Source organism: Patagioenas fasciata, chromosome Z, assembly GCF_037038585.1.
Source record: "Patagioenas fasciata isolate bPatFas1 chromosome Z, bPatFas1.hap1, whole genome shotgun sequence".
Classification (NCBI taxonomy): Eukaryota; Metazoa; Chordata; class Aves; order Columbiformes; family Columbidae; genus Patagioenas; species Patagioenas fasciata.
In genome coordinates this window covers 43920210-44064388 of record NC_092560.1, presented here as the reverse complement: position 1 = coordinate 44064388, position 144179 = coordinate 43920210, and the positions used below count along the sequence as shown (strand labels likewise).

Genomic DNA, 144179 nt, shown 5'->3' with positions numbered 1-144179 from the left:
TTAAGAATGACAAGGGGTATGCAGTTGCCCATCTATTCTCAAGTACTGACTGATTTGCTGTACAATTTTTGAAATAAAATGTGGCCCTTTATCAGAGGATGTATCAGCTGGAACTCCAAACCTTGGTTTTATTTCTTGTACTAATGTTTCAGTTACCTCCTGAGCTTTTGCTGTTCTGGTAGGGAGTGCTTCTGGCCAACCTGAAAAGGTATCAGTTAGTACCAACCAATATCAGCACCCCCCTTTTCTTTGGAGTTCCGAAAAATCCATTAGCCATTATTGCCCAGGTCCTTTTCCTTTCCCAGTTTGACCCATTTCTGGCTTAAGTATATTCTTAGGATTAGTCTGGAGGCAAAGATCGCAATACTGTGTCACCTGTCTTACAGTAGTATACAAATTTGTAGTTACTATTTTTGATCAAATGTTTATATAATGCTTCTGCTACTAAAGGCCAAACTAAATAGGGGGTAACAATAAGTTTTCCCTTGTGGGGTGTGAGCCCACCCTTCCTCATTATATGATTCCTCTAAATCTATAATAAGTTTCCAGTCTTCCTTAGTATATTCTGGCTTACCTTCTAAAATAACCTGCTCGTCAGGGACTAGGGCACTTTCTGCTTTTACCTTTTGCTTAGGCACCTGTTTTGCCTCTCTGTCCACCAGCTCATTTCCTTTTTTCCAACTCTGAGCTCACTTTCTGGTGCACCTTGATGTGCATGATTGTCACCTTCTTAGGAAGTTGAGCTGCCAGTATTTCTTCTGCATGTTTGATATGTTTGCCTTGAGAGTTCAAGAGTCCTTCTTCTTTCCAAATTGTTCCGTGTGCATGCACGACCCTGAAAGCACACGTAGAGTCCATATACGCATTCACAGTTTTACCTTCAGTTAGTTCCAAGGCACAAGTAAGGGTGATTATTTCTGCCATTTGAGCTGAAGTACTTTTAGACAGAGGTCCAGATTCCATCACTTCATGGCTAGTAGTTATAGCATAACCAGCATACCTTTCACTGTTCAGGATATTGCTGCTTTCGTCCATAAAGCAGTTCTCAGTGTTCTCCATAGGATTGTCCTTTAGATCTGGTCGGCTGGAGTAGGTTACTTCAATGGTTTCCAGGCAATTATGATGAACTGGTTTTCCAATGTTATCACTGAGGAAAGAAGCTGGATTGACAATGTTAGTGACGATGATTTAGCTTGATATTTGAGAAATCTTTGTGGGGAAAGCCAATGTCCCCCTTTTTCTTTTAGAACTGTAGATACCATGTGGGATACTAGCGCAGTCATTTTCTGACCCATGGTAAATTTCCGGGCCTCCTGTATGTTCAGTACCACTGTTGCAACTGCCCGCAGGCATCCAGGCCACCCTTTTGCAGTTGCATCTAATTGTTTGGAGAAATAGGCCACTGGTCATCGGTACGGGCCAAGATCTTGTGCCAGTATACCCAAGACTATCCCCTGCTTCTCATGAGAGAATAGAAAAAAACGGTTTACTCACATCTGGGAGTCCTAAAGCAGGTGCTGTCATGAAAGCCTCACCAAGTTCTTCAAACACTTGTGTAGTTCCTTTATTCCATTGTAGGTGTTCGTGATCTGTGGAGTTCAGGTTATGCATGTCTTCTGTGTCCTGGTAGTGATCATCCACATATTGTTGCATCTGTCCTTCATCAGATGGGGCTTCCCAAGATTCAAGATCTTTAGCGAGCTGATTTCCAAACATTGTCAGGCTGTTTTTAAACCCTTGTGTCAACACCGTCCATGTGACCTGGGCTTTATATAAATATTGTCTGGCTGGCTTCATGGAGAGAGAGGCAAAAAGGCATCTTTTAAATCTGAAACAATAAACCAAATCAAATTAGGGTTAATACAGTCAGAAAGGTGTTTGCTACCACTGGGTAGAGGTTCTTTGTTATTCTGTTTATAACCTGAGTTGTATTAATTCCTCTATTACTGGCCCAATTCCTTCCCTGTCCTCCCTTTTCTAAGGGCATTGTTTTATCCTTAGCGGTTTTTCTCCTTCTTTAATTTTTACCTCAATGGGTACAGCATTTTTGCCCTTCCAGCTACATCAGTAGTCTATATCCCGGGATACACTTGGTTCACCACTTCTTCATTAATCTTGCCTTCTGTGGGAACAGTTGCTAAAAGCAAGTCCATTATTTTCATATATTGCTGATCATTTACCTCCAGAATAATTTCTCCTTTTTTGAATCTGATTACTGCATCCATTTGTTCCAACAAATTTCTCCCAAAAAGCTTTCAAGGAATTGGACATACATAGAAATTTATCAATACCTACTTGTTTACCCAATTTGTATTTCAAAGGTTCACAAAAATATACCCTTTCACTTTGGCCAGTGACTCCATTTATCTACTGTGTAATTGTTATTTATTGTCAATCCACCAAAAATTTCACTTGTTTCTGTTCATTCCAGGTTCCCATAAGTCTTTTTCAAAACTTGCTACTGTCCGTTTCTCTCTCTGCCTACTTCCTCTGTACCTTCATTTTCCCAATATACATTGATCTCTCTCTAAAGGCTTCCAAAGCCTTCCAACCTCTTCAGTTCCGTACTTTCTTATCCTTTCAACAATCTTCCTTTTTCCTGTTACTAAATACTCTCCAAGTTTCATCTAAACAATATTTACAAATTTCTACTTTCTGTTGCCCTCAGTTTCTATAACTTCTCTAGGGGAGCTCGCACCATTTTGGGTGCCAGGCTACCCTGAGAGACATATGGCTTGTCCTCACCCCCCCTCTTCCCCTCTCCACTACTTCTAGCAGTGTTGTGTTTTGTTTTGTTTTGTTTTGTTTTGTTTTGTTTTGTTTTGTTCTGTTTTGTTTCTCTCTATTTTTTTTCTTTCTCTCCTTGCTGCAATTTAGACACAGGCAAGGCCACATGGATGGGGGAGGTTAAGTTTATCTTACAGCTTAGCACAGGCTTGTGATTTATGTTACAACACAGGCCTGGGATATTTTGCTTTCTTGTTTTTCAATTTAATTCCAGTCATAATACACTTCATATGCAATTCCAGTTAGCTCAGTGATAGTTACGTTCCTCAATTCCATTTACCTTTTGCAGATGTCAAAAAACCAGCATATTAAACATAAGTCCATTATTTCTATTTTCCTAGATCCAATTCAGTTCATATTCTAGCCACTTACAAACCACTTTTAAATACAATCTCCGAAGTTCACATCCATCCTAACATTTAGTTTGTTCTTTTTCCATATCTCTGACTAGCACATAAATTCAATACGGATCAGAGTTTAACAACTTAAATTATTTTTGTTGTCTTGAGTAATACATCTGCCTGCAGGGCTGACATGAGCAAGCAAACAGCACAACTGGTTCTGCCTAGGGCAAGATTCTCCAAGGGGTGGCAAATATAGGGACATCTGGCTGTGAGCATATGCAGATGAAATGGTGGCCAGCCCTGCCTTCCAGCTGCCAACCCTGCTTCTGCACTAGAGGTGATTTTCCCCTTACTAGGGATGGCTGACTGACATGCTCATTTGTTTCCTGTCTCCAGTTACTAACTTTACTGACCTTAACTAGGAAGCTCTTCAGAAAGTGGGCAATGTGTACTATTCCCATGGGTTGTGAGTAGGTATCAAGATTTAGTACAATTGAAACCCTTTGTTAGGAGAATAACAATTTTTTGAAACTTTTGTATGGTCATGTGTAATGCGTTGGGCAGATATAAAAAAAATGTAAAATGGTACCAGCTCAAAAATCAGACTACTATACCTCAATTGTATTTGATACTTCCAAAAGTAACTTTTATTCTCTTTTCATCCTTCACTTCTGTTTCATTTTCTTGTTGGATTAGGGGGTAGATGGGATGGTCCATATACAGTATTCTCTTGTGGCAGTCAACTGTTTTCTATTTTCTCCTCATTCTTCATAGAATTAAGCATTTTCAGACTTATAAGAAAACATGGAGTCACTTTCTTGTCTGTAAAATGTTAAGCTGTTGTTATTTCTACCTCTTGTCTGAGCTCAGGAAAAAAAAAAAGCTCTGGCCAACCATTTTTCCTCTTAGAAGGGGCAATTATTCATTGCAATGTTTGCAATGGAATTCTGACTCCTGTTCACCTGCCTTTCCCCACGAACCCTGCAAAACTTCAAGGATGGTCTGACTCTGTGGCCCATATATTTTTAGGTCCTAATAACTGAAGTGTCATCTATGACAAAAAATGGCATGCTAGAGAGCAACACTGATTTGACTGGTAGGGCTCAAGGTGAAGGCAACATATTTGTCCATTTAACTGCTAGGCATAAGAATCCAGAATCCCTCCATTTCCCTCTTTCTGAAGTTCAGGTGTTCCCAAATTATGTTGTATGTCCTAATAGAAGTATGCAAACCATTTCACACTAGTATTCTGCCCCAACAAACTGCAGCCTTCTCCCTCATGCTGGCTTAGTAATACCTCAGAAAAGCTTTGAAATCTTTGATCAGACCAATGTGGTCTCGTCAGACAGACTGAATGAAAGATCAGTCAGTCTTCCTCCTCCTCATCTAACTGAGAGGTGGAGGCACAGAAGAATGACAGAGGAGATCTGTGGAAACATAGAGATCTCAATTTGGTGTACCTCAATTGCGGATTGACTGTTTCTTTCCTTGTGAGGAATTGTCCTTTCCCTGTTGAGTACATGGCAGCAGGGCTCTACTTGACTCAGCAACCAGAGAACCTTAAACACAAGCTCCCAAGCATGACACCTGTGTTGAATGCAGCTTTATTACTACATTAATGCAATTTTATATGGATCATTCAGTGTCTTCAAATGATTCCATCAACTTATACTTGTTGAAAAATGAACCAAAAAATCTGACAAGAACTTTTTCATCTTTGTATTCACTTACGTAGAGCACACAGACATATTGACAGGTAACTGTAAAATATTATTAGATTATTTACATAATAAAAAAGCTCAAAGTTCCCTAAAATATCTCCATGCAAGAATTCAAACATCTGTTTTCATCTTGTGCTTATTTTCAAAGGAAAGTATGCAAAATAATAATGTTTAAAGCAGAATAAAAACCAGTAACGTGCCAAAAGAAAACTCACCTCCAATGTTAAATCCCCTACTTGGTCTGAACATAAATTGCTATTATTTTGAAGGTTTCCATATAGGCTGATATTCATACTCTTGTTTGCACTTTATGTCAAAGCAAAAAGGGGTACTCACTCCCTCCACAGACTTTGGAGGACACAAAGATCTAGAAAGCTGAAGGAGGATTGCAAACTTGAAGGTTTTTTTTGACCTTTGGCAACCTAATTGAGGTTATGAAAGATGAAATAGATCAAGTGGCTCTCTTGAATGCCACAAATAGTTAAAAAAAAAAAAAAGGTTATTCAGGACCTCATTGGCCTAGAAATGAACCACAGAGATAATTAAACTTGGGATGTTTGTAATGTGAACGTGGAAAATTAAATTCTTATATTTAATCTATTTTTTCCCTACATAAATTGCTAAAAATAAAAAAACTCTCTGTAAAAAAACAGTACAGATTGATTCCTGCTTGTGCTGGTGGTGAAGATTTCCTGCCTTCCCTGCCAAGTCTCTGGAGCCCACAAGGGTTCAGGGAAAGTCAAACTCTGCAGGACCTTACATTGCAAATATATTCATGGGACAACTGGACCTTGTCCTTACTGACCTCTCACTTGTCCCTGTGTTTTCAAATAATATATTTTTTTAAGAAAAAGGATAAATACTACACAGTAGCAGATGATGGGGAGATGAAGGAACCAGGTAAAGACTTATGACTAGGTTCTGTGGTAAAAGAGAGTAGCACGGTAGCACAGTCTTAGTATCTACAAGACACTTTGCCTTGACTTGAGATGTCTAAAACTGCTTTTGGACAATTACTCCACAAAAGTATTGGCTTCAATGCATCAATATCTCATCCCTAAGAAACAGCTACTTTGGAGACTTCTACTGACCATTAAACATTTCTCTTTGTCTCCAGGCAAAATCTCTTCCTCCTTCCCAGGTAAAAGAGTAAGTATGAACTATTCCAAGTAAACACCATAAAAGCAGGACACTTTAGTTCCCCTGTGAGACACAATCATGAAGATCAAACAGAAAAAAATGAAAACAAAAACAAAAAAAACTTGCCAAAAATTAATGCTTTGTCTTCACTGGGGGAAGGTGAGTTATTTTTCACGGGGACATGTTAGTTACCTGTATGTTAAATTATCAAAAGTGTTTCTTAGCTGTAGGTACAGCTCTTGATAAATCCAGGTCACTAACAAACTGGTTTAAGACATCCTGTATCCCCTTCATATATAAACATCTGAATCTTTTCCAGTTCTGAGAGCCTCTGCCTCAAGTTGCGTGTTTCACCTTCATGATAAATAGGTGCTGGTATAAGTAGTAGTTTCTGCTTTGAGAATGACTCTGAGAATAACCTCTTTGATGCAGACACATGGGATAGCTCAGACTCTATCCTCTGTGTCACTTAGCACAGAAAGATCTCACATGTAATCCCTGTACCCCTTCGGACGCAGTCACAATGAGAAGTGACAGACAATCCCATTTAGAGCTGCTCCATTTCAGGACATGGTTCCCCATGCCTACAGGTGAAGCCTATTCTTGCCACACTCCGGTCCAGCCATCTAATGCAGCTTATCATAACATAGGTCTTTTCATAATGAACTATGAGTATTTCTTCAGAGTGAAGTGGCTCTTTGTTGTGCCTGCTGCAGTAAGAATATGCTAGTCTCACAAACAAGTATCATTATGAGTTTAACATAAGAATTCCTGAGGTCTTGATGGTAGTACATGTGTCCTCTTGAGCTTTCTTTTCTCTCTCTCCTGATTCCTAAATCAACAGCATGCTTCATCTCAAAGGCTGCAGCAGCATCTTGAAATATTTGCCTTCTAGTACATCAACAGAAGCTTTTCTGTTGGTGACACTGATTTGACAAGGTTTAGCATGTCATTAGGATGTTTCCCTATTTTTCTCCTGCCACAGTAAAGCTGATTCTAAGTTTATTAATTTTGTGGTGGTCTTTGCCGACTATACATCCAATTCCATGTGGATGAGTTACCTGGTTGAGTATACCTACCAGAGCAGAATGCTTTCTGATAGTATATAGGACATAGTCTAGATACTTCCAAGACAATTTATAAATCTCTTGTGATACCATTGTGCAAAACTCTATAGAAAAAACTTGCAGAGAAATGGAAAGCTAAGGTGAGAAAGTCCAAGAAGATGCAGAATAAAGACTAAAAAGGAGTCTATCAAATAATCTATTGAGAATCCATAGCCAGGCTGGAGAATGCAGCATGTGTTTTGCCATGGAAAGAAGGATGTGCCACTTAAGCTTCACAAGAAAATAGGTGATATAGACCTCTAGTTATTGTAAAGAATATTAATTGAAACGTATGGCTAAAACTCTTGTATTAGTGAGACTAGTATAGTAAGTGACACAAATGGTTTGTGCTGATTGAGCCAATGCAACAAAAGGAAAACAGCTGTTTTGATTTTAAAATTGTGTTTTGAAAGTGTCATGGTTTAACGTGAGATAGCAATACAACCATGATAGCCGCTCGCTCACCCCCTCCCCACCCCCCACCCTCCAATAGGGGAGAGAACCAAAATGGAAGAGAGAAACTTGGAATGAGATAAACAAAATACTAATACACTACTAATAAATATATATATAGTAGAAATAAATATATATTTTTTATGTTATGTTATGTTATGTTATGTTATGTTATGTTATGTTATGTTATGTTATGTTATGTTATGCTATGTTATGTTATGTCATGTCATGTCATGTCATGTCATGTCATGTCATGTCACATCATTATATTATATTACATCACATTACATTACATTACATTACATTACATTATATTATTAATATAATATTATATATATGTATATAACAGAAACAAAAGATACCCAAGGCAATTCCTCATGAAGTCTGCCCACAACTGAGAAGCCAGTCCCAGCAAGCCACACCTGGTCCCACAGCCAATCCCAGAGAGAGAAAAGAAGAAAAAGGCAGAAAAGCTCAGAGGCCTCTGCAGGATGTCAAAACACCAAGTTAAAAGTCCCAACCAAACCTCCCCTGGCTTGATAGCAAGTGCAACAAGAAAAAGCAGAAAAACAAAACCTGACGTTCCCAGCTCTCCTTAAATGATTAGCATGATGCTAAGGGGATGGAATATTCTAATCCATCAATCTGGATGTCAGTCAAACTCTGCCCCATCTCTGCCTCGCTGCCTCACACCTGTAGGCAGAGTGCTCAGAATGTCCTTGGCTCTCAGACAAGAGCAAATAAAAACTTTAGCTCTGTGCTGGGGTGTTATCTGCTTGATCTCAAAATAAGTCCAAATAATAACTGTGCTAGCTATGAAAAAAAAAAAAAAAAAAAATTCTATCTGCATGAAGAAAATTAACCCGTTTTCAATCAAACCAGCACAAAAAGACATATTAAGAAACCTGAAACAAATTTGTCTTTAGAAATGGAGACCCACCTAGCAGACTAACAATGTTGTGGAAAGGTATAACTGGAATTAAATAATAGGGGATTTCAGAAAGAGAGACACAAAAATAGTAGGGGGCACTGTACACATTAATCCCTCTACAGTGAAGTGCAAATGAAAGTGAAGTGCAAGGGAAATTCCAGTTAGACCTGATCACAGTAGATGTGAAGCTAGAATTAGGTGCTTGAAAAAGCAAACCAGGATGCAAGAATCAAACCTAGCAATTGTGTATGCAGGAAGAGATGGAAAAGTTGATTGGGAGCTGTCAGAGATGATCCCTGTAAACTAACAGGTTTGAATTGTTCACTGAAGTTACTTTAATCCCAGAAGTGAGGGCCCTTGTCACTCTACCCAATATAGTTTCATATTATTGCTAAACCATTCCTGTCTTGGAGATCTACATAGAAGCAACTGGTGATTATACTAAGTTCTCTTAAGATGAAGTCTTGATGAAGGCCCTTTTGAAACAGGACAGTTTCCCGGAGGACACACTAGAAGCTAGATTCCTAGAATTGAAAAATACGTCCTCCACTCCAAGGTAGAACCCCCTGGATTTACAGACATGTTTGTTGCCAGCCTGGTAGGTGCTTGTTTGGCCTCCTAGGATAGAGACTACATGCCCACCCTGCATCTTCAGAGTTGGATGCTGGAAAAATATTTTCAGCTGTCTTTGATGTGTCTCCCTCAAACCATTCATATTATATGCATGCTCCACAAGTCTTTCCACTCAGGTCATATTTTCTACACCTATTATCCTCATCTGCTTTCTCTCATTTCTTTATCTGAGTATGATACTTAACCAGTAGTACAAACAATATGGAAAAACTATCACTGACTTACAAGTCATACCCTGTCTACACATGGTGAAATTAGGGTTCTTTTTGTGCATCAGCATAATATGATATCTTCACCTCCAAGATAAGATTCTCCTCTGTAGCTGTAGTCCTGTGAGTGTCCCTTTTATGGGCCCCACAAGACCCTGCTTGTTGACCGTACTGCATCAGTTCCACTTTCAGGACTATGGGCTCTTCTCAGTGTCTTAGGTACTTGACTGGTACTCCCTTCACTGCAGGTAGTCAAGACACTCTTTTACTTTACAGACAGCTCCAGAGGCTCATCAAGGTTCCTGAGAGTAGACTCAGCTTGAAAGACAGGCAGATCAAGATTCCCGTATTAGTCACTTGTGTGGAACTGTTCTCCCTTACTCACTCCCTCTCGTCTAATTAATTGAGGAAACATGGTTGACCAAAAAGAAGATATGTATTCAGTCACTTGTTAGATTCTCAAATGACATTATAGCTGCTGTTCTGCCTGCTCCTTCATTTCTAACTGTTTATTCCAGCCCAAGAATGTTATCTGAGGAGTTCTCTTGTCTACATGACTAGTGAAACGTATTATACATTGCATGACTGTTTGCACTCCACTTGCTCTCTCAAGGGAGACCTGATCAGGATTCCTGGTATACCGTTCTGTGAAACAAGTGTTTTAAACGGAAGAACTAGGTATTCGAATATGCCTCTTATCTCTTAACTTATACCTTTCTTAGATAACGCAACTCTTTTGTGTACCGACACCTGAAATTTCAGCCAGGACCCATAGAAATGTTAGTTATCAGTGAACAAGAAGTGACTGGTAACTGCACCTGACTGTATATAGTGTACATGGCACTGTGTGAGTAGAGGAATATTTGTTAATCACAGTATGAAAATGGTGGAAAAAAATCCAAATCTTAAACATATATGAAGGTGATATACTTGAGCTGAAATATATATGAACCTCTTTCTCTTCTTGGATAATCTTAACACATCTGTTGAAAGAGGCAAATACTGGAAATCAGAAAAGATCTATCATAGGCTGGTTTTGGTCAGGAGTGGATGGCCACTATCCAAGCCAGAGTGGCTACTTTCTCCCAGTTTGGAGGAACTGGAGCCAGAACTGATCATATACAGAAAACTGCTTGGAGTAGCAGGTGGACTCTGAGTTACACACTCTCCTATAACCAATATTGTGACTTGCAAAACATATGGAGGGTTGAATGTATGTATGTGATAACACAGCAGCAGAAAAATGTGATCAGGGTGGAGAGATACAGCTGCATCCACTGGGTTAACTTGTTTTCTAGGCCTGTCAAGTTTACACACCAGTCTCACAGCAACCTGTTGAAAAAAAAGTCAGGAATGTGAAGAGCTGTGAGCTAAGCACACCTTGTGCAAAGTATGCCTTGGCTCAGCACAATAAATAGGTAGCATTCTGCCATGTTTCATTGTGGTATCAATGCAACTGGCACCTCAGTTTCTTATCAAAGCTGCAACTCAGATTAAAAGCAAAAAATACCCAAGGGAAGGACATTATGTACTGTATTCTAGTGGCCTGGAGCCACTAGCCTTAAAAAACCCTTAGCCTTGCAATTTAGTAGCAGCACATCCTGTAATTCAAAAATAATTTTTTGAACCCTTTTTCCAAATGTCCGTCACTTCCTCCTGTAGCCTGTTCCTTTTCTTAGCATTTACTTTCGATTTTCATCTCTGCTTTTGATTTTGTACACGTTGTCTGTAAGTGAATCTGGAATGGAATTGCGGGAATTTAAGTAGTGATGTGTTTCCTGTATGTGTAGGCAAGCAAAAATCTCACAAGTTTTCTGTATAAATGCAGGCTGGTATGTTACCAGCCAAACAGCAACTGATGGTCATAAAGAAATGCACCAGTCATGAAGGTCACTTCCTCCTCAGCTCTATTGCAGTAACTACACCTGACAGTCGAAGAGACAGCACATTGACACAAGTTGTTGTGTAGTAGTTACAACACAGTAGGTTGCTGACAACTTTTCACTTGCTGGAGCACGCTCCAGTTCTGAGAATGGAACATTCCAGATGCAGAACTCCTGGGAACTGAGCATGGGTTTTTTTTTTGCTGTTTTGCTGACCCCTGCTCTCGGTGTAAAACTCATCATTTAACAGTGAGAATATATGTGAGGCTTCTTCTGTTTAAAAACCAAACTCTTGAAGGGACCTAAGCTGTGTTTATATAAGTAGTAAGTGGTAACAAACTGATACTTATTTCCTGAGTCACCACATACCTCTCTATTTCCACTTTTCTATCTAATGCTTATCTTTAAAGCACCAAGAGGTCTTCTGGTGAGGAAGACTACATAACCAGACATTTCTAACTGTTAGTTAAGGGTTGCTGATGTGTTGTGCCAGTAGCCTTAGTCTTTCACTTGATAGTGGGAATATTTTTAAGTCTAGAGTTACATTAAGTAGCTGGTATTTGCTAAAATAGTGTGTTTCGTCTTTTCCAAATGATTGCTGAATCTTTTTGTCTTGTGTAGTTGAGTTGATTTGGCTAGAGGGCTTAATGAACCTGTGTGAGGGCGAAAACTCATGGACTCCACACAATTCAATATGAATTCAAGCGAAGCCCTTTATTACAGAAACAAGCCTCCTTATATATGCAGTTATTTCCTGATCACGCGTCCACGCTGCAAGCGTGCATTAGCTCATTGGATATTGTCCATATTCACAAGCTGTCCATGTGCCCAAGTCTCACTGCTGTTTTTCAGGGTGCTGTTTTTCAGCCTTCGGGCTGGCCTTGAAATTCCTTTGACTAGTTCAGAAATAAATCTCCATCTAATCGAAACTCATCCACACAACATCCTCAAGAAAATCCCTCAAATCTCCCACAATTCCCCCTTTTTATTTTTGAATCAGCCAAGCCTTGTTTACAACATGCTGAATCATCTTTGAAATACACTGCAGCATACAACATATGATTAAAAACAATGATTACAGTTACATATAATGTAGCTAAGCCTTACATAATAAGATCAAACAACTACCCACCATTTGTCAAACCCTAATTCTACTATGACAATCTTATTAACGTGCTGGGTTAGTTTGTCTAAAGTACTATGAATAGATCCAGAATGATTAAACATGTTAACACAACATCTTTCTCTTAAATTCATCACAACCATGTCTTTACAATAACAACAAAAATCTATAGCGACACGATTTTGAAGTATAACATGCCTAATACCATCAACATCTACTATTAATTGAGTTAGTATCTCAGAAGTCAGATTAGCCTGTTTAAAAGACCAATAGCTTAACTTTGATGTCTCCTAAAGCTTTACCAGCTGCTAGACTAGGGAGAAGAAGTGCAGTAGATACTATGGTAGGAATGTCTCATAACTTTACCTCATTTTTGCATTGACTATCTAAGTGTAATATCACCCTTTTGGCTCTCCTGCTGTTTGCTCAAATTGCCATTCTCCACAGAAGGTGCACTACCTGCTTGCTAATGGGCTTCTAGACCACCAGGTCTGTGAGCATCCATAACACTGAATTAGGATCCATGGTTTACATTTGAAACAGTCCTCACAACTTATCTCTCTCCTGTCCTGTTTGCATCCGTTGAATCTTTGTTGAATCCACTTCAATCCTCGGCCTGTAATGACACAAGCATAACGTTTTCCCCAGGTTATCAATTGATGTGGCCTTTTCCATTTACCATTAACTAGTGATTTGACCATAACTAATGTAGGTTCTTTCTGATTTAGCATGGTTTTGGGTCATACTTGCAAAGTGTTTCAATACAGGGCAAATTTAGGCTGTATCGCTTAGATATAAGTGATTCATCACATACAATGCTTCTGACAATTGGTTTTGTGGTGTTTTCCCTACTTCTCACCCCTTTTTGTTTAAAAACAAACAAACAAACAAACAAACAAACAAACAAACAAACAAACAAACAAACAAACAAAACCAAAACCAAAACCAAAACAGTTCAGGATCAGATATTTGCGTTGGACCTTGACTACGTACTCAGAATCACAAACCAAATTTAGAGGTTTCTCCTTAAAAAGCTCTAAGTAATGTAAAGCTGCGCCAAGTTCTACTAATTGGGTTGAACCTTCAATATTTTTTACAGAATAATACCAATTGTTATCTTCATGCCAGACCACTACAGCTTTATGAGACTTCCCAGAACCATCAACAAAAACTGTGCAAGTATGTAGGATCAGACCAACTACAAGCATCATCTGTGACCTGGTGTTGAAGACTTGCAGGTTCTGCATCCATTTACTTTTAGGCATGCCAAAAGCTGTGCTGTTAAGAAAATCAAGGATGTAGATTGCAAATAAAAAATCAAAATTAAATTTCACAAATGGTACAAGTATGACAAAAGGATCATGGCCTATTAAGACTTAAATTAATTCCCTGCATTTCTTGATCAGAGTAACAATTGGTATATCAGTCTGTTAGCATTCTCATCATACTGTCCCACAATAGCCACAGGTTGTTTCTATATTGTAGCTATAAATAGACAAATCTGCATGTCCAATCGAATGCAGTCAGCCTGTAAGGTTTTCATAAATTCATTCCTCAAAGTTACCAACTCCATTTTAGCTGTCATATTTATTGGATATTGTTTTCCCTTACCGGATCGAAGTCCTGTTTCAGATCTATCAGTGTAGTATTTGCTATATCGAAACATTGGCTGTTAATACTAGTGGAAATACAGCATTCGAAATTTCCTTGGAGATTTCTCACTTGCAGCAAGCAGATCTGCGCCATCCAAGCAGCTTCTTCTAGGACATGCAACTAAACAGAATTCTCAGACAACGTTATTTGAGCTTACAATTTACTTAACAAATCCTGACCCAAGAGAGGTATAGGACTTTCTGGCAACTACAAGAATTCATGTATTAAAACTTCATTCCAAATTTGGCATTCTATTGGTCTCAAAAAACAGCCTTTCTTTCATTCTCTCCCATGACCTCAACAACTAGCATGGTGAATTTACTAAGAAGTCTCTTACAACCAGTTACCACAGAATAATTCTATTAAAAAAAAATTTGGTTTAATTTCCCAGCTTCATTAGAACTATGGATCCACTGGCAAAGTCTTTAAATTTCAACCCTCAGACTCCTTGATGCAGTATTACAGTTCTCTAGCAGTAACATTGCTGGGGGGGGAATAAAACCTCCCTCTTGCCCCCATCTGAGATGACAGGATCTTCAGCCTAGCATGAAAACAAATCAGTTCCAACTCCACATCAAACCAACCTGGCTGCACTCCACACCCAAATTAGTACCAGTCTGACCCAGAGAAGCACTAAGCACTCTGACCTCCCCAAAGTTGACCAGTGTGAAAAGACTGACTTCAGCAAGGAGGTAAAATAACGAGCTCTTTCCCCAGGTGTGCCAAAACCTAGGAAACAAGATAGAAGCAAAAAGAAAGATCACTAACAACCCCTGATTCAAAGCCGAGAAGCAACAGAGTGCCACAACAAGGATGGATGACAATACTCCAGAGAGAAAAAGAAAAAAAGAGCGGGGGGAGTAAAGCCCCCCTTTCTCTGCTTAGCAGTGGGAAAAGAGGTTTTTCATTTTTTTTTTTTTTCTCTTCTTTCTCTTCTTGCTGCAGTTCAGATATAGCCAAGGCCACACAGCTGGTGTAATCGCTGGTACTAAGCGGGAGGCTCTGGCAAACTCCTTGATTGCAATCACCTGAGTGTATCTGGCAGCTTCGCACAGGCCCGAAATCCATGTTCAGGCACAGGCCTGGGATATTTTGCTTTTTTGTTCTCCCATTTCACTCCAGCCATAACACACTTCATACACAATTCCAACCAGCTCAAGAGTTGCCACACTCCTCAGCCCCATTTACCTTCTACAATTTACAGATGTCAAAAACCAGTATATTAAGCATAATCCATTATTCCATTTTCCTAGATCCAAATCAGTTCACATTCCAGCAACCCCCAAATACAACCTCATACAATACCAGGTTCACATCCATCATAGCATTTAGGTGTTTGTTTGTTTTAATTTTTTTCTTTTCTTTTTTTTTTTTTTTTGCAAAGCAGAGTTTAATAATTTAAATTCTTTTCTGGTCTCAAAATTGCTAGATAACAATATAAGCAATTATTCTAATGCATAAGGATGCATTCTAAGGGGGAACAAGGTGGAATTTCAGCAGTGGAACCTGTTCCCATTTTGTAATTATCTCCCCAAACAAAATTCTTTTGGTACCAAATACAAATATGCAAATTAAAATACTGAGCTCAGATATGAAAATCAAATACCAAGTTCAAATATGCAGATAGATCAGAGTTACACTTATTCAAGCCAATATCTCAATTTTAGCATTGCACCTTTGGGCCGCTCACTGCTCAGCCAGGCAGCAGACCCGCTGGGTCTCCCTGACAAAACAGGTCAGTGCGCGCTGGACCCCAATCAGCACCCGCCCCGCCACCACCGCAGCAAGCTGGACTGGGCAAGGATTTTAATACTGTCTCATCTGGGGTGCTACAACTGTTATCCCAAAACCAGGATTCTTTATTTGGTGTGCATACAAAAGAGCTAAAGCCAGCACACTGAGACACAGCCTGTTACACAGTTGCGCGAGTCTGGATATTGGAATAAATCTAGCATGCTAGAAAGAAAAGTAACAGCTATTACACACAAAATCTTAACATCACGTCCACGCAGTAAGGAACTAAATTACTCATGATCTTCTGTATTATCACAAAATGCACTTTTTGAGTCAACGGATTTTCATGATTAACAGTCTGTGGACTTACTGTACCATATAACAGGCAAAGACTTATCAAACTATAATATACTTAAACAGATACCTACAAAGAAAACAGGTTAATAAGGAAAACATCGTGCAGACTTCAGCAAGTTTACTATGACCTGTGTGTTATCAGTTAACTCTCTCTCAGCTTGTTGAAGTTCAAACTGTTCCACCTGTAAAACTGTCTGAAATGATTTAATGATCTCTTGTAGAGATTTATTTTGTCCTGCTCCTCTTGCCTTAGAAACAACATTAATTGCAACAAAGTGTTATATTTCAAGATTCTATTCTCCGCCACTTTTCCCAATCGTTTAACTTATACAGCAGCCACCATTAATTACAATATTTCACAGGATCTTCCTTCCTCATATTTCCAAGTGCTTTCCTATGTTTTAAAACACCTCGCAATACCGATTTCTTAGGAACACGACTGAAAACAGTCATTCCTGACCCCATCTCGTAAGTTAAAAGCCATGAGAAGAGGGAGGGAGGGAAAGCACAGGGCTGCTTGCAGCACGAGTGGGAAAAGCGAGGAGAAAGTTTTACTGTGTACCTATACCACAAAGAAACAATTCTAACAATAATCAGTAAAACAATTAACTCACATTCCTGACAAGCTGTTTGATTTTCAGAGAGGCAATACACAGAAGCACATAATATGTACTGTAAAACTCCCAAATAACATGTTCATAGCAAACATTAGCATTCTCTACTGCTAATTTCAACACCAGTGCTTCCTTAACTTCTAAGTTTTCAACCTGCTTATTGATAGCCTCTTGAAGATGGTCAATAAATTGCATGTAATTCTCACTGGGACCCTGATAGTAGTTATAAAAGATTTGGCTGCTTTGTTGGTTTCAGACATCTCTACTATAGCTTGATATGCAAGGTCTGTTGACTGCCTCAGGATTTCAGAAACTAATAGCGCCTGTAATTGTGGTGTGTCAATTAGTGTCTGTTCCAAGAGCTGGGATACCTGCCCCTTTCAACGAGTCACCATCGTTCCATCCTAAATGATCTATAGCTGTTACATTGCATAGGTCTAATTTTGCTTGAGTCTTTCATAGTTTTTATCTGATCTCAGGGCAACATGTACACATACTCTTTTTCCTGTTAACTTTATAAAATGCTGCAGATCCCCATCCTCATCTGAGTCATCAGATAACGTGGACTTGAACGGTGCTGGAGAATCATTAGTAACACGGGGGTTTGGAACAGTGCACATTCTCACCAATACTTTCTAGCATCACAATTATTTGTATAACCTGAGTCTCCAGGCACACCCCCTTTCCCATCATGATCAGCATGACTGCATTGCCGACTGCTGGATTCACTCGCTAATAGCTGATCTAATCTTTCACACAGTTCCGTTGTCCAGTTCTTATCCAGTGACTCCTTCTGCTCTCTTGTGGAAGTTGGAGGGTTAAAAGATGGTAAAGGCAGATACAAATTGGTAAAAGGACTGATAGTACACTTGTTTATGACCTTAGCATTCTCAGCTATCACAGGTTCTTTGGGCAAACTGTCTGACTCCAATCCTCTGGACTTGCTGCTCTCACCAGGGTTGGGCAATGGTACAGGAGGCCACCCGCTTGGCATTTTTCCTCTCCCCGCCCCGGACTGCTGAGCTATCGGGGGTGCCGAAAGCACAGCAGGGGATGGAATAGGGAGGGTATCAAAGACACGAACCGGGTAAACTTCACAGCGATTTTCAGGATACTTATCAGGCTGCAACGCTGCAAAAATTCCAGCAGCAGCAGATCGTTCAGCCTTAAGATCTTTCAAGGTAGTGATTATAAGCTTCCATGTAGTTACTAAAGATTTAGCTTCTTTATCTCCATTGCTGACTTTATCCCATAATTTCTGCCCTGTGTCATCCCAAAGTTCAAGTTTTGAGTCACTAATGCTCGTAACAGTCTTCTCAGGTTTTAATTGCTTCACTGTAGTAATTATCAGTTTCCAGGTGGTTACAAGGCTGAGAATATGTTTTTCACGGTGACTAATTGCCTTCCACAACACAGTTCCCACTTCTTCCCAAGTCTCTATTTGAAAAACTCCTAACAGGTCAGCAGAAAACCCATTGTCTCTACACCAAATTAATAGTCTTTTGAGGTTACTCTCCTCATACTTCACCCCTCTCTTAGAGAGAATATGCGAGAGGAGCCACTGTATTTCTTCTTCTTCTTTAAAAATATTCTGCCCCATCTCCTCTCGCCCCCAGCTGCTCACCTCTTTGGGTGTCCGTTGCAACGATATCAGATCCTTTATCCCTCCTCTGTCGCTTCTGTAGCAATCAATCAGGAGTCACGCAGCCTGCAGACTGCATCCTGGTCATGGTCCAGCCGAGCCGTTCCAGCTGGGGCTCAGTCCCCGCAGCAGTCGTCCCCCTTCCGTAAATTCTCCTTATGGATCATGTCGGGGTCACCACTAGCAAGGGTAAAAACTCATGGATTCCACACAATTCAATATGAATTCAAGCGAAGCCCTTTATTACAGAAACAAGCCTCCTTATATATGCAGTTATTTCCTGATCACGCGTCCACGCTGCAAGCGTGCATTAGCTCATTGGATATTGTCCATATTCACAAGCTGTCCATGTGCCCAAGTCTCACTGCTGTTTTTCAGGGTGCTGTTTTTCAGCCTTCGGGCTGGCCTTGAAATTCCTTTGACTAGTTCAGAAATAAATCTCCATCTAATCGAAACTCATCCACACAACAGCCTCAAGAAAATACCTCAAATTTCCCACAAACCTGATTTATTTGAGTTTGACAATAGGGAGAAAACCACAGAATTCTATTGCCATGGGGAATGGAGGAATTTGAAAGCCAAGTTAACAATGAGTATTGAAGAGCTCAGGTGAGTGGGAATGACTGAGGGTACAGCTAAATACCTATCTTTCGGGCTTAAATCTCTCTGGGGTTTATAGTATCCTTCAATCATAAAAAAAATGGATATTGGCTCTCTGAAACCCAAAGATTAATGATTTTTGAAATAAATTGTCTTACTGCTTTACAGATGAAGGAGGTTGTGTAATAGGTACAGAGTCTAGGATTACGCTTAAACTAAAGTAAATCTATAACAAAATGTTGATTAATGCTTCAGAATGTGTCAAAGTTTGTGGGGCAGTGAGCCTCCAAGTTGCCTCTGATTTACAGCTCCCCAACCTAAGATTTGTATGATGGACTAGCCTGATTGTTACAGTGTTTCTGGGCAAGTGTGGGTCCCATGTCAGATTTGTGCCAACAAACTGCATCTCTGGGTTTGTACATATTAGAGCAAAACATCCAGATGGTGAAAGCAGGTCTTCTTGCTGAAGCAAGGCAAGGTTTCTGTCTGTCTTGGAAAGAAATGACTGGACTTTTGAAGAGAAAGAAAGATCTGTTGCGGCAGATAACTGGGAAAGTTGAAACAGAAACACAGAAGTCTGCAAGCCCAAATGCAGTGAAGGAGTCAAGCAAAAACTGACTGAAGGTTATATCAGATATGTCACAAGCATTTTGCAAAGACAAAGATTATAAACTTCTTTATTTACTAAAATCATAGCAGGAAGAGCAAGGTTAGAAACTGGTAAATACTTTCTAACCATCAGACTGAGAAAGCAAGGCTAGGTTGTCAAACCTATTTGAAAGCCTCAGAGTTCAGACACTGTATGACTTCATGAGTCATCTGTTAGAAGCTTACGGAGTACAGATAACATTAACTGCATCCTTTGGCATATCAAATGACTATTCACAGTCCTACCTCATCCTTTCAGCAAATGGTTGGGAAAAAGGGGAGGAGGTGAGCTTCTAAGGCTAGCATTTCTGACAAAGCACATGAAAGATATTTAATGGTTCTACCAGAAAGGCTACTTCGTTCTTCATACAGAGCCAGCTAGAGCTGCATGAGATGGTATGCTCTGGCTACATGAAACGTATTTTTCATCTGCTTCAGGTGTTTCACTGCTGAAGCAACAGATGTTCTTCAGTCAGTTTCTCCAGTTGATTGGATTGTCAACTAGGTGGCTGTTTCTCATAATTCCTCCTGTAAAGGAAGTTGTAACATACTGGTGGACTTCATGTCTCAAGCATTAAGTGGATAGACATTTGACTCAGTGGAAACCACAGCAGTCCCTACTTCCTCATACATTGTAACAAGGACAAGAATGCACCTGCTCTCCCCACCACTGGGATCCTCACCAGCTGCTCAACACATGCACATGGAGATTATCATACAGTCCTGGCATGGACAGTAGCAAGTGCCACGTGGTCATTGCATGAGCAGTGAGTGTGTGTCTGCTGGTGGCTGCTCGATGCCTGCACAGTGAAATAGTGTATCATGGGCAGTACAGATACAACAACAGCTGGAGATCCTCAGGGATGCGGAGACTATAAAAACCCATGACAGGGGTTTTGCAAGTGGGACTTTCCCCTCCCCACCAATCTCCAGGAGAAGAAAACAACAATCCTGCAAGATTCCAGTCAGCATGTGTTTATGAAATGCAGGTCCTGCTTGACCAGCCTGATCTCCTTCTGCAACAAGGTGACCCACCTAGTAGATGAGGGAAAGGCTGTGAATGTTGTGTACTTAGATGTCAGTAAAGCCTTTGACACCGTATCCCACAGCATTCTACTGGAGAAGCTGGTAACGCATGGCCTGGATGGGTGTACTCTGCAATGGATAAAGAACTGGCCGGAGGGCCTGGCTCAAAGAGTTGTGGTGAACAGAGTCAAATCCAGTTGGCAGCCGGTCATGAGTGGTGTTCCACAGGACTCAGTATTGGGGCCAGTTCTGTTTAATATCTCTCTCTACTCTGGATGAGGGGATTGAGTGCACCCTTGGTAAGTTTGCAGATGACACCCAGTTAGGAGTGTTGACCTGCTCAAGGCTTTACAGAGGGATCTGGACCAGCTGGATCGACAGACTGAGGACAGTTGTATGAGGTTTAACAAGACCAAGTGCCAGGCCCTGCACTTGGGTTGCAACAACCCCATGCAGCGCTACAGCCTTGGGGAAGAGTGGCTGGAAAGCTGCCTGGCAGAAAAGGATCTGGGGGTGTTGACTGACAACCTGTTGAATATGAGCCAGCAGTGTGTCCAGGTGGCCAAAAAAGCCAACAGCATCCTGGCTTGTATCAGAAATAGTGTGGCCAGCAGGACTAGAGGAGTGACCATCCTCTTGTACTTGGCACTAGTGAGGCCCCACCGCTCATACTGTGTTCACTTTTGGGCCCCTCACTATAGGAGAGACATCGAGGTGCTGGAGAGAGTTAAGAGGAGGGCCACAAGGCTGGTGAGGGGCCTGGAGCACATGTCTTATGAGGGGTGGCTGAAGGAACTGGGGCTGTTTAGCCTGGAGAAAAAGAAGCTTAGGGGAGACCTCATTGCTTTCTACAACTATCTGAAAGGAGGTTATAGCATGGAAGGTGTTGTTCTGTTCTCCCGAGTATCAAGTGATAGGACAAGAGGAAATGGCCTCAAGTTGTGCCAGGGAATGTTCAGAGTGGATATTAAGAAATTTTTCTTCACGGAAATAGTTGTGAAGCACTGGAACAGGTTGCCCAGGGAAGTGGTGGAGTCACCATCGCCGGAGGTATTTAAGACATGTAGGTGAGGCTCTTAGGGACATGGTTCAGTGCTAGATTTAGGTTACAGTAGGACTTGGTGATCTTGAGGATCTCTTCCAACTAAAGTGATTCTATGATTCTAAGACGTCTCTGGATCCATGATGGTGACTTTCTCCCTCCCTCTCTCTCTCTCTCTCTTTCTCTCTCCTCTTAAACTGAGTTAAACATTATAATAAAGTTTTGGTACTTTCCTGACATTTGGCCTCAGTTGCACCTCAATTCCAACCTTAGTGACCACCTTAATTGTGGTCTTCCAGATTGTGAAAGAGATCTTGTTTCTAAGTGAGAGGTTTAGTAGACTACACCTCTTAAGCCAGAATTTACTTGTGGTAAAAGTGACATTCAGAAGATGTTCGGTCCCCAGTGGTTCAAGTTATCATTCAGTCATTAAGATGTTCATGTAGAACCTACTATGTAATAATGGTAATGTTTGATCTTGAGGAAGGAAGCAAGACAGCCTGCTCCACCTGAGCCTCCTTTGAGCAGGGAAGCTGTCCTGGGTGATCTCCAAAGGGTCCTTCCAAGCTCATCCATTCTGCAATACTATCATAAAATGTTGTGCACCATCTCTTTATTGTTAAGCGACCTCTTGGATTATTAGCAGGAGAATGGAGGCTTATGTGGCTGGAATCACCACAAGGTCAGTGGGGGGACCAGAAACTAACAGGTAAGTATCTGTACTCAGAGTGGCAGTAATTGGTGAGGGCCTGCTGGGAGCTAACAGCAGCTAAGGCAAAAGGTGAAGCATGGAATAAGCAGCCAACAGTTCAATGGTGAAGTTTAGTCATCTAGATCAGCCTGTTTACACATCATCTAAAAGGTAATGTTGTTCTTGAGCAGTTTGAGAAAGCTACAGTCTTCCCAGGAAAATTCAGCCTTTTTAGATACTCTTTCTTCTTTCTTCTGTTAATCTAAATTTTCCTGGGTAATTTTGATTTCTCTTCCTGACAATCCCAGAATTACAGAAGCTTTTAGATGGGAGGGGACATCCAGAGGTTTCTAGTACAACCTCTTCCTTAAAGCAGGGTTTTGTCTAGCCTGGTCTTCAAAATCTTCAAAGACAGTTTCTCTGGGAAACTGCTTTCAAGTTTAACTATCCTCATAGTGATTTTTTTTTTTTCCCCTCTTTCCTTTCTGTCCCATAGGAATCTCCCATTACTGACTTTATGTCTATTGTCTTTCATGCTCCTGCTGTTTGCCTCACTAAAGAGGTTCTACTTTTTGCAAATGACCCCCTTATTAAAGTTGAAGGCTGCTATTAGGTCCCCCTGAAGCCATGCCTTCTCCAGGCTGAACTATTACAGTTCCGTCAGCTTCCCCTTGAGTAACACGTTCTCGAGATCCTCTACCGTCCTGGTGGCCTCTGCTGGACTTGATCAAGTTTATCAGTATCTTTCTTATTTCGTTGCACCCAAAATTGGATGCACTATGCTAGACTGGTTCTAAAAAGTATCACCTAAAGAGGAACAATCCCTCAGTGTACTGGCCTGTTAATGCATCCCAATAAGCTGTTAATTCTCATGAGAGCCAGGGCACACTGGTGGCTCATGTTTAGCCTACTCTCCTCAAGAATTCATAAAATACTTTCACCAGACCTGCTTTCCAGCTAGTCGGTCACACCCCATCTTGTACCACTGAAGGAAGTTCAGTCTGTTCCAGATGCAGAACTTTATATTTGCTGAATTTTAATCCTGCAGTCTGTTTAGGTCCCTCCTAATGATAGCTCTGTCCTCAGGCATATAGACTGGAATCCCAGATTGGTGTTGTCCACAGACTTATTTCTGTATGTCCAACTCATTGACAAAGATATTAAACAGGTCCCAGGGAAAACTGCTGTCACCAGCCTTCACACAGAATATGATCCATTAACCAGTACTCTTTCAGACCAACAATCTAGCTAATATTTCACCCACCCGGTGCTTCACTTTTCCAGGCCATAATGTCCTAATGTGGGGCAAAAACATCATGGTAGACTGTATCAAAAGCCTTGCTAAAGTCCAAGTGTACAACATTCACCACATTCCTCGCATCCACAAAGCCAGTCATTTTACCGTAGATGACAATCAGGTTGGTCCACCCTGATTTACCTTTGGTAAGACATGTTCTTCTGTTTCATGTGTTCACAAATGGCATGGGTGGAGTTGTTCCATGTTTCTCTCAGGGAACAACATGAGGCTGTAGTTCCTTGAATTATCTTTCTCGCTGTTTTCAAAGGCAGATGAAATATTTACTGTTCTCCAGTACTGGGGGATTCTTCTGGTCACCGTGATCTTGCAGAGCTAATAGAGAGGTAGAAGGCTTGCAATGGGATCAACAGGGTCTTTCAGCACCCTCAGATGCAGCCACTCTAGTCCACAGACCTACAGGACTGATACAGCTTTATTGCTCTGGAACGGAACTGAGCAACTACTGGAAATATTTGTTCTCAGCTTTGCTGTTTGTAAACACTGTTATGACCAGTCTCAAACTAGAATCATTAAGTCATACATCTGCCTACTTCGTGCTTTACTACTGTTTATGAAAATATCCTGTTTTCCTAGGTTTCCAACCATTTCCCTGTTTATACCATTACCGTTAATGTGCTTATGCTAACCGATACCTTTTCACTGTTAGAAATCCTAAAGGACACAACAAACTTCTTTTACCTGAAATGTGTCGGGTACTTTTTTCTGTCAAGAGGTCACAGACAGATTGTCTTCTATGACTTGTTTTAGTCATGGAATACATACCTCCGGAAGCCAGATCTCCAGTTCACCTATGGGCATGTAATGCTTTTGTTTGTATGAAAACTCTGAGGACTAATGCATGTAAAGCTGACAGAAGGAATCTTTTAAATGCTATTTCTAGTTCCCCTTGAGTCATTCTCTGACATTCTGTGGTTTGATCACAGTTCGCTGACCACGATGCTAACAAAAAGTTAGACTTCTAAGGGTTTTGAAGCAGTGGTACAGACTGCTCAGGGAAGTGGTGGAGTCACCACCCCTGGAGGTGTTTAAAAGACGTGCAAATGAGACTCTTAGGGATGATAAGAGAAACAAAAATCTTCTAAAAACCCCTACGCATAATGTAGCAAGACTAGGCCTAATGTAGGAAGACTAGACAAAATGTAACAGAAACCTAAGAGAGAAACAGTAGCTCTATAGAAACCAACAGGAGGCAAAGCGCCATGTCCATGTTTTAGAAGTTGGGGAAGTGGAATGTTCCACCAAATGAAGAAGGAGCTACATGGTTTTTGCTGAGTAGCAGCAAAAAATGACAATATGCATGCTCAAGAAATTAGGTCAAGAAGCTGACACTGGGCTGGGGGAGGAGTGGGGAGGGACAACACCAAGCTGCGGAGAACCCTGGGTACCTCTAGAGACCCCGATGAAGACTCTGGAATACCAAAGACGGACTTCCAGCAAAGAGTGGGGTTATGGAAATAATTTAGGTTTAACACATTAACTAAGCAGCAGAGACAAATGAGTATTCAATAGGAATATGTAATAAATACCAAGAAATGCAAATCATACACATGCTCAATTAGAGGAACAATCCTGTGAGTGTCCAGCACTCTCCAATAAAAGTGCCAGCTTTTTAACACTTTCAAAACAGTGTTAAGGAGTCTTTTTGCTGACTTTTCAGTATCAGGGACATTGTTTACTGCTAGATTTAGGCTACAGTTCACTTGATGATCTGAAAGGTCTCTTCCAACCAAAATTTTCTTTCATTCTACGATTATAATATCAAGTGCTGCAGTTCAGACAAGGCACTTATATGTACTTATTTATGATCTTAGATACTCTAATTACTCAGTCCAGTCTACTCAATTGTGATCTTAGATACTCTGGCCACTGGTTAAGCTAATATTTTAGAAATATCAGTTAAAGGCTAACACGCTCTTTAATGGCACTGCCAAAGGCATTAGAACTGATGTTTGGGTAATGAGGTTGAAAAGAGAGCAAACCATTGGCTTGGCCCTCCAAGGGTCACAACAGTCTTGTCACAAGGAGTGTATAAAAGCAGATTGTTTGAGTAGGCATGGCCATATCATCTTACTTCAGGTATCATCTTCTAAAGAATATCTATAGTGAGAGAAAACCAAAACCTATAGATGTTGGCCTTAATGGTTTTCTTGATCTGCAGTGTTTGGCTCTGGACATACTAGGAACAACAACAACAACAAACAGCCACCCACTTTATAATTTCATGCACATTCTAACAGCTTGTTGCTTTTGCTTCTGGCTACTTGAACCCTATTCCAAAAGTCAGGCAGGCAGCCCCATTACTTTCTAGAATATATCACTACAGTTTATCCCTATAGCCAAGGCCCATGCAAAGTCATTTGTGGTTAAACTGAAAACAAAATTTAAATTTCTGACAGACAAGATGGATCCATTTAACTGCACAACCCTTGAAGTCAAACCAAGCAAATCTACAGTGCTGGCATATTTGCTATTAACACAGCCTTACTTCCTGAATAACACAGCTCTTTAGAGCTAAGCACATATCCTGAAGTCTAGGTACACAATAAAGGCTCAGTAGTTTGTTGGACAAGGAAGACATATAGCTCTGTGCTGTGTCAGAGACAGTCCATTTCCAGTTCCACTCTTAGTAAAGGTGGAAGACTATCTTGTGGCTCATTCCTTGTTGGCAAGGAGGAAAGAAAGAGGTATTTTAAAGCATTGTATCAAAAATATACACATAATTGAGAACATAAAACTTGCTGTGATGTCTTAGAGTTTGGACAGGTTAATTTTCAAGTATTTGTCTTTACAACCTTGGCATTCAGCCACTTGGTGTGAAGTTAAAATTGGCATGGCCTTCCCAAGCTTTATGCATGCTCCTTGACCTAAAACCTCCCACGTTTCAACATTCAGGAAGCAAAAATTTTAATTTAATCAGATGGGGTGTTTAAGTTTGTCATCGATTTGTGTGTCTTGCCACCAGCGCTCCCAACTCCTGTTCAAGTTTCCGCGTCCATCTATTAAAAAGACACCTGTGTACTGTTGAGGAAAACCCTGAGACACAAGACAGCTGGGACCACTGGAGAGCCATACCCCACCGAAAAGTACCTCAACTTCATTAAACCTCATCTTGCTCACAAGTTCAGCCGATTTTGCAAGGTTGGGCACCTCGCGGACCCGGATATCTCCCTGTGGCCCTTCGGTCCGGGCTCCCAGGACGGCCGGAGACTGCCAGCACAGCGAACGCCGCGGCCGGATCCCACCCGTCCACGGCACGTGTGCGCGGCGAGGGCCGGGGAGCGCGCATGGGCCAGCCCGGCTCCTCGGGGAGGGGGAGCCTGAATCGTGCCCGGGTGAGAGCCCCATGCGCATGCGCCCTGAGAACGGCGCCCCTGCTCGGCTCTGCTCGGGCCGCGGTCGGCTATTTCCGCCTCTTTGTTTTAAACTCCGGGACGACCCTTTTAATTTTCTCTCCTCTGCCTTTTCTCCTTTTTTTTTTTTTTTGGTGTGTCTTTGTTTGGTTTTGGCTTTGTTTTGTTTTAATTTTTTGGTTGAGGAACGGAAAGAGGGGCTGGTGTTTCCCTCTGTCTCGCGTTACCTCACTCGCGTCCTCTGCATTTTCTCTGTGGTGGTGGCCGGGGAGGGACGGGCCGTGGAGCGGAGGATCGGTAGCAAGGAGAAAAATACCGCGCCAGCCCCGAGAGAATATCGCGTCCCTCCCCCGCCAACGGACACGGCGTCACCCCTCCCCGGTCAGGTCAGTTCGGGTCCGCGGCGTGGCGTGGGGATCCGCCGGTGTCGGGACCGAAGTCTCGGCCTTCCCTTGCCCCACTATCGCGGCCACGGGCTGTGTGAGGCCAGACGAGTGTCCTGGGGGCGGGGCAGGTCTGCCACCCCCCTTCGAGCTATGTGCGGTGGGGGGCTGTGGAGGGCCTCCCGTGTGCTTGGGTGCGGGGCCGTTTTTGCTCCAAGGTGGTGGGGGCCTGCGGAGGAGCGGGCTTTTTGCTCCCCCAGGTGTCCGGGATCTGGGGAAGGAGGGCTGTGCTTGAACTTTCTGTGCTGCTACAAGCACGCTGTATGCTTGGGGGCTGGGGATGTTTTATGTGGGGCTTCCCCTCTCCAGACATCCCTCCCGAAGCAGGGGATCTTCTGTGAGTCAGGGGAGCGGCTGTGCTTGTCCTTCTCAGCTACCCCTCCTCGCCCTAGGGGAAGGTGGTTCTTCTGGGGGAAAGGAAACTCTTGACATCCCTCACTCGACCCCTTCCTACCCTGTGGTGTGGAGGAGCCTAGGGCAGCTCAGCTGCGGGCAAGGCGGTCCTGCCTGTGGGGGCTGGCGTAGGTGGAGCTGTTCACAGTTGTCCCTGGATTCTTCCCCCGCTTCAGGTGTGAGTTTGCAGGACTCCAAAACCCCACGGTTTTGGGAGTAGGAGTCGCTTTGAGGGGTGGGTGGTGGTGGAGATACGCTTTCCAGCAAGTTATAGAGAGGACATGGCCCTCGTGTGTATGACCTCGGCTGCACGGGTATGTGCTGTGTATATAAGTGGGATATGGGATTTTAAGTCTTGTGAGAAATAGGAAAAGAAGTGATACTTGCAGGTGTGGAACGCTTGTGGTTTGAGTTGTTTTAAGGTCTAAGGATATATGTACACACACACATATACATGTATACATATATATGTTTGATATTACAAAATTCTGATTGTTTACTCATTCACTAGGTTTTAGTGAGTTGTGGTGCTGTCAGATTTGGTCTCTTTTAGTCTGAAAGTGTCAGGTATTACTTCAGAGTGTCCTATGTGGAAAATTTAGCATGTCGTGGCATTAGTAAGGCTCACAGGAAGTTTGATTATTATCGTTTATTAAGTACTTGGATGTTCTTTTGTTACTTCATGTTTGTTTTTGTTGTTGGTTGGTTTGTTTGTAATTTTATGAAAGTATCACTCTATGTACGCTTTGTGTCAAATCTGTTTAGGTGTTTCCTACCTTCTGTATGAAATGCATGCCTCTGAAAAACCGGTTCAAGAAATTCTGGTTTATTATCTGTATATGCCCTGATATGTTCTTCTGGAAATATTTTGTTTGGTATTTTTAAAAATAATCCTACATAATTATCTTCCAGAGTTTCACAAAATAATTAAATATATGAATGAAAAGGTTTGAACTGAAAAAGTTGAGATGAACCTTATATTTAAGAAGCATCCTACCTATATATCTGTCATTGTAATTTGGTTTTCTTTGTACCACACTGATAACTGGGCATATGCTAAATATGTTGTTATGGGTCTTTTTAATACTAGATAGTGTGCTTTTTAAAAATTATTATGTATTATTGTTAGGTAGGACACTGATTAATTTTGTATTAATTCTTTTAGTGGCAGATCAGATAAGAATCTGAACTGTGATACTTAACCATGTATTTCATAAAGATGCTCTGCAATTTGTAAAATTCTTTAGCTGGTGATAAAGTGAATAGAAATAGAAACCTTGTAGCCTTTCAGTAGCTTTACTATTTCAGTTTAAGTTGTACTAATAGATACTTTATAATGTTGTTCAGAGAACCTGTGCAGAACTGAAGGTACTTGGTGAGATCATGTAGGCTGCATCCAAAAAGTGTCACGTGGTTTTCTAGAGAGATTCATAAGGGTACCACAACAGAAAGCTTGGAAATAAATTGTAAAACATTTTGTAAGTCACTTTTTGAAGAAATTCTGTTTGAATTCTTTTTGTGAGCTGATCTAGCCAGCTTGAGTGTGTTACTTTGCTGTCACTATAGAAAATCTAGACTGAACACTTGTAAATGTTATATTAAAGCTGGCTTAAAGTTTGTGATTATGCTAGCCTAATACTAATGCCTAGAATGGCAGAAATTGATTACCATTATATGGAAGACTTCAGCTGCTAAGAAACTGTGAAGTGTAGCTTCTAGTTGCTCCAGCTGCCAAACCTACTCTTGCTTCACCTGACTACCTACATGATTTAGAGGAGGTAGTCTCTAAGCTTTATATTTGAGATATTGGTAAGCCTTCTTACCAAGGACCTTTGGATTTTTGTTTTAATAACTTCCATTTCTTTTTTCCCATGTGACTGTTTAATCTAGGTGGCCTTTGAAGCCTTTGTCAGGTAATCATCTCCCAGAACTGAAATAATTCTAGATTAGATTTCTGAACTTTCTGGGAAACTCTGTAAGAAGTAGAACCATTTTCATTGAAGGTCCAAGCTAGGTATGGCCTACGAAGTAGATGTGGATATGATGCTTTGAAATCATGCATGTTGATATTGTTTCACTTTTCAACTACTGTATTGTGAGATGATACCAGTTTGCAGAAAGTATAATGAGAATTTGTATGTTATAAGCCAAACATTTTCTCTCTGTTTTGGATCTACTGTCTTAATTCGTACACATGTGGAAGTAGAACTGTTAAATGGAAGCTTGTTTGGATAATGGTGTTTGGAGATGCAATGAATTTAGAACTGCTGGTATTCCTGAGAGTTTAGTAGTTTAAACTCTGTTGTCTTTTTGTCATTGCTAGTAAGGGTGTTTAACAATGGTTGAAACTACTCCAATTTATTAGGTTAGATATGACACAATGTTTAAAGGAAATATGGAGAAAACCTTCTTAGGACAGTTTGATTGGAGTAGGTAAAAGCCAGGCAGAAGCGGTTCATGCCTCTTAGCTTATACCAGACTTGTTTTGGAGCTATGTCTTGAAGTAAAATTATAGTTGTTTATTCCTTGCACCTCCCTTTTTAAAATGCAAGCTTGGTGTACTAGACTGTAAGTTTAGCTAATTTGTGGAATCCATAAATGCAATAAAAGGGAAGAGAGAAATGGGTTGTTCCGCATTAAAAGCACTCTTTGCTGTTGTGATATGTAACTGAAGACACACCGTAAATAGTGGTTTGTTTTATAATTGCTCTGAAGAGCCAAGAAAAAACTTGGGGGTTATATCTGAATTAGATATTCTCAGGTTAATTTTACTGAATAAGTCCATTTAAATCAACAGACTATGAAAATGAGTGATGAGAACTAGTCAGTATGTGAGAATTAGTGAAACTGAAAGCCTTACTTGCTATTGAAAGTTTGATTGAATTTTGCTACTGCAGAGACCTGAAGTCTTGCAATGGTATTGCAGAGCCAGCATTGTAGGAAGAAATAAAACTGCATTGCGCTGATTAATGATACTCTTTCCCCTTTTTCTTTTCTTCCATATTTTTTTTCCTTAATCAGAAACACTGCTTTCTATTAGTATAAACTTCATACTATACATAAGAACTTTAGGGTCTTTTTATTCATTTGTCAAACATAGCACATGTTCAAAAGTAGGGAGTAGTACAGATAATTCAAAAGTAGGGGGACTGACGAAGTGTGGTGAGCTCAAGTTATTAATACTTGTTCTTTGTGCCAAAAAGATGACTGCTCTCACAGTTATGACTGTCTCTTTATCGAATCACAGTTTTGGCAGAGTCGGTGGGGGAAATTGTTGAGGGGTTGGGGGGAAGAACTGGAGATAACTGAAGTGTGTATTGGCTTTACTATAATGCAGGGTAAGATTGTAAGGAGGAAATGTGCAAGTGTGAAGAAAACCAAGCTTGTTTGTAGTTTTGCTGCTAGTGGAAGAACTTACTTAAACTAGCTCTACAATTGTTTTCCACCTCTGCGAAGTGACAAGGAGACTTATTGTTATCCCTACACACATATATTTAGGTTGACATCAACATATAACTATTTTGTGTTCTGAGCCTGTGACTGACTATAACTTAGAAATTTTTATACATTCAAAGGGCTTGTGTTTTGGCAGCAATAAGAATTCTCGTTTGAAACTGAGGCTGTCCTTACTGTTGGGAAGTGAAGAAATCTGTGCCTTGTGAATAGCATAAATTCATTTTGATTTAAGGTAGGAAGTGTTCTTTGTAGGTTGTGTGTGGGTGAGAGTGTGCTGTGCAGTATTTGCTTAATTAAGAAAGTGGTTTTGGTTTTGTGTGTGGTTTTTTTGTTTGTTTGTTTGTTTATTTTTTTTTTCTGGTTGCTAGAATGAGTATCATTTTATTGGCTGACTTGCAAATGGCTGTCTTGTCAACTTTTTTAGCTTTAGTTAAGAGCTTTCTTTTCACTCTGCATAACCTGACAGTGAGTGTATGGTACTTTCTTTAGTTGATTACAACATAGTCGTTGTGATGTTACTGAATATAATAGAAATCTTGTGTGCATTATGTGTGGTGTTACGCCAGAGGAGTTCATCTCTGCTATTTCATCTTGCAGTGGGCATGCAAATATAATGTTTGTAACCATAAATGTTGTGTATTCATGAAAATATGTAAGCATTGCCAGTGCACTGTTTGCTCATTTTTCAAGTAATGTGTTGTGCTTTACAGCTTTTTCTAGTTTGTCACCTGAAAGAACAAGCTGAAAGATACAGTACAGCTCACTAATATATTCTTTAATTCTGAGTAATTGTCTCTGACATTTCTTGTTGTACCTGAACTATTAAAGTAAACAGATTTAGCAAAATGAAAGCTATGGGTCAGTTTATCACTTAGTTGAAGGACATTGCCAAATTTATTTAAACTTACTAGACAAAATGTTTCTTTTTATTGTAATGAATATATTTATCATACTGAGCAGTGACAATCAGCAGAATTTATTTGGGGAATGGGATTTTTTATTTTTTTTAACGTGGTGGCATACTTTGTTCATTCAAGGTGACTTATCTCAAAAATCATTTGGACATAAACACATTTGGAAGTTAAACTTGTCTTCTGGGTGTTTTCACAGGGATCTTAAGACCTGTGTTTTGGATTATTGTATTTCATGCTGTTCCACTGTGACAATAACTGGGTTTTGTTTCTATTTTTTTTTTTCCTGAAATATAAAGTATGTTCTAGACATGAGGACTCTGATCTTGATTTGAGGATTCAAAATAAGCAAGAGGTAAGGGCTCTTGTCTAAGTACCGAATCATGCACACTGCTGAAAATACATATGCCCTTGTTTCTAAATGAATTTTTAATATTTCAAACCCTGAATTTTATTAAATCTGTATCTGTTAAAGATACTTTTAATACTATTTCCTCACTTTGAGAGATTGCTAACTCACTGTAATCGAATCAATCCATTGAATGCTTGAAATGCTTTTCTTTCCATTTTTGAATTGTTTCTTTCTTCTAAGGTGTGGAGCCCAAACCAGTGTACAGTGTTTGCCTGATCAGTTCTGCCTGCACTGATCCATGAGTGCAAGTTGCTCTTCTCCTCTGCAAAAATCTGAAGTTGTGGAAAGTTTTTTGTGTTGGTGTGGAAACAATGTAGTAAAAATACTCTGTAAATGAAATCTGTCAGGTTTAGAGATTGACCAGTTTTAGGAACAGCTGCATGGATTTATTTTGTTTGTTGAATAAAATAAGTAACTAAACTGCCTTTTCCTTTAGCAGTTTCCTTATTGCAAAGCAGTCTTGAATCTTAAATGGATTTATGCTTTAAGACTGTGCTTTTTTCTTGGGTTGTCATGAGGATTAGTTCACAGATGTTTGGTTAAAATCTTGGTAAAATAAAGTTATTTGATCTCTGCTAATACTGTTTTCAGACAAATTGTGAAGAGATGCCTGTTTGGTGTTTGATTGTTTGTTTGTTTTCCCCCCTGGAAAATCCATATATGTGTTTTCCTTCCCAACCCTCTTCTCCCAATGTATTCAGTGTGTTTGAATGTGATAAACTGGCATTACCTTACCTTGAATCTGTACTTCCAGAATCTGAAATTCATTGCTACAATCTGTGTCTTTTCTTGTAGTGAAATATAAAATCTAGTCTATTTGAAATACTGTGATAATTCCTTATTTTACCAAGATTTTCAGTCTTCTATTGAGCAGGAACAGTTTAATTGAAAGTTGTTTTTAAATAACATCCTTGCTAATAGTAGCATTATGCTTGGTGGCACTAGAGTAAGTATTTTATTTGCATACTAATTTATTAATCTTCTGTTTCTAATCTTGTACTTCTATTTCTTGACTGGCTAGAATGAGGTAGAGATCCCTCCCAAGATCAGGTAATTCTGTAGAAATTTCAGAAAATACTTGTATTTATATTCATAAGATGCTTAATTTAAACATCTTATTTTGACAATTGTCCACAAGAAAACTAGTCTAGATTTGTATAGGCTTATATCTGAGGTAGCATAAATGGCACTGGACCAGATAAAAAGCCATCTGGGTGGAGCTAATTTTCTTCAGTTCACTTTTTTGCATATGAGATTCTTTCAAGATTTGACCCAAGTTACCAGAAATAGTCTGTGTATGTTTACTGACATGGTATTAAGTGAATCTTGGCACTTGAGGGTTTCATTTTGTGACTATCTTTGAAATATGTAGGTGTAAAAGGTACTGTATTAGTTGCAGCAATTTTTAATTAACCTTTTTAGGCATAATCTAAGATGCTACCACCAGAATTTATCAGGAATGTTTGCTCTTATCTGTAGAAGTTATTAAAATTATGTAAGGTTATAATGCCCAGATGATAATAGCTCATGGGATGCACAATTATGATTTTATGACTAAAAATGCTTTGAATTTGGACAAAGTGTTAGAGAGAGGATAACACCTTGTTCTATTTTCATTTTATTTGGACAAAACGGCCTTTTTTACTTTTTACTGAAATTATCCTTGAAACGGGACACAAATAGGTGTAGACCTAACTCTGTATATAAGCCACTTTGTGATCAATTATATAAATGGATTATGGTCTTCAAATGAAATATTTTGGTACTTCTCTTTGGGAAGAGAAAGTACATTCTCTCCCCATGTTTCAGTTCCTCCCTCCATCGCTCCACCACATGGGTCAAATGACTTGCTTAGTGGAACTAGAAGTAGACTTCCAAACCACTGCTTTGTCAAGGCTTTTATTGCCCAGTCACAAGCATGAGCTGACATTGAATTTAATTTCTGGTGATGACTGGAAAGTGTCATGGAGATTTATCTTTAGAATATGGAAATACAGAGTGTAAGGATAAGTGAAAACCTTCCAGATTGCTCTTCTGTAGCCTCAATTAACAGGCCTGATGTAACTGTAAGATATATTCACTGGAAGAGTGAAGACAAAATTAGCTGCTTTAGCTTCTCTGGATTCATTAGCCACTTAATGCTTCCTGTGTTAAGTAACTTCTTTTTGAGTTATTATCCATTATTGCCATCTGCAGACATTGAAATTTTAGCATGCAAATGGAAAAAAATTCAGGTGTCTCTTCTCCCAGCTTGAATCCAGAATGAAAAGAATGAACTTTTTTCCCCTGAAATACTTTGCTAGTGCTTATGATTGAAGAGAACTACACTACTGATTTTTCTGAGGGCTATTGCTGTATTTCATCTGTCTGTTAGTGCTGCTTTTATTTACTTGAAGTTTGAAAGAGATAACAGCTTAGCTGTTGATTTTCTGTTTCAACTTTATTTTCACCAATATTCTTCCCTTTCCTATAAAAGCTGATATCTGTGCCTTGTTTTAAGGGAATCTGAGGAGTTTAGTGCTAAGATTTAAGTGCAGAGTGTGTATTCAACTCATTTATGGGCTAAAAATAAACTCTCACAGAGGCTGTAGAGTATCATTACCATGACTGGATAAGGAAGAGCAATTTAACTTTTGTACTGTTCAAAGATGTGTTTTCTATACTTGTGACTCTAGAGAGACAGACCTTGAGCGTGTGACAAAATGACTGTGTGCAGGGCTGGAAAGGGAAACTTCTTTTGAGAAGGCAGGTAGTTTCTCCTGCTAACTGGAATATGTGCTGTAGCAGGTGCTAAGTTGTAGTAAGGGAAGCTGGTAGTTGCTTACTTTGTCTAAGATTTGGTTAAGCTGTTGGTATTTGGCAATTTAGAGAACATTTTCATGGCTACTCCTTATTAAAGTATAAGTAGTACTGAACATAAGAAGGCAAATTCATACTGTCATTTGGGTGATATGTTCTTAGACCATACATTAGTAAGCACTTGAGAATTATGGCTGACAGACAAGTTTGTTGATCTAGCTCTTATTCCATCTGCCTGTTTTCCTGAAGAGTTTCCCCTTGCTTTTCTGCTACATTGAGCCTGTATGGGCATAAAGCTGCCTTCATCAGTGGTTTGTACTGATATTCTATACTGTTAAAATAAACACCTGATGTGCACGGAGATTTTGCTTTGAGGTGGCCTTCTCCAGAAAAAGGCGTGGGCAGTTACAACCAGTAATTTCTAACACTGCAGAAATGAAGCTGTCAAAGCCCTTATATAAGTGAAACTAGTATCGTGGTAAGATTATTTTGTTTCCCTAACAATCTAGACCTTTCAGCTCCTGACTGTTGCCCAGCAAATTTTCTCTGTTGTACTGAAACAGCAAAAGTCAGGTCACAGGTGTCACAGAGGCACCCCAAAATTGGTTTAGGCAGGTGATAAACTCCAAACCAACTTTAGTCATAACTCTTCAATGGAAAAGCAGCTAGAAACAATGTTTATCCAAAATTATTCAGCACACTGACAGTGTTATAAAATAGGCTGCCCAGGGGGCTTGTGGAGTCTCCTCCTCTGGAGACATTCAAAACCTGCCTGGATGCCTTCCTGTGTAACCTCATCTAAGTGGTCCTGCTCCAGCAGGGGTATTGGACTAGATGATCTTTTGAGGTCCCTTCCAATCCCTAACATTCTGTGATTCCGTGATACCGGTTAGGAGTTCAGTTACTACACAGCTGATTCAGAATCAAGTGATCAGATCCCAAAACTCTAGAGTGATGATTCAAAATGCACATCTTCCCCCTCTTACAAAGTGAGGACCCTTAAGGGTACCCAGAAGGTCACTTACTCATAAGGCAAGGTATCTCAGTTCTCAAGGAACTTTCCTTGAGGGCCTGCCTAAGGAGGAGAATCTTCAGCTGCAGACCCGCTGCTCCAAGGAAGGTGAACTCAAAATAGGGTCTCCGGCAGGCCCTGTTTATACCACAGTTGAGTCTGAGCTGTGGTTGTTTATGGTAGTGGTCCAGAAACTTCTCATAGCTGTGGTGTCTCATTAGTCAAGGGCCCTTTCTGTTGACCAGGGTGTGTGTGTGTGACCATAGTGGTCTATTGGTCTAGCAGTTTCTGGTGGATGATGGGGCTGGGCGAAATGCATCTACTACAGCAGGTCATAGGAGTGATTAGGTCACAGCCAATAATTTAGTTTTATAAGTGCTGAAACCTCCAATGCTATTGTCTTCCACTGGATTTTTCTGTCAAGGGCCCTTGTCCCTTAAACCAGTGTCATGTTGCAGTGTTAGGACTGATAGACAAGACAGTGGTGTTCTAATAGTGTTGCTCTGCTTTTTGGTCAGAGTTAGCAGAATATTGACTTTAATGCAGGGTTCAGAATGATTGAATGATGTTCTGTGTGTTCTGTGAGGTTTTCTTGAACTGTGACACGTTATTAGATTACGCAGTTTAAAAAATGTCTTAACAGTTACATTTTGGAAACCTTTCCTTACTGCAACATGGCCAGTGAAACGTAAAATAAAAATAATAATAAAATAATTGAAACAAACAACAACAACAAAACCCCAAAAGCTAGACATTTAATTTCTTCACTCCCTTCCTACACACCTGCAGAACACTAGATCTAATGATGATGAGGAAATGAAAATAAATGGAATGTGAGGGCTTTAAAGATGTAATTCTTTCTACAAGTTTCAGTTTCAAACACTGTTATTTTGTTGAGAATGTTGTGAACCTTTTTGAATTGGAAAGTTGGAGCATTCATCAGTCATTTGCAATGGGGTTGGATTGGAAAAGGACGGTTGTTTCAGTTCTTAAAAGAGAAAGGAAACCCAAACCCCATGCTCCACCTCCTTCCCTCCCCCCCAAAAAAAAACCCAAAACAAAACTTAAAAAAAATATAGTTTGGTGGTCAGTTAGACAGGTACTTGAGAATGCTGGCTTCTGCATTCTGACTTGAAAACGTAGTATTTGTTTTACATGAGCACACATAGCAATTTAAGGACTTTTTGGAGATACTGGGCTCATGTCACTTTCATGATTTTATTAAGCCTGCCAAAAGTGTGAGGTGAAGTCTTTCCCATATGCAATGTGACCAGTTCCAGTACAAATGTCTTAAGATGAGTTCAGAAGATATGGGCTGGTGAAATGTAGTTATGAATGTCTTCTGTGTTTTGGTAAAAGATAACTTTCAAATTTCTGTGCTGTTTGCTGCTTCTAATGGATAAAGTTAATGCACTTAACAGTTTTTTACCTTTACAGCTTTTTAGCTATTAGGATGGCTGGGTTAGAATATCAGCAGTCTTAGGCTGCTCTTTATGTTCTTGTTCTCTTTTAGTATGGTAAAGGTGGTATGGTCAACTTGTCAAAATAATTCAAGAGCTGAAAAAGCTAGAATTACTGTACTAGAGGAATGTTTTTTGTGCTTATTGCATGATGGCAGGTTTTTTTCCATGTCATTATAGTCTATGTCATTATAAATGGGAAACAATTAAAAACCCCCCACATAGTAAACTAGACTACATTTCAGTGTTTAATTTTCTTCTTGGAGAAAAACTTTCCTTTTCTTCCTCATTTGTTCAAACTACTGATTTTCACTTTCCTTTTTATTACATGTTGAACATTCCCACTTCTTTCCTGATTCCTCTCAACCGTTAACCTTTACTTTAAGTGCTGTTTATGTTGAAGCCTATTTTTCAGTGCAGTTTACATGGGTAAAACAGGAGAAAAGGAGAGTTCTGCTGAGCACACTTGCTTTGTGCAGATTGCTTTTTCCCTGCCTTTCTAGGGCTGACAACTGCTTAACCATCGTCATTGATTCTGCAGAAGGCAAATGGCCCTAAGGGTTTTTTGCACAGTTATGGAATAGAGGGCCTCACAGTGTCTTAACAGTTCAGCTGCTCTGTTGCAGGTTGATGGAAATGCCTGTTGGGCCTTCAGCATTGTGCCTGGCTGTCCACTGTCTTCCAAGGGAAATTTGTCACATGTAATGAATGATACTTCAATGGCTTACCGTGAGAAATATGTGTGCTGCATGAAGCCTATAGGGCTCACACTAAAGAAGAGTGGTAGAATAAGAGACGATTCTGCTTCATGACAAACACAGCCTCTCTAGTAAGTGATGATTTTCTCCTGGTATTTTGTTATGGATATTGCTTGTGGAAGGAGAGAGAGAGAGAAGATGACAGCAAACAGAAGAAGGACATGATCCTGTTGGAAGGAGTCTAGAGGACGGCCACAAAGATGATCAGAGGGCTGCAGCACATGTGCTATGAAGAAAGGCTGAGAGAGTTGCAGCTGTTCAGCCTGAAGAAAACTCTGGGGAGACATTATAGCAGCCTTCCCGTATCTAAAGGGTACTAGAAATCTCAGAGGGACTTTTTGCAAGGGCATGTAGCAATAGGACAGAGAGTAATGGCTTAAAACTGAAAGAGCGTAGATTTAGATTAGATATTAGGAAGAAACTATGAGGGTGGTGAGGCACTGGAACACATTCCCTGGAGAAGTTGTGGATGCCCCGTCCCTGCAAGTGTTCAAGGCCAAGTTGAATGGGGCTTTGAGCAACCTGGTCTGGTGGAAGGTATCCCCACCCATGGGAGGGGAGTTGGAACTAGATGATCTTTAGGGTCACTTTAAACCTAAACCATTCTATGATTCTATGCAACAAGCAGCAGTGTAACTTGGCAGAAAGTTAGGTGACATAATTTGGGCTAAGAGCTTCTTAGTATGATTTAAGAAATTCCATGCTACTGTTGTGAACAAAGTAGTTTTTAATAATATGTTTATCTTGTAAGACATTTAAGCTGGAATTTATATATGAACTGTTGTACATTTCTCTCTAAAAGCACCTGAAAAGATAGAATTGGCTACTTTGGGTTTTACTCTCTATTGTCATAAGCTTACTGAACTAAAGATTAATTTTGTTCTAAAAATACTTAAGTTCCTAGTATTTCATCTATGTTAAAGATTCTACTAATCAAAGAAGTAGAAATGAGAATTCTTGTCTTACTGAAAACCTGGAACTTTTGACTTTAGATTTTTCAGTCTAGGACTAATACATTTTAGTAGTTCACTTGACACAGTACAGGGTATTTAGTGAAGAAAATGGCAAGTCCTCATAAAGGAGAAGTCAGTTGTTACTATGTTGTCTCCAAGTATTAGCACTATTGTGTTCCTGCTTATTAAAAACAATGAAGCTTTTTGCAGGTAAAATGGTGTTGAATTGGATTGGGTTGTCTTGACTAGTGCAGTCAGTTTTATCAATGAGAAGTAAATATGTACTGATGTGGGGGATTATCACCTGATAAGATATTCTTTACTTGGGAGTGTTAGAGCAATGATATAATTCTATTTTAGCTTAGTTTTGGACTGAGCAAGCTTCTTGAATGAGCTGAGTGTGTGCTCAGACTGGTGTGTTTGTTCAAGGAAACAGGCAAATATGCATAGCAGAGTGGGAGTTTTGGAATAGAAACATAGCAGGCCAGAACAGGATTGGCATGGGCTGTTGTCTGAGTGCTTCATTAAGCTAGTGCAGATCAAGATGCAGGTATACTAGACTTCAAAACTTGCTTTGGCACCTTCCCATTCTTTACATTATGCTGATGGAAATGTAAAAATTAGTGGTGTTGGAAAGTGACCGTGTGTACATTTGAATATAAAAATTAACAATGGCTTGTCAAGAAAAATGGCTCTGCCAGTGCTATTTGGTGTTGTTTAGATTTTGTCATAAATGGCATCAGTGCAGGTGATATGAGTATCTCTCTCCTCTCCTGTCATACTTGAGAGCTTAAAGCAATAATGAGTAGTTGCAACAGGTGTTTCCTATAAAACCTGGAAAATGGTCACTGTGAAAACAGATTCTGTTTCCTTTGCATTAACACCTAGTTAAAAGAAAGTTGTATGCCTTGCATAATAAAGCCAAAGTTCTCTGCTATTTGTGCTCACTATGCTTTGTACCCTCTAAACATAAAGTACATGCAGAATGCTGTCTGCTGTAAAATTAGTGGTATCCAAATTTGATAAAATACTTAAAACCCATACAATTTTGATTTTTAAAATCAGTTGGTTTTATCCTAGTGAACACTCAAAGCTAACTATTTCTTTTAGGTTCACAATGTCTAGCACTGCAAACTCCTTTAAACTGAATAAAGTGAAATGTTCTTAGACATAATGAAAGGAGATTGCTTGGATACTTGAAAAATATGCCACAGTAGTGAAATGAAGTTTTTAGATTATGAATCCTGCCCATTGCAGGTATGTTGACAAAGAATTACAGTCTATTGGAGTAAACTTCAGAGGTTATGAATGTTTTTCCTGCTGGCAGTGATTGACAAGCATAACTTTATTCCAACTGTTAATGGGTTGATGTATTATTGAAATGATTTATATATCTCCTTGTTAAGAAAAAGGAAGCTTTCAATAGTGCATTCTACCATATCCTTAACAAGGAAAAATCTTGCAGCAGCATATACAAGCCTCTGGTGCTTTTGCACTATTTTAACATCTGAAAATCCCAGCTCAGGTGGTCCTGATTTTGTATTGCATTCTTGTGTCCTTTCCTCCATGTCTTCACCGTAACAATTTGATTTAAGAGAGAAAAAAGAATTAAAGAGGAAAAATGTTTTCAAAACTGAAGTTTCAAGACTTCAAGGTAAGAATTGAGGCAATCAAATACTGGAAGATATGGAGGGCTGAACAGGTTTTGTTGGAAAGAAAAAAATTGGTTAAGTTGCTGCTATATAATTTCATACTAAAACAACAATGCTAACTATCAAGTTTGTTTTCACATATTCAGTCAGTTGAAAAGCTAGGATTGTGTCTTGTCTAGGGTAGGAAAGCAGCAGCAGGAAGAGTTCAAAGAAGACTGAATAACTGTGTTACATTTTTGCTTCAGTTTGTGTTGAAAGAGCCGAATGCCAGGAAAGTAGAAGTGTGAGCAGACTGCATCTTAAAGCCCTCCTGAGGTTTCAAGAACAAAAGAAAAAGATTTTGCAAGGCTCCTTTTCATTTGGTTTGTATAGTTCATAGGTAGCTAACTTCATATAAGTTACTGTGTGTATATTTGAATCCAGAAAGAATACAGAATTTCTGTTAACCATTTGCAAGGTGTGGGGCAATTCTAGCAACATTTGCTCATCTTCTGTCATAGCATTACAGAGGCAGTAACTGGGCAGATCAGTGAAACTGAAAGCTTTGATCACTGAAATTTTTTAACCAAAGGCGTGGATCTGTAATTTTTTATATCCTTTCAAACCATTAGGTATTGTTTGGATTAATGAACCATCAAGTGCTGTGTTCTGGTCTTAAACCATGTGGGGATGTCAAAAAGAAAAGTGATGGTTGGTAAAATGTGCATTCACCTGAATTTCAGCACCTTCCTACCTCTTACTTGCTGTTAGCTTCCGCCTTCCTACTACAGATTTCAGTTTTGACAGCTATTGTTTTTTACTGGGCTGTCACTGTAAATGACAAGTGAATGAGGAGGCAAGTGACTGAGAACCTGAATTTTTAAAGGCTTTTTACTAAATACCAAGAGTAGCTGTCTTTGGTTCCTATATGAAGATTCTTTATCCAGTCTTTCTCAAAAAATAGGCAATATTTGCATGAGAATAGGAAAATTGTTTCCGATAGAGATGTGTAACTGCTTCAGATAAAAGGTACAAAAATCTCAATACTTCGGTTACCATACAGTTACTCACTAGGCATATAACTTTCCCTTGTCTTTATTAATAAGTGGTTGGTTTCTGGGATTGTAGAATCACATATGACATATATACGTAACTAGATGTTTTCATCGTACCTAGGATTAGAATTTTTGAATGAAGATTGCAGTCTATTTCGGCTGTGATTAAGTCCTCAGTTACTTTACCTGAAGTGCACGGATATTAAACGTTCAAAAAGTGATGTGGGTTCAGTCAGTACAATCTCACTGAATTTTTGGTTTTAAAGGACTTCATAATTCATTGAGTTTCAAGGCTGTTTTTTACCAACTTTTAATTACTGGAAGTCATAGATCTCTTCATATCTGATCCATGTGTACTGAGTTGAAACAAAGGGCTTTTTTAATGGCTTGTGGTTTCTGTCTCTAAATTTTCAGTGAGCAGGATGTTGGAGCCTATTCTTCCAGTGTACGAAAAATGTAAATTTTTGTCAAAACTTAGTCTGTGGTAGTATTCAGGTTAAGAATAGTCTTTCCTTCAAAAGCCTGCTGCCCCTAGCAGTAATTTTGATGGCTGATAATGAGCCAGATTTTATTCAGAGAAGATTGTAGTAATATTCATTAGTGAAATGAAGTTCACTCCTGAGATAAAGCTGTGGGGTTTTTTTATAGAATTTTTAAAGACTTAATGAACTGGAACACTTTAAGACCTCTTCCCAGTTTTATCAATAGTTGTAATGCATGTTGATAGGAAACGCTATTGTACCCTTAGCAATAAACAAAGAAAATAGCAGAATGTAAAGAGGAATTTGAATGTAATTAAACTAGTGAGTCTTTGTCAGAAATGGAAAATTGGTTTAGTAGGATCAAATATGGCCAGTCAGACATTGTTTTTATCCAGGTTATCTTGCAGAAAATTTAAACTTCTGTTACATAATATTTTTCTGCATTCCAGTACTCTTAGAACTATTTCAAAACCTACCATGAACAAGTAATGATCTGAACAACTCTTTTTTTAATTGCAAGAGGTGTCTGAAATGCACCTTAAGAGTTTTGAAGGATGTGCTTTCAGAGGCTGTGGAGAAAAGCTAGTGGCTTGCTGATGCCAAACCAAGTTCAGTTTTCACTGTGCAGTGCATCCTCTTACCTGGAGCATTCTTAAGTTCTGCTTTACCTTAATGTGAATAAGTGAATTTATCAGTCCAGCAGAAGATTCTCCACATATTCGTGAGTCATTCCCAAAGCATCCCTAAGCACCACCAAAAAAACCCAGCACCACCCGTATGGAAGATGCTGGTTTAATGAGACTAATAAGAGCTGCTTTGAACAATACAGTGATGGAATTCTAAAGTTCTGCTAATCAAGACAGCTAGATGGCAGATAAGAAAAAATATTTTCTACTTCAAAATGGCAAAAGATTTTTTTTATTCCCAGAAAGTTTACTAATGATGTAATTTGTAAAAGCTTTTCTAAACAAAAGTTCATTAACTAAACTTCCCTTTAGTTGTATGCCTTACTAGTGTATGTGAAAGAGCTTTGTGTGCATGTAGGTATTGTAAAATAAACAACAAATACAGTGGTAAGTCTATCTGATTAAAATAATTGTGTTGATATTTTAGAGCTTTGAGACCATTAAACCACCTTTTCTAATTGGATTATGTTACAACTGGGAAGATTTAATAAATGAAACATCTGCTTTGAGACAGTATCCTCATTTTCCTGTCTTATTTCTTCTCTGCTTATGCTCCACCTGCCTAAACTCTACCAGAATGAAATGGCTTGCATCACCTTGAAATTATTTTAGAGTATTGATAGATAGCTTAAATGCTTGCTGTTACTCACTGTTTGCATACTTCTGCAACTCTCAAAATCAGTAAAAGCAACTGTGTGAAACTGGTTTCTATGGGGTTAGGGTGCTGACTGAGCTTAAATACAAACCTGTAGAGGTATGCACAAGACAATCAAGGGAGTTTTAAAAGCTGTGCTGTCCCTATTAACAGCAGGTGAGTGCAAAAGTTAAGAAAGATAATTAGTTGTCCTATGATTCTTTCTATTTAATACCTTTTTTCTTTCTTTCTTTTTTTTTTTTTTTCTTTTCTGAGATTGTACTCAGTCTGTTGGAGTGTGTAAAAGGAGGGCATAAAATTCTTGTTAATAAAATTTCATCCTAACTTTCTCTTACTACTATTTTAATAACTGACAATTGTAGTTAGGTACCACATCTCTAATTTCACTGATGTTGCGTATAAACAGACCCACCAAAATCAGTGCAAGACACCCAGTTTTAAGAGTTTTGATGTTGCCAAAACCTTTTTGTCTTGCCCTTTCTCTTCCCCCTGCTTTTCTGCTGCTGACTTCTACTCTGTCCACTACATTACTTGCCTCAGACGTTAAAAAGAGTCAGTGATTGGGAAGTCTGGGGTTGAAGATGAGAGGATCCTGTTTCTCTTGGCAGCTGGTGCTGTAGGTACAATGAAACTTAAAATTTTCATGCTGTTGCAGTAGGGCCACCTTATATGCTCTCAGTTGATTTTCTTAAAGGAATAACAGTTAATTATTTACTTGATTTTCAAAGTGTCTTCCTTAATTTAGTACTTTATAAGCAAGCATCTCCTTTCTGATGAGAGATTGGATGTGTGACCATTTTCAGCTAAAATTTATGAAGCAGGTATTAGACATTAGGACTCTAATACAGTCAGTTATAATACAGACTTTAAATCTAAGCAATGTATTAAAAAAAAAAAAACCTTATATTAAAATGTCTTAGTATCCAGCCATGGTATCAATTATGTGTGTAGTAACTTCGACCTCTTTATCATTAGATGCCAAGCCAAGATTGAATAGCTCTTTTTTTCAATAGTACTTGTGTTTTGTGAATTTTGTAAGAAGTTAATTCCTGTAACAGCTGGGAGGAGGCAATGTTTGATGTTCCACATTACTCTCTGCGAAGTGAAATGCTGGAGAATAAGTTACCAAAATTTGTGTGAAAGAGCATAGGACCCAGTTTTGAGTCAGCCAGTAGTCTTCAACTGTATTGCTATTTCTCCTGCATTACTGAAGTCCTTCTTTTCCTTACTATGTCTCTTACTAATAACATGCAAGACAAATTTTGAACAGTCATCTTTGCTGTTTTGACAACTTACTGGAGGGCATAATTAATTCTGTGTAGACAGAAACAGGTGTTTAATGGAAAATTATCAGATATATCAGTCTCTCACTGTGCATGGAAGGGTGTGAATAAAGATTAAATAGGTAGATTTAATACCATTATGTCCTGAATAGTACTTCTACTTTATCTCAAACATTTGTGTTACTTTTTAGATGTCACTCATTAACAGTGGTGCCTTTTACTTTACATTTAAATGAATTAGGCCTATGTAAAATTGAATCTATTTTGCTTTGAGGTGGACATTTAAGCTGCTCTAGTGCAGTTACTAGTAATGGTGTGACTATACCACAAGTAGTTTCTCTTTAACCTGTTAATCAAGTCTTTTCAAAAAAAGACGGAATTAGTCTTGAGCATAATAGACCAAAGGTATGAGTCATATTGTGGTCATTTTCAGAATATGTTTTCATTAAAGTGATGTGATATTAGAGTCTCTTCTATGTTTTTTATTACCCAGTGTCTGATTTTGCTATTAATCACGATCTAAATTGTCTAAAGTGAGAACATGGCAGACTTTGTTTCAAATCAGTTGGCTAAATGTCACATTATTCCTAGTTTGCTTGACTTGTCCAGTCACCTCCTACTGTTTGACTTTTGATCATGAATAAATTGTTAAAAACTTAAGAATAATGTGTAATCACTAGTGAATAGTAAGAATTTCTGACTTAATCTGACTAGCTGAAGCAGTGTCTTGGGAAGTAATAATGAAGATCAAGTTATAGTCACTATGTACAGGCGATTTTACTGCAGAAGTATTCAGGCAGAGCTTATTTTGTTTGCTAGGTGGTTGCCAGGATGGCTAGAAAAAACATCCCACTCACTTGTCTAGTTGTGGAACCAAGACCAGGGATTAAAAAAAAAAAAAAAAAACAAACCAAAAATGACCAAACCACCAAAACCCAACCCTTTTGTGTTACCAACTCATGTAGTCAGTTTAAAATTGGGTTAATGAGTTGTTTTTTTTTTCTTCCTTCAATCCTAGTATTCCTGTGGGGATTGTAATACTCTTGTATTAATTAAAAATTTTGGATGTCTGTCTTGAAGGGGCTTTTACTTACTGTTTACAAAATAAGAATGTGTTTTTGTTTTTTTGTAGTTCTTCAAAACAGTTCTTAAAACAAATAGACTTAGGTTTAAGGAATATTTCAGAGAGAAAAATGCCACAGCATTCTACACATTTAGGTACTGTTCTAGTTGTGCTTCTCTTTTCACTTATGCTTTCGCTTAGTTGTGTGACTGGCTTTGTCAGTGTCTTCTGCAAGCAAAGTGTTCTCGATGCCAGGAGGCAGTACCTCTGACACAAACCTCTGATAATTCATAATACTGGGAAGAAATCAATAACTTGCCTGCAGCTTATAAAGTTATACCTTCTAAATAAAGCTCCTGATTCATTAGGGAACAGTGAAATGTCTCAGTACTCCCACCCTACCTCCTCCACCTCTCCTCAAAAAAACCCAAATTATTGGAATATGTAAAAATGAAATAGGTATTAATGTTTGCTTGCTCTAAGAGGGCATGGTGGCTTTTTAATCCCTTCATGAAAGATAAGTCCATTCTAATAATACCACTTTTATATAGGCCTTTTAACATCCTAGTTTTCACCTTCAGTGAAATTAACCTACACCTGTGTTTTGAAATAGCGATTACAAAGGAAGTTATATTGGGTTGTAATTGGCTAGAAACTCAAATAGTGGAGAATGTTGTGTTATAAGAATCAGGCTGTTAACCTACACTTAGCTGTGGCAGGTAGGCAAGTTCTTAAAAGAAATAGTGGAGTAGTGGCTTCTCTGAATAATTATGTGCACTCTGTCTTTAAGTGGAATTGTTGAGTGGTTAGACCCATTTTTCTAGTGGTAAAGACAGCTAGTATTTTAGATGTGATAGTAAATTAAGGCTCTTTATTCTAATGTCATATTTTAAGATAACAGGACCTTTGAGAGGCTATATTCTTCCTACACATTTCCAATACACAGAATAAAAGATATGGCGGAGTTAAAGTCTTTGGAGGTTCACCCTGTTCTTAAATAGATTTGGTAGACTATTTGTAATTTGGAAGATTTGGGAAATAGTCTTTGATCTAGCTCTAACTGGGTTTTAAATATATATATTACGACTTCTGAGCTTGATGACTGTTGTGTTTTTTAATTGTGATAAACTCTAAATATTAAGAGGACTTCACAAAATGTTCATTTAGCAGATTTTCCTGTGGATTTCTTTAAGGAATCATCTATACTGTCCTAGACCTGAGAATATGAAAGTAAAGTTATACTACTTGGTCATGCATGTGTGCTTCTCTTCTTTTCTGAACTGCAGCTGAAGTATGTCAGCAGTTTACTCTGGTTTGGCATTTGTATGCTCCACAAGCATTGCTGTGGGAGACTAAGAAGGGATAACTATAACTAAACACACAGTGGAATGCCCTATTTTGATAGGTATGGTAAAGATAAAATAATAGTTGCTCATTAGCTAGCTGAGAAATAAGAAGAACAACTGTACTTGGTGAGGATTAATCCTGTGTTCTGCACCTGCTGTTTTAAGTATTTCCCTTTTGCTGTACTGAAGAATAGCTTACATTTACTATACTTAAAATCAGGGAATGGTTTGGTTTGAAAGTGACCTTCAGAGATCATCTAGTCTAACCCCACTGCAATGAGCAGGGACATCTTCAACTAGATCAGGTTGCTCAGAGTCCCATCCAGCCTGGCTTTGAATGTTTCCAGGGGTGGGGCATCTACCACCTCTCTGGGCAACCTGGGACAGTGTTTCACCACCCTCATTGTGAAAAATTTCTTCCTCATGTCCAATGTGAACCTCCCTCTTTTAATTTAAAACCGTAACCCCTTGTCCTGTTGTAACAGGCCCTGCTAAAAGCCTGTCCCCGTCTTTCTTATAGGCCCCTTTTAAGTACTGAAAGGTTGCAGTAAAGTCTCCTTGTAGCCTTGTCTTCTCCAGGCTGAATAACCCCAACTCTCCCAGCCTGTTCTCACAGGAGAGATGCTCCATCCTGCTGGTCATTGTGGTGGTTCTCCTCTGGAGCCTCCCCAAGAGGTCCTTGTCTTTCCTGTACTGAGGGCTCCAGAGCTGGATGCAGGACTCCACGTGGAGCCTCACCAGAGCAGAGTAGAGGGGCAGAATTATTTCCCTTGATGTGCTGGCCATGCTCCTTTTGATGCAGCCCAAGATAGGACTGGCCTTCTGGGCTGCAGGCAGAGATTGCCAGCTCATATCCAATCTTTCATGCACCAGTACCCCAAGCCCTTCTCTGCAGGACTGCTCTAAATCTCTTCATCCCCCAGCTCATATTGATACTGGGGCTTGCCCTGACCCAGGTGCAGGACCTTGCGCTTTTCCTTGTTGAACTTCATGGGGTTTTCATGGGCCCACTTCTTGAGGGCTCATCCAGGTCCCTTTGGATGGCATTGTGTCTCTCAGGCACATCAAGTGTACCACTCACTTTGGTGTCACCCACAAACTTGCTGAGTGTGCACTTGATCCTACTGTCTATGTCATTGATGACAATATTAAATAGTACTGGTCATGCAGTGTCTGTTTGTCTTAAATTCCTTAAGCTACTTGCTGGGTGAGAGTCGCTGTGTGCAGGTGTGTCTGTGGAGGTCTGAGTGCCTGCAGCTGCAAGTCAAACCATGGGTCGGAGGGCCCACAGTTTCAACAGCTGGAGAGATGAGCATGAGTGGAGATAAGTGCCAGGAACAAGAGTGGGACCTCAGGTCACTGGGGCACACACGTCCATGGTGCCAGGAACTGGAGCAAGTGAGTATATGGGCACTGCAGCTGAAGTGGGACTGCAGGCAAGAGGGACCATGTGCTTGAGTTCCAGTGGCTAGAGAGACTGGATGAGTGAAACCAAGTGCTAGATGCTGGGGTATGACCAGTGGTTTGATGCCCACGTCATAGTGCCAGCAATTACATTAAGTGAAAGTGACCACCAGTGAAGAGCAAGCCAAACTAGCCTGCATGTAGGTGAAGTGATCAGGTGTTTGTGCCTCTCTAAGGGGAAGACCAGAGCAGGAACTTACTGTTAGGGTGACCAAGTGAGTCTGGATGTCTGTCAGGGACACTGTAGGATCTGTGGATCTCTAAGGATGAGGCTGCTGGTGAATGTGTGGGCAAAACCACAGGGGACTGGCTACTGGAAAACCACCAGCATCTCAGCCATTTGTGTGTGTGTGTGCCTGTGTGTCTTTGACAGTGTGAGATCATGGCAGGAAGGGGAGGGGGAAACTACCGGGGGAGTAAAAGGGTCCCAGTGAGCTCTGTGTGTGTATGCGTCTGTGTGTCTAAATGCATACCAGTATTTAGACCCCAGACAGTCTTCACCAGCAAATGGAGTGGGATAGTGGCCTTGAAGGCATGTATGTCCACGTGTCACACATGGCAATTTTGGAGACTGGGATCCAGGGGCAGGCTTGGTGTCTGACTCCAGCTGCTGGGGGGACCCGTCTTATATGTATGTATTCTCACTAGTGGACTCCTATGCAGCCAGAGAGGGGAGCAGGGTGGGGGTATTGGCGCTGTTTGGGTTTGTTTGCATGCTATGTGTGTCTGCCTTATCGCTGCCTGTGGTGTCTATGTGTTGTATGTATATGTGTGTTTTCTGTCTGTGTGCATGCCATCTCTGAATATATGCTCAGCCTCTCTACAAGTTGTATCTGGTGTCTTGGTGCTGCTGTGGCATCACCCCTTTTGGGCCTCTAGGTACAGTGATTTTCTCTTAAGTCTTCTTTGTTGCCCTGCCTTTCACCTCCACAGTGTCCACCAGTAGAGAACTCAATCATCACTCTTGAATCTTTTTGGAGGAAAAGAACACTTCCTGTAAGTAGGGTGACAGGCAAATGGCTTTCCTTGCAAAAGTGTGGTAATAGAGTATAGCACTCATATCTGTAGGTCATTTTAGATGATTTAAAATCCTTCTTTCAGACTAACTGCATGTCAGTTTTTAGTAGTGTTTTAGTGATGTAACAGTGAAGCAAATACACAGGAAAGTGAAAAAAAGCAGTGTACTATTCTTGTAGACCATCTCTATTTTTTTCTGAGATTATGAAAAATTAATACCTTAGTTTCCACTGGAACAAGGGAGACCTGACCTGTCAGTTCATATGTGATGTCATCTCTGCAAATTGCTCAGCACAGCCATGAAGTAGGCACAGAACTGAAATTCAGTATTCCACTCAGCAGCAGGTAAAATAACAAGAAAACCCGCTGAAAAAATGCATAAGGAAGCATGCTGCTCTCTGTATTCTGGGAGTAGTGCTGGTTTCACAATAATGTCAAAATATTGTGTACTGATTCAAATTAACAGCATGATGTATTTGTGCTCAGTGGATCTGTTTTAAGAAGACAGAGACAACAAATGTGTAAAAATGGGTTTTCATTTCCATTTCTGTTCAGAGGGGGTCCTCCTTGTTATCAACATGTAGAGCTACTTTATTGACGTTAAGACAGTGGTGTCATCTGGTGGTGGTAATGCATTCTCAGAAATGGGGAAAATTACTTTTAAGGTGTTCCACTGAGAATTGAGAAACTGTTGGTATGGTGCTAAAAAGATGTATTTGCTGCCTTAACGTATAATTATGTGTATGAAGTAAGTTATAAAAGGCTGCACATGGACTGTTAATCATGACTTGGCTTGCTAAGCAAATTTAAATGTTTAATCCTATTTTTGCTCAATAAAAAGATGTATTTCTAGTAGTTTCTTTTATTAAATAGTTATTTGCAAACACAACATAAAGAATTTTGGTGAAGTTTACAGTACTTTAAATCTCAATTTGGAAGAAAATTTTTCTTCTGTTACTTCATTTTGCTAAAGCTATTGTAACATTCTCACTGCTAGCACGTTTTGAGTAACTGGTTTTTTTTAAGTGGCTGATACATTAAGTTTGAAAGTAAAAATTCAACAACATAAACGTGACAACAGTTGAAATAAACAACTTGGATATCTGAAACCAAATCAGCCACAAATATTGTTTTCTTTATCCTACCATCTCTTAAAAAAGGTGTCCTGCATGTTAAGTTGTTTACCTGAGGTAATATCCGCATCATTTTCTGGACTACTGTATAGGCTGTCTTGACCTTGTTAGCAATGAAAGTAGAACTATGACTGCTTCTCCAGTTCTCTTGAAATAAATTTTGACTTATAAATATCTTGCCCTGTGATGGAAAGATTTGCAGAAGTACAAGTGACTTTATGATAAGCTAGTGGGGATATTTAATTCATTTCACTTAGCCATAATTATTTTGATCTGTTGTGGGTCAGCATAATGTTATTCTACTGAGTTACTGCTAGATAAATTTCCTTGCACAATGAATTTCCTTCCTTGTCTGTTCAGCTGTTAACAACTTATATCTTTCTATTGCAATTTATTATAGTAACAGACTAGTTTTATGTTTGAATCCATCTAGTTGAGGAGGCACAAATGCTGTGCTTCTATTTATTGATAATCTCTGACCTCATGACTATGCAACACTGCCTGCAGATGCAATGTGTTCAAAGTATGAATTAGACTTCCCTGTTAACCAGCCATTAGTTCTTTGGTTACATGTCTATGTTCACAGTATCAGGAGCTGTTTGTGGACCCGATCTTGATGGAATGATTTGTTTGGAGGCCTGTTCAGCTAATGTAGATTGTGGAATTAGATGGAAACAGCTGTTAAAATTGAAAATATTCAATGATATTTAAGAATTTAATATTTAAATTAAAGTTTACATAGTTAATTTATCAATATTTATTGGATGTCTTTGAGAACAATTAAACTGGCTGCCATAGCAGGGACTATCTCTTTTTCCACAGTTTAATGAATCTCATTCTGAAGCTAGGTTTGTCTACTGGTTGTCATCTGCATGCAGCTACTCACAAAACTCCATGAGGCTTATGCCTGCCATAAACCATACAATTATGAACTTCAGATGTTAAAATTTTCTTTCCCACACTAAGTTTTGGGTCAGAGGAAAGTTAAAGTCTTGTAATGTTTTGTTCTTAGACCTATGACTTTCGCTTTGATAACACTGTCCTTGTGAATTTAGGTATACCTGCTGCTTCTATTAATAGTACTCTTGTCATTCAATGCTGTGTGGCTGTAGTACATTTCAGTAATTATTCAGCATGATTGCTAGGATCTGCTGCGTATAGCTTTTTTTCTCAGGCTCTCTCCACTTCTGCTTTTTAATGAAGTAACATTATTGCGCTATATTGCAGCAAAAGAAATATATGTATGTTTTTATCCTTTTGAAATAGAGCAAGGCTGTAATGGTTTGTAAATCCTTCAGGCATTCACTTCAGTTCTGGATCTGTACCTCATAAGGGTAACTTGCTGGTTTGCTTTATAAAGCTAGGTGGTGCAAATAAGAATTACAGTTATCAAGAGCAGTCCTTTAAATAAAATCTGTTTTGGAATATTAGTACTCACTTCTGACTTGTTAGTATGCAGGATGAGTAGAGTGATCCATTTGCCTGGTTTCCAGCAACCCTCTAGATGTAAAAATTGACTGAATTTCACTGTCTTCTAGCTTCACTATCTTCCTGTAACCAGAATATGAAGAATGTGATGGTGATGTAGGGTCAACTTTGTTGTTGAGTGCCATTCTCTTCTTCCAGCTATTACCTTGTCTTCTTCTTGTAGCAGTGATGGAAGATGTATGGCAATTCCTTTTGAAAAGTTTTTACTCAGAAGTTTATGTTGTGATGTGTTCTTGGACTGGTGATATGCCTCTGATTTGGTTTCTTGAGAAGCAGTGCCATTGACTGCTCTGTTCTCCACATTTTGCTGCAGAAATAGATCTTTTTTTTTTGGCAAGTCCTTTCTGGAGTTTCTTCCTCTGTCCATATGAGAAGCTTTTCATCTTCAGTGAGGGCTTTTTATTGTCAGCTGCAACAAAAGAGCATCTTATGCAACTCTGCATTGCCTTCAGTTTATAGTAATTTTTTTTTTTCTCTGAATACAGTAAAAAATATTTACAGTGGAATAGCCAAGGGATTATTTGCGTTGTACTGAAGTTCTCACCTAGTGCTATCATGAATATTTTCTTGTATCATTGTATTTATAATTCCCTTAGCAATATAACAGTAAGATCAGTAACTACAGGCTATGCCTTTGGTTTTTTGGAGCAGGACAATGGAAACAGTAGTACTCTTTACCTGTCTCTGTAACATCTGAGTATTTCCTGTGTGAATAAAGTTAGTAAGAAAAATTGCCTTCATCTGTCAAGCTAATCTATTCATCCTTTGGCTGAAGGTGATGCAAAGGTCTTTTTTTTTTTTTTTTTAATATAATTTTAGTTTTGAAAATTAACTAAAGATTCTGGAAATGCTGATTATTTCCTTGAAAGTATTTTCTGAAACTTCAGATAAAAGAGCAGATTACTTGCAAGTATAACTTGAAAAATGAGAATAATACTCATCTGGCTGTGGATCTTCAGTCCAAAATGTTTTCTTTTGTTACAGGTTGATCACTATTTAGTCCATAAATTGTGGTTCAAGGTTCCTGCTTATTTATTTGGTTGTTTTCCCTGTCATTTGTGAAGATAATGGATTTCATTTTCTTATCACATGGTGACAGGAATACTTGGATTTTTGAGTAATTTTCCTTGCCTATGTGTGTCCTTTCACAGGAGACTGTATTACATCTCCCTCCTCCCCCCCCCCCCTTTTTTTTTTCTGAGGATCTAATTATTTTTCTTACTCAGAAGTATACCTGCCCCACTGTTACCTTCAGTTAGTGTAGATACTTAGATACTTGCAGTTGAATTTAGTGAGCTAAGAATTTCTTGAGGCAGATGGGTTTTATGGAATTTTGGATGTTAACTTTCAGACTGTTTTTGTCTTTTCAGGTCTCTGGATGGCAGACTCTGAAAAGAAATGCTGTTTTAAGAGGTACGCCTCACGTGGGCCAAAATATTCCTCACTAGTGTATATACAAATGATAAGGCTGTACTTTGAAGAAGTCCCTCTGCTGATCCTTGCATGAATAATAGTTTTCAGTGCTGAAATCTCTCTGAAATGTGAAAGCTTGTACAGAGGCAGGCTTCCCTTACTGGTGACAGTTTCAGCAGAGAGATCTGTAATACACTGCTTACCTTTTTGCTTGATTATTTTAATAGAACACTGCCTTAGTGGATGAAGCATAGCATGAACAAAAACAGTTGACTATCTGACATGTTTGTATGCCCTGCCAGCCTCTCCTGGCTCTATATGAGGGATTTTGTTTGTTTCCTTATTTTTTAACTGGGAATATAGTCCAGATGCCTTTGTAATTGTCTTTACTCACTTCCTGCTTGTGTGATGTAAGATGTGACAGACAGTGAGAGGCTGACACCATGCCAACAGTGTGCTATAAAATAATATCAGTTGCAACTAACATGAAGGAATGTTAATCTTTGCACAAGTGATCATTTTTGCGTATTAGCTGTATATTTGGAATGTTTTGTGTGTTTGTTTGGGATTTCGTGTTCCAGCTCTTAAGGAGGCTGCCTGTTCTCTCTCCATTGTTAATACGTCGTTTCTGAATAATGGATTACTTTACAGCTATCAGGAAAGCAGTCTCTTGAAATTGAGTTGGATAGCTCTTCTATTATGTCTCACATCCATTTCAGGATTCATAAGTGGCAGATTTTAAGAAAGTAGGCTTTGTCTTTCTAAGAGAAAGATTCTTCCAATCCAGTCTTTTCAGGGCTCTCATTTTAATTTTTTTTTTTAAACAGGACCTCTTAATTCTTTCTTAGGCATGATTCAGGTCTCTGGAGCTTTAAAAGGTTTCCTATTTCTCTAAAAGCAATATAGTGCTAATTTGTTTCGTTCTGACTCAAAAATAATTCCCCATGTAAAGTACTAACAACTTGGGTTAAAAGTGGCTCTTCGACTATTGACTGAGATTCTGTTGTTGCTGGTTTTTATGCTGTGTTTACAAAGGTCCTGAAGAAAATGAGGCTAAGAATAAGGAAAAGTATTATTACTGTTTGCAATACACTTGAGGCATGAAATCAAGAAGATGGTGCTGCACTAATTCTGGAGGTGCACACTTGTAGGATGAGAGGCATTGCATACAAGTTGCAACGCAGAACATTCCTGTGAGACACTTTTTGGCAGCAAGGGTGGTCAGACCCTGGAACAGGTTGCCTAAAAAGGTTGTGAAATCTCCATTTTTGAAGGTTATCTGAATGCAGCAGGAATAGGCTCACAGCAACTCAGTTTAAGTGGGCCTGCTTTGAGTCCAAGGTTGGATTAGAGCAGTTTGGAAGTTACTTCCAGTCTACATTATCCTATGAATCTATGTAACCTGCTTCGGGGCCACTTTTTCTGCATTTCCTATAAAAACAGGTAAGGCTCAGGTTGCTGTGCGGTTGTTTGTTTTTTTTAAAAAGAAGCAACTGTATTTGAGAAGTGTTTTGTGATTATAGAACTGAGAAGTTAGAGTAACTTGTTCCTATTCCAGCAACATGGTTTGAGGGAAGTGTGTTGTTCTTTGACTCACTTGTTGGCTAGATAAAGAGAGAAAGACTTTGACATTTATCTATCTATCTATCTATCTATCTATCTATCTATCTATCTATCTATTTAGTTAATCTTTTATCAAATGTCACTGTTCAGTCAGTGGATTGAGAGTCTCAAAGTTATCTACAGTTCTTACAGTTTGAGATTGCTTGGTGTAGTAGGTTACTATTCAAACAGGTAACTCTGTGTAGAAGACCTAAGGAACCTTTGTGTCCTACAGATTTGCCTTACTTGGCTTTAGCTTTTTAGAAACTCAATTAAGGTATGATATTTCTGTTGTCTGCTAGCTGCCATAGCGGTTGGGAGCTTGAGATCTACAGTTTTGAACTGTGAAAAAGGGGCTATTACACATTACAAAATAAGGCAAATTCAAATAGCCTCAGTTTTTTGTAGAGGTATATTTTTCATACTAAGTCCTGTGAAGTCTGGTGAGTTTATAAAGTGTCTGTAAAAAATAAGGCTCAATTTGGAGATATGTTTTAGTTTTCTTTAGATATTTAAAATGTCATGCAAGAAGACATCAGCCTAGGTGGTGTTTTGGAAGAATAAACTTGTTGTCCCCTGCTTTTATGCTCATATGTGTGACTTTAAGCTCAACCTGATTCTGCCAGCTCTCTTTTTAAAGCAACCAATTTTAGATTTTTAGCTCATGCTAACTTCATTAAGTAGATGTCTGTGTGATTCTGACCAAATAACTATTGCTTGAAGTATTCAATTTGCTGCTTGAGAGCAGTCAAAACAGTAAGAAATTCGCTTGCATGTATAGATGAAGGTAGTGTAACAGTGTAGTAAGTTCATAGGATCATAGGACAATTCAGATTGGAGAAGACATCAGGAGATCATGTAATCCAACTGTTTAAAGCAGAGTAATCTGTGAGATTAGACCAGGTTGCTCAGTGTTTTCTCCAGTTGTCTGAATGTTTCCAGGCCCTAAGCTGCAAGCTTGCTTGGGAAAGTGTTTTCAGAGATGGTTTGGACTTCTGTTGTTTTTCTTTTTAAGGTTAGATTACTTGTTTTGGAAATACCTGAATTCACTTTTAGCTTTCTTTTCAACATATCACTGTTAGAGAGAGGGGAAGATGAGATTTGTGGAGGAAATCCTCTGGATTTCAGATTTGAGAAAACCTCATGCTCTTTTTCAAAAGGAAGGTATTAAAAGGATACTTGGATTTGCCTAGAAAATAGAAAAATAGATCGGTTAAAACAAGCTGTCTAATCTTGATGGTTCTTAGTGAAACTTCTTTTTTAGAGATTGTGTAGTTTTGCTGTTTAGTTCCGACTTGTACGAGATTACTAACATGGATTAATTGTATGTGCAGAAATTGTCAGTCTAAGCAGAAGGATGTGACTTCGTTCAGAATTGTTCAGAGAAATCCAGAGGCTAGTGAATGTCCTGCTTCTCTTTTCTTTGTGTTACTACATGTTAATAAGGTAAAAGTAACTCTTTGAGAGTGCTACTTAAATTACAAATACAGATGCTGATAATTCTGAAGGATACTGAGATTTTCTCAACATATATGTCAAGTTGATTTCATGAGAGCCCAGCAGTTAAAAAAAATTAACTAAGTTTTCAATCGCTTGGTTGCTAAACTCAGTATTTCAGGTACAATTTGCAAGCTGATTAGACTGATGCAAAATCTTAAATTTTTAATAAATAGATTTTTAACTCATTACTGTACTCATAATGTGAGTAACAGTCTTTATAACAATTAAGGTGGAGTTAAGATGACGTAGAAATAGTGCTTGGGGATTTATTTATATTACGCTTGTCAGCATTAATATCTTGGAAAATTTTTGTACTTTCTGTTTGCTTCTAATCGTCAGATCTAATCCACATTTTTTTTCTGCTACAGCAGTGTGCTTCAGTGTATATATGGTTACTTGACAAGTACATTTGCGGTGTTTCTTTTTGTGGGGTAATGTCATGGTTTAACCCCAGCTGACAACTGAGCACTATGGAGCTGCTCACTCTCTCCTTCCCTTCCTCAGTGGGATGGGAAGGAGAATCAAACAAAGTAAAACTCATTGATCGAGGTAAAAACAGTTTAACAGGGCAGCAAAGGAAGATAAGATAAAATAATAGTAAAGATAACAGAATATACAAAACGAGTGATGCACAGTACAATTACTCACTGCCCCTTGACCAATACGCAGCCTATCCCTGAGCAACGATACAGCCTCCTGGCCAACTTGCCCATTTTATATACTGAGCATGATATCATATGGTGTGGAATATCCCTTGGGCCAGTTTGGGTCAGCTGTCCTGGCTGTGCCCCCTCCCAGATTCTTGTGCACCTCCTCACTGGAAGGGCATGGGAAGCTGAAAAGTCCTCGACTTAGTTGTTGCTACATAGTGCTTATACTAAAACATCAGTGTGTTATCAGCTACTAGAAAATTAGTTCTTTTCCAGCTAAAACCAGGACAGGTGATATGAGCTTGGCTGTCTTGTATGATGAAAGTGACTTTTAATTTCTATTTGGCAGTAGGCTGTAGGAACACGAGAATGTTCAACGTCCCTCTCAAGCAGATGTGAGGTTCAAATAGACTAGTACCGTACCTGAGCTGATAGCCATTAACATATTCCAGATAGGAACATGGAAGGCATCCTATATTAGCCATCTGCCCGCATGGAGAGTTTCTTCCTAAGTGTTCTGAGTGATAGGTTAGCTTCATATTTTGTAGTATGACTGTGTATACTTTTAAAATGCATTAATAATGATAAAGTAAGTGATTGTGAAATTTGCAATTATATTTTCTACTTTCCTCTGAAATTATACAGGACAGGTGATGAATGTGGAATTACTTTATATTTTTAATTTGTTGCTGTTATTAATGAATTTAATTTCTTATATGAGATGGTAATGGTAGTCCTTTTATATTTTCTTCATATATATCAGTAGTTTTGCTGTTGTTTTTTGTTTGTTTGTTTGTTTGTTTCCTTTTTCTGTTTTGGAAACAATTCAAGAAGTCTTCAAAGTCTGAGTCTTTAAATACATTGTCTAACTGAACTGACATTTTGGTAATATGCCATTTTGTTGCTATCTACTCCCTTCCTTTCTAAATAGATATTGACCACTCTGGCCTTTTTTTTGGGTCTGTGTGTGTTTGTTTGTTCATTCGTTTTAAGTGAAGCCTTCGATTGTTACAGGTTGACTGCTTGGAAAAATAAGAGAGGCATTCCCATTTTCTTCTTTTTCATGGGACTAGAGGACAGGTTTCAATTGCACAAGATGCAGGTTAAAGTGGAGTCTGACACTGGCAGCTTGCCTACAAACCTTAGAAGTTACATTGCTTATTGGAGATCCAAACTGCATTGATACTATCATGTCTGCGCCTCTGCAAATGCAGAGAAGAGTTTGTTCTCTTGTTTTAGAAGCTACACGATAGCAATGTGGATGAAGCCTTATGGATAAGTCCTCTACTACCTTTTGTCTTGCTTTGAAACTAAGGTGTCTAGTGCCGTGGAAAACAGCTGTTCCCATTCTGTTGCTTCTTCCAATAGTTCCTGGTTTCTAGTCTTTAAACATCTAATGAGAGGGATTTTGCGTCCTTCTTGAAAGGTATATAAAATTTTCATTAGATTGATCTGACAGGCTTGCTCTGGATATTCGAGAAGATATTTTTACATTGCCAAAAAGTGTATGATTCTGTTTCCTATTCAGTCAGTGAAGAATGTATTATCTTTGCTATCCTCTTTTTCTGGCACAATGGACTTTATTACCATTCTGTAGAATTTCTACCTTTTTCATTATATGGTTCATTCATTGTTCTCTCTCCCCCGTCTCTCCCCCATCCCATTCTTTGTTACTTTTTTTTTTTTTAATAGGAGCAGTGCTTGTCTCTGCTAGTGTAAGGAAAAATTGTCATGCCTTTTCCAGAAAACAAATTATTTATTTGCTTCAGTTTTCACCATACTATCTTTAGCTTTTCTGCCCTATTAGTACTTACATTCAGTCTGGTGATCCTGAACACCTTTTTTCTGAATTCCTGCCTAGGCAAGTAACTACAGTGACATTGATACTGCCTTTTTAAGTGTCCTTGTAGCTTAATGTCTCATTTGACTGTCATAAATCAGTTTTCCAATGTGCTGACTTTCTGTTTAACTTGTGGTTTTAAACCATCTTCTGAACTCTTCTTAAACAATGATGTTGAATAACTCCTCCTCTGTGCCATAGAAATCTACTTAGTTCATGCAGTAGCTTTTGTAACTGGAGACATCAGACACTGACTTCCAAAGTTTTACGATGTGGCTGGTTTTCAGTTGATTTGAAATAAATCTATAAAACACGATCTAGAAAGTTAGTTTCCTAGCATAGATTCTCACCTGTCTTGTGTATGGCAAAACCAAGTTGTGTTTTCATACTTCTGTAATGATTAGTCACTAGATTAATTAAGAAATGTCAAATACAATAAAATAAGTTTGATTTGTGTTACCAACTGCACTGGGTAACATCAGCAGGGATATCTTCAACGAAACAAGTTGCTCGGAGGCCCTTCCAGGCTAGCCATAAATGCTTCCAGGGATGGGCTATCTACCACCTCTCTGGGCAAGCTGTTTCACCACCTTCATTGTAAAAAAAAATTATTACTTATATCTAGCCTGAAAGTGTAGCCCAAGATGTGCTTGGTCTTCTGGGTTGCAAGCACGCATTGTTGGCTCATGTGCAGTCTTTCATCCACCAGTACCCCCAAGCCCTTCTCCACAAGGCTGCTATCAATCCTTTAATTCCCCAGTCTGTATTGATAGCAGGGGTTGCCTTGACTCAGGTGCAGGACTTTGCACTTTTCTTTGTTGAACCTCATGAGGTTTCCATGGACCCACATCTTGAGCTTGTCCAGGTTCCTCTGAGTGGCACGCATTGTTGGCTCACGTGCAGTCTTTCATCCACCAGTACCCCCAAACCCTTCTCCACAAGGCTGCTATCAATCCTTTAATTCCCCAGCCTGTACTGATAACAGGGGTTGCCTTGACCCAGATGCAGGACTTTGCACTTTCCTTTGTTGAACCTCGTGAGGTTTCCATGGACCCACACCCTGAGCTTGTCCAGGTTCCTCTGAGTGGCATCCTGTCCCTCAGGTGTGTCAACTGCACCAATCAGCTTGTTGTCATCCACAAACTTATTTGCACTCAATCCTCCTGTCTATGTCATTGATAAAGATATGAAGTAGTACTGAATCCAGTACAGACCCCTGGGGGACACTACATGTCACAGGTGTCCATCTGGCCATTGATCTGCTGAGCTCTACTCTTTGGCTTCCTACTTTCTGGCTTCAACCATCATGCCAATTCCTTATACACTGAACAGTCCACCGATCAAATCCGTGTCTCTCCAGTTTCAAGAGAAGTATGTCATGGAGGACCATGTGAAATTGCTGGTATAGTTCAAATTACTGTGAGAGTTTGCCTTTTGATAGCTCTTTTGGTTTAGTACTACTTTATTAAACATAGAAAAAGAATATGACAAATTAAATTAATGATCATACAACCTTGAACAGACTGCCCAGGGAGGTTGCGGAGTCTCCTTCTCTGGAGACATTCAAAACCCTCCTGGATGCCTTCCTGTGTAACCTTATTTAGGTGTTCCTGCTCCAGTGGGAGGATTGGACTAGATGATCTCTCGAGGTCCCTTCCAATCCCTAGCATTCTGTGATTCTGTGAACCTTCTTAGGATATCTCTATGTGAAATTTAATGAACACATGTCACCATTCAAATTCTGAAATGTATTGCAAACTACGGTAGATGAAAATTAGTATTTTTGAGTCAGGGACTTCAATGGAAATCAGTGTAATTTGGTGACTTCTGCGTTGTGGGAACCACATGTAATAGGTTCTAAACAAATTTAACCTGCTCTGTTAATTAAATTGAATGCTGTTGACTTATGTAACAGTAGAATTTTCTTTTCCGTATATCTTGAAAAATAATATGTAACTGTATATAAAAGGTAACAGTTTATTAAGGCATGCACTATTTCCTGGTGTTTTCTCTAAAAACAATGAGGTTGCTGCAAAAAAACTGTTTCATGTTTCATTTATAATTTCTGATTTTTCTTCCTCTTTAATGGTGGTTATGCCATCCCTTGCTCTCGAGGAAAAATTTCTAGTTCGCATTTCTAGTTCACATACAACAAACTGCATCTCTGCCAATGAGACTATTTCAGTTTGCAATGTGCTCTTTAATTACCTTGAGTTTAAACCAAGTGGGATTTCAGAAGCTGTATTTTTCCAGCTCCGTTATTGAGGCACAGCTTAAAAATTATGCTTCAACCATACTAGCACAAGGCAAACACTAAAAACTGTGGTTAAATGTACTATGCCAAATCAGACTTAGTTATGATTAAAATGCTTTTAATTCTCAAATTCGTTTGAGGATTTTCTTTCTCCTTTTTTTTTTTTTGGTTAATTTTTCCTCATTACTAGACCAAATGTGATAACTTAGATCACTAGACTAGCAGTGTTTCACCTTAAATCCAAGTCCCTTTGTTGATGAAGGAACTTAATAACACCATGTTTACATTGCTTTATTTCACATACTTTAAAAGTTAGTGATATCATTGTCTGTGCATGCACGCGCCTATGCATTATATGAGGTGCATTATATGACAGCATAAATCAGTATAAAGATATCTTTAGGGTTAATTCTTGTTAATCACTTATTCCCGAATGACTTTTACCTAATCACTGCAGCTGTGTTAATTTATGATATGTCTTTTCTGCAGACACCAAAGATGCTAACGAGAAAGATTAAACTTTGGGACATTAATGCCCATATAACCTGTCGTCTGTGCAATGGATACCTGATTGATGCTACTACTGTAACAGAATGCTTACATACTTGTAAGTAGAAGTACAATTGAGATAAATTGTTGTGTGGTTTTGTTTGTTTGTTTTAATTTGATGTGCAACATGTTTTAATGTTTTTTACTTGAAATTTAAAACCTGTACATCAGCTCAAGTAGTGCGTGCTTTACTAGACACTGCTTTTTTTAACAGATGATCTGCTTTTTCAACAAAGCAAATGAAGAGAACATTAAAACTGTACTGCATATATTTGAAACCATATACAATTAGTGGTAGTGTATGCTTTCAAGAATGCAGTCCATCTTCTTGCTGAAGAGGGTTTTACAAAATGTACATTTTCTACCTGTGTCTTCAGAATCCCTGACATTTACTGACGTGTCGTTGTCACCCAGGAGCTTCCATTTGTCCAGTTTTGCCTGTCCAGAGAATATAATTTCTTTTGTTTACATGTGCCTGCATTAATCTATTAAATAGTATTTGTCATGCAGCTTCAAACATCTCATGTTTTAAAGTGCTTCTGTTATAAAGCTAGTATGTTGTTTCAATAGCTTAATGACCCATAGTCCTAAACTTTAATTGGTGACAGTGGTTTCATCTCCACAAAATGAAAGTTTCAGCAGACTAATTCTTCACCTAAAATTTCTTGCAAAGGGGAAATACAATGCTCATGATTTGTCAGAGATTGTTTTCCATTGTATTTCATTTACAAGTTCTGCTCATCAGCTTTAATGAGTTTTTTGTTGCCCAAAATTCTTTACTGCTGCTATTAACAAGATTTTGTACGAACCAAGTATTATTACATAATAAGTTAACATGTCTGACGTGGACTTAGACAGTCATTTTTTGTTGTTCTTAAAAAACAACCAACCAACTCAAAAGCCCACAACAAAACAAAAAAAAAAAGCAACCAAACAAACCCACAAAACCTACTGAACTCACATCACATCATCTACACCATTTCTTACATTTGCTTATGGCAGAAATGTTTAGATTAATCCCCAGTGATACAGTGCTTGCTTCAAAAGCCGCAGAATGCTCCTTGCTAGCCACTTTTTTTTTTTTTCCTTGTGGTTTGCCCTGTCCTTGTTTTGGCAGTTTGTATTTTCAGAATACTCCTTGAGTTTGTATCCTGTAGAATTACAGTTTTCTGAGAAGAGGGACAGAGACCTCTCTTTATTAAGATCTTTATACACATTGGCATCTTTTGTGTTGTGTATGTTAATACTAATAATCTATGTTCCTGGTAAAGCATCATTGTAAAAACTATCCTGAAAGTTCCCTGTCAGTTGAGATAGTGAATCCTGTGCTGAATTACACCACCTTGAAATTTTATTTCTGTTTCAACTCACATTTTTCTTATCTTAAATTTTTCTCCAATTTCGTGTCCTTCAGACATTCAGAGACTCTTCAGTTTAGTAGTAAAGGTAGTTCTTTGATCCTTTAATGTGAGTCATATGGAGGATCAGGGCCAGTACTTTGAAGGGACAGGGCCTACTTCTTTTGTAAAAGAGAATTCAGGGGAAAACAAGCTTCTTGTTCCCTTTACTACTTGTTTCTCTACTATATCTTTAGTTTCTTGATGGCAGGTGGTCTTATAAGCCAATAGGTAAAAACTTCATTAGTAGTAACTCTTTGTTAAATCTTTCCTAGTTTACACCTGTTTGTTGATTAGAATTCCAGCGTAGAAGATGTATCCAGGTCTTGTTAAACTTTTACATTTCGAATTTGAGTTTCATTAGTGTTTACATATGAGAGCTGCCGTTGTACATTATGAAACGGAAAGCTTCATATGTTATGAAAGCTATTGTTTTGTGGATTCATAAGGGTAATGGAAGACCAACTGTATTTCTTGAACTAGACAGAGAAATTTAAAAAGTTAAGAGGAATAAAACTGTTTGGGGAAATAAAGGTAAGGATTAACCTTGCCTTTTTCTAATGACAGTTCCCTGATACGTTTAAATGTACTGTAAAAGTAACCAGAAAATATACAGCTCAGTTCAGGCCTACAAACAGTACCAAAATATCTGGGTAAATGGAAATTGGAGACTTTGAAAATTCCAGGTACAGGAAAAAGTCTAGAAATACTATTGTTTCAGACCTTAGAATGGTTCCCATATTGGCTGTACCATACTCCTGTGACTTCCAGTTTGACGAGAGTTTGTGAATCCCAGCTTGACCCTGTGAAAAAAAGTGACAATCTAGAACATGGCAGCACCATCCATAAACTGTCTATTTGCATTTGTTTTGATGCTATGCTTAGACTAGTAAACCTGCCGGAACCTGAGCCAACTTGTGACGAGTTCAGTTTAGGAGGAGTTCATGTATAGCTAGTCCAAACTGGAAGATGGAGCCTGTTTTAGCAGGTATCATAAATAGTTTGGGTTGAAAGGGACCTTCAAATGTCACCTAGACCAACTGCACTGCAAGGGAGCAGGGACATCTTCAACTAATCAAGTTGCTCAGAGTCCCATCCAGGCTGGCCGTAAATGCTTTCAGGAATGGGGTATCTACCACCTCTCTGGCCAACCTGTTCCAGTGTTTCACCACCCTCATTGTAAAAAAAAAAAAATAAAATTACTTATATCTAACCTGAATCTTCCCTCTTTTAGTTTAAAACCATTACCCCATGTTGTGTCCCTGTAGGCTGTACTAAAAAGTCTGTGTCCCCATCTTATAAGCCCATTTTTATGTAACGAAAGGATGCAATAAGGTCTATCTGGAACCTTCTCTTTGCCAGGCTGAACAACCCCAACTCTCCCAGCCTGCCCTCGTAGGACAGACATTCCATCCCTCTGATCTTTTTTAATGGCCCTCCTCTGAACCCTCTCCAACAGGTCTTTCCCATACTGAGGGCTCCAGAGGTAGACAGAGTACTGCAGGTGAGGCCTCACCAGAGCAGAGCAGAGGGGCAGAATCACCTCCCTTGACCTGCTGGCCACACTTATTTTGATGCAGCCCAAGATATGTTTTGCCTTCTGGGTTGCAAGCACACATTGTTGGCTCTTTTGTCCACCAGTGCCCCCGAGTCCTACTCTGTAGGACTGCTCTAAATCCCTTCATCTCCCAGCTCATGTTGATACTGCGCTTTGCCGCGACCCAGGTGTAGGACTTTGCACTATTTTTTGTTGAACCTCATGAGATTTCCATGGGCCCACACCTTGAGCTTGTCCAGGTCCCTTCGGGCAATGCCACTTCTTTCAAGCGTATCCACTACACTACTCATCTTGGTGTCACCTGCAGACTTGCTTAGGGTGCACTCAATCCTACTATGTCACTGATTGTGATATCAAATATTACTGGTCCTAATACAGACACTCGAGGGACACCACTCATTCCTAGTGTCCACTTGGACACTGAGCCATTGACTGTAACTGTTTGGATGCAGCCATCCAGCCAATTCCTCATCCATCTTACAATCCATCCATCAAACTCTTCTCTCTCCAATTTATTGGAATATGCTTCTGTGAACATGTTTAGAGAGATCTATTAGACTACATGGTAAAGATAAATGCATACCCACAAAGGAGCACAAAGATGCAATGGCAGGGAAGATGGGATAACTGATCATTTCTGTGGCCCTCCTCTGGACCATCTCCAACAGGTCCTTATCTCTCCTCTACTGAGAGCTCCAAATGTGAACACAGTACTGCAGGTGAAGCCTCACCAGAGCAGAGCAGAGGGGCAGAATCGCCTCTCTTGACTTTCTTGCTCCTTTTGATGCAGCCCAAGATGTACTTGGTGTTCTGGGGTGCAAGAACACATTGTTGGCTCATGTCCAATCTTTCATCCGCCAGTACCCCCAAGCCCTTCTCCACAAGGCTGCTCTAAATCCCTTCATCCCCCAGCCTGTGTTGATACTGGAGGCTGCTTTGACCCAGGTGCAGGACTTTGCATTTTTCTTTGTTGAACCTCATGAGGTTTGCATGGGCCCACATCTTGAGCTTGTCCAGGTCGCTCCGTATGGCGAGCACATGTGTCGCATCCTGGACATCCTGTGGCATCAACTGCACCAATCACCTTGTTGTCACCTACAAATTTGCTGAGGATGCACTCAGTCCCCCTGTCTATGTCATTGATGAAGATATGAAATAGTACTGATTCCAGTACAGACCCCTGGGGGACACTACTTGTCTCAGGTGTCCATCTGGCCATTGATCTGCTGAGCTCTGCTCTCTGGATTCCTAGTCTCTCATCCAGTCAATTCCTTATACACTGAACAGTCCACGCAACAAATCCCTATCTCTCCAGTTTTGAGAGGAGGATGTTGTGGGGCACTATGTCAAAGGCCTTACAGAAGACCAGATAGATGACTTCTGTAGCTCTTCCCTTGTCGCTGATGTAGTCATTCCATCATAGAAGGCCATTTGGTTGCTCAGGCAGGACTTGCCCTTGGTGAAGCCGTGCTGGCTGTGACAAATCACCTCCCTGTCCTCCATGTGGCTTACCATAGCTTCTAGAAGTACCTGTTACGTGATCTTCCAGGCACAGAGGTGAGGCTGGCAGGCTGATTGTTCAGGGAACCTCCCTTTCTACCCTTTTTAAAAATGGTCGGAATGTTTCACTTTTTCTGCTTCCCACGGACTTCTCCTGACTGCCATGACTTTTCAAATATCATAGACAGTGGCTTTACAAGTACCTCAGACAATTCGCTTAGGACTTGTGTCTCGTCAGCTCCCACAGACGTATGTATGTTCAGGTTCCTCAGGTGGCCACAAACCTGATCTTCTTTGCTCTCCTAATCTCTGCCTTGAGGTCCAGCCACTTGAGAGATGTGGGAAGAGGGCTTGACAGTGAAGACTGGGGCAAAGAAGTTGCTGAGTATCTCAACCTTCTCCTCATCCATTGTTACCAGTTTGCCAGTCTTGCTCATTGAGGGGCTATGTTCTCTTTGACATGCCTTTTCTGGCTGACATACCTAAAGAAGCTATTCTTGTTATTCTTTGTGTCCCTTGCTGTGTTCAGCTTCACCTGCACCTTGGCCTTCCTGACTCCATCCCTTTGCAACTAGACAGGGTCCCTGCAGTTACTCTTCCCAGGATACCTGTCCCTGCTTCCACTGTCAAGTTCTGCTTTAATTGACTTGGTAAGACAAGGCTTTGGCTTAACTTTTGTAAATGGATCTACTGCTCTGGCGTTCCGCTGGAGCAGACTGCTGTGCAACATCTGTGCTTAGTGTGCAAAGCTATGAGGTTTGGTCCAACCATAACCTCTACAAGCAAGAATACTGTCATCTTAAGTGTGTAAATAGCATGGAGAATGAAAACTTATTATGCTTATTTGCTGCTGCTTATTTTTGGGTGTATTAATGTGTGTTTGTGTTTGTTTAATTGTACTATCATCTTGTCTCAGAGGTAGATGGCACTGTAGTTACAGAATTTTTCATTTTATGTGATAAGAATGATCGTGTTAATATCAGGACTACATGAACTTCTGCTTTTTAAGAAAAAGCTATTTTCCTCCCTTCTCTCTTTTTTTTTTTTTTTTTTTCCTGCATTTTTGAGTTGTAACTTCAAGTGAGTAAGGATATCATGGAGTAGTGTATATTATGAGTACTTCTTTCTGGGAGTGGGGGGAATTGTAAATAGTATACTTTGAATGAAATATGGGTGATTGTGTGTATGCCTGTGGAAACAGCTCCAAAAGCATGTAGCTTTATAATGAATGACTGCTTTAGCAAATTTTACTAGGACATTTTACAAATACTGAAGGTCTGCGTTCATGTAAATTTTTTACTGGTGGAAGTTTACCTGTAGTGTACTCTCTGAAAGTTAGAGTTAAAATAGCACCTGGATATCCACTTTTTGAAAGTTTTCTGTTCTTTTAAAAAGTATCCAATTTTGGAATATTCTTTTTTTTTTTTGTGTTGGGTTCACTGCCACCATGTACTTTAATTCTGTATATGGCCATGGTTAAAGCAAATAGGCTTAGTATCTTAATGGCACACAGTTCCTATAATATCATCTGTGCAAGCAACATGGAGCTGATCTGCTAGAAATTGCTGTTCTAGTAAATTCTGGAGTGAGACTGTGTGTTGTGTACTATATTATGAAGACTTGGCTAGGTACAGATGCCTTATTGCTAGTGCATCACTTCCCTGTATCAAGAACATTAATGAAATATGCTAGAAACGGTATTCTGCATGATCAGATATCATGTTTACGTGAGGTGGAGATGAACTTTGTGTAAGTTTCAGTAAGGCACCTTTCTGTGACTGTATAAAAACTTTTTTTTCTTTCATTATGCTTCTTTTGTTTCTTTTTAATTATCAATGTCCGTGTTATCAGTCTGTAGAAGCTGCCTAGTGAAATATTTGGAGGAAAACAACACCTGTCCAACCTGTAGAATTGTTATACATCAGAGCCACCCACTACAGTATATTGGGTAAGTATGACAGTAAAAGTGCAACTAGCTTCACCTTCGACTGTTTCAGCCTCTTTTAATACAGCATGGCTTTTTCCTAAATTTTCTTACTTGCTTATCAGCATGTTAAACATTTACAAGGAAGGTTGAAGGTGATTGAGGAGATACGGGATCAAACTTTGCTATGAATTTGCAACTCCTTGACATCTGTTAGCTTCTTGCACACTTAAAAGCAAGCAAAGCATGCACTTTACTGTTTAATTTGTGTGAATTTAGTCATTCCTCATTTTGTATGCTTGGGTCGTAAAAGTAAAATAAATGAAACATTTGTAGAAATTGTACTTTTGCAAAATCCTCAAAATAATTAGTCATAGCTTAATGGTGCTTTTCAGTGTCTGACAGAGTAATGAGAGAAATAATTGTCAGCTTTACTGTTCAGTTAATCTTTCAAAGGCCTGTTTGGTTCATAGGGACAGGAAACAATATGGCAGCAAAAATATTAGACCAGTGCCTTTGATCTCTAGAATGGAATAATCTTGTCCTTTGTTCTATTTTGATCTCTACACAGAATGTTCTCACTTTCTGACCTAACATGCATGTGGTATTGTTCATTGGTTTCTTTTTTTTTAACTACGGGTTTTTTGGTGGTTTGTTTTTTTTCAAATGAGACATCATTCTTTTTTTTTTTTTTTTTTTTTTCCAGTGCTTTCCTTTCATTTTACTGAACTGTAGTAACTTTTACAGATAAATCCATTGTGACAGTGTGTTTGCACTAGCAAAGTGCAAGTGCAAAAGTGTTTCGCCTACCTTTATGAAGAGTTTGATTTCATTTGTGGCAGTTTTCAAATGCATTTCTCAGTTCTAGAACAAATTCTGTAGCAATGCTTATAAAAAATGAGTCTGATTTCATTTACAGAAAACTGCAGATGTTCCATACACACTTATATTGCTCAAGCTGATCCTGATTCAGGAGCCTGAAACCGATTGTGCCATCTCTGCATTTGAAGAATGATAATGTACACTGATAAAGCGTTGTATATACAATTATAATACCCTATATGAGTGTATGCTTTGAAGGGACAAGTAGATGCCAATAGGCAAGCATGAATAAACAACACTTAAGACAGTATGTTTGTTTTCTGCAAAAGGAATACACCAGTGCCTTAGTTCAGAAGCTTATTTTCTGTGCTAAAAGGGGCCAGGAAACAGCATCAAATTGAGAATTGAGCTAGAAAGAAATTTGCTATTTGTTGTTGGTTACTGAATACACTTCAAAGGAAGTATTTTGCCTGAGCTAACTGCCCTTTCGAGACTGAAACAGCCTTTGCCCAGTCTACTTTCGGATATACATATACTTTTAATGAAGAATTGACAATCAAGAATTTTACTATGTGTCTTAGAATGTATATGTGCAGTGCTATTCATCTCCCTCTACCTGGGAAATAGGTAAACCAATTGTGTCTCCTATTTCACATTTCTGAATGCTGTTAAATTCTTACCTCTGATCTAATAGTGGTGGCTGATTTACTGCTCATGTTGAAATATTTTTGGAGATGTTTCTGCAGTCCATATGTGACACTTGAAAATCCCAGCCTGTGCAAATGGCATTGCTACTGGTTCAAAAGACATGAATTTAGAATTAATGATATTTTGATTCTTCTTCTAGTACCACTTTAAAGATTGTGGTGGTTGATGGTAAATCTCTTGATTTGTTACCATTTCTGTGCTTGTTCACTCATCTCCACTGTTGTGAAGTGCTCATGTCAGGTGATAAGGAGCCTGAGATTACTTTTTTAAGCCTCTTCTCATGTTTAAGTCAGATTCAGGATTTGGTATTGCAAACTGTGTTGGGGTAATGACCTTGTTGCAGCCAAGACAGACATTTGAAATGTTTCTAATTTTATTTATCAATTGGATTTTTTTCCTTTTTTTATTTTTTTTTTTTCTTTCAGACAGTGACTTATTTTAGACTAAAACAGAATTTTGTCTAGATGAGCTGGAAATTAAAGTTTAGAATCTTAACTGGTTCTGCTGCTGCAGTTCCAGTGGGATCAAAGGCTTCTGAGCTACACAATGTTGTTCACAGTTGAAACGTTGGCTTTTAAGAGTAAAGTAAACTTTTTGTTCTTGTGGTCTTTTTCTGCGAGCTGTTTACTTGCATTTTTGGAAGACCTAGTAAAGATAACTAAGTAATCTGCAAATGTGAGAGATGAGTCTGTAGGGGTAATAAATGGACTACACTTGATTCTTTTGTAATAAAAATGAGTTTACCCCAAAGCTGTCAAAGAATTTTGAGATTATTTATGACATAACTTCCCTTGATGCAGGATACTATGTTCCATGGGGCATCATCCTCCAGATGCTTGAGACTATTCTTTCCCAAACTTTGATTAGGTTTCTGTCTTAGACTGTGCTTTTTCATAATTGATTTCATTTTACTGTCCTGTCTTGTTTGATATAAATAATAAATTGAGAATTGAAATTATTCTTAAGTGAATTTAGACATTTTACATTAGTTTAGTACCGGAACTTTTTTAAGATATATGTTTTGAATCAAGATGGTTGACTTGAACTTTTTATTTATATATATATATGTATTTTATTTTTTTTTCCCCTTACTAGTCATGACAGAACAATGCAAGATATTGTTTACAAACTTGTGCCAGGCCTTCAAGAAGGTATGTTGTGGTATGAGCTTTTTTAGAGGTCATTTTGCACATATTTCTTTTGCAACTTAAAAAGAAAAATGTAGTTTCAGGCCATGAAAATGCAGTAGTGGGGAGAACTGAAGAAAAATACAATGGAAAATTATATTCCTTCATTTGTGTCATTTTTAGTTTAATTTCATACCTGTAGTAGCTGAAAGTGTGAGTGAGGGTTGTAGGAGGAAAGATGGGGTATTTCTTCAAAAATTAGTATTATGTGAAGTGGAATAGAAGTTCGGCTTTTGAATGCTGGCACAATGTAACTCTCATTTGTTCTGGTTAAACTGTGTACTTAAACCAGCTTTCTAAAATTCTCAGAAGTAGAATGTAATACAGAACAGCTTTTCGTTTCAGTGAAGTTTCTGCTACTGTGTGAGTCCTTTCTTAGCATGTGACTTTGAATTTGTATTTTAATAATAATCTTTGAGATTGGATCTGTTCAACTAAAGCAGTACCTTACAGTAGCTGCTCAGTAATGTTCCGTCTTAATGTATGTTACAACTTTCATTTAAATAGAGTATTTTAATCCATTTAAGCTGAAAACCCGGAACATTCTCAAGCATTACCAAGATTAAATACATTATTTTAAAATTATTTCTAGCAGATTGAAAACCAGAACTATAAAAATTCAAAACCAGCTATTTGACTGAAATATGGTGGGCGGGGGGGGGGCGGGGGGGGGCGAGATTCAAAATAATGTATAGTATTTTAAATACTGTCTCATTCTAATAGGAATGCTGTAATAGTAGGTATACAGATGATTTTGTAGTATTCTAACTCTGAAAACGAGGCATGACTTGATGCAATAGCAAAGACATAAAGGTAGCAAATACTGACAAAATGACTAGTTGCTGGTAAGCCTGCTTCACTTAAGAGGGAAGGGATTTGGAATAACTTCATAAATATTGCATTAGAATTTTATTACAGTTATTAATATTTACAATTTTAAACAGCGGAAATGAAAAAGCAAAGAGAGTTTTATCACAAACTGGGCATGGAAGTTCCAGGGGACATCAAAGGGGAGACATGTTCTACAAAACAGCACCTAGATTCCCACAGAAATGGTAAATGGTCCTTTATTTATTCTGTCTTGGGTGGGTGAGGGCCAGTCAATAGATGAACAGGCCTGAGGGTGGTATATGCCTAGTTGGTTTATTACAGCCACTATTGTTTTGTAACACTGCACAGTACAGTAGGTGTAGGGCTGTTGCTTCATCTCTTATTTGTCCATAGACTCTTCTTAGCTGGTCATAGCATATTACTCTGGGCAAAGGAGATCTTTGCAGTAGTACCTGCATGGGGACTCTGAAATTCTGGGCTGCTACTAGTTGCACTGAAGGTTGTGCTCTATGTGTTATGCCTCTCTTTCATGTGTGCGGCTGTTGGCAGCTGGGGTTGCCTAAGAAGAAGAGTGCAACTTGGGAGTAGCAAAGTTAATTCTATATTGTAGTCCTGAACTGTGCTGTTTTAATCACATTAGCATTACAAGCTGCTGCTGAGTGTTATCCCATATATCTGGTTTCTTATCTAAAGGTGAAACTAAAGCAGATGAAAATGCAAACAAAGAAACTTCTGAGGAAAAACAGGAAGAAGATAATGACTACCATCGAAGTGATGAACAGGTGAGCTCATTGGGCATGTTTTAGTTTTATCTTGGCTTTAGTGTGTTGATAAGCTAACCGAGAAGTAAATGTTTTAAGCTATGTTTTCTGTCTTCTGATACAAACAAGGTGCAGTGTTGCTCAATATTTTTGTGCAAGCATGAGTTTCATGTTTGGTTGTTGGCACGAATGGAGCATATGTTAAAGACATCTGCATTAAGATTTAGTAGTTCTGACTTGTTTGTTTATGAGTTTCCAAAATATTTATTTGCATTCAAAACAAATTTATTTGGCTCCCCCTTCTGAAGGAGTATATCCCAGTGTTATTGTGATATATTGAGCTGAATGTGTATCAATAATTATGAATAAAACCTTTTGCACTTTTATTAACTTACTGTTTATTTTGTTTTAAGCCTCTAATACTAAGACAAGACCATAAAAATAGTATGAAAGCCAGGAAGTTCACCACTAAGTTTTAGGCACTAATCATGTTTGAAAGTGAAATCTTCTTCTTTTGGGACAAATAAGCAATTTCTTTTATGTTTTCCTCCTATGTGTGTCCAGAGTAAATTAAATTTGGATTAGTTTTCTTTTCAATTATAATGTAAGGATACTTTAAAAGTGATTGTACCTAGTACTAGATCCTCTTAGCGCATAAAGTAAATAATTACAAAAGGCGTAGACTAAGTAATTAATAGCTGCATGAGAAAAGTAAGAATTGAAGCACAGAAATTAGAGAGGCATTTTGGGTGGTAATCTTTAGAATTCTAAAATTTGTTACGTCATTTGTATCCATTCTTTTTAAACTGTAAATTTTATTTTAAATAGGTGTTAAAATTCAGTTTTTAAACTGGATTTAGTAGTTGCATTAGAAGCAAGAAGTTACATTAGAAGCAATCATTAAAAGTTGGCAATGATATTCTTACAGTTTATCTTACTCTAGTTTTTACTTAGGGTCCCCTTGAGCTGTTGGCAGCCTATGAATTTGAACTAGGGCATGGTTGTTCCAACATCAGAAATTATTTTGTGAACTTTCTTGTCTAGATCTGTTTTGGCTGCAGTAGTGCTTATCATTAAACTGACAAGATGTTAGACCAAGTTTTAATAGGATTACGGGCATTTCAGTTTAAGAAATACTAGTACTCTACCTTTCCACTCTTTTTAATTAATAAAAACTGCATGTGGATACATAATGAGGACTGCAGAAAATTGTTCTAACCAACCCTGACTGTTTGCTTTTCATGAAGGTAAGCATCTGCTTGGAGTGCAATAGCAGCAAATTGCGGGGATTGAAGCGAAAATGGATTCGCTGCTCAGCACAAGCGACAGTCTTGCATCTAAAGAAGTTCATTGCCAAAAAACTTAACCTTTCTTCTTTTAATGAGGTAATATTGTAATTTTTTAAAATTATTTTGAAGATATGAAAGCCTTACAAAAAAGTGTTCGATTGTTCCTTTCCAAAGGAATGTCTTTTAGTCTGATATTATTCTCAGAAAAGAGAAGCATTAAGTGTGTTGTGAATTATATGTTACATAGTCATTTTGTTTTCTTTACTTGGGTCTATCCAGGACTTGCTACTTAGTTTGCACTGCATCTTTTCATGTCCATATATAAACAGTTGAGCTAAAAGACTTTGTTACATGCTTCCACATATGTTGAAATAGACTCTGGTAAGGTGCTTTGTTTGACAACTTGTAGTCAAGTAGGCCACACCCTTTCACATATTTCACACGTAGTGCAGGGAACACCTTAACACTACTGAAGCCCAGCTTAAGAGAAAGCATATTTTTTCTTTTTTTTGCTCTCAGTGAAGCTTAACCTGAAGTTGCTACCTACCACAAGCAGAGTGTTATCAGATACCTACACTTCCCTTCCTTTGTAGGGAATACTTGGAATCATGGGAAGAATTTGTAATGAAAGGTACAGAAAGAAAGGCGGTTGTTTGCACTTCTTAGCTCAGATTTGAAGTTATCCGTGGCAAACATATGAATACAGTGTATGTTTACCACTTTACTGGGTCTTGGTCACAGCCTCTAGACATCTCAGTTGACTTTCAGCTTGACATCTCCCAACCCCATATTATGTCACTCGTTCACTGACTTTCTTTTTTATTCAAATGAAATAATCTGCTTTCCAGTCCCACGTGTCAACACACCTTTCTGCTCAAACTTTACAACAACCAATATATATCTGTGTCACTCTTCCTTCCTAGCTTCTGTACACTTCAACACTGTTTTCTGGTTGGAGTATGTCCCTAAACTCTGCTAGTCTTTGTGAAACAAAACTGTATCTCCAGTCTTGTCCTCAGCCCACTGGGAAGCGTTTGACTCCTTCTACCATGACTGTTCAAAAGAGGGGTTTTTGACTGCGTTTGTGTGTTTAAGCCCTTCATTCCACCGTGCCAGTCTGTGACTTAACAACCTGCTTGGCTCTTACTAAAGGAACAAACTTTCAGGAGTACTGTTTATTCCTTTGCTATCCCTTCCAATCTTCTTAAAGAGTACATAAATTGTGTTGTAATCAGTGTACCAGTACCAAGTAAGTGATGCATGGCAAAAGGATTTAAGCTTGTGAGCACTTAGCTGATTGCTATAGATTACAGCAGGTTTGAGTTATTGCCGGTTAGATGAACCGTGTAAGTAGTCTGCATGTACATTCAGACCTTTCTGGGCTGTGTGATAAGTCATCTTTAATATAAGCCACCATGGTAGAACTTACTGTTTCATGCATGTACCCTGTTTTAGTTCATGTTCAGCTGTTGCAGATCAGCTGTTAGTAGTCATATGATCCTCATGTATTTATGGTTAAACCTCAGTGTTTCTAATATCCAGATCTTTAAATACTGAGACAGAAAAATAAAACTAGATGTTGAATATCTGGAAAAAAAAAAAATTCATAAATACAGTATTTAAGGGAGGTTGCAGACAGGGTTTTTTTGAAAAAAAGTATCCTTGTACCAGCCACTTGGCTGACATTAGGTAAAAAAAAATCATAGTATATTAAATAACAACCGTCTTTGAGATTTGTGAATTCTGTCCCCTTCATTATTTTATTGGACATTTTTAAAAGCCTGTAAAGCATTCAGGAAAGGGCATTAGTACTGCTTGGGAAGCTAAATCAAACATTTAAGTCCAGTTCATGCCATATTTCCTAGGTAGGCACAGGCATGGTCTTTCAGCACTTCATGTTGAGAAAATAGATTTGCTTTTCTTTCCTGGTACTTTTTTTGTGTGCAGAGCAACTACAACATGAATGGTTCCAGTGTCTGCAGAGGAAAACAATCTTGTAAAACATTTGTAATATTATCTGAAATACGTTTCATATACTGTGTCCCAATGATTTAACTGTTACCTTTGTTTTGTCAGCTGGACATATTATGCAATGAAGAGATTCTTGGCAAGGACCACACGCTCAAGTTTGTAGTCGTTACTAGATGGAGATTTAAGGTATGACACAGTGGTTCAAAGTAAACCATGAAGTGGCCAAATAAAACGTTTATAAATAGGCATGATTTGGAACTATACTGCAGTAACTGCAAACTCAATAGAAAGACACTCTAATAAATATCTAATACAGCATCCCTGAATACCAAGTATTAATTTGTTTCCAAGAAAATGAGAAGTGAAAACTGCATTGATTGTCAAATTGTTTTCAAGTCTGGCAAAGGAAGTGGAAGCCAAAAGAAATTATCTCCATTACGAGGAAAGGCTGAGGGAGGTGGGTCTCTTTAGCCTGCAGAAGAGGAAACTGAGGGGTGATCTCAATAATGTTTATAAATATATAAAAGGTGAGTGTCACGAGGATGGAGCCAGGCTTTTCTCAGAGACAACCAATGATAAGACAAGGGGCAGTGGATACAAACTGGAACACAAGAGGTTCCAATTAAATATGAGAAGAAACTTCTTCACAGTGAGGGTGACAGAACACTGAACAGGCTGCCCAGGGAGGTTGTGGAGTCTCCTTCTCTGGCGACATTCAAAACTCCCCTGGACACATTCCTGTATAACCTCATCTAGGTGTTCCTGTTCTGGCAGGGGGGTTGGACTAGATGATCTTTCGAGGTCCCTTCCAATCCCTAACATTCTGTGATTATTTTTAGCTACCTCAAGTAAAACTACCTTTAATTGACATACGTAAGGAAATAGATTGTGATGCAGAAAAGGCAGACATATTCAACACAGTTCTCTTCTGTAACTCAAGAAGGCTGTTTTCTAAAGGAAAGGCAGTAATTGCAATGCTTGTCTGCCTTAATTAAGGAAACTTCTAGCAACATTTAGTAGGCATAAGCAAGACTGATTAAAAATATTTGAGTATGTCTTTTACTTGCTTATTGTGGTTTATTTAAACTTCCTGGAAACCGAATAGTAAACAGTAGGGCATTCATTCTGAGTATTAGTTATTACATTAATAATGGTAGCTCAAGTTAAGTGAGTGTAAGAATGAAATGCAAAACTGGACACTTCAGAGGCACGTCACACCTAGAGAGTCAGTGTATATGTATTTGGGGATATTTGAACTAGGAGTTAGTATTCATAATGGACAAGGAACACAGTCTAAGCTTACAATGCACACTGAGGTAGAACCACTTGCTGGCTTTTGATGCGTATCTAGAAGAGGTGCACGTGGGAGTAGAGCCGCATTTTTCAGTCTATGTGTAGAAAAATAATTGCCTTGCATAAGAGTCACAGGATAGAAGTCAAAGGTCAGTCTTTGAACTGCAGAGAGGTCACAAGTGGACTCTTACTGGAATCAGTTTCATGTAATGTTCCTGAATGACCTGGAAAGGGATTTGATTAGTGCAGTAACAGCACACTGACAACATTGTGGTTATTTAGGATAGTGAAGACTGATGACAAAGGATTAAAGCAAGCCTTTACAGTTCTGAGTGACAGATGTTTAATGAGCACCTTAAGTTCAATGTAGGTAAACATAAAAGGATACAAAGCAAATGTTAGGGATTTGGTGTGAAGGATGGATGGCTGAAAGTGAACCAAACAAGAGCATCAAATTGATGTGCATCTGTACAAGTCTACTGTTCACCTTTATCATGGAAATCTATGAAATATTAAGTCACACAGAAAATGGAACTGCTAACTGCCTTCTCAAGTGAAAGAGGTAGGGGATGTAAAACGAAACTGAGAGGTGGGAGGTCCAGAACAAACAAGAGGAGACACAGAACACCTTGGTGCAGGAAATTGTGGATATGAGAAGTTTACCTGTTTGTAATTTCTCTCTTACTAGGGATGGGTTTTCCAAGTTAAACAGATCTGGTAAAACTCATCAGCTCCCGAGACAAAATGGAGAGGATTTTTCATCTGTCGTTTGAACTCCGCAGATGAAATTACATAATTTCTTTGTCTTGGTGAAATTTTGACATGTCAGATAGCTACCCTGATAGTTACTTTAAGCTTTAGTTTATGAAATAAAAGTGTTGTTTACTGAAGAAGTTAGTTCTGGTTTTGTTTCTTATCTGGTATTTTTGTGTTGCAGAAAGCACCTCTACTGCTACATTACAGACCCAAAATGGACTTGCTGTAAGACAACTTTATTGTCCTTCTGGACAGAGTTTTTTGCAGAGACTATCATCTGGCACCTTCTTAGTGCATCACTAATCACATGACACAAACCAGCTGAATAATTTCGGAAGACCGTAGTGCTTTCATAGCGGACTGTCCTTCTGAAAATTTCTTCTAGGGATGTGTTACCTAGATTTTTGGACATAAAATATTTATACTTTTTTTGTATGGAAGAAAGAAGTCGCAACTCAACAAGCACTAAGTTTACAGATACTGAAAACACTTCACAGTTCCATGTAGCTCAGCCTGATTTCTCTCTTACAGTTACACAGAAATAAGTTAGAATGTTGTGAGATGATTTTAAAATGTTGCTTTTGACACCAAGTTGCATTTAGCTACTTTTCACAATCTGAATCTTTAAAAAATATATTTTTGCTAAGTGGTGTTGTCTTATATAGTATGCCTGATTGCATTGTTTTTTTTTCATATTATTCTATAGGGCATTGAACATACATAATGATATAGTGACCGGTAATAATTTATTATGCTGCATTGAAAATTTCTGAAAATCTGGGAAGCCAATGAGTTTGTAATTTTTGCCCTGTTATTACTCTTCTTCACTTTGTGTTTCAGTAAAGTTTTGATAGTCACCATGCACATTGATTTGGTAAGATTAACAGAAATAATTGCAGTCGATTTTAATGTGCCCTGATATTTTGCTCTGGCATAGATTGCACCAAATAATGACAAATACTCAAAGTTCTAGATGTGTGAAATTTTAAAAAAATAAACATTTCTTATGTAGAAATCTTGCAGAAATCATTTTTTAATCTAGAGAGAATTTTCTCTCACTAGCTATTGAAACACTGCACTTGGGCAACTTTGGGTGATACTGCACAATTTTTCATTTCAGTGATTAAAAATTCCTGAGATCATTATGAGCAGCTTTGTATTTCCTTTACCTGTTTTCTTATGAAACTGTAGCATTTTCTGTAGTGCAATTCCTAGCTGTCTTTTGGCGGGGTGAGGGGGAGGCGGGCAGTGGTCAGATGAGATTATTTTAGCACCTTCTGGACTTAAATGATAACTTTACTTGCATCACTCCTAATGGATGCAAGGTAATATGTATGCATGTATGTGTTTACATCTATACACGCACATAACTACATATGTTATAGAATACACCCTCAGTAGCACTTAGCAGGGTTCGCTGCACTTTTTGTAAGGGTTTTTGAAATTGACTTTTTAAAAACAATAGTTGAAAGTGATTTCTGCAAACTGTATACAATATACCATATATAGTATGATTGCGAGAGTATTTGTCTAGCACAGGTGTCAAGTCACTGAAAACAAGCTTTGCCATATTATTGGCAGCTGGAAATAGTTAACTTTCTGAAAATGCTAGTGGCTATTCCTATTATTAAACCCTGTTGTTTTTATATAAATTGTGTTTGGATAAGAAAACAAGTTTTCCTGTAACTGCCCTGCTTCCTCTAGCTGTGTTCCTTCCCCTCTTGTGCTATAAAGTATTACTTGATAACAGGAAGCTGATACTGCAAGAGGTTTATCCAAGCATTTTAAATCCTCTTCCTCTTCTTGGGCTTTCAAAGTACAGCATTCCTTAGCATGTGTCCCATAATTTCCTACTTTAAATTCTTCAGTCCTCCTTTCTCAGCTGTGCTGTTTCAGAAGGGATGATACAACTTGTGTTTACCTTTTGAAAACAGGGTTCTTCATTTTTAATTGCAGTCATAGATGTGAACGTGAAGGAAATAAAAAAGTATGCAAGCAGAGAATAAAAGGGAGCCTACTAAAATGTAGAAATGGAAAGAAGGGCCTCACAAAGACCAAAAAGTGCAGATGCTGCATTTCAATGTTTGGGTTAGGCACAGCTCCACAGCGAGGCCAGGTGGCTGGGTTTGTGGGAGGGGGAGTGTGTGTGCATGCATACAAGCAATGGAATCAAGCTTGGCTTTGGTTTTGTCTTACTGTTTGTGGACTCAGATATATGTATTTTAGCTTTTTTTTTTTTTTTCCTGTCTTTCAAATTACTTGAACTGGCAGAAGAGAATAAATGAGATTCTGCATCTACCATTTTTATTATCTTTTCATGAAGCAGTGAATGCAGGTGGTATGGATGTGTACACTGACATACTAGGCCCTTCTGGAGCTGTTAATGTACTTGTTACTGTCCTAGTATAAATAAGGGACTTGCTCTAGGCACTGAGGCACTGAGAGTATGAACAGGGCTGTTATTGTTAACCCTCTGTGCACCCTGAGTAAACAGACACTGGCTGTACCTGATGTAGGCATGAAACTGAAGCTGCCAGACAGCAATCTGATTAACCACCTTGGTCAGGAGATATATATATATATATATATATGTATATATTTATATATATATATCTATACACACACACATATATATATATATATACACAAACCCAAATATATATATATATATGTGTGTGTGTGAGATCTGTCTACCTCAGAAGGTGTGTACTGCAGAAACTTTTTGTATGACTAGATACTGATGCAGTACTGTTAAAGTGCATTAGGATTTTAGTACTTCCCTGTGTACTTGTGCAACCGAGACATTAGTTACGAACACACAAATTCAAAAGCCTTTCAAATCTGTCTCTTACTGTAACAATCTGCAGTACAGAAAATATAAGTTTATAACCATCTTTAGAATCACTTGAATTTGTTATGGTGCTATCCGTATATATCCATACCTATATGGATACATAAATCCAAGACAGTATTAATACCTACAATTTTTTTTTTCTAATATTTGTGTGTAACTGCTTTTGCAATGTTTAGTCTGATAAAACCTTACCAGTAAAACAAACAAACAAACAGGCACACAAAAGACAACACAACAAAAGGAGTCAAATCCAAACAAATACAAAACCACCAGTTATTTTTCTGAATCACGTCGCAAGATCTTAGCTACAGAAACTGTTTCCCTCAGGAGGGATGTGACTGTGTCTGGACCATATTTTTGTTTCCTTTAGCCTTACTAAAAGACTATAATGCAGTTGAATTAAGGTCAGAGTGAGGTCCTTTGGGTCAGATCCTTGTTTCACTTCTGTGAAGCTTAAGAGACAGTTAATTTATATCAAGATTATATTGTGTAAAATAATCCTGATACTGTTCTAAGTTGGACAAAAAGTTGGACTCAGCATAGATATGTTAGTCTTTGTGAGATCGTGTTAGTTCATTTCGGCTTTCGTGAAGATGCCATTACTGTGAAGTAGGTTTTCACAATTGCTTACGCTGGTGAATAATTGCAGTAAAGATGTATCTTGTTGCATTATCCTCAGCAGCAATGAGACTGAATCACCCAGGCTGCGAGCCTCATTAATATAGTTTCATTAAAAATAGAGAATTCAGATAGATATATAATATTGAATTTAAATAAGATTTGGGGGTTTAAATTTTATCTTTATAAAATTATTTATTCTATTTGTAGCCTTCTGTCTTATTTTACCATCCAAGTATTTTTGGTTTCAGTGGTCCAGCTTTATTTACGGGCGTATAAAATGAAATTGTAAGATGTTTTTACAAGCTTCTTCCTTTTACATTGAGCTTGAGTAGCTTTTATTTGTATGTTTTTGTTTTATATGGATAAAGAGCATTACTTATGCTTTTGTGCAATAGATTTGAAACATGCATTAATTAAGCATATGTTTAAATTGTAAATGTGGCATCTACTTACCATTAAACTTAAAAGGAATGTAGATGGCTTTTCTCACTTCTTTGAATGGGGTTTTATTTGGAGCTATTATTTGGGGGTGTTGTTTTTTGATTTACTCCTTTTTAATCTTAAGAGTGAAGTGTGGGATTTTAGTTTGTGTAAGTACAAGAACTATCTGCCAACGATACTTCAAAATACATGATCTTGCAAGAAACCTTAATGTGAATTGTGGAAGCAATTGTCAAGGCTTGCAGCCTATCTGAAAATGTTTTGTGCCATTGTTATGTCTCGTATATTTATGTACCATCAAACCTGGGAATATTTGTATTGGTTGTGCAACAGTATACACAACACTGTCACCTCTGGGGATATGGGACCACAGGAAGTATCAGACTACAACTATGATGGTGCTGGTTTATTTTCCAATAGGCTATGAGCCTTTGAAAGCTTATCTGGCTCTTATTGTCTTTATAACAACATAGTTAGTCCTAGGAGATTCATCAAGGTGGTTTTTTTTTTTCTACTGCATGATAAATATAACCATACAACTAGTGTATTTTATAGCATTGAACTAAATATAATAGGAAAAAGCCAACCTGTTTGCACATCAGCAAGATGAATCTTAATAAGTACTTAAAATGCATTTTGTGCAGAAAAATCTAGTTTCTGTATTTCCTCAGGTAATCACTTCAGTTTGGATCTTTCACTGGAAATGTTCCTGCAACCTTCCATTAGTCTGTCTAATGTTGTTAACAGGGCAAAAAATTGTCCTATACAATAGAATCTCTACGTAAGATATAATTAACTGAACTAGGATCTTGAGATCTGTTATTGCAGTAAAAAGATACAGAGATAACAGCATTAAGGAACACGGAACAATGCTTCAATCTCTGCTTTAATCAAAACTTGCAATCAGTACACTTTCTAGGAACTTGTGTCTTGTGGCAAATGAGCAGTAGTGTCTTACTGTGGAGTTATGATTTATTTATATAAAAGTTAAAACGCTGGTCCTGATATTTGATCTATGTTTGATCATCTTTACGGCTTCTTGGAAATCTTCCAAAGCCTCAATGACCTGCCCAGATCCTAGTGGTAGGGTAGGAGCTAAATGTCCAATTCTGTGAACAACTACATTGATAACTTTACTGATAACCTGGATGGTTTATACAAACCAGTAGGATCATTCATGTGAATGGTTAGGTGTGGCTGAAGGAGGGACCCTGACTCTCAAATACTGATGTTCCAGTTTTGTTTTGTTGTTTTGTTTTGGGTTTTGTTTTTTTGTTGTTGTTGTTGTTGTTTGTTTGTTTGTTTTTAAATTTCTATTTGAAACTCAAAGCATTGGCTTAATAGAATCTTGAATTCAAGTGATTTATCTCAACAAAAGGAGGCTTTGTTCTTCTGCAACAAGATTATTTTATGATTAAGGGACAATAAGCCAATGCAACCACTAAGCCTTTATCCTTTTATGTGGCATAATAAAGATCCTGGAACTGTCACAGTGTAAGACCATATTTTTGGATTAGGTTCATTTGAAAGTTTACAATTTTTTATGCTTTGTGTTGCTGTGTAATTTTTGTACTATTGGTGGCTAGTTTTGTCTGAATAAGCCTTTTGGGATTATTGCTTAATGTTTTGATTTTATGATAGTGAAGCTTGTATCCAGTGTTTTGCCAATTAATATTATATGCTTGTTAATAAAAGCAGAATAACTGAAATACTGCCACGCTGGAAGTTATTGTCCCATTTTTCTCCAAGAACATAAGGAACTAGCCATCAAAATATCACAGTGCTGAAGAAACACAGTGTGACTGAAACAGTGATGGTGTGGTATTTGCATTGTCATAATCAGCCTTTTACTCAAAACACAAGCATGGCTCAAAGTATTACTCCACTGCACAGAATGGCAGTATGTCTGTGACAAAGTATGTTTCAAGGAACCGCAGTTAATAAATGAAATCATTTCAGCTACCAAGAGGAGAAACACAGTTGCCCTGATGTCTTTATATATCTGTGGACGGAAAATTACTTAACCTGGCTTGTATGTGTTACTTTTAATCTTACCCTTACCTGGTGATGTTGATGTGCAAGGGCCAACTTCAGCATTCTGGAATACAGATGTTCACTTAGACACATGGCAAATTGAAAAACATATTCACACATATTCTGCTTTTATTTTATTTTATTATTTTCTTTTACTTTGGTGAGCTGCTAGTGGGGAAAAATGGTCTCTTAGGGGATGCTTTGATTAATGAACTGAATACATTTTGCCTTTGAAAAAATTGGTCTGTTGTGGTATCTGGCAAACATTGGTGCTTGTCTTCTTTGTAACTTGACAAGGTTTTGTTTTGTTTTTTTTTTCCTTCAAAATCCTCGAGATTTATGTTAATAGCAGGTCAAAGGTATGGGGGAGTTTTTAGGGTAAAAATAATTGAAATGCGTAGTCGATATAATAAAGTTGCAAAGCAGATGCTACAGTAGTTCGAGTTCCTTGCAGTTACTCCATGCTGTAATGCAAATTTATAGCTTGTGAACTGCTCTATGCATATTTAGAAGGCAGGAAGGGATTGTATTCCTGCTATTGGATTGTTAGAAACTGCCAAAAACAATGGGCTGGTTTGAAGTTAGGGGTTTATTCATACACATGTTTCTTACTTGCACTGATAGTATCAATGTATAATTGTCCTGAGGACATTAGGCATTTGCCACTTACTAGATTCATTTTGTATCAAAATTTGCCTCACTAGAGGTAAATGTTCAGAAAAGGAGACGGGAATAGAAGAAGTCACTTTATTCAAATAAAAGGAGAGTCCATTAGGGGCATCAAGGAGTCCCCAAGGCAGGTCCCCACAGGGTCTCTCAACGCACAGAAGGATTAAAAACACATTTCCTCGTCTCCTGGCTGCAAGATTCCTCCTCTCCCCATTGGCTGAAGTAGTTGAGGTTGAGTTTACAACTTTCCAACACACCTGCCAATTACCTACCACACAGAACATGGATTTACATGTGTTGTATGTTCATTATATCTCGCTCTAGGCAGGGTAGAGAAGTTAATATGTATAAGGCAATTAAGCATGCACATTGGATGAAAGGTCACTGAAGTTCAAGTTGTGGTTTATGCAAAATAGATATCTCCCTCCTAATACTTCTAGTTAGCTGATTGCTCAATACTTAACTTTCTCCTCTCCTTATCATAAGCCTGCACATTTTTGCAATGATAGGGTTGTTGCACCACACTTTTGTATAGATGGGTGATAACCGTTTGTATCAATTTAAATACCAGCATGAGAAACTGCCGTGGGAGCACCCCAAAAGTCTAGGCAGGCAACAAGCTCCAAGCCAGCTTGATTCTAACCAGAACTGTTTAGCAGAGAACCAACTCTCCCCGTAGCTTGATGATAAATAGCTAATACATGCCTGCTGGAGGGAAGGCACCAGTAGTTTGACACAGCTTGTGAATTGTGGAGTCACCTGCTACTTTTCTTAGTGACTCTGAGGTCACTTACAGCAGCACTGTTTTGAAGTTACCAAAGTTAGCTAAATTGCAAAAGGAATTGTCCATTCTTCCTTTCCTCCCTTTGCCTTGTCTTTTAGACAGCTATACTCTAGGCAATACTGTGCTTTGATAAGCCAACTGACATGTGGCTACTTCAGGTTTTCAGAAGAAAACAGGCCTTTGATTTGAGTGCCTGTGCAGTTGCCCAGCAGCTTGGTGCCATCAGCAGCCAACATCACTGTGCAGAGACTTCTAGACCCTGCCTGGCCAGGTGGCAGGTGCATGCTAGTGGAAGGCTGAGTAAAACTCCATTGTCATTACATATTTTCATCTTTATTCCGTTCAGACTGTGTTTTTCAAGCTGTGGCTGCAGAGACTTGAGGTGCATCAGTCAGAATCTCTAGCAGAAGTAACCTGGGATGTCTCTATGTGCACTGGCCTTGCTGATAGATTTCCTTATGTCTCTGTGCATGCTGGTTAGCATTGTTCTCCAATTGTGTAGAGGTAGACAGCTAAATCAGTCCTAATGACTCTGATAAATCTCTGGCATGTACACATTTTCTGATCTTTTTTTAGTGCATTTTGTTCATTCATATCTGTTGTAATATTAGCATGGGCTGATTGATCAAAAAAATTGCATATAAGTTTGTTTTAGAAAGGCAGCTGAAATGGATAGCTTGTCATCCAAACAGTTTAAGTGTTACTATTTCTTCTGTATTCCCTGACTGGCCACTATTAGCTGCAACTGAGAGTTTCCTAGCTGAGCTAGTAAGCGCGTATTTATTTTGACACCCTATAGCTGTTTTTTAAATTAAGAGAAAGTAAATGATATAAGCATCTCTGAGTAATATATTGCGTCTTCAAAAAAAATGATCCTTCACCTTTTTATTAAATCGAACACCTTTTATTAAGCAAAAAAGTGATCCAAAGAGAGAAAGTTAAACATTCATCTTTTAGTTATTAGCTTAACTTATAGTTATTTCAAAATCTTCAGTCTATCTTGCTACATATCCATCCCTTGCAGTTCTCATGAGAATCCTCATACCTTCTCTTGGGAGAGATTTAATTAAATATATGTAATGGTAGTGGAGTGACTCACGCTTAACTTTTCACTCCCATGCAACCTACTTTAGATGACTCATTCTCAGCGCACAGAAGTTCTGATCCTGGCAATGTTGTTATAAAGGAATTACCTCATCCAGTCCTGGGGAAATCCTGCAGTACCAGACTTTCCCCTCAGAGCCAGAACAAAATTACTTTCTCACAAGACTCTGCTTCACCTACATTATACCTCTCGCCCTCAGCAGCCACGTGGGGCCACCGTAAAATTCACCTCTAACAAAATTGCAGTACTGTCTACCCCTAACCAGCCCCTTCCAATGAAGAAAGTGGACGTGAACGCTTTTTAAAGGGGAAATCAAAACGCTCTGCTCTGGGTGGTCGTTTCCCTCACCTTGCTGCGGGAGAGCCAACTGTGTCCACTGCTTCCTCGGTTTACACTGCAAGACCTCAATTCTTTTTTCCAGAGGGCTTTGTGACTTCTGTGACAGCGGCCAGTTGCCTTTATTACCTCTGATTTATACTAAGAACTGGTCCAGCTGGCAAAATTACTGAAAATACATTAGCAGAACTATTTTAGCATGGACCAACAATTTCACTCCTCACTTAAATTCCACTACTTAATTTTGCAGACCACAGCCTGAAAGTCAAACTGCAGTAATGTAATTTGGGTTGCTGATAAAAGAAAAATCCCACTTTATAAATACTCAGAAAATGTCTATTCTGTAATGATATGAGATATACTAAAATATTTGTTAATTCAATGCTAAATACAATTAATTAATCTTTCCTGCAAAGTCATTGTGTACTTACTTTTTTTTGAGAGTACAAGTCCGTGTCTCACTGCTTACTAATGCAGAGAATGTCACTGCACATCTCCCAGCCGTCTTCTTCAGTGTATTTCTATGCCTTTGCTTTGCTTAATCTGCTTTTAAATGTCAGGTCAAAAAAGTGAATTGCAGTTGCCCCAGGAGAGCCAGATTCCACCTTGAAATTACTGCTAAAATGAGTTTTCTGCAAGTGGTTTGATAAGTGAATTGGTTTTTAACCAAACATTTTAGCGCCTTGAGAAGTCATGCGTGTGATTTTGTACAGGGAAAAGTACCGCTACATATTTTAATTTGTTTTTCTTAATTCTTTATAATTTATTACTGTTACATACCTTCAAAAAATTGAGTATCAGAATAGATAATTTTTTTTGTACTGCCAAGCTCTACAAAATGAATGGCAGTATCTGGTTTTTTACAGGAAGTTACAATTGACTTTGAAATTAAACATAGCCTTCACAGACACAGAAATAAAATGGTTTTCTCTGGCTAGGAATAGTGTTTGCTTTCAGTTCTGTGTTCTTGTATAGAATTTGCAATAGAATGGATTGTCCGTGGAACTTCTCTGCATGTCAGTGTGAGCAAGAGACAAAGAAAGAAGCTCAGAGATGGGAAGGACAAATATTTTCTGCTTTTAACCATCAGACTGATTTAGGGCTGAAATAACCACTATTTACTAATTTTGCGCACTCAGTAAGAACTAGTGAAGAATTTTGAGTGCTTTTGTTCAGAGCCTTGTTTCCTCACCAGAGAAACAGTAAAAAAATTGGTCACAGTGAGCATTTCAGGGGACAAGTGCTGTTGACAGCTCTCTGCTGGGGAAAGAGAGAGGGTATTATCATGATAGACTAAATTTAAAAATTGTGTGGAAGTGATATCCCTGTCACACATCTGTGTGTAAGTTCCCTTTAAAAGAGTACGAATTTTACAGATAGATCTACTAATGTGAGGTGGCTCTCATTGAAATTTTATACATATTTCATGCTTTGCTGGCTATTACTAGATGGATCCTTGCCTAGGAGCATCTGAAATTCCAACATGGCTTTTGGCTAAGAGACCAATTCAATGACATCAGTGTTGGCTGAGCAGCACAGCCAAACCTTCAACACTCTGCAGTGAGGCATGCCAGCACTCTCTTTTTCCATCTCCAGAAAGACAGCAAGGTTGTTTTCACTTTACAGAGGAGCCTTGCTGCAGGTACAGCTGGGTATGTCACAAGCTCTGGCCAGGGAAACTGGCCCCAGTGGAGACAGAAAAGTCTTGGGGAGAGTTGGGGAGGAACATCCCTTCGATTCAGCTGTGTTAAAACATGAATTGCTTCTTTGTTCTGAATCCACAGATGCTTTGTCACACACAGCAACCAAACTTTGTCCCTTTGGGGTGGTACAGAATGAAATGCTTCCAAGATCTGCAGGCTGGGGGACAAAGGGTTGGACACTAACCCTGCGCTGAGCTCTGACTGGCTTTCACCTTCCCCTGCTTCCTGCCGTCTCCCACCCCCCTACTGACGATGTTGTAAGATGCTAATTAATACCTTCTACAGAAGCAGCCCTTTCCAACTTATGGAGAAATGGCTGCCACTGGTATTCCTCAGGTCTGCAGGAGCAGCCTTGGAGCCAGAAGCTGGGAAGAGGTATCTGAGGAAGCTGTTGAAAGGCCCTGCCTGCCTGCTTCTCTGCCTTGATGGGTGACAGATTACATCACAGTTGAAAAGTAAAGTTCATAGCAATGTAACTTGGAATGATGCTTGGTATGCAGCCTAACAGCTGGAGCCTCAAAGTGTATGATTGCTCTTGTAAACATTTTGGCTAGTCACCAGCAGCTCTGTTCTGCTTCTCTAAGTCTCCTGACACTAAGAAGTTGGAGAGGGCTGCTTGGGGTGGCTCTCCTGGGTATACGCAAGAGGGGTTGGACAGAAGGTTACTTGGAAATCATGATAGCCATATCAACAGGAGAGAATTTTAATAAGCAAAATCAGGCAAACATTTTCCCCTCCCTGACAAGGACCCTAACACAGCAGTCTGATCCCTCAGATTCATTGCACAATGTGTTTGTGCAGGGCAGTGTTACGGATGAAGGTAAATAACTAGATATTTTAGTGATTACTCTGCAGGAGGTCTTCAGAAGATCTCTCATTATTTGGGCTGTGCAGGTTTGTGACTGTTCCATCTGGTCAGTGAATTTCATGTTATTGCACTGATGAGACCTGCCTGAATGTGCTTCCCTCCCACCTCTGGAAGGTAGAAGCTGTGAGAGGCAGAAAAGGAAATTTTACTGGTTCAGCTAGATGTACCCCTCCTGATAGGATAATATATGCTATGATTGGTGCATCATCACTAACACTAGGCAGCATAAAGGACACCTGAAAATGGAAATAAAAGAGATAGACCTCTAAAGACTTCAGGTGCTCATAGCATCCACTTCTGCTTTAAGCCTGTGTCTGACATAAACTGAAAAAATTGAAGTGGAAGAACTTCTAGTAGAAATGGAGTGCTGAATGAGGAGTAAGATAGTTTGATTTGTGGTCAGACTACAACCAGAAATTACTCATAAGACATGGAACCTGTGTACTTTGAGGTTAAATAGAACAGAGCACTTTTTTTTCTTTAGAAGAAAAAGTGAACAAGAGGAAAATAGCATTAGTTGGTGGCAGTAATTATAAACCTTAGAAAATGTCTGTCGCTTAGTTAGGATGTTGATGAACCCACTGATGTAGCTTTATTAGGATGCTGATGAACCCACTGGAACAGCTCTGCTCTGAGTTGTTTAGTACAGTGTGCCAGAGCAAATTCTTGACAGGGTTATAATTATATTGTCTTTAATTATGTCCACCTTTTGACATTACTGATTTTGGCAGGTGCTACTATTCCAGCATGCTGGGCTTTATAATTATAATCTATAATTAGATAGGTTTGCACACAGCCTAGAAAACATGCTGTGAAGAATGATGTTAGTTTTACCCAAGTTATTTAACCCTGTAAACTCCTCCTTCCTCCAGTTATTAGCTCTGTTTCCTTAATATTCTGTGCCCCCTTCTCTAAGATACTGTGCTGTGCTGATGCATAAGGAATAAACACAATGACAGCTTTTAACAGATCAGAGAAGCAAGTTATAGTCTATAGTTAGAATATAGTTAAATACTTATCTAACTATAGGCCTATAATTATAGTGAATTATTGCAACTTGTGCTTCTCCACCAGTTAAAACAATTTCAAGTTCAGCTTCAGGTAGGACGTAAGAACAAGCAGAACCATTTGGAACTTGCTGATGGGCTCTGACAGATCCAAAACCCCTGTCCGGTTGCTTAGGATGGTAGCGCTTTGCTCCTATAGAAACTTTACTGTTTTGTCAGCATAAGAGCCTAAGAAGTTAAGTTCAACTGACCTGGCTGAGTGTCCTGATCAGCAGCTGATGCCAAGAAGCATGTGTAAGAATGGGTGAAGCACGATTCTTTCCTACCACTGTCCTCTGGACTCTTGCAGATGGCAGATCTGCCCTGGACAGACTTTTATCCATTAATTTCTCCATGTTTCTTTTTGAACTTGTGCAAACCTCTAGCATCCTGTAGCAGGGAGTCACACAGATGAACTACATGTTGTTTGAAAAGTCATTTGCTTTGAATTTATAACATAGAGATTCATCTGTCCCCAACTTTTTACCAGAGGAGACAGTTGAAACACTATGTCCTAGTCACTCTGAGCTTCCTGTCATTTCATATAGCTCTCCCTTTCTTTGTTCTGAATCAGGACACTATGCAGCCCATATTATAAGATGTTCCCCCCATTCCAACAATTTTTCCTTAGGCAGAAGCTGTCTCAGATATGTAATCATTCCTCTTGCTGCCTTTTGTAAATCCATTATATTTTCTTCGGTGCCAAAAAAATATGCATAGAGTATTCAAGTTCTATTCATTTATACAGGAAGATAATGATTATATTCTCTCCAATACCTTCTACCCCTTTTGTAATAATTCTGAATATGTGATGGTTTTGACTACTGCTGAGCACTGACCTGATGTTTTTGATGTATCATCACTGAAGATCTCACTCCTATATGATTATGATTAGCTCAGACACCATAATTTTATATGTGAAATCAATGGCGTTTCTTCCCCCCACCATGTGCATCACTTTATGCATATCTACATGGAATTTTATCAGCTGTTTTATTGCCTAGTCACTCATTATTACCAGATACTTATGCAAAGTTGGCTCTTGTGTGGATGACTCTGATAAGGCTAGTGAAGTCTCTGGCCTCCCTGCTTCTCTCCTGACCTTTTACAGCTTATTTGAGGTTGTATTGAACAACAAAGCTGACTAATGCACACCTCCCTGGAGATTTTCTTCTGTTGGAAAAAAATTACTGCTTTCTCCTGCTCTTTATCTCTTGCCTTTTAACCATTTGCTTAAGTCTGTATGAGGAATTTAACCTGTTATCCCATGGATGATTCATGTCTCCTGAGGGCTATGATGAAAGCCATCAAAATGTTTTCAAGCTGACATGTTTGCCAAGCCACCCTAAGAACACTAATAGGTTTGTAAGGCATAGCTTTTCTTCGCTAACATCACAATGGCCTGTCCTCATTATCTCTGATTTATCCATGTACCTGCCAGCTCTGGTCTTCTAGAAGACTTTCTGCTAGTTCACCTAGTACAGACAGCACACTTGTAGGTCTGTGGCTCCCCAGATCTCATGGCTCTGGCTGTTGGTGACCTGATGGTCTTTAGAGAGGTTCCCATCAGCAGGAGAATCTGGACATGTTAACCAGGCCAGATACGTGTAGATTTACCTGGGAATGTGCTGGAAAGCAAAAATAGAGAGAGAAGCACCTACGAAATCTCTCCATTGTCCTTTAGAGCTTTGGACAAAAAAAGCAACAGAAGAGCAGTCAGTTCTCTGCTATGAGTGGAAAAAGGGCAAAGACAAAGGTTGCATGAAGAAATTTGAGTGAGGAATTAAAAGATGTTTAAAAAAAATGGAAGAACTAGTGACAGAATGCTGGTTTTTGGGGGAAGGATACACAGGTATGCGTAGTCTGACATTTGGCTAAACTAATGCAGAAAGTGGAGAAATGAGAATTTCATCTCCTTGTTAATGATTTGTAAATAAGAGAAGCAGCAGCATAAAAGCAAGCAGCCAGGTTATATTTATTAGGTCTCAATTAAAGTCAGTTCCTTTGGCGGATAAGAATTGATGATAGACTCATAGTGGTAAGGATATTTATCCCCAGTTGTGGTGGTGTTTGATAGTGAAGAACGATGGCAGATAGAGAAAATGATCAATGGCAGTGCAAGATTGTGTTTGTATAGCTAATTCTCTCTCTGTGCACAAGCAAACACATGCTTGGGAGATGTGACTTGGCTGTTAATTGTAGAGTCGCATCAAGAGTATTTTTTTATATTCACCTTTGCCCATCATAGGTGCTCATCCAATTGTCCCTAAGACTGCTTCAGTTGTTCTTGTCACCGTGGGCTGCTTCCAGCAGTTGCTGCTCAGAAAGCAGTACATCTTGTGCAAAACCGTTCTGTACCATTCTTGGCCCATGAATGTGACATTAAACTTTTCTCAAAGAACAGAAATTGGCAAATGCGTAGTGCAATCATCAGTAGTAATAGCAGAAAGATTTCATTTTACGTGTTACTACTAGAGTGAAGGCTTCATTATACTACATGCTATACAGATAGGAGAAAGTAATGGTTCCTAACTTGAAAAGCTTACGGCCTAGAGATGCATTTAATGTTCAACACATTGTGATCACTTCCATGTTGATATAATAGAAAAATGGTAACCTTGTCTCCAGATCATAAAGGCTTCCAAAGCTGTAAAATGTAATATTGTTAATTTCCTCCTCTCCAAAGCTGTTATCACCGATTCCGTAATTTTCTGTTCAGTTTTCAGCAGCATTGGTTTCATAGTAATGTAAGCATTTTCCTCTAGGTGACTGAAAAAGATCTGTAACAGCACCATAAATCTTTCCTATATATATTCATCGAATGGCCAGTGTGCATGTGCAGATATATGAAGATTCTGCTCCCTCCCCCAGAAGACATACTTAGGGATCAACATATGAATTTTTAGGTACTAGACCATTCTTACTTGGTAGAGTTCAGTTTCTCTAAAGATGTTAGATGGTTAGTGGTGCTGCTGATGAATTCACAGTCACAGCCTTTTCGTGACAGCATCTGCTCCTTTGCAGTTCCCGAGTCTTCAAGAATCAATAAGCTGAATCACAGTTTTTTCTAAGCACCTCTGTGATGGTAGTCAGGTTCACAGCTTCTATTACCTCCCCCCTCACACCCCATGAGAAAGCTCTATGACACCTTGGAAAAAGATGTAGAAATGCACTTGATTTGGCATGTATCTTCATCTCCCTTGTTTTGAGAATGGTGGTGTGCTGTGCTCTACTGTTGGTTCAAGTTAGCAGGTATGTAACTCAGAATGGCCTTATTGTGCCTCTTCTTGCAGTGTGTGTGTGGGCAGTATAGAGCAGCCTCTGTGTCCTGTTATGACACAAAGGACAAATACTGCAGAGGTGAAAAGAGATCATAAAGAAAAACTGGTGCGGTGCGTGCACCAGCAAGTGCATTTTGTAAATTGGGAGAAGAGGATTATGAAGTCCTTTCAAAGATGCACCATCTAATACTCAGGAAAAAAATGCCTCTGTCCTCTTCCATGCTTTAGTCAAATGGAAATTGGGAACCTTTGAAACCATAGGAGGAAAGCCAAAGAAAGGGCAAAACCTGTATCTATACAAGAGTTTTATGGAGTAGGAGTTCACCAATGGAGAAAGATGCTGCTATTTTGGGCCATCCCATGTCTTATCCCACTTGGAGAAAAATAGTTGGGGAACTGTTTAAAAAGAAAAAATCTTTTCAGCTATATATGTTGTAATGTTCTGATGGACTTAATTTCTCAAGCGTTAAGTTGATACACATTGGACTCGGTGGAAAGAGCAGCAGTCCCTGCTTTCTGCTACAATGGAACAAGGACAAGAAGGCATCTGCCCAAAGCAGGAGGGGATGCTCCTGGCAACCCCTACCCCTGCTTAGCGTATGCGCTGGAAGAGCAGCATATATGGTGCAGCGTTGCGTGGACTGCAACAACGTGTGGTGTGGTCATGGTGGGAACAGCTACCTGAGCTACTGGCAGCTCTGCCCATGCACAATGTAACAATGTGTCATGAAGAGTGCAGACATAGTAACAGGTGAAGATCCTCACCCAGGCAAAGACTATGAAAGCTGATGACAGGCACACAGAATCACAGAATCACAGAATGTTAGGGATTGGGAGGGACCTCGAAAGATCATCTAGTCCAATCCCCCTGCAGGAGCAGGAACACCTAGATGAGGTTACACAGGAAGGCATCCAGGCGGGTTTTGAATGTCTTCAGAGTAGGAGACTCCACAACCTCCCTGGGCAGCCTGTTTCAGTGTTCTGTTGCCCTTACCGAGAAGTTTCTTCTCAAATTTAAGTGGAACCTCTTGTGTTCCAGTTTGAACCCATTACCCCTTGTCCTATCATTGGTTGTCACTGAGAAGAGCCTGGCTCCATCCTCGTGACACTCACCCTTTATATATCACAAGTGACACTGCCCTGCCCCCCACCACTCTCCAAGGTAAGAGAACAATGGTCGTAGGTGATGTTGCTGCATCCAAAGTGGTGACTCTCTTGCTCTCTCCTTCTCTCAAATTGAGTTAAATGATACAATAAAGTTTTGGTATCTTCCTGCCATTTGACCTCGGTTGTGCCTTAATTCTGACCTTAGTGATCGATTACCTTCAATCACGATCCTTTCTGTATCATGACATATGTATAAATGGGAAAAATTTGTGTTGAGAACATGACTGGAGAAATAGATGTCCCTCTGCTAGAAAAACAGTGTTTGCAAACGCTTTTCTTCAATCTGTCTCCTCTGGCAGAATTTTCCTCAGTTAGAAGATGACTAAGTTGATTGTTTTTCTGTTCTGGCAGCACAGCAGTGGAATTTGGCATCTTAGGGTGCTAAATTACAAGAAAAGGGATGCTGCTTCTCTGCAGGTTTTTGTTCTTTTGGGATTGCATTCCCTAGGAGCTGCCCTTTAGAAGACAGCTTCCCATGCTGGTTGCCTGTGAGGACTGTGTGTGATCTTTTAGTGAGGAGGGAGAGGAATAGGTTACTCCACTCATGCAGCTGTTTCCCAGTCAACATGTTAGAGGAAAGACATGCAGCTTACAATCAGCAGTTGCTACACTGCCAAGCCCCTGTGCTTATAAAGGCTTAAAGTCGGTGTGTGCGAAGGTGGAAATGAGTTCACTAACTTTATCATCTGGGCAGTACCTTTGTGAAAGAGCTGAGAGTGTGAAAGTTGCTGCTTTTCCAATTGAAAGGACTTGGGTAATCACAATCCATATGTGGTGCATACTTTCTTCCACCCCTAGCCAGTGTTGCTTCTTTCAAACCATGCTGGGTAAGTGCTTCACAGCCACTTGAGTTTCTTAGCCATGTAACAATACGTGGCTCTTGATGCAGTTTCTGGGTTTGAACATGCCCAAGCAGGTTGCAATTTAGAGCAGTTATGCATATTCAAATTTTAAACAATGCAGTCTAGCATTCTAGTGCCAACATCTGTTGCCCTGAAAAATGTGTAACTGCCTGTTGCACTGTAAACTAAGAGGCATTACTCTCCTTATGAAAAATGTTTTTTGAAATTATAGACTAAGGAAGCAAAAATGAGAAACTTCTTGTGTCCATGATATTACCCTGGAATCAAGCTAAACTCCAGTTGGTTTAAATCTCTTTTTTTTTTTTTTTTCCCCCTTCTTTTTTATCCCCCCATTGTAATATAAACAGCTTAGTTGATCAGCAGTGACATCAATTGTACACAGAAGCACTTAAATGGGTTTTATGTAAAGCACATTTCTTTTTTTGGTCTTCTTTCTGTGAAATATTTCCATCTTTCCCTGTGTCGCTAAGGGGTGTTTTGATGTTGCAGTGTTTTCTAAACAATCACATTTTCTAATGTACTTTGCTAGTTTCCAATGATCTATGCAGTTATGGTGATCTTAGGCAATGTTTGAGCTGACCTGCCTGCTATGGGGATTTTGCACATTGCAGCAACCTGTAGTGATCTCGGGAACAGACGGAAATAGTGTCAGGGAGGAAGTCTTCTAAAGGGCAGGGCTGTAGCAGTGTGGGGAAGGAGAGGGTGCTAAAACAGTGCCACAGGCAAAGTTAGACAGGTCATCTTGTGGGGACTTGAGGAAGGGTTGAGGTCAATCTGTGTCTTCCTCAAGAACTGGTGTTCTGCAACTTCATGCTTTTTCTGCTCTGTGGGAATTTTCACTGCTATATTTTTTTCCCCTCATGGCTCAGAACAAGAGGTTAGATCTAAAGATAAACTGTGGACTGAAAATAGGAAAAAAGAAACCACCAGCCTCTGCACACACACATTTCAAAAGGAAAAGTGAATTTGCTACCAAAATTAAGTTACAAACATTTTTATAACAAAGATAATTATAAACCTGTTTTCTTAAGAAGTCTTTGTGGCAATCATGACAGCAATTGAGCTTTAACTACAGGATGCAGGCTGACAACTTTTTTGGGGCATATTTATTCTTCTCTGGGATCCTCTGTTCATTCCAACCCTTGTCTTTGGCTGACTGACTCCATGGGACTAGTTCTTTAGTACTTACCCTTTGGCTAGTTGATGCAATTATCCATTGATCTGCCATTGGTCTTCCTTGAGGCTTGTACCAGTCATCAGGGTCTGAGGAGATTCTGTCTCACCCCCATCACTGGCAATGATTTTTTTTTTCTTTTTTCCCCTGAATTTTATGTTTTGGATGGGTCTGCCTTATGCCATGTTGTCACGTCCTGCTCAGAGGTGTGTGTGGGGGGAGAGGTAACTAAGATTCATCAGTCCCCTTGATTGGAAAAGAGTATACAGAATACTTGAGGTCCATAAATGAAAGACTTTTATTTTGCAGCTTGGCCCAAATGGCAAATGATTTGTTGGCAGAAGGAATTTTGTTATCTAGGTTCAATTGGTAAACATAAAAAGTTTGCCAGCACATGTGGGGCTGCAAACCTTACGTTATTATTTTACTTACAAAAAGGAAAGCAAAGGATTAGAAATACAGTAAAGAGAGAGAGAGATTTCACCACCCTTATGGCTCCACAATGTGTAGGATGGGGTTTGTAGTCTTCGATCCAGCAGTGTGCATTGTCCTGTGGTGTCTGGTTCAGTTCCTGTGGTGAGCATTGTGAGGAGAGTAGTCCTCAGGTTGTGGATGCAATGTCAGTGCTTGTGAAGGTGGGTTTTTAATAGTCCCTTGGATTACCTGCTTGCATAATCTTTGATCTTTTGTGCAGGTGTCACTGGGCAGTGACTGTGAAGGAGGGAAGAGTTCTGAAGGGTCTTGGACCACCTTGAAGTGTCGAGGGTCTTCGTCCTTAGTGCCATGCTGGGCCTATCAGAACATGAAGCTATGTGTCCTCCAACATGTCCCCCACCTCCTGTATCAGCCAGTCAGCCTTTGTCTGTGGCTCTTAGCTTGTCATTGATATTTAATCACAATGTAAATTCACAATTTCCTGCCTCCTGCTTCTAGGGATGTCCCATCTTCTGTGGCTGGATGTTGCTGAACTGGTTTTTCTACAATGTTTGAGACATTACCCTCTCAGTGTCTTACAGAGGGGCAGGTGCTGGTGTCTTCTCTCTGGTGACCAATGATAGGACCCAAGACAATGGCAGGAAGATATGCAAGGGGAGGTTTAGGTTGGATATTAGGAAAAGATTCTTCAACTAGAGGGTTATGGAACATTGGATCAGACTCCCCAAGTAGGTAGTCATTGGCCCAAGCCTGACAGTATTTAAGAAGCATTTGAACAGTGCCCTCAGACACATGGTGTGAATTTTGGGGTTGTCCTATGCAGGGACAGGAGTTGGAGTTGATGATCCCTGGGAATCCCTTCTAGCCGAAGACATGAGTCTATGATTTTATGAATTGTCAATGCTTGTACCAGTAAAGTGAGGAAAGATGAAAATCTGGATCTATAATGTAAAATGTTCTTCTAAGCAGTCAGACCTTTGAGAATGGATGGTCCTGGTTTGGTATACATTATATGACCAGTATTTGTGTCTCCAGCTCCCATGCACAGTTGAGCAAGGTGTATCCCACTTCATTACCTCTGCAATTCAGTGAAGTCTTGTGAAGGACAGGGTACCTTCTCAAAGTCTGACACCTCATGTGCTCTCCTGGTTTCCAGGCTCAGGGTGCTGTTGGGTTTCTGTATGGCCTTGTCTGTGGGTGCTGTGATAGAAGGCCAACTGTGAGATCTGTGTGTCAGCAGGTGCCTTACAGAACAATACTAAAGCTGCCTGTGTTTGCTGCAAAGGTCTGGCCTCTGCTTTGTGACTTCAATGTGCAACAGAAATCCAAATGTATGTCACTCAGCAATTTAGAGTATTCTGGTAAACATAGTTGTATTGTCTATTGCTTGGTGTATATAAATACACCATGTCATTTGTCCTAAGGAATATATCCCCATTCTGCTGTGAGAACAAAAACCTCTTAAGCGAAAAATGGATTTTGCAGAACAAAGAAATCTAGAAAAAAAAGGAAATCTTCTTGAGTTTTGCTGCACAGAGGGGAGTTTAAAAACAGGTTCCACAACTATAGCAAATAACAAAACTGTCTGAATCCCTTTCCCCTGCTTCCACCAAGTCTTCAGTTTATCAGAAATCAAAGGCTCATGTCACTGCTGACTACTCTGTGGTGGACTTTTCTTGCCCTCGGTCCAGGCTGACCTGCTCCTATGGACAGCACAGACTTCCTCAGGGTGTCAGAGACCTGTGCTCATATCTGAATAAACTGATGTGAATCTCACAGCTACTGTCGAGATTTTTTTTTTTATACTGGAGTGGAGAAAGAAGTTCTGGCTTGTGGTTTTGTTTTTTTTTTTTTTTCTTTTTCTTTTTTTTTTTCTTTTTAATGTGTGAAGGCACAGTTTCTGTTTCAAACACATTAGAACAGAATTTTTGTTTAACTTAGTAGCCTCAGGACTGTGAAACCCCTGTTTTATGAAGAATCTTGTTAGATTTTTGAGGCAATGAATAAAGAAAGTTGTAGATATGGTGTAGGCATGTTGATTTAATCCACATCTTTTTCACCCAATGATGCATTTCCTGATTTTTAACCCTGCATTTAAGAAAGTAATGCAGAGAAGAGTTTAGGATAGAAATTCTCTGAAATTAATAGGTAAAGGACCCTGTAAAGTCTCTCTTCAGCTGGTGAAGCATAAGCATTCACAGCCAAGGCTTTTCATAGGCATGGAGCTGTAATTGCCCAGATTTTCCCATGTGAGCTGTTATGAACTTTCCAGTGTATCCTAAGGACCACAGAATCTACAGTCAGAGAGTGCTAGATATTAAAGAGCAACACAGACCTCAACATTTTGATATTGGAGGTGTTGTTATTGGAGTCAGCATATGGATAGGTGATACTGGTGAAGTTTAGCAAATTTGCCAATTGCAAGTATTGAAACACATGCTCATTAAGTGACTTCCCTTTATATAACCTCTAACATTTAGTGGAGCTGTCTCAGCATATAGGAAAAATGTAAAGAGTATGCAATGTTTTAGATATTGAGTTATCAGTTCGCAGTTGAAACATGAAGAAATAGTATAGCTTACATGGAAGCAGAATTCATAAACAACCATGATCAGATTTTTTTCTCAGACAGCCTTGGGAATGAAAAAAATCACAGATTTCAGCCCAAAATAGGACAGATAAATCTTAGAAGTTTAAAAAATCCAATCAAACCAGCACGTGGTACTAGTAGTTGAAATACAACATTACATAGTCCCAAGTCTTGTGGTTAAATACAAAGCAAAGTTCCCAAATAATTGAAATCAACCAGTATAGCAGGAAAGTAGACTATATGAATTCCTACTCTGCAACCATGGTTTAAAGATAGTGAAAGGCTTAGTAGCCTCTTACATGATCTGTGCCCCTCAAAATGTCCATAAATAGGTTGCAGGTAGGTAACTACCTGAAAGTAGTGTAGTGCCAAGGAGGTCAGATTTAAAACTGTAGATACGCAGTCCTTTGAGGGCTATGAATCTTCTCAACCCTAGTACGTTTAGGTTAAAAAACTTCTAATCCACACTGACAGGGGAAAGTCCATAGGCATCAAGTATGAATGCAGCTGATTTGTTTATAGGAGGTGCAGTTGAGCATCTTTCAAGCTGCCACATTCAGCAAATGTGTTAAATCTTGCAGGATGGAGATACGGGCTCATATACAACTTCCTCAGCAGAACTGCTTAAACCTTGTAGTGGATATAAAAATTTACTCAATCCATATCAATGGCAAATCAAATCCTACAGCAATGTCCATCCACTGCTTAAGCTGGCAGAAATTCAACCTCTCTCAAGGAGCCAAACTGCTTTCAGGGAGAAGGTCAGTTCTTTTGCCACTGGATTTGCACTGACAATGCAGTAAGGAGATACAGGCCTGACCAGAAGATTTGCTTTTCTCACTGTTTTAACACTTGGGAAGTGTTTGAAGATAAAACTCCTAAATATTTGTTTTTTCTTCACTTGTGGCCATGGCCAGTACAACTGTGAATTCCATAGTGATGTGTCCTGCCAGAGATGTCAGTCCATAAACACAGAAGTTTGTTCTGAATCTGTGATTTACTTTTAAATGATTTTGACCTTTTGTAGCATTTCAGAGCATTATTTTTTTTACAATAACTTCCATCCAGTGCACAGGGGGAAGAGAATAATTCCAAGGATTAAAAGATCCGTACTGGCACTCTGGTTTTGCTTGAAGTCTTTTGGTGGGTTGGCATGTGCTGACATGGTACTTTTACTCAGCAGATGGCAGTTCCAGGAACAGGATGGAAATTTGTGCCTATTAATGTCAGCCAGGACCCAGCTGCTTCTCTGAGAGGGTGTCTGCAGGTGTTGATGTGTGAAGAGCTGTGAGGGAGCCACCTGCAGCCAGATCCCAAATGGCTTCTAACTTTTAAAATGCTGGCAGTCTTCCAGAGAAGTGAGTTACCAGGCACACTATGCTTTGGGACCAGCTCTTCGGTGCCATCAGTAACATTTGGCAGTGAGGTTCCTATGTTGCTCCTCAGACTTAAGAGGAGTGAGTTGTGAATGCACTGTGGTGGACACATCCCAGGGAATACAGACTGCTGTGAGAGCCATGCAGTCAGGCCGGTTTTGGTTGGATATACCCCTGGAGAACAGGCACCACTCAGGTCTTTGGCCTGATGACTCAGAGCTCAGAGACAACACCTGTGCTGTCTCACTTGACAGTGACCATGGCTAACAAATACAGAGCAGCTGGGAGTGTGTTGAACATGCTGTGGTGATCCCAGGTAGGGCAGGTTTTGTTTATGTAGAGATTGACTGGCTGAGGTCTCTTTGAACAATCCTCTGGCTATGCTTGTTTTGTCTGAAGTGGCAGCAAGCACACCAGAATGCTGATGAATTTCAGAAGTGAACTGGTTGAAAGAGGGATTCCTCTTCTGTGGGCATGTTGTTTGTGACATTTCCACATACTTTTCACTCTTATGAAAAGGGGAAACGACATATTTATCTCACAGCCTGTGAATATACTTTTGAGGCAAATTTCTCCTATTTTTCAGCAGCCTGGCTGAAGTAAGCTGGAAGCCCCAGAGCCCCTACCCATCAGGCAGTTAGGTGAAAAGCAGTCTGGAGAACTGGTGTGTCCTCTCCAGATCCTGAAAGATTAGTTGTTTATATGAAAACGTCAGCCATTGGGGCCAGGACTGACCCCTGCCCACTCAGATTAGACAGCATGGCCCAAAGGCTGTGAGGGAGCTTTAAGATTAACTGTTCCCACTGTCTTGAGCAGCCACAACACTGAGTAGTTGAGGAGATACTCAATGAGGGTGCAGAGTAACTTCTCCCAATGAAGTTAGGGGCTGTTACTCCTCAGAGAGGTCTTCAGAGAGTGATTTGTACTCCCCTTCTATTATGGGGCCAAGACACTTCTCACCATGGCAGTGGGTAGGGGGGAAGGCTGGAATATGTAGGATTCCTGGGAGCACCCTGTCATTGTAGTGATTTGCTGTCCAGCAAAGTGTGTAAATGCTGAGATTTGTAACATTCCTGCAGAAGTTTCAGGGGTGTAGTCACAGGCTGTCACTTAAAATGTGGGTGAAGTTCTCATTTTGCATCCTGGATGCTCTTTCTGTGACTAGACACTGATGTGGAAGAGCTTTTTCTTCGCTGTCCCATAGCTCTTGGCATATTTTAGCTGTTGTGCCTGAAGTGGGAACCTCTGATAGAAGCAGTCCATCCTTTCCCAGCCTCTCTTTCTCAACTGCTGTCCCATCTGGAAGGAAGCCAAGTCTGCGGAGGCAGCAGTCAGAATCACTAAACAATATTCTTGTAGTAGTTTAGCTCCAGACCCCCCGAGCTGGCAGCTAAAACCACGTCACTCGCTCATCCCTCCTTGATTCCCCCAGTGGGATGGAGAGGAGAATCAGAAAACAAAAGCAAAACTCATGGGTTGGGATAGGAACAGTTTAATGGAACAGAGAAGAAAAACGAACAACAGTAACAAGAATGGAAGAACCTGCAAAGCAATGGACACACAGCGCAACCACCCCGTAGAAGTCCTGCCACTGCAGCCCACCCCAACTCTGAAGCATCAAGAGGACTTCTGGTCACAGCCTGCACCAAAACCTCCCACCATCCTGGCTGCAGCTGGTGCCAAAACTGCCCTCTCGCCCCAAGCTGCAGCTTGTGCATGAAATACAAAAACACCGAAATGCATGGTCCAGAGAGAACCAGGAGCTTCCCTGACTGCCCTGTTCCCAGCAGGGAGAGCAAGAGAAAGAGCAGCTACACCCCCCCACTTTTTTTAACTCAGGATGACCTTATGTGGTATCGAATACCCCATTTGGGTAGTTCTGTGTCAGCTGTCCCGGCCAGGTAGATTTTAACTCTATCTCAGCCAACCCAGTATAGTTATCCATGCTGTAGCTGCTTGTACAGTCTTGTATTAGAGCTGTTTGTAGTATCTATTTTGTTTCTGAAGCAAACATTTCTACACCCACCCCTGTTTTTACCTGTTTATGTAAATTATGGTGCTTTGCATCTTAATTGCTTTGGGCTTTATTGCATTAAGGACTGTGCTAATTGTGAGCTTGCTTTCCTCCTATTTCTGCATACATTTTGAAATTCTGTAATTAGATCCATTTAATTTTTGAAACCTTGTATAGTGAAATTATGAATTAAGATGAAAGAAGCAGAGAAAATCTGGTTCTGCATCAATGCAGAACTGTTTCTAGCAACAAGCTTTGTCTTTAGAAGCCTTCTGGAAGTTTGGGCGGTTTCATAGCAGTGATTCTGGGGAAACGACTATGAGTAGAAGCCAGTTGCCATGCTGTTGTATTACAAGTGAACTGCCAGCCTCTGTCAGTGCAGGGATAGGCAAGGAAGGAAAGAAGATGGGGTAGCCCTGTACGTTAGGGAGGTTTTTGATTGTCTAGAGCTTGATGAGGGTGACGATAGTGTGACAGCCTTGAAGCAACCCCCATCATTTTCAAAACAGAAGACTCATTAACAGTATAGGTTATGCCTTAAACAGCTGTTTTTTTGCAATTTTGGATGGGAAAACATAGGTGTTGCAAAGGCATACACTATGTTTTCACCTCAATGCCCTGCAAAATGAAGACATAATTTTTTGAGATAAAGACAATTAACTGTGTCTCCTCCATGAAGCCTACCAAGGTCTCAGTCCTCATTCCCACTTAATTGGAATGGCCAAGATGGGTCATCTAGCAGACTATCAACTGCTAGAATAAATCAAAACCACCAGCTACTCCAAATGGACATTCAACACACTTCAGTGCGACCTTTCCTCTAATTTTTTTGACCATCGGACTAACTTCTGGAACCATTCTCTTAATTAGCACGAATAGTGAACAGAGGGAGGAGAGGAGCTGCCCTCTCCTATCTTGCATGCAAATAGGCTGGGTTATAAAACCTCGTCATGGGATACTTGTGTGTTACTGTTTGTATTAGTAGTTTTTTGTGTGTGTTTGCATGTATGTGTATGTGTATGTGCGTGCCACGTGGCATTAACCAAGTTTTGTACCCACCACAAGATGGAAGAATGGAGTGGTGAGATCTTACCTTTCTTCTTATATCTTAATCTATTTCTTTTCCCTTTCTCTTTCTCTTTTTCTAACTTTATTGTGGGCACATAAGAGTAATATCTTGTGAATTTTGTTGTTAAAGTCTTGCCAAGTTTTATGATATATTTACAAACTTCTGCCAAGCTACTATTCACTGTAATTCCACTGAGTGGAAATCTCAGTGATTTTTTTCCTGGTGATCTAACAGACAGCAAAAGCTCAAGCATGACAAGGACTGTAGATGTAAGATATGATGAGTTAACCTTCTAGTTCTCTGCTTGCCTGAGGCACAGCAGTTAAATGTAATGAATTTCCAGTGCCTAGTTTATTGGAGTGTCTGATGTCTCTCCATAGTCCCCTTTTTAATTAAAATTGGCTCCCACACTTGGTACTGACAATGTGAAGTTCCTGATGACAACTTGAATCTTTTCCTGGGTCCTTTTTCTCTTTTTCCATCTCTTTGTGCTGCTCTGAGTACTTCCTCCTTCCTATGAGGTAATTAATACTTTCGATACATGTTGTAGACCACTGTAGTCCCTGTTCACTTGTGCTATAACCGTGTCACAGTTCATTACTTTCAATTCTAAATGGATCCTTCTGTCTTTTCTGTCACTGACTGCCAGCAATGAGACAAAATGGGGTGCATGCTTTTGGAGGAGTCCCGTGGGACCTGTGTAGAGATGTGATACGGTTACTGCTGTGACCTTCTGCCCAGAGGTGCACTGACTGTGCACTGTGTTGCAATATGTGAAAACTTCTAGCAGTCAGTAGACTGCTGGTCTACTGGGAATAGGAGGAAACTGGTTAGTAAACCAGTTGTTAGCAGCTACCAGCACCTAATGCTTCTAGAAGTCACCTCTCTCTCTGCCTTGCACTCTTTCAGAGGAAGACCTCATCTTCTGCTTTGCAGGCTCTTCCCTTTGAACTGTATGTTCATTCCTGCCTTGGTCCCACCAGCCTGGACAGGAAAAGCTGTTCACCTGGTAGTCAGAAATGTCATCTGCGAACATAAGAAAAAGTTGATGCTTTCTTTAAAAAAAATTAATAAAAATGCTAATTTGAGATGTCTCTAACAACGATCCATTTTACAATCTCAGGTAATGTGACTGGCTGTTCCTTCTGATTTTGTTGGCAGTGAATTTACTGTACAAATGGCAATCTTTACAACCAATGCAGCAGATTTTTTGGACTTGTTTTGGAGTATACAGGTCTCGTAGTGCATCTAAATGAAATAAATTGGAGAGCTGTAGAATTATTCAGAGTTTGGACCTGGGCAAATTGAATTTTAAAAGTCCAGCAGAGAAGATTTGTATGGAATAAATTGATTTTTTTTTCTTTTTTTTTTTTTTTTTCTCCTGTGGCATCTTAACTGTAATCTCATGAGGGTATGTGAAAGGTGTAAGAAATGCCTTAGAGAGGGAATAGCAATGACTAGCTAATAGAGATGGTTCTGGATCTAAGCCACTGGGAATAGGAGGAAAAGCCAGGCTTGGGTTTTGTAGCAGATAGGAGAGGGCAGTAAGACAGGAGGAAATGTGAATCTTAAAAGCTGCTTCTACAAGGCCAGGACCAAATAATCTCCAGCCTAGATCTAGTCCTACAGGACTGTACAGTCAGCGGAAGCTACACAAGTAACCAATACCTTGGATACTACCTGGTACCTCACTGATATATGAAGAAAAGTGATGCACTTAGCTGAGACAGGCTGGAAGGAGAGGTGAATTCACAGGCCGCATCAGTCCTCTTCTCTCTGCATGAAATCCTGTATTCTCCGTGCTATACAGCACACCTTGCATCATTGCCTGCTGTCTGGGAACAATCTGCATTGGTTTTAGCAGTATATTGTGGAAGCAGTGCCTTTTCTTTCAATGCAAGCCTCCTCACCCATGGTCATACACCTGGAAAATCTTTTTTCTTTGGTGACTGATTTGCGTTTTTCTTTTTTTTTCCTTTTGCGTCCGTGATAAGCAATGCTTATAGACTGGCCAGCCTCCATGTCTTTTACCACGTGGCTGTTACCCAGACTCTGCTGTCAAAATTTAATGTTGGGTTGTAGATAGGCTTGCAATGTGATTCTCTGATGCATTGTTGATTTTTTACTTTTCTCATTCCCTTTTTCTCCTGCAGCCCAGCTGAATCCACCCTGGAAGCATCCATAGCCCACTCAGTAATGCATCTGTTCTTAGCCCCTCCTTTGCCCTGGATCTTATACTGTCCCTGCATGATTGAGAAAGTCCTTCTCCTTCAAGTCCATCTCCCAGACATCTTCTAGTTTCTTGTTTCCTTTTGATTTTAGGCTATCCTTCAAACTGTTTTAGATGGTCAGTCAATTAGCAATTTTACTTTGGCATGCAAAAATCTCAACTGCCCTGCTTTTTTTTTTTTTTGCCAGATCCATTCTAACTGAATCATAATTAGATTAAACTGACTTCAGCAGCCAGCACAAGGCACACATTGTGACTCATGGTCCAGGTCCAGTTGCCAGCACTGAGCCCCTTTGTCACTCTGATCCCCCCTGCAGCTGGTTTTGGGGACACACACACCATTTCTGCCCCGATGGCTAGATATTAAGGACCTCCCTTGCTCCAGTTGCTGACACTAAGATCCCCCACTTGCTCCAGTGAGTCAGACACCCCACATCTGAAACCCAGTCCTCACATCAGTTGCCCAGCCATTGGCACTGAGTCCTTGCAGCACTCATACACACAGAATAGAGAGTGAGATTATGCAGAGAGGTAGTCAAAACCAGACAGAATAGACTGCAGTGATCAGGCTCAGGGCTCGACTAAACAAACCTACTGGCTGGCCATGGTTTACAGGCAACTGGTCCCTTTTGTACCTTTTGTCTGTCTACCCCACCTCTTTGTTCCTTCCTGCTCCTCTTCCCTAGCACATTGTCTTCTTGGCTGGTGTAGTGCCATAGACACAGTCCAACGTCCTGGACCCTCAGGTTCGCATCCTTATCTGTTAAAAAGTTCCAAGTTTGCCTGCAGTTTGTTGATAACCCATCAGTTAGTGTGACTGACCTGGTTCATTCCTTATCTTTGTCTCCATTAGGTTTGTCTTTCAGGTTTGTGTCTCTGTGTATTTCACTTTTTGCTTCCCTCTTTTCCTTATCATCCCATTTGACAAGGTTCTCAGTCAGCCTATCTAACTGAAATAGACATTCCCACATTCCACATACCTTTACCAATTTGTGACTGGCCAGGTTTGGTTCTTGTTACTGTCTCTCTTATAATTTGTTGATCAAATTAGTGTCTCTGGATGTCCTCGTTTATGGCTTCCGTCTTTTCTTATCATTCTTTGCACTGAAAGTATCCTTGATCAGGTACCCCTTAAAGAGTAGGTGCTCTCTCCTACATACTCTTATAAATTAGTGGGTTAAACTTGGAGTACAAATTGTGAGGATTGTATGTTGTGGGTAGTTTTTAGTATTATCTGTGGAGTACTATATATATGTATTAATACTACTAGTTTGTATTTGTTATAAGATTAGCTATGTTGTTCTGTACAAAGCATAATGGGAGGACAGTATAATAGTGCTGAGAGCCCATTAGAGTGTGTTTAGGTCAGAGGAACGAGATTGGGAAAGCACCTGATGATAATGTGAATAGAAAAACCTTGATGAAATATTGTGATCAGTGGCCATTGTATAAATTAAATGAGGAAGAAAAGTGGTCTCTTAATGAAGCTTTGAGTTATGGTACTTTAACGTTATTCTTGAAAAGAAAGGAAAATGGAGTCAAGTTACGTATGCCGATATATTTTTCACTTCGTGAAATCACTCAGAGTGGCAGAAAGAATGTGGTATTAATTTGACACCACTGGATCCTTTTGTTTTAACATTGGAAAAGGAGCTGAGCAATGAACAGGAGAAGCTGAAATGATGTTTTTCGGCATGTAGAATAAGACAGAAAATTCCCATGATGAGAAGGGAGGATAGAAGATTATGTGCCTTCATAGTGGGGGGGTAGAATTGAAGATTATATGCCTTCACTTTCCAAGGTGGCAGATGAAGAAGCTTTCAAGAGAGAAGAGGAAAACAAGGAAAAGAAATTGAGTTATTAATTGATACTTGACCAACTTATTTGGTTTTCAATCAGGAATTTATATCATTAGATAAAGATTTTGTAATAGTAGTGGGAGCTACTGACCAACACGAGAAAGCTTTATTTTTATGGCCAATCAAATATAAATTGACAAAACAAACTGGAATTAATAAGTTCTTATGCCTGAGTCTCCACAACTGTTACTCAGATGAGACCTATTAAAACAATTGAAAGCAATAATAATATTCAAACAAAGTGAAATTCAAGATAAAAATTTGAGATTTTAAATTTGGCAATGATTCAAACTGACAAGCAAAGCCAAATACTTCAGGAAATATTGGATCAAGTATTTCTAAGGTCTGGGCTTCAAGAGTTTCTGGTAAATCAAAGAATGCAGAATCAGTGAAAACTGATCTGAAACCTACAGCTGGACCAATCAAAATCAAACATTATCTTCTGAAATTATAAGAAAGAGAAGGGCTAAAAGAAATAATCAGTAACTTTTTGCAATTTGGGCTGCTGATAGAATGTGAGTTGGAATTTAACACTCCAATCCTGTCGGTAAAGAAACAGATGGTAAAAGCTATAGGTTAGTGCCATTTTTGAGAACATTAAAGAAAATTACTGAAGATTTATATCCAGTAGTAGCTAACCCTTACACATTGTTAAATACGTTGTGAGATAATCACAAATAGTTTAGTTTGTTGGATTTGAAAGATGCCTTTTTCTATCTTGCATTAGCCAAAGAGAGTCAGAAGCTTTTGCTTTTGAATGGGAAAATCCCAATACTGGGAGAAAGACCCAGTTAACCTGGACAGTGTTACTGCAGGGAACTTGAGTCCTGGGAAGCTCTTCCAGGAAATGGGACTTTGTTATCTCCTTATAGCTACAGAAAAAAAAACAAAAACAAAAACAAAAACAAAAAACAACAAAAAAAAAAAACACAAAAAAAACCCCAAACAACAACAACAACAACAAAAAACAAAAAACAAAAAAACAAACAAACAAAAAAAACCAAAAAAAACCCAAAAAAAACCTCAAGGAAGATCATGTGCAATGGACTGTAATTTTACTAATTTTCTGGGATTAAGCAGGTATCGAGTTTCCCAACAGAAAGCCCAACCGATATGGCATCAAGTAACTTATCTGGGATTCAAGATCTCCCGAGGACAGAGCGAGCTGGGGACAGAGCAAAAAGAAGCCAGACACCAGAACCTGCAATGGTAAAAGAGCTCCAGACATTTTTTGGAATGACAGATTAGTGCAGACTTTGGATTTATAATTATGAACTTTTAGTAAAGCCTTTGTATGAACTGTGAGAAGAAAACACTTCCAAGTTGAATTGGATAGAAGAAGCCAGGAGGACTTTTCACAACTTAAAAAAGAACTGATGAGGGCTCCGGCCGTGGGCCTCCCAGATGTCACCAAACCATTTTGGTTATTCTCACATGAAAGGCTAGGCATTGTTCCGGGTGTCCGAGCACAGCGATTAGGACCCTATAAGTGAACAGTGGTCTGCTTCTCTAAGCAATTAGATGAAGTGAGCAAAAGCTGACCTGGATGTCTTCGAGCTGCAGCAGCGATTGTAGTCAATATACAGGAAGCTCACAAATTCACTATGGGACAGAAAATGACTGTATTTGTGTCCCATACAGTCACAACCATACTGGAGCAGAAGGGTAAGCATTGGTTATCCCCCTCAAGATTCCTGAAATACCAGGTGGTGTTAGCAGAACAAAATGATATAAATATAGTCACTGCTAACATTGTCAATCCAGCTTCTTTCCTCAGTGGATCTGTTTCAGAGCCTGTGGTTCACAATTGCTTGAAAACAACAGAAGCTGTTTACTCCAGCAGACCAGGAACAGCCACTGGAAGATGCTCAAGACTCATTGTTCACCAGATGAAGCAGCTTTGTAAAGTAAGGAGCATGTAAAGCTGGGTTTGTGGTGACAACTACCCACAAGGTAATCAAAGCTAAACCTTCGCCTCCTAGGACTTCTGCCCAGAAAGCTGCACTCACATGAGCTTTAAAATTATCCAAAGAGTTAATACTTGGACTGATTTAAGGTATGCTTTTAGAGTGGTGCATACCTATGGATCCATTTGAAAAAAAATGAAGTTTATTAACAGCACAAGGAAAACAGATTAAACACGATACTCCAATTGTTGGAACCTGTCCTGTTGCTACAAAAGTTGCCATCATGCATTTCAAGGAACATCAAAAGGGAAACACTGATCAGGAAACTGGAAATAAATGGGTGGATTATACTGTGAGACAAGCTGTTGAAATGACAGAGGCAGATTTGAAAGTGATATGTCTGATCCTGGAGGGCTGTCTTCTCAAACCAACATCAGTAAACTACGCCTTGCAGTATGTTATGAGAAATTGTATTAGAACACAATAAAACTCATTGGGGAGCTTATGCTTCATACCAAGATTTGATTAAAAGGCAAGAGCGAATTTATATACTATTTAGAAACAAGTGACACAGTATGTGAATTATGTCTGGAAAACAATCTTAATACTGTAAACTGGGTACAAATAAGAGCAATTGGAAAAGGGAAATGTACTAGGACAATACTGGCAAATATATTTCTCCAAACTCCCTAGAAAAGGGGAGTATTGATATTTGCTGGTATTAAGAAATACCTTCTCAGGTTGGCCAAAAGCATTCCCCTGCCAAACTAGTAAAGTCAGAAAAGTAAGTAAGGCTTTGTTAAATGAAATCATACCCCGATTTGTGGTACCTACTGTGATGTCCTCTGATAGAGGGCAATTTTTTTGCATAGGTAGTACTATAAGTCAGTAAAACATTAGAGATTGATTGGTAGTTGCATACTCCCTACAAGCCTTAAGCAAGTGGACAGGTAGAAAAGCAAATGAATCATATAATCAAACAGCAGTTAAATAAAATATGTCAAGAAGCTAATTTGGAGTAAAAACAAGCACTACCTTTACTGCTGCTCAGAATTAGAGTTAAGCCTTGAGCCAAGGAAAATTTAAGTATTTTCTTTCAAGCCAAGAGATTAAGTTTATGTTAAAGCTTTTTCAGGTCCACCTTTAGAAGAGAAGTGAAATGAACCATTCCAGGTGTTGCTGATGGCCTTTACTGCAATCAAGATTGAAGAGCAACCTGCCTGGATTCACTGTTCAAGAGTGAAGAAAGCATCAGATAAGAAGCAGAACAGTTCATAACTAGTAGACCTACCTCTTCACAGTTTTCTCAGCATTGATCTTAGTGACTCTAGAAGGTAAAACATCATTAACAAATGCTTTTATTCCTAGTTAGCCATTACACTAATCTTTACTGAAAGCTATTATAGCTCAAAAGGAACTAAAAGAAATGTCTGCACAGGTCAAATCTGAAACTGCAAAATATCCCTTGTTGGCATTATTGGTATTAGAAATTTTACTTCATAGCTGTGACATCCCCTATCCTGAGGCAGGGTGACTTCACCTCCACCCAGCTGGGTGGTGTAGGAAGGGTGGGACCCTCAGTCGATTGACAGGGTCCTCAATAAAGGAGGTGCCCAGAGAAGCTGAGAAACTTCTGGACCATGTTGTAATGTCCACAGCCAGATCTGACCAGGCTATAAAACAGGATCCCCAACAAAGACCCCCTTTGAGTGGTCTTCTCAGAGCAGCAGGTCTGCCAACTGGAGCCCTCTCCTTAGACTGGGAAGAAGTCTAAGGAGACTTTCCAGGACTGAGAGTGCCTCACGTCCTTGTTTCAGTGAGTGATTATTTTTCTCTACTGGATATATCCTTGAAGGAGTCCTTGCCTAACCCAAGCAAGTGTGAGCCCTTGCCTAACGCAGGCGAGTGATTATTTCTTCTGGGTAGCCATGAGTGAGAGGCCTCTTGTTTTGTTTCTTGTGAGTGAATGAGTGCATGTTGTGGACCCTCATTATTCTTATGTTGTCATAGCCCAATAATCTCCTCAACTAATATCCAAATCTGTATTTTATGTTATTGGAGTGCTACATAATTGTATAAACCCTGTTTCTAGTCAGGGTTTCTATGGGCTACATTTTTCCAGCTAGAATACAATCTGTTTTGGAACTTCTTGTCCACCTAAAATTGACTTTTGGGGTGCCTCTGTGACAAAGTAGAATATAAATAAATCAGTGGAAGAGAGCACCAGAGAAAAACAGACAGGACCTCAAATCTCTTGGTTAAAATCATATGAAGAATTGGTAGGATTTGAAGGAATTTGCATATGTACCTGTTGTTGAAAAAGACATTTGATCAAAATTACTGTTTGACCTGTAGAAACCTCTCCACCAAATGAAAGATCCACAGCTGCAGCTCTTGGTTACAACTATTCTGCATTCAGACCCTGGAACCTGTTCTCAGTTAATGTGTTATTCTTGGCATTTCATCAGTTCTGTCACTTAATGTTGCATCAGTTATGCAACCTGAAATGATTATACAGTGTAATCAAGCACTATAATTTAACACTTCTGCTGATAATTTTAATTTGGGAAACCTACTCTGATTTCTGATAGCTTCATTTGATTTGAACTCCTTTCAACAATAATGAGATGAAAAACAGGTCTCTAGGCTAGCTTCTTGATTTGAGAAACCAGTCTGAAAAGTGACAATGCAGATCTAGTCTCCTAGTAATTTATTTTCAGATTCTGTTAAATAGTTCTTTTTGCTTTACAGTGAGTGATTGAAAAATCCTGCGTTTTGCTTACTGGGACTGTTGGCAACAAAACCATTATTTTGAATGGAAAAAGATCCAGAGAACTTGAAATGTCACTGACATACTCCAGAAATATATTTTTTTTATTATTATGACTTAACCTCCTTTCCCACTTTGAGATATGTGACTTCCTTGAAGTGCTTGTTGTGCTTATTCTGGTACCGAAGCTCACATACATGGGAAGACTTGTGCTTATCATCAGCAGCTTATCTCACTAAAGTCTGGAGCTGCCAACAGCTATTGTTGAACTCAATAAGACTTCTGGAGGACTTAAAGGTGTGACCAGCATGCCATGACTGTCATTTGCCTTGGGAGATGGTTTCTCTGACGTGGTAGAGTGAGTGTGTTTCCTGGGCTTGCAAAGTTACCTGTTGTGCATTTGGCTTAGTGAAGGATAATGTCTCTGCTGCTGCCTTTCGTCTTTCTCTTTTAATTATTTTCTCCATTTTCCTTTCCTCTTCCCCCTTTTCTTTCAGAAAAGTTTGTCTAGATTTGCATCTTTATTCAACATCCCCAGTTTGCCCATGCCCTTATCATGACTCATGCTGTGAGGAGTGGAGAGGCAGTTTCTATTTTGGTTCTAGGTACTGTCTCTCTGCCTTCAGGGCACTATGGGTGTAGAAGGCATGACATGAAGGGCCACAGCTTCAAGGGGCCAAGCTGGAACAGAGATTATGGATATAGCTGGCAGGTCATGGTATGCCTTGGAGAGACCAGTGTTTGTCTGCAGTGGGTAAGTACATCCCAGTAAGAAAGTACAGCCAGCCTTCAGAGGGGGCAGGCATCATTAGTTTTCAAATATGACTCTCTGGGTGCAACCATTCACGGTGTAGGCAAGATGCTATGCTGACAAAGAACTTGTGTTCCCATGATTTGCACGGATTTCACTCGTGAGAGGCCAGAAAACATTAAAATGCTAAGAGATGATGCTTTAGCTGCTGCTGGAGAATGCATCTTCTTTACCACCTTCTGAACACAAACACTGAAATCAGCATTGCTTGGTTGGGTGCCCTTGCCTGCAAAGTCATTCTTATTTCCCCTTTCCATACTCTTCTTTCATACTTGCAGCTTCAGTCCTGTAACATGAGCATGCTGGGAGAAATTTCAAGCCTGGCACTACAGGCAGGGCAGCTTGGGTGACCTAAGTAAAAAGTTCTTCCATGGAAAGAAGAATTACAACTGATCAGTTATGACAACTTTTGGGACGAGCCTCTCCTAGAACACAGGACTTATGCATGGATAGGAAGTGTTCTGATTATCCCGTTTTAATGACTCTAGTGCAGACAAGTTTGATTAGCCAGGGACCGGTCCTGATCAGAATTTCAGTAGCTTGACTTTTTTCGATTTTTTTTAATATGTGTCTTCAACACCCTTCCAGACCCACTAACCTCCATTATAAATGCAACTTCTTAGGAAACAAATGTTAATGGAAAAAAGGTAAACCTGATAAACGTATTGCAGGGAAAGGAGATAAGAATCAGATTACACTTCATTTGTTTAACTCTGCGTTCTACAAAACCAGTTTATTTTGATTTAAATGTAGATTCTGTTGAACAATTTTGCTTTTCTATATCTTTAGTCATATATTTCTTTGCTGACTTCAGGTTGACCACACTGTAAAACAAACAGCACACCAAACACTAAAAAGGCCATTATAAATCCACTATGACCAAAGATAATGGCGGGACTAATAATACTCTTGTGCTGATTGTTTCCTTTCCTAGAAGAAGTGGTCCAGTTTCTTATGGAACTGTATGTGGTCTTAATAATGACGTGGATATTGCGCTGAAGGGGAAATGTGACAGTGAAGTAGTCTTGATTGCAAACAGGTGTGCAAAATTGAAGACCCTGGTTGAACTGAAAAATAGGGAAGAGTGAAGAGTGTGAAGGCAGATGAAAACTTCTCAATGCTTTTAAGACACTGATGGAAAAACAAAAAATAACTTCTAAGAACACAGAACAGCTCTGTATGTTATGAATCAGAAGGGAGGTCATCCACATAAACTGTTCAATGCATGCTAATTGAACTCTGTATTCACTTTGCATCTGTGATATAAGCACTTTGGGTGCAAGCAACTGAGATAGAGCCTGGGAGTCAGGAGTCAATTGCTTTCTTATGACTTAGTGCTGACCTAGCAATGCTTTCTCTTGCTTTACTGAAGAGAAGCTGCTAAATTAATGTATACTGTTATTAGGTTACAAAAGATGTACCCATCATTAACCGATTGACATGATAAATGCTTTCTAACCACCTGCAAAACAAGGGGATATTTTTCAAGTTTTAGATCCTTCTGCATGACAAGAGGGAGACAGAAGATTAAGTAACACACTGTTTAGAAGCAGAGTGCTTAGTTTATATTTAACTAATAATTAATAGATACATTGTAAGAAATAAACTGAACAATTATAACTAACATCATCAATTTTTTTTGGTATAGATGTATGTCAAAATTTTCAAAAATTGTAACGCATATGTAATAATTATATTAATATAAGCAAGGCAAGAGCATCAGGTCTTTCGAGCACTTATGGAGGACAATCTCCAGAGCTCCCCAGAGCTGATAAAATAAAGAATGCTGCTTAAAAGTATAACTGACTCTGTTGTTAAGTTCGTTTCTTCATTTCTTTACCTATTCCTCATCCTACATTTAGAGAATGTGGGAAACTGAATGAAGACACCTTAGGATGGGTGTGCAAGGTTCAGTCTCCTTGGGAAGGCAACAGGAACTAGCAGCTACTGAGAAAGTCACTCAATAGACAATGCTGATGGTGAGTGACAATTCTGTCCTTTGACTGTAAGGGATACCAAAGCCTTGAACATGACAGTGTCGTGCTTTGTGTAACAAAGAGTTTTGAATAGAGAAGGAGTACATAAGCAAGAGCTGGGGAAGATATTAACTTTGCCCTTCTTTTCTGAAATATAGTCTGAGCCTGAAGATAGCTCAGGGCTGAACTGAGAGGGGAAAACAAACAAACAAATAAACAAATGAAAAAACAACAACAAAAACAAACAAAAAACCAAAACAAAACAAAACAAACTGCATTTAGCTTTTTTTTTTTTTTCTCTCAGAAGAGAGAGCTGACTCACCTTCTCCAAGTGGTGAATTTATTTCTACAAAGGGACCAAGCAATATCTCTGTCTGCAGAGAGTTCTGCAAGAGAATGTTCTATTGATAAGAAGGAAGGGGAGAGAATCTAGCACAGTTTCCATGTTTCCATGCCCTGCTCTTGGGAAGCTATGACTGGAAGTCAGAGACTTGTGGAGACTGCAACATGATGAAAACAGATGAGGAATCCTCTTGCATGATCACAGTATCACAGTATCACAGTATGTTTGGGATTGGAAGGGACCTCAAAAGATCATCTAGTTCAATCCCCCTGTTGGAGCAGGAACGCCTAGGTGAGGTCACACAGGAATGTGTCCAGGTGGGCTTTGAATGTCTCCAGGGAAGGAGACTCCACAACCCCCCTGGGCAGCCTGTTCCAGTGCTCTGTCACCCTCACTGAGAAGAAGTTTTTTCTCAAATTTAAGTGGAACCTTTGTGTTCCAGCTTGATCCCATTACTCCTTGTTTGCCACTGAGAAGAACCTGGCTCCATTCTCATGGCACTCACCCTTTATATGTTTATAAATATTACTAAGGTCACCCCTCAGTCTCCTGTTCTCCAAACTAAAGAGCCCCAGCTCCCTCAGCCTTTCTTCATAAGGGAGGTGCTCCACTCCCTTAATCATCTTTGTTGCCCTATGCTGGACCCTCTCCAGCAGTTCCCTGTCCTTCTTGAACTGAGGGGCCCAGAACTGGACACAATATTCCAGATGCGGTCTCACCAGGGCGGAGTAGAAGGGAAGAAGGACCTCTCTCGATCTACTGACCACCCTCCTTGTAATACACCCGAGGATGCCATTGGCCTTCCTGGCCACAAGGACACAGTGCTGGCTCATGGTCATCCTGTTGTCCACCAGGACCCCCAGGTCCCTTTCCCCTACGCTGCTCTCTAATATGTAATTTCCCAACCTATACTGGAACCTGGGGTTGTTCCTGCCCAGATGCAGGACTCTACACTTTCCCTTGTTAAATTTCATCAGGTTATTCCCCACTCAACTCTCCAGCCTGTCCAGGTCCCGCTGGATGGCAGCACAGCCTTCTGGCGTGTCAGCCACTCCTCCCAGCTTAGTGTCATCAGCAAACTCCCTCGTCCAAATTGTTAATGAATATATTGAATAATATTGGCCCCAGTGCTGACCCCTGAGGCACTCCACTAGATACTGGCCTCCAACTGGACTCCGCATCATTGACCACCACTCTCTGGCTTCTCTCTTTAAGCCGGTTTGCAACCCACCTCACTACTCTATTGTTTAGACCACACCTCCTCAATTTAGCTGTGAAGATGCTGTGAGAGACTGTGTCAAAGGCTTTACTGAAGTCAAGGTAGACCACATCCACCGCTCTGCCATCATCCATCCACCTTGTTACATTCTCATAAAAGACTATGAGGTTGGTCAAGCATGACTTACCCTTGGTAAAGCCATGCTGACTGCCCCTAATGACCCTCTTATCCCTGATATGCCTTGAGATGACACCAAGGATAAGCTGTTCCATTACTTTCCCAGGGACAGAGGTGAGGCTGACCGGTCTATAATTACCCGGGTCCTCCTTCTTGCCCTTTTTGAAGACTGGAGTGACATTTGCTTTCCTCCAATCCTCGGGCACCTCTCCCATTTCCCAAGACTTGGCAAAGATGACGGAGAGTGGTCTAGCAATGACTTCAGCCAGCTCCCTCAGCACCCGCGGATGCATCCCATCTGGACCCATGGATTTATGGATGTCCAGACTATTTAATTGCTCCCTGACCCAGTCCTCATCGACTAAAGCAAACTCCTCCATTGACCTGGCTTCATCTGGGGTCTCAGGGGTACAGGGCTCCCCAGGACAGCCTCCAGCAGAGTATACAGAGACAAAGAAGGCATTCAGCAATTCTGCCTTCTCTGTGTCTTCCGCCACCAGGGCACCCACCTCATTCATCAGTGGGCCTACATTGCCTCTGGTATTAGTTTTATCTGCTATGTATTTGAAAAAGTTCTTTTTGCTGTCCTTGACCCCTCTCGCCAGCTGTAATTCTAAGGAGGCCTTGGTTATCCTACCCGCCTTCCTACATCCTCTAACAGCAGCCTTATATTCCTCCCAAGTGGCCAACCACTGCTTCCATGACCTGTAAACTCTCCTCTTCTGCTTGAGCATACCCAACATATCCCTATTCAACCACACAGGCCTCCTGGCTCCCTTCCTCGACTTCCTACGTGTGGGGATGCTCTGATCCTGAGCATGGAAGAAGCAATCTCTGAATGCAATCCAGCTCTCTTGGGCACCTTTTCCTTCAACCAGTCTTGATAACAGATTTGAAAACCCTGAAGGATGATCTCTGGTGGAAGGGACTAGCATGGTCCTGGCTGTCTATCTAAGAATGCTTGCAGCAATCTTGGAATGTGAAGGAAAGAGCTTCACCAAATACTGTGTCTTCTGCCAAAGGTAACCATTAATCATGTATTCTGGGCTGACCTCCTGAGAATTCACGAAAGATGGTCTACTGTGTCCATAACGGGTCTTCTGTGTTTTGATGTGACACCAGACCTTTGAGGGATGTAATTTTGGATTATATGCTGTCAGATATGCTCTGCAGCAATTCCCCAAATGATTCCAGGCGAGCAGGCCAGGGGAGGATAGGACTTCAGGAGGTAACAGAGGTTCAGTGCCACCTGACTGCTTTTAGTTCACTTATACTTGAAAGAATGGCCCAGCTTACTATTGACAACACAAGCAAAGATTGGTCTAGCTTGTTCCTTGCGATGCCACTCAGCTTACATGAATGTGACACCCACAGTAGTGCAGGAATTATGGCTCCAAGTGCCAGGAGACAGCATCAGATAGGGATTCACACTAGGCCATTATACCTGTCAAACCAAAATGCAGTCTCTGATGGTGAGTCCAGAGAAGATAGAAATCTCCTATGGAGTGGGAGAGCAAAAGCTCACCTGATATTGATTTTTGAATTTTTATGGAAGAGGCATCTTATGATACCACTGACTTTTTGTTTATGTGCTGGTTTTGGCTAGGATAAGGTTATTTTTTTTGTCATAGTAACTGATATGGGGCTATATTCTGAATCTGAGCTGGAAACAGGGAAGTTTGTTATTGCTGAGCAGTACTTACAGAGTCAAGGTGTTTTCAGCTCCTCATACCACCCTGCTAGTGAGGAGGCTGGGAGTACATGGAAAGTTGGGAGAAAACATACCAGAGACTGCTGACCCCAACTGGCCATAGGGATGTTCCATACCATATGATGTCGTGCTCAGTATATAAACCCCCGGGGGAAGAAGAGGGAAGGGGAGGATATTTAGAGTTATGTCATCTGTCTTCCCAAGTAACTTACATTTCAGGGAGCCCTGCTTTCCTGGAGATGGCTGATTGCCTGACTGTTGACAGGAAGTAGGCAATAAATTATTTGTTTTGCTTTCCTGGCTTGCATGGCTTTTGAATAACTTTTTAAACTGTCTTTATCTCAACCCACAAGTTTTTTTGCTTTTATTCTTTTGATTCTCTCCCTCATCCCACCAGAAGTGGCTGTGTGGTGCTTAATTGCCAGTTGGGGTTAAACCGTGATAGTTTAGTAAGCAGGAAGTGTTATAAAAGTTACCACAGGAATAACAGGGAGGCAAGGTGTTTCTAATGACACAAAATGGAAAATTTGAAGTTTAAATTGCTTTTTCATGTCTGTGTAGGGTCCTCTTTTCAGTATATGACAGAATTCACTGGATTGTTTCTAAAAAGGAATGTGACCTGGATTTCGACTATTGTAAGAAAGGTTATTCACAGCTTTAAAAGGAAAACAAAGAAAACAACAAACAAATGAAAATTCCAAACCAACCAAAACCAACAAAACCCCCAAACCAAAAGAGACCAGAACAAACACCAAACCAAAACACAAGACATAAAACCCCTAAGTATTTCTTAAGGTGCAAATTAAGCACTATTATTGTGCTTAAACTCCACGAAAGGTCAGTTTGTAAAGAAGACAAACTATTACTTATTAGTTGTGTGTCCCAAGGAAATATCCTCTCCCCACAGAAGAGCTGGAACTTTTTCTCAGGTTCAGGAATATGGTATTTGCCAAGTGAACCATGCGTTTCCTTTTCCTTTCTGTGTTTCACACCACTTTCTGAGACTGCAGGTATGGTAATGACACTTCCAAATTAAGTGTTTCAGTGAATTTAACTAGCATGCTGTTGACCCTCATCTTCCAGGTCATTAATAGGATGCTAAAAGATAACTGACCAACAACCCTTTTGGCAAATATTGCCACCTGACTTAATTCACTGATATTTAACACTGCCCTTTGTATGCTAAATACCTTCATGCTGCTGAAACTTGTGCAACAGTGTTCACAAATAAAATGATCTGAGTTAGAATTCCTGGGTAAGATAATTGCAGGTTTTGGTTTCAAAACCAGAAAGAAGCTTCATCTCTTAAGTCTGCTTATATAGAGAATACATCATGGCTTATGAGCATACCTAAGAGCTGACATAGATTCAAATAGTAGCTATACAACTATTATGGGGTTAGCTCTTTGTGTTCAACTGTATAACTGTTACACAGCTACAGCTAACTCTCTTAGGAAAATAGTGATCAGAGTGTTTATTCTTTCAAATTTCAGAGTGTGTGGAAGTAATTCGAAAAGATCTGTTTGACTTCCTTGGTCTTGGGGTTGGAGTCTTTGTGGTTCAGACCTCTAATACTTTGTCTCTGACATTAATGGTTGTGGTGATCTATGATTGTTGCCCAGTGAGGCTCTGGATCCCACAGAAGTAATCAATACAATCATGTAGGTGTTCATGTATCTTCTGTCAGCTTAGAGGAACTGACAACAACTTTTGACTCTTGTGAGCTGGGATTTACTTTGTAAAGACTGGGATGGATTTCACTGAGGGTGGAAGACTTATGCTGAGGTCTTGTTTGTGTATGCTTGAACTAGCTGTACTCCAGCTAGACACCAAACTTCTAACAGGAGAGAGGCAGGGTTTCTTGGGCTCTGTTGGGTTCTCGTCCAGGAAGCCCGGAACCAGAGAGATTCTTTAATATTGCCTGGAGTGAGATTAAGATTCAAACGATGTCAAGTGCCACCAAATTCGGGAACTGTATTGAACACTGGTAAATAAAATAGTGATAGGACAGGATGGAAATGAAAATATTTGGAAAGTAGGAGACTTAGCAGGTGCTGGGGACAGGTTTGCAAGAGAGAAATTACCAGCATGGATCCAGGATCCAATCACCTTCTCTGTTAGGCAGAGCGGCATGTCCCAGGGAGGTAGCTCATCTGTCGCTCATGAGGTGGCTGCCTCTTACATCCCTGGGAGGTATATGCATGGTGTTGGTTGGTGGTGGGGATCCTCAGGTCACACGCATCCCGCGTGGTCATACAGTTTTTTATAGTGTCTTTGCACACACTCCCCTAGTCCCGGCACACTGATCCTGTGCAGCACCACGCATGCTCTGGCAGGGGCAGGTGATCGGCCTGTGGCCAGGCCAGCCTCCCATTACCTGTAGCCAGGCAGGATCCCCACAGGACAGGTCTCCTATTACTTGTAGCTAGGCATGTTTCTTGTAGCTGGGCAGGCTTCTGAAGAGTGACATCATCACATCATCATTTGCAGCAAAGACAGGAGCAAGCAAACTTTGAGACAACTTAAAATATGGTCCTTGACAGGCTCAAACTTGGTCATATGAATAAACCTAAGTAATTCCTGGTAATGTCTGTGATCTCCTTGGGAACACCCTGGAGAATGAGATTCCAAACAGGTTGCCCTATAGGGAAAGTGTTGGTAGCCTGATGGTCTTTCACCGTACCAAATAACAGAATTGTTCCAATCTGATGTCCCACATCACATCTGCTTTGTTCTCTTCAAACATCATTACAGCTTTACTGACTTCACAGTAACCTCATTTCCCATGTCTGTGTTTAGCATGTCTCTGTTTCACATGCCTGTGAAGTTCTATGCATCTTGGAAAATGGAAATGTTTATAAGCAGCTCATGATCTAGCTGCCCAATCAAGTTACCATTTGTGTTTCTGGCTGATGTGTCAGTACATGTGGCCACTATGGTGGAATGGATCCTACACAGGGGTGATACAGCTGGAGGTGGTACCGTGAATTAGAAAGTATGCTTTCTCTCACTCAACTGTAATTATTGCAGAGATGATGAAACACAAACAGACAGCAAATAGCACAGGTATCTGTATAATCTGCTGAGCAGGTGAAAGCATCCTATCCTGCTGGCCATTCACTAGATAATTGTGGATGTCAGGAAGAAGTCTCTGAAGGCATTCAAACGTGGGGAAGAAGGTTCTAATTCTAATATTCCTGCAGAGTCCTGATTTTTACTTCTACATTAGTGAGGAGCCATGTGCAAGTTTGGCTGAATATCCCATCTTTGTAGAGAAGGGATATCTATCCCTCACAACACAGACACAAGGAGTACCTTTAGCTACCTGTGCTAGCTCTGATCTGGGCAGGAACACCCCTGTATCTTTGCACTAGAGCCTTGGCACTAAAAACAGTACAGCTATATCCTTCAGGGTTTGATGAGACTAGCTTGTTGCTGCTCAGCTGATCATAATTCTGGAGATGGTTTGTGAGAGGGAAGCTCAGGCATTTATTTGCAATGGTGCATTATGTAATAGAGATATAATGTAAGTGGTTTACAAGATCTGTTTGTCTTTGAAGATGGCTGTTCTCATCTGTGGTTTGTTCTGGGCTATTTGTCAGAACAGATTATGTACCATTCAAATCCTACCTACCGTGTTAATCTTCACAAAAATAATGACTGGTGTTAAAATGGAGATGGGATCAATTGACAAAGAGGCTTCACTCTTCAGGCAGATCATGTCCAGAATCTCTAGGGTAAGGTGGAGATATGGCCTTCTTGAAATAGAAGGAGAGCTGTTCTTTCTCATTTTTACCCATCACAGCTTTCTGTTAGTCTTTGGTAAAGCAAGCAGTACCTTTAGTACTTTGGCAAACTATGCTGTACCTTTGACAGCACCTCCTGTACCCATCTAGCTTGTGGTAAGTGTTGGATCTGCAGATTTTTACTCCCTTGCATCCACATAGCTTCTCTGAGTGCCACTCTCCTGAAGTGTGGTTGTTGGCTAGTTTTTCCTGACAGGACACCAACAGACGTTGACCTCATTAATGTTTACAAATATGTAAAGGGTGAGTGTCACGAGGATGGAGCCAGGCTCTTCTCGGTGACAACCAATGATAGGACAAGGGACAATGGATATAAACTAGATCACAGGAGGTTCCACTTAAATATGAGAAGAAACTTCTTCACAGTGAGGGTAGCAGAATGCTGGAACAGGCTGCCGAGGGAGGTTGTGGAGTCTCCTTCTCTGGAGACATTCAAAACCTGCCTGGATATCTTCCTGTGTAACCTCATCTAGGTGTTTCTGTTCTGGCAGGGGAATTGGACTAGATGATCTTTTGAGATCCCTTCCAATCCCTGACATCCTGTGATTCTGTGATATCCAAAGTCCTGGAAGGAGTTTTGTAATGCATTTTTACAGATGTCAGTCAGTTTTTAACCTGGAAGTGTCAGTTTTTAACTTGGCAGCCCCAGAACAGTCTGGAGCCACAGCAAATATTGCTTGTGATTTTTGGCATCAACCAAACAGCAGTCACACTGGCATCTTTAACAGTGCAAAGATGAGAACAGGTCTGTCCATGAATCTGAATTTAGATATCCAGGGGAGGCAAAGGCAGGAAAATGTGAATATCTGCTTCTAGTTTAAAGACCACACCTGGGTCATGTGCTGCCTGAATTGTATATCAGAACAACTCTGAGATCTCAGGATAAGCCATGCATGCTTTGGGAAAAATTCCCATTTTGTTGTTATCTTGAGCTGTAGGGAAGGAAAGAACAAAAGTGTAGGAGATTACACAATTATCCCTGTTGACCAGGGTAAGAAAAGGGAGACATTCGTTGACGTGTCTCTATTACAGGCACCTCCCACCATGCTGGTTCCTGGGACAAAGGAAAGAAGTGGAGATGTTGACTGGATCAACAGGCAGGGGACTGACATGCTGCTTGTTTGTTAGCTTGTGCTAGAGACTATGTTGTTGCTTTTTTGCTGCTTTTACTTGTGCCAACTGAAACAACATACATCCTGGAGTCTCTTATTTCACAGGCCCCTAGGAACTCTGCTTCCCATTTAAGTGGTAGGAGGCTTTCTTCATCATGGATCAATGAGTGTCCCAAATGTAGAGGGCATTAGCCAGCATCTCCTCCCTCCATAGCTCTTCCCTATGCCACTCTGACTTCGTCATACTTTATTTAGTGTTGAGTCAAGAACTTTGTACTGAAGTAGTTATGTATATTTCTGTTGGGTCTAGAGCTTGAAGTGCTTTTTTGTTCTTATTGGTGGGAAGCATCTGTGATCCTCAAAAAGGCAATCACACTTGCCTGCTCTGCACCTACGTTATTACTATTAATCATAAACACATCATTTAAACAGAGGCTTTTCATGTGAAAAGTACTTTACAAGCAATTTCGATCTCCCTCAGAAAACCTGTGCTAAAAGGGCACAAATTCTGTGTTGGTGAGCACTTCAAAGACAGGAAATACTAATGTGAAGCTTGCAACCATGGTTCTGCACTGTGTGCATAATTATTATTTATTAATTTTTCGCTTTAAACAAGTCTCTAAAAGTTCCTATTAAGAAGAGGATTCCATTGAGCTGGATTAAAAACTGGTTCCTCTTTTCAAATTGAATAGGACAGGAGAGGTGCGGCGATTAGAAATGACGCATACCAGGACGCAGACAGAAATTCATGCAGAGGCAGAGATCTTGTTCAGGAAGGAGCGCAGAGCCTGGCCAAGCAGAGAGCTGACTTAGGCCTAGACTGCCTTCTTTATTCACCATTGACAGTTTATAGGATTTACAGGTATGGGCCTGGACTAAGATGTTTACAAAAGGTGTTTTTCCACTAATTGTTATTAAAAACACACTGAACTCATGTGATGTTTGTCTCACTTGTTTTTCCACTCATTCACAGACCAGGCCCAAGGACATTCACACATCCCATGGACTTGCGGGTGGTTATCTGGCCCGAGATACCATTCTCAAGAGTCTGGGCTATAACTTTTTACAGTTATGAGAAACATACTTCAAAGTAATCTGTCCAAGGCACTTTATATATTATTATGTTAGTATTATGTCTTTGACCATGCAGATGGTCATGCTAGTATTGATCTCCCTTTAACATCCATGTGGCTGGAACCGCACATCTTGCTTTCCCACATTTTACTTTCCAACAGAGAGGGACTGTGAGATGAGAGAATACTGCAGGAGAGTACACCAGGAAGAGAATAAGTCTCTAGGTGAAGGTGGAAGCCCTTCAAGATGTGTCCTTCCTCTGTATCTGAGCACATTGTCAGTTTATTCAAAAACAAGATGAGTTCTTCCTGCACAATTTGATTGCCAGTGTAGTTTCATCCTTGCCAAAAATTTTTACCAAACTTATGAAACATTCTAGCTGTTTAGAGTACCCTTTTGCCCACATGGATGTGGCAGATGATACACTCAACACCCTTCCCCCCCAACCAGCCAAACCAGGAGCAGTTTGGTACAGACTCCGAAGGAGGTAAAGGCCTAAGATGCTGCCAGGCCAAGAACTCCTTTTAGGAAATCCACAAGGAAGTAGAACAGCAGACTGAACACCGATACCTTGTAGGTACAAGGAGGCTTGTGCTTACTTTTCCCACTGTATACAATTTGACTATGAATCAACCACTTTATTCTATAAATATGGTAGCCTGGGTGAGACTACTTTGCGATCTCTCTACTATACATGGCAATGATGTTTTACTACTAACAGATCCCTGGGTAAGCCAAATTTAAGTTTCATACCAATCATTTAGCTTAAGTAAATGCATACTAAATAGAACGAATCACTTAGAATTATAAGGTTGAGTGATTTTTCATATACTATATGCTTCATCTTACCTAATAAGCTGAATTTGCTGAAATCTTAAGCTGTATACTGTAAAGTTCTGCTAATATTTGCCAAACTTATATCTACTTAATATAAACAAAGTGGCTACAGTGAACATGAGTGAGATAAGGCCTGTTTTGCACTTTACTGGGAAGAAATAGGATTCATTCAGACAGAACAAAACCTTCAAAGCTATGAGCTATAAAGAATATATTACAGTTAAACAAAACAAAGGCCCATCTGGGATCAGTGAAAAAGATCCAATGAGAAGCAAGAAGAACTCAGACTCAAATATCGCTATTGGACTGAATCATGGTGTTGAGGGGTAGGTAAATAGTCTGCAGGGGTATAAAAACCCAGAGATTTCTGTGATTGGCTGGGACCTCTGCAAGGGCACCCAGCTCAAGCTAACACTGCTGCTATACTACTCTATTAAATTATTTATTTACACAAACTCTGATGCCTGAGAGTTTGCTTTGAGAGGCCTAGAATCCAGATTTCAGAGCAACCTGACACCAAGGCCCTGGGTGGCAGGTAAGCAGGTTGAGATGTGGATTTGTGAAATTTTGAAATCCTAGCCAAGCAATACAAAGAGTCAGGTGTGCACATACAATCCTTTGGCCATAAGTACATAGAAACCCTTAACTGTTTTCCCTTACTCTCTATGTGTCTTAGACATCAAGTCTGGGACTAAGTTTGGATATAGCCGCACCTAGGCTCCTCTCTGAGAAGGAGCTTAGAAAGCAAGGGGCTCCGTTCCGAACATTGTGACTCAATGGGAGGGCCTCCCTCTATCCTTTCATATCGCTTGTCCCTAGAGAAATCACTCTAAAACAACTCTCATCCAATTCTGCTTGGCATGTCTCCTCAATGTAGTAAGTAACAGAGTGAACCTTGCCATTGAGCTCTTTTAAGTCGTACTTTAAGTGATAGTAACATCGCTCTGTAGTAAGCAGAACTCTGAATCACTCATCCACAACAGTGGGACACTGAGGTCCTCTGGTTATCTCATTGAACCAGTGAAACTGCTGAATCCCCAGGGTTACAAATTTGTTGTTTGGAATTTATTCTTTCAGCAGAAGAAAGACAATTGGGGTTTTATGTTTTTGTTTCTGCTAGGAAAACACTGTTTAGTATCTGTCCTCTGCTTGACAGAGGCTGTGTAATTAACTAAGTTTGTAGTTAATTTAGTTATCTTTAGGACTGCATATGAGGATAAGAATCTTATGCAGAGCCTGAAAATGGGCACAAGTGCTGGTTGTGCCCTCCACCAGCATGGGGGACTTCCAAAGTTGGACACTTGGCACTAAGCCACAGAAGCTGTATTTTCTATTGTACTTTGGCATTCCTCTTTCATTAATTTGATTGCTTTATTCTACCTTCAAGGAAGACAGATTCAGCATTGTAAGCAACAACAACAGACACTATCTCCAGGCCAGCTCACCATGTCCTTTTTTCCACTGTCCTTCAGAGAAAGGACTGCCAAAATTTAGTATCAAACAAAAGGCTTGCAAGCTGAGGGAGTTAATATGCAAGAGCTTTGAACATCTAGTAGCAATGCAGAACATCCTTTGTGACAACCTCATATAATGCTTTACACTTTCAATGCTACAGATGCTCTTGTTAGTATTATAATTACAAATAACTTAATAAATTATTCATATATAATTAATATTTTAAACAAGGCTTCCCAGAGGCAAAAGGCTGTGGAATAATATATGTGGGCATGCAGAAAATCTCTAACAGTTTTTCTGTTCCCTTCCAAAATTTTTAACCTGCCAACTGATTACAGCCAAATTTATAAAACAGCTGATTTCAGGCAAGTTTATAAAAGGACAGAGGTCTCAAGGAAGGTTTGCTTTAAAGTTTTAATAAAGTATCTGTCTCAGTTGGATGAAGGCAAAAGACTTAAATTTGAGTCACTACCAAGAGAAAAATATTTTTCACCCAGCCATGGATCAGATACTAGAAACTCACTCATCCTCCCCTGACTATCTTTTCCCACCCATGGAACAAAGGCTTTTATACTGGAAACCTGGTGTCACACAGCAGCATCAATGTGGTGGATGTAATTTCTCTGAAATTGCTTCAGGTCTTCAGTATCTGCCAAGCTCAATTCTTTCAGTGCTGTTTGCTCCTCTTTATTTTTGCTACTTATCTCCCAAAAATCTAGCTTCTTTTGGTAATTCTCTTTATCTCCATCATAAGTTTCATATCTGACTGCTGATCAATTCTTCACTGAAATCCATACAAAAGAACACCAGCACATTTCCTTTGTCTAGAAAATAAGTGACTAAGGAAAGTCACCAATTCAGTTAGACATAAAGTATCTATGATAAAAGCACAAATTTTGCATTAATCCTTTTTCACTTTAGAAGTGCTTCACTGTGCTCTAAGGCATGCTTACTGTTGTCTTGACTACAGGCAAGATGATAGCCTGGATGTTTTCCATTTCCCACATGCAGCACTGGACTTAATGTACTCATGTCTTTTAGTAGAGCTCCTGATTTGGTATGTTTAGAAAAAATATTCTTTCAGAATTCTGGAAAGGAAGCAGCAAGATTTCTGTCTGTCATCAGACACAAGACCCTGAAAAAAGAAATATGAAAAAACACTGCACATGGAAGTCAAAGATGCTGATAAAGAATGCACTCCAGATTAGCCTGGAGGTCTGTCAGTTGGTTACTTTCTTCTAAACAGACACTTATTCAAAGGCTGCAGACACTTATTCAAGGAAACAGAAGTATGGAAGTATCCTTCCTCCAAAATGACTTCCCAGTTTGTGCCAAAAATCTTCACTTTGGAGATGTTTCTTTCTTAGAGAAGCTCTGGCAGTTACATGAATTGACAGCCAACCTCCATTTGCAGTGATGTAATTCTGCAGCATGTTTTTAGCTGGGCTCATCAAAGTTTTTGATACATTCATTTGCACCTGTGCGGATTTGCTAATTTCACTTTTTTATTATCATTATCCTCCATTAATAAAGTTCGTTAACCTGTCCACTAGTGTTACATTTCTGCATCATCGCATTTCAGCTGTTTCCATTCGTAAGACTATTGAAAAATACAAATGCGCTTGAGAACAGCCAATATCCTTCACTTCCCTTCTCAACCCTGAAAGCAGCCATGCCATTGCTCTCAAATGCAGAAGAGGTGAGTCAGTAATGCCAAATACAAATAGTGTTTTGTCACAAATAGACAGGTTATTTCTCAGAGAGTTCTTTAGTGTTACTAGTTAAAACAAGTGTCTTCCAGTGCCATAGTGGGTGATGCAAACTACCAATTCCTACAGACCTGACAGTGTGAGGTATCCTATCTGGACCTTGTTTGACTGGTTCTATGGGCCCCACCCAGACTTCTAGTTGCCAGTGAGAAACAGGCACTGTATGGATGGAAATGTTACCATCCTACAGTGGATGTCTAAAAACAGACTACAAGATTTAGTCTCTAAAAACAATTAGTTCTCTCCCTGACAGGAGCTATGAATGACTGTGTCTGAATTAGAATATTGGCTAGGTCAGATGAACCTAACTATAGTTAAACCTATGTGATTCAAATCATTTTCTGCATCTGTTCTGGTATTTCACCCATGTATGAATCACTGGAATATTGACCCTATATTTGCAGACTTGCATCACAGTCTTTCTGTTTTATCTTTACTAGTTTACGAGGACATAAGCTGACATGAACCAGAGGACCCCTGGAGACTGAGCATATGCCAGTCAGTTTCAAACTGCAGCATAGCTGACTAGAACACTGGAAAGGGACTTCAGAGATTTTGCTGGAGACTTGAGTGTAACTCCAGTTTCAGCTGAGTGTGTGCAACCTGTCCCTGTCTTGTCTTCCTACTCCGGAGTGCAGATTCCCTGGCATGAAGACTGTGCAACACCAGCCATAATTACACCCTGGTATTTGTTGGCACTAACAAATGAACAAGCTGGTTTATTTTAGCCAGCCAGTGTTCCTACCTACCTTCATTTATGTTACTCCTCTCAGTCACAGTCCTTTCCATGGTACATTCACCTATCAGACAAACTACTCTTCTCAGATTTCCCACAGTAGCTTGGATATTTGTATCTTAGTAATGCATGCCAAAATGAGAGTATTGTATGAAACCTGAATGAGGGTACCATGATATTCAGGTAAGGGTTGGATGTGATGATCTTAAGGGTTTTTTTCAACCTAAATGATTCTATGAATCTGTGTTGTTTGGTTGGTTTTTGAGACAGTTTCTCAGAGTCTGTTGTCCATGGTAAATAAGCTCAATCAATATCAGAAATTCAGCTCCCAGTATCTCTCTACAAAAATTAAGGTGTACTCAGCTATGGGAAATAAGACATGCATGTGTATTTTATATATATAAATAGGTGAGCATTTCTTGGGTCTTCTGGAAGGACATGATATTTGAATTCTGTTCATAAATTGTATCTCAGGCATTCAAAAATATTGATACATGTTACAATGGATAGTTAACATGTAATCTTTATAAAATATAATAATATATAGACTGTCTATGAGCCTGTACTTGCAGAAAATACATGTGTGAATCAAAATTTAGTCTCTTCACTGCAACAACAGCCAGACAAAGCCTTAAATCCCCATTGCTTGGATAGGATGTGATTGAATTGTATAAGGAGCTCTGAATAAGTTTTATAATCCGAGCAAGGCTGATCTAGTATAGGAGATAAGGTGAGCCTTGCTGATAAAAATATATTTATAATGGTGTTTAGAATTTATTCTCTTGCTTTTTAATTTTTTTTTTTTTTTGCACAATAACTGATTGAGATGGAATGCATTCACTCACAGTAGGATCTGATCCATTTCTTTTGGAAAGCGATAAGCAAATAAAAGAATAATAATAATAAAAAAAGAATAAAATAAGTACTGTGATCTCTGGAGAGCTTCTCTGTGTTTCTTCCCTCTCTACACTGATAATGTGGGACTGCAAAACCAGAGTGGCTCTGTCCCTGTTCTGGTATGGAGCCAACTGTGTTTTGGTGTGACTTGACAATGGAAAAAGCTTTTGTTCATGCTGCAACTCAGGTATAATCACTGATAAAAGCTGCTTAACTGTTTGTAGCCTGGTTTTCTTTACTGAATTCTTGATTGCAAATTTTCCCTCTCATGCTTCTGAAGGACAATTATAAAGTGTTCAAAGGGCTCCTAAATACTCGTCTTTGTGGGTGAATTGAGTTAATCTCTTTTTCCTACATGTGTCTTGGGCAGAGACATCTCAGGACAGAGGTGGGAGAAGATGGTGCTGCATCTGTCCAGTGGCAGCTGAATTGATTTGTATTATGCTACAGAGGAGTGCCATGCTCCTCTCCTTGCTCTCAAAAAGGTCAAGAGTAATCAGTGGCAGGAAATTAAGTTTTGTAAAGTGAGTAGTTCTTGTGGGAACTTGTATGCTTCAGAGGCCTTAGCCTTCCACTCCTTGAAGGATCTTAGACATTATACCTCTGGAAGCTGTAGTTAATAGGAAAAATAGGTGCACTCTATTTAATTTTCAGCACATGGTCATTGCATTTGCACTGTAGAATTGTAGAATGTTTGAGTTGGAAAGGACCTTCAAAGATCATTTAATCCAACCCCCTTCCCATAGACAGGGACTTTTTTCATTAGGTCAGGTTGTTCAAAGCCCCATCCAACCTGACCTTGAACATTTGCAGTGGTGGGGCAGCTACAACTTCATTGGACAACCTGTTTCAGTGTCTCTCCACTCTCATCTTAAAAAAAAATTCTTCCATATATCTAAATCTACCATTGCTCCTTGTCCTTTAACTACAGGTGCTGGTAATAAGTCACTTTTCATCTTTCTTACAAGCCCTCTTTACGAATTAAAAGACCATAGTAAGGTCTTCCCAGAGACTTTTCTTCTACAGGCTGAACAACCTGAACTCTCTCAGCCTTTGTTCATAGGAGAGGTGTTCCAGCCCTCTGATAAGTTTTGTGACCCTCCTCTGGACCCACTCAAACAAGCCCATGTATTTCTTGTACTGGGGGACACAGAGCTGGACACAATACTCCCAATGGAGTCTCATGAGAGCAGAGTAGATGGGGAAAATGACTTCTCTGAACCTGCTGGCCACACTTCTTTAAAAAGGCTGCTCAGTTTGCAATTGGTTTCTGGGCTGCAAGTACACATTGCTGGCTCATATTTAATTTTTCATCTACAATTATCCCCAAGTCCTTCTTCATAGTGCTGCTCTCAATCCATTCACCGCCCAGTCTGTACGGAGAGTGGGGAATTGCCCCCAGGTGCAGGACCTTGCACTGGGCCTTGTTTAACTTAATGACCTTCATGTTGACCCACTCCTCAAGCATGTCATGATCCCTCTGGATGACATGCCTCTGGCCTATTCACTGTACTACTTAGCTTCGTGTCATGCACTAAATTGCTGAAAGTGCACTTGATCCTTCTGTCTGTGCCATTAATAAAAGTATTAAACAGTACCAGTCCCAGTGTAGACCCTGGAGGAACACCACTTGTTACTGATCTCCATTTGGACATTGAATCATTGACTGAATCTCTTTGAATATGGCTATCCTGCCAACTCTATCGAATAGTTAGTTCATCAAACACATATCTCTACAATTTAAAGGCAAGAGTGTTGTGTGGAACCATGTCAAAGGCCTTACAGAAGTCCAGGTAGATGACATTAGTTGCTCTTCCATTGTCCACTGATGTGGTCACTCTATTGTAAAAGGCCACTAGATTAGTCAGGCACGATTTGCCCTTCTGAAGCCATGTTGGATGTCCTTGATCACTTGTTTTCCATATGCTTTGAGATACATTCCAAGATCATCTGTTCCATGACTTTATTGGGCACTGATGTGAGGCTTCCTGGTTGGTAATTCCTGGAGTCCTTCCCATTACGCTTTTTTAAAATGTGTGTGATATTCCTTTTTCTCCTGTCACTTGGGTTTGTCACCTGACTGCCACGACTTTTCAAGTATAATGGAGTTGCTTAGCAACTACATCTGCCAGTTCCCTCAGGACCCTCAGATGCATCTGATCAGGTCCCACAGACTTCTGTATGTTCAGGTTCCTCATATCATCTCAAACCTGATCTTCTCCTATGATGGGAAGGACTTGACTACCCCAGGCCCTCCCTTGAGGTTCAGGAATTTGAGAGATGTGTTGTGTCCTCAACATGCAACACATCCCTTTTGTTCACACTCAGCCTCATCAAGGACTTGTTAATTGTCATAGCTAGCTCCTTTTTCGGTGTTGTGTTTTGAGTATCAACATGAAGGTAGTGCAGAGTACACTCCATCACCTTCAAAAACAGCATGGATCCTTTAGATATATCTACTTCCATTCCTATTTGTGCTGATATGGAAAAGTGCCCTGGTTTGACTGACAATGAATTAATTTTCTTCATGCAGTTAGAAACCTTTCTTTTTCATAGCTAGCACAGTCAGTATGTAGACTTAATTTGAGAACAAGATATAACACCCCAGCACAGAGTTAATGTTTTAAATTGCTATGGTCTGAGAGCCAAGGGCGTACTGAGTGCTCTGCCTACAGTGTGAGGCATAAAGGAAGGAAGACATAGATGGGGCAGAGCTTGACTGACATCCAGACTGATCCCATTAGCATCATGCTTCATATTCAAGGAGAGTGGGGATCTTCCAGTCTCCATCTCTCGGGTGTCCCCACTTTTGCTCACTCTCAGGTGTTTTCCCTCTTGCATGTTTGCATTTTTTTCATAAGGTTTTTTTATCAGAGCCCAAGGAGTTTGGTTCAGGACATTTAGTTTGGCCTTTTGCCATTTTTCAGAGGCCTCTGGGCTTTTCTGCACTTTTCCTCTTTTTTCTCTGTTTGGGACCAGAGTGCTGCTTCTTGGGAGGGGCTGCTCAGTTGTGGATGGAGTTTGTGAGGAATTGCATGGAGCATCTTTTATTTCTATTTTATATATTTACTAGTACTGTATTAGTATTTTGTTATTTCATGAAATTGTGTTTATCTCAATCCAAGTTTCTCCCTTCCCTTTCAATTTTCCCCTATTTTTGGGGGTGCAAGGGAAGGGGGAGGGGGTGGATGAGTGGCTATCATGGTTGTATTGCTAGCTTGGGTTAAACCGTGACAAGAAGTGCAATGCATACATAGAAAATAAATACACCTGCACCCGATCTGTGTTCATAACATTTTATCATGTGAGGTTGCAGTGATCAGTGACAGCCTGCCAGATGATCTGGCAGTATGTGTGCTTTAGCGCTGAGCAGAAACGGGGCTCAGAAGAAATAGAACACATGTACTGGTGTTCTGGCCCATTCAGGTTGTCCAGTTTTTAGTTAACTATAAAATGACAGAATATAAACTGTCCAACTAATCGCCTTTTTTGCTGTATTCAGCTATCCCTAAAATGTACTGTGTTTATAAGACTAGGAGGTTATAACTGGATTATCATTCTGGTGTTGCATAATTCACCAGACTACAGTTGTTTATACTTTGTTACTGCTTAAAAGAACAGAAAAAGCCTTCCAAGTGAGAATCATCACTCTGAAGAGAGTCATCAGTCATCTTCCACCACACAGACAGAGCTCCTGGTGACCCAGCTGTCCACAGATGCCATTGCTCTGCAGCATCCTGGCCATCAGCTATGGGGCTGGTGCCAGTGTATCCACTGATCAGCTTCCATCCCTACCTCTGGGCATCCCTTTTACCTGTATACCCAAGTCTCCTCCAGACCTTGCTGCCCTGGCTGTGCAGGATGCTGAGGCAGCCTTCTGGAGTTGAGTGTTCAGTAGCAGTCATGTTGGAGCACATCACCACATGCAAACTGATCCGTTTTGGGCTCAGTGCCAGTGGTTGGAGTAGGACCAAGGGTAAAAGCCTGTGCACCTGGTACCAGTTGCTGGAGGGGGCAAGTGTCTGTATTTTCTCCAAAACTTCTGTGTATGAGGGGGTGTGTGTGTCATTCATTGACAATCTTCAAGCTGGACCAAGTGGAAATTAGGTTAGCCTCAGGTCTGTGCTGGCTTATCAGGTAGCTGGCAGGTCTGTGCTGATATCTAGGGACACCTGTGAGTGTGGAGTGCCTGTGCAATGGTATAACTGGAAGCAGCAATCAATTAACAAGGGACACAGCAGTGGCAATGGCTGGTTCTGTGGCTGAACACTAGATCGGGGCAGACAGTAGGGTTCCCAGAACCAGGGACACCTGAGGAAAGAGTCTGCTGTGGCATTTGCAATAGGAAGCAGCAACTCTCATAAGAGAGGTTGATGAGGCTTGGGCATTTTGAAGAGCAACTGTGAGAGATTTAAATGGTTCTAGGGAGTGCACACAACCAGAAGTGCAGCAAACAGGGGGAGCACACAGAAGTATGGCAGTTTATGCAGCAGATCATGCAGACAGTGTGCGGCAGATTGCTTGAAGGACCACAGCCCAAGGTAGTACTCTAGGTCTCTGCCATAATGTTGATCGCTTGCCTCAGAGTTAAAGACAGTACACCCACAGGGAGAGCCCCTGAGATGTCCCATGCTTCCATTCACACAGAACCAGTAAGGAAGGAGACTTCAGTAAATGCAGCAGGTTGCAATGAGTACCCAGACTCTACTGAAGAAAGGTTAAGTACCTGTGAAAAGTGTGCACAGGTTGATGATCTGCTATGTCAGGTGGCTGACTTGCAGGAAACTGCTTGTGAGCAGAAAATTTAGTGAGATACTCACCTTATTTCCAGAGTTAATAACAGATGTAACATAATACTTCTTTCCTGGCAAAATTTCAGATGCGCTGGTGAGGTGTATTGTTGCAGAACCTAACAGGCTCTGTAGTTCAGAAGATAGGACTCCAAGGCTAGCTTTTGGTCTGCTAAATGCAGTGACCCTTCCTTTCTCCCACCCTTTTTGACATTCTAGGCTAAAAGCCTTTCATTGACAGAATTAAATTAAATTACGCTCTGGAAACCTTCTGCAAGCTGGCAGAAAGTGTCTGTGTCTGAAGTTCTTCTTTAATATTTTCTGCAGTGGTTGTCTTGTCTTTTGCTATTGTTTTGGAAAGGGCAGGACAACTGCAGAAAGAGGAGCACAGGCAAGCTCTCTTTGTACCAATTCCCCATTCACAATATGAAGCACCATCTGAACTGGGAATATGCTTACCACTGTAAAATACTGAGCATATGATAAGTGCTAGAAAGGTACTTTTCATTTTCCCTTGCTGTGCTTACTGGATGAGTTTGTTGTTGTATGCATGCCATCCCACTTTGGTTCACTTTCCGAGTATGAACTGGAAGTGAATGTTTATCTTATGTTTCTAGCAGTTTACAAATTATTAGTATTTACTTTGTTTGTCATTGTAACAGCCATTCACCTGCTTTTCTTGTAGTCTTTCAGCTCTGTTTCCCATTTAGATTTCAGAGGCATGCAGCAGCTGCAGCACTGATCTGCTGACTAACAGCTTCATAAGAACTAGTTGAATTCTTGTTGGTCTTGTCTGGCTTCACTTCATAAGTAGAGGAGTATACTCAGATGTGACAAATTCATCTGAAGTTTGTGCCTTCTGCTATGCTTCTGTAGAGAGCTGCGTGTCCCAGCAGATGAAGTAAGATAAACAGCAAATGTACAGCCATTGATACTTGATGGTTCCCATTACATTTTCAGCATAAACTAGATGACATACTGCTAACAATAACACAGGTTGTTGTCAGCTGACTGGAAGAGACAGATTCTTATGCTTGCTTTCCAGTTCTGTGAGTTAGTTTTAGCTGGGACTGCAGATGTCTCAGATGTAAACTTTCAGTAACAGTCAACTGGAAATTATGTATTTCCTCAAGGCTTCCAAGCACCCTATTGTCCTTCTGCAAAAAGAGATAAATCAGAGAAGGACACTTGTAGTTCACAGGGAGTTACTCAGTCTTTTAGTGATGAAAAACTTAATGGAATTTTTTCCCATAATTCAGCATCTTATCATACAAAACAAAACCAATGTTGCCTGGAGAATCCCTGTATTATCACAAATACAAAATTCTGCAGATCATTTTGTAAACATAAACAACAAACTTACATGGGTGGCTTACACGATCAAAAACTGTCTTTTCAGTTTCCAACAGCCAGAGTATGCCAAGAACAGTGAGAAATCACCACCAAGAAGTCTGCCTTTGAAAATGGGCAGGTTCTGTTAGGGTGCCTGATGAGTCTGTGAGTGAAAGAGGTTATCTATGTGTCATGGGTTTGGATGTCATTGCTGTGCTTGCCTAGACTTGTAGATTGTGACAGGATTCTTGCAAGTTGCAGGAAAAAAAAAAAAAAAAGAAAGAAAAAAAGAAAGAGATCTAGGGATCTAATTCATGTGTCTTTCCTTTTTTTTAAATAGAGTTCCTGCTTCCATGACCAAACTAGGAACACACACAAGCTGGTAGCTTTCCTGCTTGAAAATTTCCTTATGTTCTGCTATATGGAGACTTGTGTCCTGTTCCTGCAGCTGGGAATTGCTACATCTGCAGAAGATAATTCTGTTGGTTGGTTGGTTGGTTTGTTTATTTGTCTGTTTCTTTGTTTTTCCCCTTGGTGAACTACCACTTGTTTTCCCTTACTGATTCCTTTTTTATTAGATGTTGGGATCTATTCAGTCATGGACATCACATGTGTAAATGCTTAAATACTGTTAACAGCTTGAATGCTGTTAACTGTTAACAGCCATCTTGGGTTAAAAACTTGGTCACGTGTTTTTTTACAGTACTTCTGTCATTAAGCAATAATGTCTGGCTGTTGAATAAAATACACATGCAGAATGCTGAAAGGTGAAACTTGTGCTGGGATTGTGAAATTGTATGTCAGTTGCTACTAAACCTGTATTAGAAATATTCCTCTGAAAGTAACTTTACCATGGTGAGTCATTCACAATCCTATCCCTGGAAAACAAAACAAAGAAAACAAACAAACAAACCAACACAAAACCCATAAACATTAACATTAAAAATATGTACATTACTTTATCTGTGTAGTTACATACACGTCTGTATATGGTAAGATCACATAACTGCTGTTTCTGTCCCTTTCTACTTAATTTCCCAGCATGACTGCAGTTGTCTATAGAGATGATTTGAATATTTTTACTCATCTTACCCTAACGATGGAAAGCAGAAGTGGTGTTTCTGTTTTACAGATTAAAGAAAAATGAGGTTGAGTTTCTCAAGGTCATGCAATGATATCTGTAACAGAGCTGTGATTTGAAGCTGAACATCCTAAGCCACAGAATTTAGACGATTAAGAGATCATAAAATATGAGATATTACTACAGTGAAGACCCCCAAACCAAATGAAGACATTATAAGTTGTTTTGGGTTTTTTTTGTTTGCTTGTTTGGGTTTTTTTGTGTGTGTTTGTTTGTTTGTGGCTTTTGTTTTGCTTTGTTTTGGTTTGTTTTTTGTGTGCTTGTTGTTTGTTTTTTCCTAAACATTTAACAGCTCTTATCAATACACTTTGCAAAGTTTGATTGGGACCCTTCATCCAGTCCCATATTTATTGGCATGAGAATGCTGCACAGAAGCAGCAATACTCAGAAAAAGATGTTCTTGGAGTAGATTTTCACCTCTTTGTTTCTTTCTTCAAATCAACTGGGTTATAAAGGAAAAGACTTTCAGCACCTGATGCTGAACTTTCCCAATTTCTGTGTTTAAAATACTGCTTTGCTGTACTACTTGCAGGGAAAGTTTGATTTATCATACCCACAGCCAGCCATTCTGTGTACTAGTAACATCCATTTCCTGTGTGCTCCTCTGCCTGCCTGCTCCTCGTTTGCTTTGTTCCTTTAAGCAGTAAGCATATCTGGAAAAAAACATATTTTCCTCCTCCCCTCTGCAGCCTTAAGCCACATGCAAGAAGCTTTGGGGTCTATTAAAAGCAAACCAGAACCACACAGTTACATCCTATCCTTCCATTGCCTTTTCTCCACCGAGTTGTAGGCTTAAATCAGCATATAAACCAGAGAGGCTGCTAGTGTTCTGCAGACACGCTATGTTATTCTGCATACCACTGTTTTGGGGCAGTTCTTTTGCGATACTTTAAATATCCCAATTTTCTGACGGTTTGGTCTGTCTTCTTTAGCACTCAGCTCTTGAATTTTAACCTTGTCGAGGTTATTCCCTATCTCCTGTGGGTTGATTAGCTGGGAAACTGGAGCTAGCTTAGTTCTGGTGTGCAGAAGTGTAGCAACTTTCTCTCAGCACCTCAGAGATTCTCTTCTCATGGCCAAATCTTGTCTCCAGAAATATTCTGTTCTTTTTTTCTACTTTCTTTTTTATCTTTTCCTTTTTGGCTGCTTGAACTGCTTCTGAGCAATTTTCATCTATGGTCATATTTCTGCTGACTGAAAAGATTCTGATGACTTCTGTTGCTTCCCTGACTCATTTTGTCCCTTGCAAACAGCCAGTGCTGTGCTCTCTTAGAAAACTGTTATGGTGAAAGACCTGGGCTTCAAAAGAAATAAATACAAATAACTTGGAATCCTGAAGACCATAACACTCAGTGGAGCTTTCTGGACTCCGGAGCTTCCTGGCTTCATTCACAGAAGAAAAAGCAGAGATTAATGTTATGCATAGGGAATTAATAGGTCTCTTGGTTCCTTGGTATTCATTTACCTGGAGAATAACGACTGGGAAATGAATCAGAATGTTATGAGCTGAAGAATTTCCAGTCCTGAAGACGTGGAGTAATGCAGCTTACCCATGCACTACCAGGAGCATTAGTGGTTTATGTGGCCTGAACTAGCCTAGTTGGTCTGTTTTGAGACAGTCACTGTGTGTGTACTATTATGCTTCCAAAACTGTTGACTATCTAGTTTCATACCTGTTGTATCTCCAGCAGCACTTCAGACATATCCTCTATTTGTTTCAAAGAATGCATTGAAGTGGCTAGGTGTAGAGAATGATGTAGGCATCTTAGATTTGGGTGTGCTTCTATAGGCAGCCAGTCTTGTTGCTGTTTTCTCCTACGATGTGCAAGGAGAGAGAGGAATATTGCCAGATTTTGCTGGTTTTTAATAGGATACCATGAGACTGAAAAATACTCAGAAAAGGGATAGCTTAGCTCTGTTCTGTGTCTCTTTATAGTCTCTGTTCCTTTTGCCCTTTACCTCTAATGGAAGAAAATTTGTGTAAATGGTAATTTTTTCAGGTTTTCAGTTTCATCACTTTGATTTAAAAAAGAGACTATGGGCTGAAATTTCAAATTTTCACTTACAGTCAAAGGCTAATTTCAAATAAAATTAGTTTTCTAGCTTCAGAAGCAAATATTTTAAAGTATTACTTGAGGAATTTCCATTAAACAAATTGGACTTGCTCTCATGTAACAATCTGTTTTATCTTAAATAGTCCTTGACATACCTTATGTTAGTAATTAATCTCATGAATAATGCCAACACTAAAAAAGTGTTCTGAGTACAAGAGAAAAGTCAGAAATATTGCACTGGTTTAGATAGTCTTAAAATGCAAATATTTAAAAACAACAGTTTTCGTTAATAATAATTTTCATTTATACAGTAAAATGTAAAATATTAAATAAAATTGTTATATTCAATTAATTGAAATAGAAAATTACAAGTGAAAACATATTTTTCTGATCTTTTCTGTGCTATGAAGACTAAAGGCTTTTGTCTCTAACCAAAACAGAAAGCAGAATTGGAATATGCTAATCTGATTCTCTGTACATCTGTACATTAGTATAATGTCGATTCTTTTGTCATAGATTAGGAGACTAGGTTTAGATCAATGTCTTAATTTTTATGAGAGTATTAAGCAGATTATGATTAATTGATTTTTTTTTTAATAATTAAAAAAATTGTAAACAGGATAAAACACAATAGCCTGCAGCTAGGCTAAATCCACAGGTGGATGTAGACTGGTGGCTTGATTTCCTGATGTGTTGAATAAAGAAGTAGTACTTCAGTCTGTTTAGTCATTTTCAATGGTGATTTTATTATATGTGGTTGACCACTGATGCCAATACTGTATGATCCATGATAGGATTTGTCTAGCAGTCTGATAGCACAACACATCCAAGTTGCTTATTCCAGGATAGCTTTTCTTGAATGGTGAACCATAGGACATTGTTGGGAAAATAATCCAAACCAAGACAAAAGTGTGCAACAGTGGGAATATGATGTTAAAAATGGTTATTAATTTTTATGTAAAATTACTGAATATCAAAGTAGGACTATAAATTTTTAATGGATGGCCATCATGTAAAGAAAACAGAATTAAAAGAGTTAATTGCTCATAATGGTACTTGAATGCCTCTAGAGGCCAGTCATTTCTCTTCTGACAGTCAAGACTGGCTTGAAAAATCTAAAAAGCAGCTCGTATCCACCTCAGTAGAGCCTTTGCTGTTCATGTAAGTCTTTCTTTCTGAAATAAATATTTAACAGTGTATTCAGAACAAACATGGCTGCTGAATGGAGGTACAGGTTTGTTCAGCTCCTGTCACTTGCATGACTGGATGCACTCACCAGACAAAGGGTTAGAGTGGAAGACTGCACTCTATCTGCAAAATCCCACTGGTTAAGAAAGGATATGTGAATATCCAGAACAAATCAACTACCAAAGCACTGGATTTCTGCTGTTTGGAATGAAAAAGGGAACACAAGGATTGTTAAGATACTGAAAGGGAAGTCTTTGTGTGAAAAAAGTAAGCATTCTGGTCCAGCAAATGAGAATACACAAGATGTGTGATACTTCTTTGTGGAGAGTTTCTGGCTGTGTGCTGTGAACAAGCCAGAGCTTGGTGTGGCTGTGGTGCAGGCTGAGACCTACACAGAAGGTTTTTCCTGAGACACCAAAGACAGAAGGGAAGTAAACAGAAGCTGGTCTGCCCTCGACCCAGGCTGCAGGAGGGGCGCCGTCGCCGCTGCGCATGAACAGTATGTGGACAGTGCCCTGCAGCTGACCACCATAGTGGGGGGGGAAGAGTGACTGCAAGTGTAACCAATCGCAGCCTGCGCTTGCCACATGGCCTTTGGGTAAAGGGTATATAAGGCTTGGAAAAATGTGGTCTGGCGGACATTGATATTCGGTGTTGTTAAGAGTTCATTAAAGGGTACTGATGTTAAATTCATATTGAATTAGACTCATTACTCTCCACCCGGCCCGCCCGTTCGTGTTTAAAGAGGTTCTGCCAGCAATTTTCGTTCTCAAGATCATACTTTAATTGGTAGCAGAGGATGGTTAGCAAAGCAGGAACTCCGGAGCGAAATTACTGCGGTAAGCAGCATCCATAAAGACGGAGCCAAGCTGGGTTGTAGGGGAGTGTGCTTTGTCCGGTATCAAAAGACAAGCACCAGACCAGCTGGCCACTCACTTCCTACTTAAGACCGCACTGATAAGATAACGGATATTGAAACAGCCGCGGCACTGTTGATGACTGTTCTCCCTAAGAGAGGTATTGAATCGTCACAGGAAAAGTTAATCACATTGATTTTTTTAGCCCAGAAGTGGAGACACTTTGGAGAAATTCCACTTTTGTTTTCCCCAACGGAATAGAGATTAGTGGGAGACACCATGTGGGATGAAACTATCAGAGGGGAAGAAGAGAAAGAAATTAAAGCTTTGAGAGAATTGTGGAAAACCATGTTAGAATCATTAGAAGTTACGAAGTTGGAACAAGGCGCTGCCCTGAGAGCCGCAAGGGCGCTTGTCCCAGAACAAACCTGGACTGATAAAACTTGTCGGCCAAAAGAAAAGAGGGGCCTGTGGGCTACTCTGTGGGGTCTGCCTGCCGTTCGGGGTGGTCGCGGGGTGCCGACTCAGCCAATACTCTCGCAATCCGATCTGCGGCAGGAGCTGGAAACTTTGCCGTCCTTAAACAAAGAACCGGAAGTTTCCCCCTCTGAGTCTCTGGGGCAATGTGAGAAGAAAGCGGAAGTGCAACTAGTCGACTGTCCGGATGTGGGAGGCCCTGAGTGCTGCCCTCCTCCTACCGCTCCGCCTCTGCCCTGCCCCGAGTCAGACACGGCCCCCTCCGAGACTATCGCAGTGGGACTGGCCGGGCCGCCGGGGCTAGGGCCGGGGTCGCTAGACAACTTGCCTCTGCAAACACCTGCGGAAGTTTCTTGTGAGCCCTCCTTCTACATCATTGGGCTCACCCCAAGCAGTAGAGCAGTTACTGCAAGTTATTACCAGCAAGCTTGAACAACTTGACTTGCGAGTGTCAGATGTAGAGAAAAATAAGAAACGAATCGAGTTTAAAAAACCACAAACAATGCAACGA

The 144179-nt window shown here is 39.8% G+C and overlaps 1 protein-coding gene across 4 annotated transcripts; it reads left to right on the top strand.

Annotated features, from left to right (window-relative positions):
• The first annotated feature begins 26990 nt into the window (after positions 1 to 26990).
• LOC136114905 (polycomb group RING finger protein 3) lies at positions 26991 to 138504 on the top strand. 4 transcript variants are annotated; one of them, XM_071801910.1, is made up of 9 exons: positions 26993 to 27391; positions 62654 to 62771; positions 69020 to 69116; positions 71718 to 71773; positions 72754 to 72864; positions 73334 to 73422; positions 74649 to 74786; positions 76767 to 76847; positions 138292 to 138504. In XM_071801910.1, the coding sequence occupies exons 1-9, from the start codon at positions 26999 to 27001 to the stop codon at positions 138487 to 138489; spliced, it is 1281 nt and encodes a 426-aa protein (XP_071658011.1). In that variant the 5' UTR covers positions 26993 to 26998; the 3' UTR covers positions 138490 to 138504. The 4 variants fall into 4 exon arrangements, with proteins under 4 accessions (XP_071658012.1, XP_071658011.1, XP_071658013.1 ...); XM_065860618.2 differs by lacking the exon at positions 138292 to 138504 and adding an exon at positions 78892 to 84335 and having other exon boundaries at positions 26998 to 27391; XM_071801911.1 differs by lacking the exon at positions 74649 to 74786 and having other exon boundaries at positions 26991 to 27391.
• Positions 138505 to 144179: the final 5675 nt, after the last annotated feature.

Bases quoted from the DNA above. Each gene is read 5' to 3' on its own strand.
- LOC136114905 (XM_071801910.1), top strand. From the start codon at position 26,999: ATGCGCATGCGCCCTGAGAACGGCGCCCCTGCTCGGCTCTGCTCGGGC. The intron at 69,117-71,717 runs GTAAGTATGACA...TCCCCTTACTAG, and splicing joins CACCCACTACAGTATATTGG to TCATGACAGAACAATGCAAG. The intron at 72,865-73,333 runs GTAAATGGTCCT...TCTTATCTAAAG, and splicing joins CCTAGATTCCCACAGAAATG to GTGAAACTAAAGCAGATGAA.